The sequence below is a fragment of the Lissotriton vulgaris genome, chromosome 12 (assembly GCF_964263255.1).
Source record: "Lissotriton vulgaris chromosome 12, aLisVul1.2, whole genome shotgun sequence".
Lineage (NCBI taxonomy): Eukaryota > Metazoa > Chordata > Amphibia > Caudata > Salamandridae > Lissotriton > Lissotriton vulgaris.
The window spans coordinates 811,133,458-811,255,353 of record NC_141700.1 but is presented as its reverse complement, the minus strand read 5'-3'; the positions used below and the strand labels follow the sequence as shown (position 1 = coordinate 811,255,353).

Below are 121,896 nucleotides of genomic sequence, written 5' to 3'. Positions count from 1 at the left end.
GGGGTGCCACCCTATGTCCAGCCGAGAGCCAAAGGCCTGCGCAGGTTATTCAGCCCCAGCGCGGCTGGGGCCGTGGGTACCACCGCGTGGTTCTGGGGGCCAGCGAGCAGGCCAGTCCACCACAGTCCCCTCTGTATCATACTCCAAACCCTCCTAGTCTGACCTTCCAGGGCCACCAACTGCCAGTGGGCAGCAGGATCCGCCACCCCTCCCCCAATGGTGCACCATCACATTGGACAGGTGGGTTCTGCAGATAGTCCGAAGGGGCTACTCCCTCCCCTTCGAGACTCACCCTCCCCCATGCCGCCTCAGTACCAATGCATGTCGGAGGATCACCTGGCCCTTCTCCAACAGGATGTTTTGGCCATCTTGGCTAAGGGGGCCATCGATCGAGTTCATGGCTCAGAAGTAGGTTGTGGCTGCTACTCCCACTACTTTCTGGTGCTCAAGAATGACAAAGTCTATCTATAATTGTCAAGGTTCACCTAAATTACCCTCCTCTACCTGGGCATGGTACTACACAAAGGTACATAGAAAACAGTTGGCAATGAGGAACAAATATTTATCAATCTATTTCAAAATAGGGAACTATATATTTCCCTATTAACAGTACAAAGTCCTGTTGTCAATTCATCTATCTTAGTTCAACAAAATCACATACCACGTGCACATTTTTAATGTATTTTAGTTGTCATTATTTATTTTCGTTGTACTGATTCTTAGTCATTAATATTTCGAAAATGTTCATTTGATATCATCTTTTCAGACAAACAGACGTATATACAAAATACAAATAGGTACACATCACAAACAACATTCTTAAATTCCTTCTACCCCTTCGATAGAAAAAGCAATGGTTGCCTCTCAAATAAAGGAGATCCACCATGAGGTAGTCAAATCTGCACACAAGGAAATAACCCCTTTACAAAAGGTAAATCAAAAATGTGCATTCACTCATCAGAGAATTATATCAATTGTGTTCAGACTCCTCTTGTCAAAAAGACTGTTGACGCGTATGCGTTTCGGCCTTGTTATCCTTCTTGATCTCCTCAGGACAAAGGCCTGCGTCCTATCTTGGCTCTCTGGAATGTCAACCGCTTTGTCTGGAAGGAGAAGTTCAAAATGTTGACGCTCGCTCAGGTCTTGTCTGCCCTTGACCCTGGAGACTGGTTGGTAGCGTTTGACTTGCAGGACGCTTATTTTCACATCCCCGTCCTGCCCGCCCACCAATGTTACCTGCGGTTCACGGTAGGCCACGAGCACTTTCAGTTTAACTTTCTCCCCTTTGGCCTTACCAGTGCCCCTCGGGTGTTGACGAAAGTGATGGCGGTTGCAGATCATCTGCGCAGATAAGGGGTTCCAGTCTTTCCCCTATCTCGACGACTGATTGTTGAAGGCGGGCTCGCCCCAGGCAGTCGTCTCCCAACTCCAAACTACGGCCGACCTCCTGCATATGCTGGGGTTCTCCATCAACGTGCCGAATTTGCACCTGATTCCTTCTAAGAAGCTCCTTTTCATCGGAGCAGTCTGGACACAACGCAGTTTCGGGTTTATCTTCCGGAACAGCGAGTCCGGGATATTCGGGCTATGATTCCGATCTTCCAGCCTCTATCCCAGGTTTCGGTCAGGATGGCCCTGAGGCTGCTGGGTCTCATGGCCTCCTGCATCCTGCTGGCTGATCATGCCAGATAGCATATGTGGGCACTGCAGTCGACCTGAAGGTCCAGTGGGCGCAGCATCAGGGGAATCTGTCCGATTGCGTCATGATCGCGGAGGGCACTGCACGACAATTGCAGTGGTGGCTCACGAACCAGGATTGGGTCAGCAGCAGATCCCTCTCCCTTCCCCTACCAGAATTCACAGTGGTGACAGATGCATCCCTTCTGGGATTGGGCGGCCACATGAGAGAGGCGGAGATCAGAGGACTCTGGTCTCCGGCGGAGTCCGAGCTCCACATTAACCATCTGGAGCATCTGATACTTCGTCCCTGACACTCCCATCTGTAATACTCCCATCTGTGATACTCCTGTCTCTGATACCCCGGTCCCTGACACTCCCGTCAGTGATACTCCCGTCCCAGACACTCTCGTCCATGACACTCTCGTCCATGACACTCTCGTCCATGACACTCTCGTCTCTGATACTCCCGTCCCTGACACTCTCATCTCTGAAACTCCGGTCTCTGATACTCCCGTCCCTGACACTCCCGTCCCTGACACTCCCGTCCCTGACACTTCCGTCTCTGATACTCCTGTCTCTGATAGTCCTGTCTCTGATAGTCCTGTCTCTGATACTCCTGTCTCTGAAACTCCCGTCCCTGACACTCTCGTCTCTGATACTCCCGTCCCTGACTCTCTCGTCCCTGATACTCCCGTCCCTGATACTCCTGTCTCAGATACTCCTGTCTCAGATACTCCAGTGTCTTTCAAGCGAACTCCTGAGGTGTTGCAGGGATTTGAACTCCAGTATTGTCTGTCAGATGTGGAACAAACTGAGCAAACTCGGTGTCCGGCCGAGCCGTGTCTTATACGACGGACGGATTGAGGAGAAGGAGTTGGAATGAACCCCAGAAATGTAGATTGTGCTGATCTATTTCCCGTGAACTCTGTGCGGTGATCGCTGTGTGTGGTGAGCTGTGTGGTGATAGCTGTGTGCGGTGAGCTGTGTGCGGTGATCTGTGTGGTGATCTCAGTTTGGTGAGCTGTGTGTGATCAGTTTGGTGAGCTGTGTGTGATCAGTTTGGTGAGCTGTGTGTGATCAGTGTGGTGAGCTGTATATGGAGCTCTGAGTGGGGATCAGTGTCTGTCCCCCGCGCTGGTTTTGCCCCCTGATCGGATTCTGCGCTGTGCGCATGCGCAGTGCCGGCTGCCGCTGCCCTTCGGAGGCTCTTTCATTGTCTCGCATCTCTCCCTGGCTCCCCCTTTCATCCACCGGACCTCAGCCCAGTCACCGGAGACAACTGGACCGTCATGGCGGGGACGGACCCTGCGGAGGTGAGGCGCCCTGTGCAGCTCTGCCACCCCCCGGGGGCGGCGGGCTCCTCCTTTCACCCACGTACCCTGCGGATGTGAGGCGCTCTGTGCGGGTCTGCCATCCCCCGGGGGCGGCGGGGCTCCTCCTTTCACCCACGTACCCTGCGGATGTGAGGCGCCCTGTGCGGCTCTGCCATCCCCCGGGGATGGCGGGGCAACTCCTTTCACCCGCCGACCCGCTCTGCCTCTCAGCAGCACTCGGGGACGGACCCTGCGGACGTGAGGCGCCCTGTGTGGCTCTGCCACCCCCTCCCCCCGGGGTCGGCGGGGCTCATCTGTCACCCACGGACCCGCTCTGCCTTTCAGCAGGGCCCGGATTCTGCGGTGGTGATAAGCCCTGTGCAGCTCCGCCATTTCCCGGGGGGAGGGTGGTTTTGCTCTTCCTTTCACCCACGGACCCGCTCTGCCTTTCAGCTGGGCCTCACGTCACTGGTAATACTGGGTTGTTTAAGGCGCTTCCCGCTGTTTGCTGTTTCTTGACAATGATAGTTGTGGACCTCACCGCTGCCGCTTCGCGGCGCTCCAGAGACTCGTGCAGTGACCAGGTCCATGTGGAGCTCAAGACTGACAACCCGGACCCGGGCTCAGCTGTGTGACAGCATCCCTCACTGTGCCTCATTCCTCCTCACTCTGCCTCACTCCGCTTCATTGCTCCTCACTCTCACTCACTCAGCCTCACTCTGCCTCATTCCACCTCACTCTGACTCACTCTGCCTCATTCCACCTCACTCTCACTCACTCAGCCTCATTCCGCCTCACTCTGCCTCATTCCACCTCAATCCGCCTCATTCCACCTCACTCTGACTCACTCCGCTTCATTGTGCCTCACTCTCACTCACTCTGCCTCATTCCGCCTCACTCTGCCTCATTCCGCCTCACTCTGCCTCATTCCGCCTCACTCTGCCTCATTCCGCCTCACTCTGCCTCATTCCACCTCACTCTGCCTCACTCCGCTTCATTGTGCCTCACTCTCACTCACTGAGCCTCATTCTGCCTCACTCTGCCTCATTCCGCCTCACTCTGCCTCATTCCATCTCTCTGCCTCATTCCACCTCACTCTGCCTCATTCCACCTCACTCTGAATCACTCTGCCTCACTCCGCTTCATTGTGCCTCTCTCACTCACTCAGCCTCATTCCTCCTCACTCTGCCTCATTCCACCTCACTCTGCCTCATTCCGCCTCACTCTGCCTCATTCCACCTCACTCTGCCTCATTCCACCTCACTCTGCCTCATTCTGCTTCATTGTGCCTCACTCTCACTCACTCAGCCTCATTCCTCCTCAGTCTGCCTCATTCCACCTCACTCTGCCTCATTCCACCTCACTCTGCCTCATTCCGCCTCACTCTGCCTCATTCCACCTCACTCTGCCTCATTCCACCTCACTCTGCCTCATTCCGCCTCACTCTGCCTCATTCCACCTCACTCTGCCTCATTCCCCTTCATTGTGCCTCACTCTCACTCACTCAGCCTCATTCCGCCGTACTCTGCATCATTCCACCTCACTCTGCCTCATTCCACCTCTCTGCCTCATTCCACCTCACTCCGCCTCACTCTGCCTCACTCTGACTCACTCTGACTCATGGCGCCTCATTCCGCTTCATTGCGCCTCATTCTGCCTCACTCTGCCTCATGATGCCTCATTCTGCTTCATTGTGCCTCACTCTGACTCATAGTGCCTCACTGCCTCATTCCGCCTCACTCTGCCTCATTCCACCTCACTGCCTCATTCCACCTCACTCCGACTCACTGTGCCTTACAGTGCCTCGTTCCACCTCATTGTGCCCCAGGCTCAGCTTTGTGACAGAATCCCTCACTCTGCCTCACAGTGCCTCATTTCACCTCATTGTGCCTCATTCTGACTTACTGTGCCTCGTGCCTCATTCCGCCTTATTTTGCCTCCTGGTGCCTCTTTCCAATTCACTGTTCCTCCCTCTGCCTCACTGTGCCTCATAGTCCCCATTCCACCTCATGGTGCCTCATTCCACCTCAGCATCCCTCACTCTGCCTCACTGTGACTCATGGTGCCTAGTTCTGCCTTACTGTACCTCATTGTGACCGGGCTCAGCATCCCTCACTCTGCCTCATGGGTCCTCATTGTGCCCCAGGCTCAGCTTTGTAACAGCATCCCTCACTCTGCCTCATGGTGCCTCGTTCTGCCTCATTCCGCCTCAATGTGCATCATTCCACCTCATTGTGCCTCACTTTGCCTTATTCTGCCTCATCTTTCCTCATTATGCAAGCAGAAACCTGATCTGGGTAAAAGAGAGCCGGCTCTCAACACCCAAGTCTGGCCTACACTCATCCCTACACCTCACCCTGGCGCCCCTCACATGCCTTCTCCACCCCTACACCTCTGGGTCGTGTTCCCATAGTGGACACTCGAAGCCACAACACTACTCCCAGAGTCGCCCATCGGGCGTGTGTCCTGCCGGTTTGAGGTATTTCTTTTTTAAGGATCTTTTTAGTGATTTTGATCAACCGCCCACCCATCCGCGAACAGCAGTGTGGGCCGTGCCAGCAGGACCACCATCCCGTGCCAGCAGGACCACCATCCTGTGCCAGCAGGACCATCGTCCCGTGCCAAAAGGACCACCGTCCCATGGCAGCAGCACCACCTTCCCTGTGCCAGCAGGACCACCGTCCCTGTGCCAGCAGGACCACCGTCCCCGTGCCAGCAGGACCACCGTCCCATGGTAGCAGGACCACCGTCCTGTGGCAGCAGGACTACCGTCCCATGCCAGCAGGACCACCGCCCCTGTGCCAGCAGGACCAGCGTCCCGTGGCAGCAGGACCACCGTCCCATGCCAGCAGCACCACCGTCCGTAGCAGACCACCGTACTGTGCTAGCAGGACCACCGTCCCGTGCCAGCAGGACCACCGTCCCCGTGCCAGCAGGACCACCGTCCCCGTGCCAGCAGGACCACCGTCCCATGGCAGCAGCACCACCGTCCGTAGCAGACTACCGTATTATGCTAGGAGGACCACCGTCCCTCGCCAGCAGGATCACCGTCCCATGGCAGCAGCACCACCGTCCGTAGCAGACCACCGTACTGTGCTAGGAGGACCACCGTCCTGTGCCAGCAGGACCACCGTCCCATGGCAGCAGGACCACTGTCCCGTGCCAGCAGGACCACTGTCCCGTGCCAGCAGGACCACCGTCCCTGTGCCAGCAGGACCACCGTCCCGTGCCAGCAGGACCACCGTCCCGTGCCAGCAGGACCACCGTCCCTTGGCAGCAGGACCATCGTCCCGTGGCAGCAGGACTACCGTCCCATGCCAGCAGGACCACCGCCCCTGTGCCAGCAGGACCAGCGTCCCGTGCCAGCAGGACCACCGTCCCCTGCCAGCAGGACCACAGGACCACCGTCCCATGCTAGCAGGAGCACCGTCCCTTGGCAGCAGGACCATCGTCCCGTGGCAGCAGGACTACCGTCCCATGCCAGCAGGACCACCGCCCCTGTGCCAGCAGGACCACCGTCCCGTGCCAGCAGGACCACCGTCCCGTGCCAGCAGGACCACAGGACCACAGTCCCGTGCTAGCAGGAGCACCGTCCTGTGGCAGCAGCACCACCGTCCCGTGCCTCCTAGGGCTAACCACCATGTTACGTATATGTTTAAACAAACAATGATGTTACACTCATCCATGATACAATGCCCCTGTACCACTGTGCCCTTCCTGGGGCTCTCACTTTCGTCATCCATTAGGGGTCGGTTTCATCTGCCCTCTTCCACGGGCCCTAAATTCTCTCAAACCTTTGTGGGCCGCCCCTCGCCTGGTTTGAGCCCCTTCTGTTGTGTAGGCTCCAGTGTGAGAGGAAGGGTTCCATCCAGTTTAGCGCGGTTCCTGTCACCCCTTCTCATTCTCGATTGTGTTTGAAGTGTCTGGCGGTCCACCGTGCTAAACCCGTGGATTAGGGCGGCTGGCAGATCTTCCCCAGGTGCCCGTTAGTGCATTTTGATGCCTTGATCTCCAACGCTGATGGTTGATGCCTTCATCTTCAGCGCTGATTGCTGACTTTTGGATGTGTTGATGCCTTGATCTCCAGCGCTGATGGCAGACCTTGGGGTGGGTTGATGTCTTGTTCTCCTCTGCTGATAACTGATCTTGGGTTGCATTGATGCCTTGATCTCCAGTGCTGACCTTGGGATCGGTTTATGACTTGATCTCCAGCATGCAGCGCTGATGGATGAACTTGAGATAGATTGATCCCTTGATCTCCAGCAGTGATGATTGACCTTGGGATGAGTTAATCCTTTGATTTGAAAGAGACACGTTAGTGATAGATTCCTTACTTTAGAATTACCCCCAGGCGTCAGACTGGGTCCGGAAAGTTTTCGTCAGCAGTATCCCTGCGTGTCGGAAGGTGATGTTGGGTGGCTTCGCTTCTGTCGTAAGCGTTTTGATTGCCGGGATGATATTGCGGCAGGTACTTAGGCGCCGCCCTCGCGGGCTGACGTCAGTTTTTCTTGTTTCTCTGCGCTAGCAAGCGCAGATCCGGAGAGAGCGGTACCCCCAGTCAATTTATGACTGAGTTTTTGGGAGACTTTTGTCTCTGTCTTTTTTGAGTCTAGCAACTCCTGGTGCTGTAGGGATGCCGGTTTAAAATCGTGCAAAGTTTGTCCCCGTATGATGTCGGTGACGGACCCGCACCGCGAGTAGCACTACTGTCTGGGGCGCGACCACGACCCCACGTCTTGCCCCGGCCGGGCCATGGCTCCGAAAACTCTGCGGGAGCGGTCCCGAAAGTTGCTTGAGGCCCGGGAGTCGGCTCTGCGTCGTTCAAGATCCCGGTCCCTTAGGAGGTCGAGGGACCGGTCGTGGAGACGCCACTATCGTTCGACGAAGTCTTCGCACTCGGGGTCAGGTAAGACAAAGCACAAAAAGTCAAAGAAGCGCCGTCGCTCTTCGCCTTCCCCTAGCCTGATGCGCGGCAAGGCTGAGGGTGCGGGTGGCCTTTCCCGGGTCAGTCTGCAACTCCGGCCCAGCTGCAGGACTTTGTGTCAGCCATGGCCCGCATATTTGGCCCGTCAGGCCAGGCCGGCGCGTTTTCGGGCCCGTGGGTATGACTGGGGTCCTCGCCTCTCTTCGTCGATGTCTTCGACCCCGGCATCATCGTCGGCTTCGGCCTCAGCGCAACGAGACCCCCATGGATCCATGCATAGATCCCAGCTGACGTTGGTTGATCTTGTACGACCTCCACAGACGTCTACGGCACCGCCACCGGTGTCGGCCAGCCCCCAGGCCGATGTCGCCCTCGGCTTCCATCCCGACGTGAAGACGGTGCCGGTCCGGTGTCGATCTATGCCGATTCCAACGCCGATAAGGCAGGTTACGGAGGACAGGAGGACTGGGAGGGGTCAGAAGAACCTCTAGCAGCCCAATGCGAGTTAGACCTGGACTGGGCAGAGGATTGGAGGACGCAGGTGGACTGGATTTTTCTCCAGAACCTGGTGCACTGTCTCCTTCTACCGTGGCTACGGAGGAGGATGGTACTTATTCAGTGGTGTTGCGTACGGCAGCCAAGGCTCTCTACCTCGAGCTCCCTATTGAGGCCGTCAGGACTAACCTCCTGACAGAAGTGTTTTGGCCGGCGGCTTCCTCTGCGGAGCCGCTGCTGCTCTTTAATGACGCACTTTCTGACGTTCTTTTGGGAACCTTGTCCAGGCCCAACACAGGGGCTCCTGTGGATAGGAACGTCGCCCGACGCTTTCGCCCGAACCCGGGCGACCCCATTTTCCTCTCCCAACACCCTACCCCTGAGAGCTTGGTTGTCCAAGCCTCTGCATCCCGAGCGAATTCCCTTCCGCACCTCTGGACAGGGAATCCAGGAAACTGGAGCAGTTTGGGAAGAAGATTTTCTCTTCCGCCAGTTCAGGGTTGCGGTCTGTGAACACCCCATGCCTCTTGGGCTGTTATTCCTACTCTGTGTGGGATACGGTGGCGCAGGTGCTGCCTCAGGGTCCGGAGAAGGCCCGGACAGTGCTCTCCCAGGCTAATGCTGAAGGGAGGGATGCAGCCAAGTTCACGATTCGTTGTGGTTTTGACACCGCCGACTCGCTGGGCAGAGCAATTTCCACGACAGTGGCGCTACGCCGTCACACCTGACTGAGGACAACTGGCTGTTCAGGGGATGTCCAGAAGACTCTGATAGACATGCCTTTTGATGGCACTTTTTATGACTTGCGGGCTACGGCAAAGTCCCTGGGCCTTTCGGCCACGCGCACTCCTTCGGCTTCTGCTTTTCGCTTCTTTCGTGGCCAAGGATGGGGCACCCAAACACGTTTGTTTCAGAGCCACAGGCTCGCGCAGCAAGTCTCAGCGCAGCTGCGGATGTGGGACCCGCCGAGGTGGGTCATGGGGCAGCAGGCGGCTCAGTCCACCACCACCCCTGCCACCACTGCCTCCAAACCTTTCTAGTTCGGTGTTTCAGGCCCATCAATTGCCAGTGGACGGCAGGATTCGCCATCACCTCCCCCACTGGCGCACCATCACTTCGGACAGGTGGGTTTTACAGATAGTCTACCCCTCCAGATATTCGCCACCTCAGATCCGCCGCATGTCGGGAGATCACTTGACACGTCTCCAGCAGGAAGTTGCAGCCCTCTTGGCCAAGGGGGCCATCGAGCACGTTCCGACGCCAGAAGTAGATCGTGATTGTTATTCCCACTACTTCCTGGTTCCAAAGACGGACAAGGGCCTGCATCCTATCTTAGACCTTCAGAACGTCAATCGCTTCCTCCGGTAGGATAAGTTTAAGATCCTCACACTTGCTCTGGTCTTGTCTGCCCTAGACCCGCAAGACTGGATGGTAGCTTTGGACTTGCCGGACGCTTATTTTCATATACCGTCCTGCTGGCCCACCGGCATTACCTTCGGTTCACGGTAGGCCACAAGCACTTTCAATTCACTGTGCTCCCTTTTGGCCTTACCAGCGCCCCTCGGGTGTTCACGAAAGTGATGTTGGTGGTCGCTGCGCATCTGCGCATGTCAGGGGTTTCAGTCTTACCCTATCTCGATGAGTGGTTGTTGAAGGCGGGCTCGCCCCAGGCAGTCGTCTTCCACCTCCAGACTACGGCCGACCTCCTGCATTTGCTGGGGTTCTCCATCAACGTGCCAAAGTTGCACCTGATTCCCTCTCAGAAGCTCCTCTTCATCGGAGCGGTTCTGGACACGGCGTAGTTTCGGGTTTATCCTCCTGGACAGCGACTCCGGGACATTCAGGCTATGATTCTAATCTTTCGGCACTTATCCTGGGTGTCAGTCAGGATGACCATGAGGCTGCTGGGCCTCATGGCCTCTTGCTGGTCGATTATTAGATTTGGGGGTATCTGGTTGGCACAGGTATGCACTTGTGACAAGCAGGGACCCTCTCCTCTAGTCAGGGTAAGGGACTCACTCCTCAGAATAACCCCTGCTCACGCTCTAGGTAGTGTGGCACGAGCAGACAAGGCTAAACTTCCGGGCGTTAGAGGTTAAGCATTTATGATCACACACAGTAATAAAAATGACCCACCACAAATAGACACCAGGCGTAAGATTTGTATACAAAAATAAGTGTACTTAATATAAAAATAAGGTTCTATGCAGGTTTACTTTGACAAGACCAAAATAACGATTTAAAACTGGGGCCACAATACTTGGGAGAAAAGAGTTCTTGGACGTTCTTTAAAAATGCTGGTGTGGGGTGTCCTGTGCACTTTGCACGAGTGTGGCGACGCCTTTCTTGATGAGTTTGTACCTTTAACAAAGGGATTCCAACATTAGCGGACCCTGTGGTCCGAGTCGCAATGTTCCTGAAAGGCGGGAGTCTGTGGTGCACAGATGCGGCCCCAAGGGAAGGCGGGCCCGGGCAGAGGTCTGCGGTGCTCCTTACTAGTCCGGCTCGGTCAGAGAGCCTCGAAGTACGAGGCGACAGAGCGGGACTGCGAAGCTGGGCAGACCATGTTCCCTGAGCCTTCTGGGATTATAGAGTGTAATAATTCCAGCAGCCTATTCTGGCCAATGGAGAACAGGTAGCCTTACAATAGTGAAAAACGAAAATGGCTGTAATTCACTATTAGGACATGCCACACACATCAGGGCTTGTCCTACCTCATGCTTACAATGCACCCTGCCATTGGGCCTACCATAGGGGTGACCCACATGAAATAAAGGGAAGGTTTAGAGGCTGACAAGTGTGTACACTTGCCCAGCCAGCATGACAGTACCAGACTGCACGCAGGTTCTGCAATGGCAGACCCTAGACACATTTTAAAAGGCTGCTTTTGTGGGTGGCGCAACCAGCGCTGCAGGCCCACTAGCAGCATTGGCACTTACAAGCCCTGGCACTCCTGGCGCACTTTACTGGGGACTGATAGTAAACCAAATAAGCCAATCATGGAAATCAATTACATGTATACACTTTACAGTAGGGAGAGCATATGCACTTTAGCACTGGTCAGCAGTGGTAAGGTGCCCAGAGTCATTAAACCAACAAAAACAAGTCAGAGAGAATATTGGAGGAAGGCAAAAAGTTCAGGATGACCCTGCCAAGTGGGCCAAGTCCAACATCGGTCATGCCAGGTGGCATATGCGGGCTCTGCAATGGGACCTGAAGTTCCAGTGGGTTCGTGTATGATCAATTGGAGGAGGGAGAGAGAGTGAGGATCCTTTCAGTCTCCGTTTAGTTATTCAAAATCAATGGGGAAAGGATCACTGGTCCTGCATAACCAAGGTCTGCAGGTAGGTAGATAGGTGTCTCCCAAATAAAAGACCCTCATACACGTGTTTTTAGAAGATCTCGTAGCAGTATATGATGTGTCCCCGCTCTTTGTTACAGGTGTGTGCGTAATCCTTGGGTCAATTTTTGTATGCACCCTCCGCCAGGAGGTTTTACCTTTGGTTAAAACAGTAGTGATCGTGGATTGTGGGTGGTGAAAAAGTGAAAAAGGGGAGGATATTAAAATAGCCGGACAGCCAGGGTTTCAACTTTAATAGGTCTGGATTCGGGCAAAAAAGTTATGTTTGTGCAGCTATGGAATTGTCTATGAATTCGAGCGCACTCAATTAGTGAAATTAAAATACGGTCGACATGTTTCAGCCTTGGTTGCCATGTGGTCAGTAGGTTTTCTTCCGGACCAATAAGTGATAAAGTGAATAAAGGTGAAAGAATAGGTAAATTTATAACCTGATTCTTCTGACAATAGGAGGTCGCATTGTACCTCTAGTTTTCCGAAGCATTGCTTCTTCAGGGAGTACGGCAATTGGGGGGCTTTCTCCGCCCTTCGTGCAGCATGTGCTGTCTCTGCCCATAGTCACCCGGAATAGGTAAGTTCCAGTGGGTTCAGCATCAGGGGAATCAGTCAGATTGCGTCCAGATCACGGAGGGCACTACACGACAATTGCAGTGGTGGCTAACGAACCAGAACCACCCTCTCACCCATCCAGCCATCCCCCCACCCACTCATCCATCCACCCAGTCACGTATCCGTCCACCCACTCAACCTCCCCACTCATCCATCCACCCACCCATCCCTCCCGCTCTCCACCCTCCCCCCACTCATACATGCACTCTCTGACCCATCCATCTCCATGCTCCTCTCCTCACCCATCTATGCACACACCTGCCCATCCACTCTGCCAATCATTCATCCATGTCCTCACTCATCCATCCATCCTCCCCCTCTCTCTCCATTCCCCCCTCACCCAGCCACCCATCCCTCCATCCACCCTTCACCCATCCACCCTTCACCCATCCACCCATCCACCCACTCATCCATCCACTCATCCACTCATGAATCCATCCATTGACCTCTCACCCACCCCTTCACTCCTCCATCCATCCCCCCGTCCATCCACCCTCCTCAATCACCCACCCATCCATCCCCACATCCACACCTTCACTCATCCATCCATCCATCCATCCATCCATTCACCCATCAATACATCAATCCATCCATCCATCACCTCTCTCATCCATCCACCCACCGACTCGTCCACCATCCACCCCCCATCGATCCATCCACCATTTCACTGATCCATCCACCATTTCACTGATCCATCCATCCCTCCACCCATCCATCTACCCTTCCAACCATACACACATCCATCCACTCCCATCCATCCCTCCACTCATGCATCCATCCTCTCTCCCACCATCCATCCACCCCTTCACCTATCCATCCATCCCCTCACTCATCCATCCACCCCCCCCACCCATACATCCACCATGTCACCCACACATCCACCATTCCACCCATCACTCCACCCATACATCCACCACTCCACCCATACATCTATTCACCCACATGGCAACATAACGGACGTCTGGTGGCCGGCTCCACCCGACATCCCTCGCTCTCCCTCTAGCTGCCTCTGTCTCCCTCGCTCTCCTTATGTCTCCCTCGCTATGCCTCCCTCGCTCTCCCTCTGTCTCCCTCGCTCTCCCTCTGTCTCCCTCGATCTCTCTCACTCTGTCTCCCTCGCTCTCCCTCGCTCTCCCTCACTCTCCCTCGCTCTCCCTCGCTCTCCCTCGCTCTCCCTCGCTCTCCCTCGCTCTCCCTCGCTCTCCCTCGCTCTCCCTCGCTCTCCCTCGCTCTCCCTCGCTCTCCCTCGCTCTCCCTCGCTCTCCCTCGCTCTCCCTCGCTCTCTCTCGCTCTCCCTCACTCTGCCTCCCTCTCCCTCTGTCTGCATGTCTCCCTCCCTCGCTCTCCCTCTGTCTGCATGTCTCCCTCCCTCGTTCTCCCTCTGTCTGCATGTCTCCCTCACTCTCCCTCAGTCTCCCTCGCGCAGCCTCCCTCGCTCTCGCTCTGTCAGCCACTGTCTCCCTCCCTCGCTCCCCCTCACTCTGCCTCCCTTGCTCTCGCTCTGTCAGCACCTGTCTCCCTCCCTCGCTCCCCCTCTGTCTGCATGTCTCCCTCCCTCGCTCTCCCTCGCTCTCCCTGTCTGCCTCAGTCTCCCACGCTCTCCCTCGCGCTGCCTCCCTCGCTCTCGCTCTGTCAGCCTCTGTCTCCCTCCCTCGCTCCCCCTCACTCTGCCTCCCTCGCTCTCGCTCTGTCAGCCACTGTCTCCCTCCATCGCTCCCCCTCTGTCTGCCTGTCTCCCTCCCTCGCTCCCCCTCTGTCTGCATGTCTCCCTCCCTCACTCTCCCTGTCTGCCTCAGTCTCCCACGCTCTCCCTCGCTCTCGCTCTGTCAGCCTCTGTCTCCCTCCCTCGATCCCCCTCTGTCTGCCTGTCTCCCTCCCTCGATCTCCCTCTGTCTGTCTGTCTGTCTCTGTCTCCTTCCTCCCTCCCTCTCCCTCTTCATCTCACCATGCCTGTGTGTGCCCGGGCTGACACAGCTTCTGGGCACACACACACTCAGCCAGGCAGCCGCACCCGAGCACTTCACACCTCTTTAAGAGACCATTCGCATGCTAATGAGCTTTGTTCAGCTCTCCCCCCCAGGGGGGCGCGCCCCACAGTTTGAAGAACCCTGCTCTAGGTAGTGTGGCGCGAGCAGACAAGGCTAAACTTCCGGGCGTTCGAGGTTAAACATTTATGATCACACACAGTAATAAAAATGACCCACCACAAATGGACACCAGGCGTAAGATTTGTATCAAAAATACGTGTACATTATATAAAAATAAGGTTCTATGCAGGTTTACTTTGACAAGACCAAAATAACGATTTAAAACTGGGGCCACAATACTTGGGAGAAAAGAGTTCTTGGACGTTCTTTAAAAATGCTGGTGTGGGGTGTCCTGTGCACTTTGCACGAGTGTGGCGACGCCTTTCTTGATGAGTTCGTACCTTTAACGATTAGCGGACCCTGTGGTCCGAGTCGCACTGTTCCTGAAAGACGGGAGTCCGTGGTGCACATATGCGGCCCCAAGGGAAGGCGGGCCCGGGGCGAGGTCTGCGGTGCTCCTAAGTAGTCCGGCTCGGTCAGAGGGCCTCGAAGTACGAGGCGACGGAGCGGTACTGCAAAGCGGGGCAGATGATCCGGAGCGCAGGCGTTCTAGGAGCGAGGCGTCTGTGCGATGCGTACTTCTACAGTATGCACTGTGGGGGAGATCGTATCTTGGGCGATCCGATGTGCGTTTAAAGTACACACCGTTCCAGGCTGGGCGACGCCACAGGCGGGTCTGGTGCGAAGTGCAGGTACAGTAGGGATGGTACCGGTGGCTCGCTCTTGTGCGGTGGACAATGCGGGTGATCTCTCTCAAGGCCGGAGCAGGGCGGGAGGCGGCCGGTGCGCTTCCAGCGTGCGGGCGTTTTTCGCTTCCCAAAGGCTCCAGGCTATTTCCAGCGGTGGGGGAGACCCAAGGTGTGCGGCTCAGAGGAGGAGGAGGGCAGGGTGCGGGCAGCCCAGCGAAGCGAACGCGGCTCCGGGGAGAGCGGGCAGCTCGAGGTGGGGGGCGGCCAGGCAGGGCTGCAAATGGGGGTGAGCGAGGCACACTTTAGGCGGGGCTCCAGGGGCACAGGGAGATCAGACAAGTCCCAGCAACTTGGCAGGGAAGGCAGAAAGAGTCCAATGATCCCGGGACTCTGGTCAGGGGGCAAGCTCAATTCCAAGCCCTTGGAGATTGTTTTAGGTACAAATGCTACAATGTCCTTCCTCGTCTTTTCCTCTCCTTTCTCAGCAAAGCACCACTGCAGGCCAGTCCCCCAGGTCAGGGACAGTCTTTCCTCCTTCAGGTTCTCTTGGTCCTTCTAGTCGGGCCGAGGTTCTTCGTGGTCAAAACAGGATCTGATTTGTTAGGAGCAGAGCTCCTCTTTTTATACACAGGTTCTTTTGTTCTTTCAGGCCAAGGGGGCCTTTGCATAGTCCATCTCAGCTCTGGAGCACTCTGTTTGGCAAACTCTGGTTTCTCTTTTCAGTGAGCAGGGCAGGCACATCAGACGCTCCGTAGGAGGTGGAGCCAGCATTGTGGTGACAAGTACAGTCCAGGAGTACTCTGTTGACAGTCTTCCCCTCTCTCCTTACAAGGTGCAGGGTGAGAGTTATTAGTCGCTCCCCAGGGGGCGGAGCGGGCATTGAGGTGGCAGAGCACAGCCCTATTCAGAGTCAAGGGGCACTCCCCCCACCCATCCTGGTGTAATCCCTCTATTCACCACCTGTCATCCCCAGCCCTGTCACTCACAGAAACCAGACAGCAGATACACATAAGAGCAGAGGCGGGCTGAAATGGTCAGCCAAGCATATGCTAACTTTCTAAAAGTAGCATTTGCAAACTCAGGATATTAAAATAAGCTCAGGCATACTAAACTTCACTTTCCACCATGTTCCCTGGGCCTACTGGGATTATAGAGTGTGATAATTCCAGCAGCCCATTCTGGCCTATAGAGAGCAAGTAGCCTTACAATAGTGAAAAACGAAAATAGCTGTAATTCACTATTAAGACATGCCACACACATCAGGGCTTGTCCTACCTTATGCTTACAATGCACTCTGTCCTCGAGGCTACCATAGGGGTGACTCACATGAAATAAAGGGAAGGTTTAGAGGATGGCAAGTGTGTACACTTGCCCAGCCAGCATGACAGTACCAGACTGCACGCAGGTTCTGCAATGGCAGACCTTAGACACATTTTAAAAGGCTGCTTCTGTGGGTGGCACAACCAGCGCTGCAGGCCCACTAGCAGCATTGGTATTCACAAGCCCTGGCACTCCTGGTGCACATTACTGGGGACTGATAGTAAACCAAATAAGCCAATCATGGAAATCAATTACATGTATACACTTTACAGTAGGGAGAGCATATGCACTTTAGCACTGGTCAGCAGTGGTAAAGTGCCTAGAGTCATTAAACCAACAAAAACAGGTCAGAGAGAATATTGGAGGAAGGCAAAAAGTTTAGAGATGACCCTGCCAAGAGGGCCAAGTCCAACATCGGTCATGCCAGGTGGCATATGCGGGCTCTGCAATAGGACCTGAAGTTCCAGTGGGTGCAGCATCAGGGGATTCAGTCATATTGCGTCCAGATCGCGGAGGGCACTACACGACAATTGCAGTGGTGGCTAACGAACCCGGATTGGGTCAACGCCAGATCCCTCTCCCTTTCCCAACCAGAACACACAGTGGTGAAATACGCATCCCTTCTGGGATTGGGGGGCCACATGGGAGAGAAAGAGATCAGAGGCATCTGGTCTCCGGCAGAGTGCGGGCTCCACATCAACCTTCTGGAGCTTCAGGCGATTCGTCTTGCACTCAAAGCATTCCTTCCCTCAGTCCGGGGTAGAGTAGGGCAGGTGTTCGCGGACAACACCACTGCCATGTGGGACTGCAACAAACAGGGCGGAGTGGGGTCGTGGACCCTATGTCGAGGCCCTCCGCCTCTGGACATGGCTGGCACATCAAGGCATATCCCTGTTGGTTCAACACCTGGCAGGTTCACTGAATGCCAGGGCGGACGAACTCAGCTGCAGGTGCATGATGGATCACGAATGGCTTCTTCACTCGGAGGTGGTGCAAGGTCTCTTTCATCATTGGGGAGTGACTTGTTTAGATCTATTCGCCACCAAAGAGAACGTGCAATGTGAGCAATTCTGCGCATTGGAATTTCTAAGGCTGCACTCGTTAGGTAACGCTTTTCATCGCGAGTGGAGTTGTGATCTTCTATACGCCTTTCCGCCTTTAACAGTTCTGCCCAGAGATCTGAGAAAGATCAAGCGCGACCGGGCCCAAGTCATTCTTGTGGGTCCGGATTGGGCACAAAGAGTATGGTATCCCGAGCTGCTCAACATGGCCATCGAACCTCCGATCCGACTGCCTCTTCGGGAGGATCTTCTGTCGCTGCAGCAGGGGACGATACTCCACCCGAACCTGTCCTGCCTCCACCTCCTTGCGTGGAGATTGAGCGTCGACAGTTGACGTAGTTTGACTTGCCTCCCGAAGTCTGTGATGTAATCTTGGCAGCCTGGCGCCCCTCCACTAAGACGGTATACGGCTGCAGAGGGGATACATTTGTGGCTTGGTGCACAGCAAAGGCTGGGGATCCCCTTTCTGCCCCTATTTCTTTCTTTTTTTTATATTTTAATTTGCATTTTCAACCAACAATAGCATTACCTACAAGTCACCGGTGGTTAACCCCACACCCAGGAGCTCCCCACCCACCATCCACAGATGCTATAACATAAGCAGCAAGTCCACAAGATATAGCCATTTCTTACATTTCTGCCCCTATTCCTGAGGTTCTCTTGTTCCACCTATCTTTGGCAAAGCAGGGCTCTGCTCTGGGCACTCTTAAGGGCTACCTCTCTGCCATTTCAGCCTTCCTCAGGCTTCCTGATCAACCTTCTCTTTTCAAGTCCCCTGTTGTAAATAGATTCCTGAAGGGCATTACTCATCTGTTTCCTCCTGTTTCCTTAGTAATGCCTCAGGGGTACTTGAACTTGGTGCTTACTTATCTTATGTGCGCTCCCTTTGAGCCACTACATAACTGTGCTCTCAGACTTCCCACTCTGAAAACTGCCTTTCTGGTGGCCAGCACCTCTGCGCGCAAGGAAAGTGAGCTACAAGCTCTTTCTTCCAAGCCTCCCTTTCTGGTTGTCCATCCGGTCATGGTCGACCTCAAAACTAGACCATCCTTTCTTCCTAAGGTGGTTACTTCTTTCCACATTGGCCAAACCATCACTTTGCCCACTTTCTTTCCACCTCCGCATCCTTCAAAAGAGGAAGAGAGGCTCCACCGTCTGGATCCAAAGCTTGCGCTTCCCTTCTACTTGGATTGCACCTAACAAATCCGGGTGGCCGACCAGCTCTTTGTTGGTTACGTGGGCGCTAAGAAAGGTCAGACCGTGTACAAATGGACCATCTCCAGGTGGGTCGTTCTGTGCATCAAAGCCTGCTATTCTTTGGCAAAGAAGGAGCTTCCTGTGGGGCTGCTTGCCCATTCCACCAGGGCGACGGCAGCTACTACTGCTTTGGATCTAGGAGTCCCCCTAAATGACATTTGTCAGGCAACTACGTGGGTATCGCTGCACACATTTATGAGACACCACTGCCTGGACAGCCAAGTCCGGAGAGACGGCTTCTTTGGCCGTTCTGTTCTCCAGGACTTTCTGGTGTGAACTTGGTTCGCAGACCCACCTCCGGGGTTGGTATTGCTGGGCTATCTATTCTAAGGTAAGGAATCTATAACTAACTGTTTCTTTCAGATGAACAAGTTACTTACCTTCAGTAACTGTATATCTGTAAGTAATATAGGTTAGTTGTAGATTCCTTACCACCCCATCCATCCTCCCCATTTTGTGAATTGACTTCTAGAGTTAAGGACCGCCCTTCAGGGCCCTAGTTTTGTGCACCAGTGGTCAGTGTCTTGCAAGGCTCTGCGCTTCTGGCTTGGAAAGTCGTGTACAGAACTGACGTCAGCGCACGAGGGCGGCTTCTATGTAGCTACCACGAAGTAATACCGGCGACCAAGACGGATGCGGAGTCGACCGATGCCACCTTCTGACGCACAGGGGTACTGCTGACGAAAAACTTTCCGGATTCAGTCTGACGCCTGGGGGTAATTCTAAGGTAAGGAATCTATAATTAACTTATGTTTCTTACAGATATATCTTTACCGTAGGTAAGTAACTTGTTCTTTAAAATTGGGTAAACTTACAGAGTCCCAGCAAAAAGTATCCAGCAGAAAAGAGCTGAAAGAGGACGGGCCCGGCCTGGCCTTTTGTGGATGATGATGGGCGTGGACGGGCCCGCCCTTGGCCCGGGCTTTGCTCGCCCGTGGCCAGCACACGTCGTGTACCATGGGAGGAGGCGAGGCACTTTGAAGTGCGTGGCAGCGGGATGAACAGTTTTACGCCCCTCCTCTATGGAGACAATGCCTCCTGGGACCTTGAGTTCCCACCATCAGAACAGCAGCAGCATCTCAATTGTTATATCTTAATGCTTTTAGAACAAAGTTTAACCATGTACAGTACAAATTCTGTTGAACATACTTCATTGTATCTTTCTAAGCAACTTAATGTGTAGGAGCCTGTTGTCTGCATTTTTCTATTTATATCCCACTAGTCACGAGCATTTGATTACTCTCTTTCAATATTCTATTTGGCATTCCCTTTTGCAAGTACTGAACACTAGAGACACTTGCTATTGTACACGCCTTCTGGGAGCTGTGTAACAAGCCCTGCCTGGTGCCAGATATTGGGTGGAAGGGTTCTCAAGAGAGAGCTGTACCCAGTCCCCGCAGTCCACCATTATACTGTGTTTTACTAACAGAAGTTTCCCACCAGTATGATAAACCTTTATTTTGTAGGAACAAGTTACATTTCGGGATGTCGCCGCCTGTTTCTCTGAAGAGGATTGGAGGATTTTACACGAATGGCAGAAAGATTTCTACAAGAATGTGATGAAGGAGATCCACCAAGCCTTGACTCTGATGGGTAAATATCTTCTGCATCAGACGCTGAGACGAGGAGTGCAGGCCATGTTTTAAGTATCAGGTTTCTTCAAGTTTATTTATCTTACAAATTGTATTAAGACAAATCATGACACACTAAAACAAGATTGGCTAACTAACCATCGCTGCTGGTCACTCCTGACCGCAGACATTGCATGGGCTGAGCTACGCCCCCCTCCCAAGCTGGAGAAGCTTGTACAGTTCACACTGCAAGATAACATGCCACGTACAAAGCTGTATACAACAAAAGGTCCTGATTTCAGATGTTATATGAGAGGGACACGGCTCCACTTTTAAAGAAGAACTGTTGCTTATTTTAAACCAGACACTGAATGAAAACCAAACACAAATTGTTATACACAGCTTAGTGCCAGCTCTCCCACTTCCTCCCTGTTTTTGTGACTGCTTTCCCTGCTTATGCCTCATTTTCCACAGATTTCTCCACGAAGCAGCTAGCAACTCCAGCACCTTGAGACCCTCACAAGTGATTTTCCGCACTTTATAAATCCTGAATGATTGATTCAGTGCATTACAAATGAGATTTTTGGCAGGCTAGGGCCTGTGCCAAAGCCAGGCAGGAACCACCACTCTAGTCAGGATAAGGGAGTTACACTCCTAAAATAACCCCTGTTCACCCCCTTCGTAGCTTGACACGAGCAGCCAGGCTTATCTTAGAGGCAGTGTGTAAAGCATTTGCACATAACCAATAGTCATGCGGTGTAAGCACTACAAAAGGACAACACACCAGTTTAGAAAAATATCAAATATTTTCATATACAAGACCAAAAACGATAAGAATCCACAATACAGTACTTAAAAATCTACAGTTATCAAAATATGCTTTAAAAACAGTTCCTTTATGTCGATAGCTCCGTCCGGGGCCATCACGGCGTCGTGAGCAAACAAATCTAACATTTCAGGCTGGTCGCGGAGCAGCTACGGTGTCGGGAAGACCCGCAAACAGTACCTGTTAGAGATACAGGGCGCCGAGGCCCTTGAAGTCACTCGCGTTGCAGGTCGAGCTTCTCCCTGTTGGGATCAGGAGCGGTGGCGTCGGCAGGCGTCGGGTGCTGCGGTGCGAAGGACAGCGGTGCGGCGTGCGGTGCCCTCAGGTCACGGTGCGAGCAGCGGTTCGGTGGTGGCATCAGATGGCATCGTCGGTGAGACCAGGGTCGTGATGCTAGGTGAAGGCAGTGCTCGTCACGGTGCTGGCAGGTCACGGTGCAAGTAGCGTTGTCGTCGTTTCTGAAGTGCTGTCGTAGGCTGACGACTGGGAATCGATGGTGCCGGCAGTCCAAGGCAGCTGTGCGGGATAAGGGTGGTGCGTCGTGTAACTTTACGAGCGGTGCCCTCGAACCATGGTGCAAGCAGCGGTGTCGATTTTGGTGTGGAGCGTCTTCGTAGGGGAGGCCAAGGTATCGTCGTGAAGTGAGGCGGTGCTGAGTGCAGTGCCCACAGGACGTGGTGCGAGCAGCAGCTCGGTGGCGACACCAGCAGGCGTCGTCGGTGAGACCAGGGTCGCAGTGCGGCGTTGCGGCGGTTACTGTCTGCGGTGCCAAGTCGTTGCCGTGAAGGGAGGTGGTGCAGAGTGCGGTGCCCACAGATCACAATGAGGGCAGCGGCTCTGTGGTGGCGTCAGCAGGTGGCGTCAGTGAAACCAGGGTCACAGTGCGGCATTGCCGTGGAGCCCTCTGCGATGCCTTCAGGACATGGAGTTGGCATCGGCATCGTATACGTCAGGTTGCTTTTCTTCTGTTGCAGCACAAAACACACAGTCCCCAGTGCTGAGGGCAGAAGAGATTTGATGTCTTTGCTGTTCCTGAGACTTCTTGAACAGGGGGGAAGCTCTACCTCAAGCCCTTGGAGAAACTCACAAAAGTAGATTGCAGAAAGTTCAGTCCAGTCCTTTCACTGCCCAAGACAGAAGTAGCCACTGCAGACCAACACAGCAAAGCACACAGAAAAGTGGTAGTTCCTCCTCACAGCTTCTCCAGCTCTTCTTCTTGGCAGTCTTCTTGGTCCAAAATAGTTCTAAAGTTAAGGAGTCGGGCCCCAGTATTTGTATCCCAAAATCCTTTGATCCTCTAGGCAGAGGGTGTCTGTGGCCAGACAGAACCAGTCTGCTCATGAGCAGCATGATCAGAGGCAGACCAGGCCCTTTGAGGTGCAAGTAAATCTCCTCCGTCTTCCCCATCGCAGCCCAGGTCTATTCAGCCCTTTCCTGACCTACCTAGACTATTGGGAGCCACTCTTGCTTCCTAGCCATCTGTCGTCCAAAACCCAGACAGGCAATCCACATTCCAGCAGAGGCACACGGGATGACTGAGCAAGAAAATATCGACTTTCTAAAAGTGGTATTTTCAAACACAGAATCTAAAAAAACACCTTCACTACAAGATGCATCTTTAGATTCTGAGTTCAGGCATACTAAACTTTATTTTCCCACCTAGTTCCCAGACCCAGTTATGTTTATAAGATGTTATAATGAAATGGGCTGTAATTCACTATCCGGACATGCCACACACACCAGGGCATGTCCTACCTTTCACATACACGGCACCCTGCACACAGAGGTACCTTGGGCCTAACTTAGGGGTGACTGACATGTAAAAAAGGGAAGGTTTAGTGCCTGGCAAGTGGGTGCACTCACAAAGTCGAAATGGCAGTTACAAACTGCGCGCAGGTCTGAGTTACCTTTTCAGGCTACTCACGTGGGTGGCTCAATCAGTGCCTCATGCCCACTAGTAGCATTTGGTTTACAGGCCCGGCACACTCAGTGCATTTTACTAGGGACTTACCAGTAAATCAAATTCCCAATCATGGAAACACCAACCCATAACACAATTTACACAGAGAGCATATGCACTTTAGCACTGATTCGCAGTGGTAAAGTACCCAGAGTCCTAAAACCAACACAGACAAGTCAGGAAAAAATAGTAGGAAGTAACAAAAAGTTTGGGGATAACCCTACAAAAGGACCATTTTCAACACAGTATGACACAGGAAACCTGTGGAGTTTGGAGAGGAGAAAGCGAGCCACGTTACAACCCCAGCAGTAGGCAAGGCATTTATACTTACAAGAGTGTTAAAGGATTGGTATGAGGGACCCTGTGTAGACCGGGGAGGCCAGAGGGATGCCTGTGGGGTGAGTCCACCTCTAGAGAGGATATTTGTGTCTTGGAAGAGATTAGCCATGCTTTCATATCTCACAGCAGAGCATTTAGTGGAGTTTCCCAAAGGTTGGCAACGGTCCTCCCAGGGCCACATTCAGTATAGGTTCTCCTGGGCAAAATTGGAACAAATTACATAAGCTCCATTTTGCAGAACACAGAATGTAGGAAACGGAAGGTGTCACAAGCTAAGCGTGTCTTTCTTATTGCTGAAAACAGAAACATTCGGGCAAATAAACAAACCCCTCACATATATCCTTGGGTGATGTTTCTAGGTTATCTCACAAGCACAGTATTGTCTAGCAATTTTTTGTTTTTCGAGCAGGTCACATTTGTTATCGACACCTCTCTCACAACCACTAACATGTCTAAAGCAAATATCTAGGATGGAAACCTCACCCTCTCTCTGTTTGTCTCGTCCTTTGTTCCCACTTCTCATCTTTCCTTTGCTTTATCTCTGTACATCTCACTCGCACTCACTTTGTCTTACTATTTTAGTCTTTTTTTCTTTCTTTCTTTCTCACTCTCCCTTTCTTTGTCTTTCTCTCATTCTCCCTCGTGATCTGTCACTTTTCTTTCATTCACACACTCCACTTTCTGCACTATCACTTTAGGCTTCTTTACCTGCCCTTTGCTTCTCCTCTCCAAATCTTTATCTTCTCTGTCTCGCCCTGTTATCTTCCTCCCTTCTCCCTTTCTAAACCTCCTTGTATACATCACATTTTAACAGACCCTCGTTTGTCTCTCATCATAGGCTACCAGATTGTAAACCCTGACACTTTGCTCCGGATCTACAAAGGGACAGAGGTGTTCATGCGGGATTGCCAGGCTGCAGGGAAACCAGACGTGCACGAACCCTCCCTGTGTAAGTAGGACATTGTTTACATTCACGTATTGAGGAGAAGTGGACTCCGTTTTCAATTACATTGTAAATGGCTCCATCGTACTGTGTGTTCATTGCCATGTTTTGCTTTATTGATTCCCCTAAAGTTCTTGTGACTTTTTGTTGTGTGCGTGGATGCAGGACAAAGATTTAGCAGCTCAGATTACTTCTTTGCACTCACCCCTAAACGTGCTTCTGTTCACCCCGTGACCGCCGTCCATTCTGGGATCTTATCCCAAGACCTCCTGTGCTCTTCATCCTGAGTCCCCCATGATGGTGCTGAAGCGAGTTACATTGCATTTCAAGGTTCAGTTGTTCTTTTGACAAACCTCCATCCGGGGTGAAAAGGAAGAGGTTACAGATGCCCTGGATCTCATCCCACAGCCTGCGCTCATTCATCTTCACTCTCAGTAACTGAAGTTCAAACCCCTGCTTGTAAATCTCTGACCGTCACGGCACTCTGTAGCTCAGTGCATGTCACAGCACTCTCTGTAACTCCGTGCATGTCACGGCACTCTCTGTAGCTCAGTGCATGTCACGGCACTCTCTGTAACTCAGTGCATGTCACGCCACTCTCTGTAGCTCTGTGCATGTCACGGCACTCTCTGTAACTCCGTGCATGTCATGGCACTCTCTGTAACTCCGTGCATGTCATGGCACTCTCTGTAACTCCGTGCATGTCCTGGCACTCTCTGTAGCTCCGTGCATGTCCTGGCACTCTCTGTAGCTCCGTGCATGTCATGGCACTCTCTGTAACTCCGTGCATGTCATGGCACTCTCTGTAGCTCCGTGCATGTCATGGCACTCTCTGTAACTCCGTGCATGTCATGACACTCTATGTAACTCCGTGCATGTCACAGCACTCTCTGTAACTGTGCATGTCATGGCACTCTCTGTAACTTCGTGCATGTCATGACTCTCTCTGTAACTGTGCATGTCACGGCACTCTCTGTAACTCCGTGCATGTCACGGCACTCTCTGTAACTCCGTGCATGTCCTGGCACTCTCTGTGACTCCGTGCATGTCACGGCACTCTATGTAACTCTGTGCATGTCACGGCACTCTCTGTAACACCGTGCATGGCACGGCACTCTCTGTAGCTCCGTGCATATCATGGCACTCTCTGTAGCACAGTGCATGTCATGGCACTCTCTGTAAGTCTGTGACTGTCATGGCACTCCTTGTAACTCCGTGCATGTCACAGCACTCTCTGTAACTCCGTGCATGTCATAGCACTCTCTGTAGCTCCGTGCATGTCATGGCACTCTCTGTAACTCTGTGAACGTCACGGCACTCACTGTAGCTCCGTGCATGTCACAGCACTCTCTGTGACTCCGTGCATGTCACGGCACTCTCTGTAGCTCCGTGCAGGTCATGGCACTCTCTGTAACTCCGTGCATGTCATGGCACTCTCTGTAACTCCGTGCATGTCATGGCACTCTCTGTAGCTCCGTGCATGTCATGGCACTCTCTGTAACTCCGTGCATGTCATGGCACTCTCTGTAGCTCCGTGCATGTCATGGCACTCTCTGTAACTCTGTGCATGTCATGGCACTCTCTGTAAATTCGTGCATGTCATGACTCTTTCTGTAACTGTGCATGTCACAGCACTCTCTGTAACTCTGTGCATGTCATGGCACTCTCTGTAGCTCCGTGCATGTCATGGCACTCTCTGTAACTCTGTGAACGTCACGGCACTCACTGCAGCTCCGTGCATGTCACAGCACTCTCTGTGACTCTGTGCATGTCACGGCACTCTCTGTAGCTCCGTGCATGTCATGGCACTCTCTGTAACTCCGTGCATGTCATGGCACTCTCTGTAACTCAGTGCATGTCATGGCACTCTCTGTAACTCCCTGCATGTCATGGCACTCTCTGTAACTCAGTGCATGTCTTGGCACTCTCTGTAACTCAGTGCATGTCATGGCACTCTCTGTAACTCAGTGCATGTCACGGCACTCTTGGTAGCTCCGTGCATGTCACGGCACTCTCTGTAGCTCAGTGCATGTCATAGCACTCTGTGCATGTCATGGCACTCTCTGTAACTCTGTGCATGTCACGGCACTCTCTGTAACTTCTTGCATGTCATGGCACTCTCTTTAACTTCGTGCATGTCATGGCACTCTCTGTAGCTCAGTGCATGTCACAGCACTCTCTGTAACTCTGTGCATGTCATTGCACTCACTGTAACTCCGTGCATGTCATGGCACTCTCTGTAGCTCTGTGCATGTCATGGCACTCTCTGTAACTCTGTGAACGTCACTGCACTCTTGGTAGCTCCGTGCATGACATGGCACTCTCTGTAGCTCCGTGCATGTCATGGCACTCTCTGTAGCTCAGTGCATGTCACAGCACTCTCTGTAACTCTGTGCATGTCATTGCACTCACTGTAACTCTGTGCATGTCATGGCACTCTCTGTAACTCAGTGCATGTCATGGCACTCTCTGTAACTCAGTGCATGTCACTGCACTCTTGGTAGCTCCGTGCATGACATGGCACTCTCTGTAGCTCCGTGCATGTCATGGCACTCTCTGTAACTCTGTGAAAGGCACGGCACTCTCTGTAGCTCCATGCATGTCACGGCACTCTCTGTGACTCCGTGCATGTCACGGCACTCTATGTAACTCTGTGCATGTCACGGCACTCTCTGTAACACCGTGCATGGCACGGCACTCTCTGTAGCTCCGTGCATATCATGGCACTCTCTGTACCACAGTGCATGTCATGGCACTCTCTGTAAGTCTGTGACTGTCATGGCACTCCTTGTAACTCCGTGCATGTCACAGCACTCTCTGTAACTCCGTGCATGTCACAGCACTCTCTGTAACTCTGTGCATGTCACAGGACTGTTGGTAGCTCCGTGCATGTCACAGCACTCTCTGTAGCTCAGTGCATGTCATGGCACTCTCTGCAACTCTGTGCATGTCATGGCACTCTCTGTAACTCTGTGCATGTCATGGAACTCTCTGTAACTCTGTGCATGTCATGGCACTCTCTGTAACTCAGTGCATTTCACGGCACTCTCTGTAACTCCGTGCATGTCATGGCACTCTCTGTAACTTCGTGCATGTCATGGCACTCTCTGTAGCTCAGTGCATGTCACAGCACTCTCTGTAACTATTTGCATGTCACAGCACTCTCTGTAACTCCGTGCATGTCACGGCACTCTCTGTAACTCTGTGCATGTCATGGCACTCTCTGTAACTTCGAGCATGCCATGGCACTCTCTGTAACTCCGTGCATGTCATGGCACTTTCTGTAACTCCGTGCATGCCACAGCACTCTCTATAGCTCAGTGCATGTCACAGCACTCTCTGTAGCTCTGTGCATGTCACAGGGTGCGCAACGTGTACAACGTGCGCGTTACCACGACCTACTATTACCACGCGGTTGTAACAACTAAAGTTGTTACAACACATTGCGCTGGGGGGCGCTCGAGGATAGTAAATCATTTAATTTACTATCCCAACACCTTCCCTACTATCCACGGGGACTGGTGTTGGAATAGTAAATTAAATGTTTTAAATTTGCGCCCCCCCAACGCAAGTCGTTGTAACGACTTGCGTTGTTACAACCGCGTTGTAATGGTAGGTCGTTGTAACGCGCGCGTTGTAACGACATATATCCATGTCACAGCACTCTCTGTAACTCCGTGCATGTCATGGCACTTTCTGTAACTCCGTGCATGTCACAGCACTCTTTGTAACTCCGTGCATGTCACAGCACTCTCTGTAACTCCGTGCATGTCACAGCACTCTCTGCAACTCCGTGCATGTCACAGTACTCTTGGTAGCTCCGTGCATGTCATGGCACTCTCTGTAACTCCGTGCATGTCATGGTACTCTCTGTAACTCTGTGCATGTCACAGCACTCTCTGTAACTCCGTGCATGTCACAGCACTCTCTGTAGCTGAGTGCTTGTCATGGCACTCTTTGTAACTCCGTGCTTGTCATGGCACTCTCTGTAACTCTGTGACTATCATGGCACTCTCTGTAACTCCACCTCTTTCTCTTTGCAGCTCCACGACCCACAGTGGTTCCTGACGTGTTATTCAGCATCAGACACGAGGAAGACGTGAATTGCAAAGACCCACAGAGCTCGTTGGAAACAGGAGGTGAGCACAGTCTGGGTCCTGTGGGTTTGGTCTTTATTCAGTTCACAGCAGGGGAAGTTCTAGGATGACATCTCTACACACAAGCCATCCAGCCATCTTATTCCTTGTAGAAGTCCCTGTCGTCGTAGCAGGCGTCCCTGTCCTTGTAGCAGGTGTCCCTGTCATCGTAGCAGGCATCCCTGTCCTTGTAGCGGGCTTCCCTGTCCTCATAGCGGGCGTTCCTGTCCTCGTAGCAGGCATCCCTGTCCTCGTAGCGGGCGTCCCTGTGCTCGTAGCGGGCGTCCCTGTGCTCGTAGCGGGCGTCCCTGTCCTCGTAGCGGGCATCCCTGTCAACGTAGCAAGCGTCCCTGTCCTCGTAGCGGGCGTCCCTGTCAACGTAGCAGGGGTCCCTGTCAACGTAGCAGGGGTCCCTGTCCTCGTAGCAAGCATCCCTGTCCTCATAGCGGGCTTCCCTGTCCTCGTAACGGGCCTCCCTGTCCTCGTAGCGGGCCTCCCTGTCCTCGTAACTGGCGTCCCTCTCATCATAGCAGGCGTCCCTGTCCTCGTAGCAGGCATCCCTGTCCTCGTAGCAGGCTGCCCTTTCCTCGTGGCAAACGTCCTGTCATCGTAGCCAGCGTCCCTGTCCTCGTAGCGGGCATCCCTGGCCTTGTAGCGGGCGTCCCTGTCGTCGTAGCGGGCCTCCCTGTCCTCGTAGCAAACGTTCTGTCATCGTAGCAGGCGTCCCTGTCCTTTTAGCAGGCGTCCCTGTCCTCGTATCGGGCGTCCCTGTCCTTGTAGCGGGCGTCTCTGTCCTCCTAGTGGGCTTCCCTATCCTCGTAGCAGGCGCCCCTGTCCTCGTAGGGGGCATCCCTGTCCTCGTAGCAGGCGCCCCTGTCCTCATAGTAGGCGTCCCTGTCCTCATAGTAGGCGTCCCTGTCCTCATAGTAGGCGTCCCTGTCATCATAGCAGGCGTCCCTGTCCTCGGAGCGGGCCTCCCTGTCCTCGTAGCGGGCCTCCATGTCCTCGTAGTGGGCTTCCCTGTCCTTGTAGCAGGCGCCCCTGTCCTCGAAGGGGGTGCCCCTGTCCTCGAAGCAGGCGCCCCTGTCCTCGTAGGGGGCATCCCTGTCCTCGTAGCAGGTGCCCCTATCCTCGTAGCAGGCACCCCTGTCCTCTTAGGGGGCGTCCCTGTCATCGCAGCAGGCATCCCTGTCCTCGTAGCAGGCGTCCCTGTCTTCATAGCAGGCGTTCCTGTCCTTGTAGCAGGCGGGTGCATCTCTGGGTCTTAGCACTAGCGGCTTCATTTTCTGTGTCGTTCCTATATTCTCTTGCCCCAGACTAAATCCTTCTGATCCTTATCACTATTAACTCTATTCCATTCCTTTCTTGTGTCCCAGACTGTAGCCAGCAGAGGCCTGCCTCATGTTTATCTGAGTCTATTTTCGTTTTAAAGCAGGTTTTCCTACTGCCTTCACCATACAACCTGAAGATGACTCACAGTTGTATCCCAGTGACCAACAGCACTTGGAGCAACAAGACCGCAGTCATCATTCCCCAAGTGAGTGGACACAAGATATTTGATCTTTGACAAGTGGTTTGTGTGCTGTTGTAGAAACACAAACTCAGGAAGGAGATGTGCTTAGGGGCAGACATGCGTGTGTTGAAGGAGGTGTGGCTGATGCAGGAATCCATGTGTTGAAGGAGGGGTGGCTGATGCAGCCCTGCATGTGTTGAAGGAGGGGTGGTTGATGCAGGCATGCATGTGTTGAAGGAGGTGTGGCTGATGTAACATGCATGTGTTGAAGAAGGTGTTGCTGATGCAGACATGCATGTGTTGAAGGAGGTGTGGCTGATGCAGACATGCATGTGTTGAAGAAGGTGTGGCTGATGCAGGCATGCATGAGGTGCGGCTGATGCAGGCATGCATGTGTTGAAGGAGGTGTGGCTGATGCAGACATGCATGTGTTGAAGAAGGTGTGGCTGATGCAGGCATGCATGAGGTGTGGCTGATGCAGGCATGCATGCGTTGAAGGAGGTGTGGCTGATGCAGACATGCATGTGTTGAAGAAGGTGTTGCTGATGCAGACATGCATGTGTTGAAGGAGGTGTGGCTGATGCAGGCATACATGTGTTGAAGGAGGTGTGGCTGATGCAGACATGCATGTGTTGAAGGAGGTGTGGCTGATGCAGACATGCGTGTGTTGAGGGAGGTGTGGCTGATGCAGACATGCATGTGTTGAGGGAGGTGTGGCTGATGCAGACATGCATGCATTGAAGGAGGTGTTGCTGATGCAGACATGCATGTGTTGAAGGAGGTGTGGCTGATGCAGACATGCATGTGTTGAGGGAGGTGTGGCTGATGCTGGCATGCATGTGTTGAGGGAGGTGTGGCTGATGCAGACATGCATGCGTTGAAGGAGGTGTGGCTGATGCAGACATGCATGTGTTGAAGAAGGTGTTGCTGATGCAGACATGCATGTGTTGAAGGAGATGTGGCTGATGCAGGCATCCATGTGTTGAAGGAAGTGTGGGTGATGCAGACATGCATCTGTTGAAGGAGGTGTGACTGATGCAGACATGCATGTGTTGAAGAAGGTGTTGCTGATGCAGACATGCATGTGTTGAAGGAGGTGTGGCTGATACAGACATGCATGTGTTGAGGGAGGTGTGGCTGATGCAGACATGCATGTGTTGAGGGAGGTGTGGCTGATGCTGGCATGCATGTGTTGAGGGAGGTGTGGCTGATGCAGACATGCAAGTGTTGAGGGAGGTGTGGCTGATGCAGATATGAATGTGTTGAAGGAGGTGTGGCTGATGCAGACATGAATGTGTTGAAGGAGGTGTGGCTGATGCAGATATGCATGTGTTGAAGGAGGTGTGGCTTATGCAGGCATCCATGTGTTGAAGGAAGTGTGGCTGGTGCAGGCATCCATGTGTTGAAGGAAGTGTGGCTGGTGCAGACATGCATCTGTTGAAGGAGGTGTGACTGATGCAGATATGCATGTGTTGAAGGAGGTGTGGCTGATGCAGGCATCCATGTGTTGAAGGAGGTGTGGCTGATGCAGATATGCATGTTTTGAAGGAGGTGTGGCTGATGCAGGCATGCATGTGTTGAAGTAGATGTGCTTAGGGGCAGACATGAATGTGTTGAAGGAGGTGTGGCTGATGTAGACATGCATGCATTGAAGGAGGTGTTGCTGATGCAGAAATGCATGTGTTGAAGGACGTGTGGCTGATGCAGACATTGTAGTGTAGTTCCTAGTTTCCCACTAGGCCCTGCGCATTGGAATAACATAAACAGTAGTATCGACGTGGAACTGGCTATATTCCAGGCCTCCACTGACTATGCTAAACTTAATTGGGTTGTGTTACCAACTAGCTCAGAGGTCACTGGAAACTTTCTTCTCTGCATAGGAAGTGATCAGCTTCCTTGGCACAGACAAGAAGGGATTCAGTTTTCCAACAACCGTGCAACATGACAACTTTGCTCCTCAGATCAAGAGTCAATCTCTAGGGTCGTGTGAAACAATAGACATAGATTTCACTCAGTCAGTCTAGTGCAGTTTACTTTCACAATATGTAGAGAATAGAGAGACGGGCGTGTATCAATAAAGGTTAACATTTATTGAACAGTCTTTCTTCTCGTACAAGAGAAATGTATTGCCACAATTGCAATAACTGTTATTATAAAAAGTACGTACAGTAAGATAAGAATTGCGAAATAGAACTGTAAAAGCATTGATATGGTTTCTTAGCCATACAATGGTTTAAAAGTAATAAAACATTTATACAGTCATATATACATTAGGCTAACATACTCAACTGGTGCTTCTAACTAAGCCTACCCCGGTGTGCCTGACCTAAGCCTAACACGTGAAAAGGGGAGTAAGGAAGTAGCTTAAGTTAAGTTGGTTTTGCCAAGGTTTGTTTCAAGAATTCTCTTCTAAGGGTTTAGTCAACACCATACCTCTGAATAGAATGATGGAGGATTGGTATCTCCTTCAGGGGTCTCTCTCGATATCCCAGTCACCTGCGAGGGTGAACCGGAAGCGCCGGGACTGGATTTCTCTGCACGAGAAAGGCAGCGGCTTCTCTCAGCGCGTCGAGGAAGGAGGGGTGACAGCGTCCGCGGGCAGCTGGGCTGGATGTCTTCGCAGAGGACGGCTGCACGGCTCCTCAAGCGTACTGAACCACAGTTCGCGCTGTAGCAGCGATAATGGTAATCAGCAGCTTCACCACCACAGGATAGCAGGCTGCAGCGACAGAGTGCTAGTTTTTACCAACACTGGTCATGCAGGCAGCTGGCATCAGCAACAGGCAACGCTCATTGCTTAAGGCAACGTTGGTAATATTTATACCTGACAGGTGCCGGGTTTGACGCAAGTTTGCTGGACATAAGACGTCACTTAAAGATGTCACTAGGAAGTGATAGTTATCAGTTGCTCATTAGAGTTCCATTACTAATCAAAACATAGCAAGCGGGGATTTCCAGGTTTGCTAAGTTTTTATCTTGTTGAAGAACTCGGAGTGTTATCTAGGAATATCAGATAGTGACTGCTGCTCTGTCATTGCACTAATTGGTCGCAAAGGAAGTAGCAGAGAGTCATGCTGGAATGTGGCTCTGTGGCTCTGCTCGTGTGAGGCCAGAGATGTCTTTTCAGAAAATCGCACTTGAACGGTTATGCCAATATAGGGAATAAAGGGCTTTATAGCCGAATAGGGGCATAAGGTCACAGTATCGATCAGGAACCTAGATAAGCACATGACACCCACTCCACGAATTCATGTCCATCAAAATTACTAAAACTAAGCAATTAGATGCATGTGTAACATTGTGTAACATAGCCCACCCCAAAATACATAAATGCATTCGAAATAGGCGTACATGTAATACATGGAATTTAGGTACTGTACGTAGTTTTAAAGCATAGTAATCATTCAAAAGGTATTGCATATAAAATCAATGAACGATTATGCAAAAAGAATTACACATGAAGTATCTCTGACAGAAGAAATGCGAGATAAATCATCACATAAAAATGCAATGTAATAACATGTGTGCTAGAGGCTGGTGTAATGTTGTTATGTCTCTAGATGTGTTTAGAAATAGAAGTGTGAAGCTTCTGTTCTCTAAGAATAGTTTTTACGTTAAGCAAAGAATTGTTCGTGCCAAAAAGGAAAAGGGTCAATATTTGAAAAATTGTCCAATTCAAAGAAAAATCAGTTTACCAAAGCTCCTGGCAGTTTTTTGTTGATCAAAACTGAAGGCCGAATTCAGAGTTCATGGGAACGCTGTGTGTCGGAAAGCTTCTCAAAAGTTATTGTTTCTCTATGGGTGAGAACATCGTATCAGACAGGCTCGCAAAGAATTGGTCTACAAAATCAGGTGATAGTTCAACCAAATTAGATAACGCTGTAACTTGGCAGGTGTGAGAATGATTGCTGTCATCGAAGTCGGGACCAGCAATGCTCACAGCACGTTGTACCTGGATGATGTTGCTTTTGTCACTCGCTCCACTGTTACCACTTGGCTGTAGTACAGGAGTCTCCACGAATGCCGTCATCAGGATTGGTAGCCGCTGGGGACAACACAATGCGTGAGCCGTTATTGGACTGAGCAAAGTATCGACGTCCATTGGTACTGCTGATGGAAGTGAAAGACAGATGTCCAACACGCATTCCTCGCCGCAAAGCATACACCGTAGCACAGGTAAAATGCAATTTTGCCATATTGGTCTGAATGAAAGGAACCAGGTCATGTTTAGATCTCTCAGCCTGGCCAATCCAAGGACGTTAGTTATCCTGTCCCGGTAGCGCATTGCTAGGATTGTCTCTTCCATTCCCATGGGAGCTATGTCTGAGCCGAGGCTTGCCATAACGAAGCAGGAGGGTCAAAAATAGAATCCCTGCGATGAGTCCCAAAAATAGTGGAATACCACCAAAGATGGAGTGCACAAAATTAGGAAAGATTCCCAAAATTGCCTGGAAGGGTGTTAGCAGTCCCGTAAAGACTGTCTTAAATATGCCTGGGATGCTTGTAGCACTAGACATGTTAAGGAGTTGGCTAAACATTTCTACGAAATGCACGGGGCAATTTGTTGATAAAAGGTCATGGACCTCAGTAGCCGTCCTTGTGACTAGAAGATCATACGTCTCTTTAGATGACGTTATAGGCACTGTTGTCTGTAAAAGCACAGATTTCATTTTGCTTAATGTATCAATTCGTATAGAATAGAGATTCAGACGAGGCCAGATGGGAGTCACTATGTCTGGAGGCCCGCTCGGGAACAATGCTTGCATACAGCATTTGACCATGGACGTTACTTCTACTAGATAACTTAGTCCGGGCGCGAGGCCACAGCACCTGTGATCCGTTCTAAGAATGTAACTCCCGTTTGAAAGTTGCATAAAGAAGGGCTCTATCTGAGTTGCAGGTGTGACTAGCTGGTGGCATGAGAGGTTATTTGAATTTCCATCACATGCTCCGTGTAAATTAATACCCTGACACAAAAGTATACCGCTTAGTGAATGTTTACAGTTCTCACCACTAAGAAATACATTTTTGTCGCTGTCACTATAGCAAGAATGAGTGTATGGTAATTTCCACTCGGATTTTATATATCCCTTACCCAATTGTTCATACTGGCCAGCAGGTATGTATTCAAGGCATTTATGAAATCGGAAAGTTGTTATCGGAATTGTGATAATTCCGTGTATTATCCATTCAATGACAGGACTCTCTGACATTGTCAATGGTAATCTCTCGAGTTTCTCGATGCTCAAGATTGTATAGTCTGCTCCTTTCTGTGCCAAACTGATCTGTTTATCAGTAAGGTTAAAAATGGAAAACAATGACGTTGTGTTTATCAAACGCCAAGGCACATAGCCTGAACGAAGATTTTGCAGCGTCCAGCCTAGTTCTATAATAGAGCGTAATTGAGACTGGCCATGTTGTAACATTAGCAAATCTCTGTCTATCACATCAAAGGCAGATGATACAATATTGTCCAACGAATATATTCTGGAAGACAGAGTCATTAACCCATTGTCTACTACAGAAAGTGATTTCTCCAAATTAATACGATCAATTTCTCGTATTTTTTCAGCAGTTTCAATTTGCTTTACTTTCCAAGCCTCGTTGTAAGCAGCATAGATGCTGGTCGCTATGAAACGCTTTTGACGCTGTTTGCGTGGTCCAAGAATGAAATCGCGCAAATCAGCACCATCTTTTAATAAAGACAAGTGTTGCTTAATTTCAGTCAGTGTGGATGTAGTTAGCCATTCTAGGCAGAGTTTCCCTACACTGTATGTTGTTATAATCCCTGGATGTTGTCTCTGGGAGTATCTAGGGTCTAATCTGGTCATTTTTAAACCCTGTGTTTTATTCAGGAACCTATCTTGACAGCTATTTGTGTCTGTAGGCCAGATTAACCATTTTTTCCAATCAGGATGTGTTCTGTTGAAATGTAAAATGTGTGACACGTCTAACTCATTATCTGCAGTTGCATTCTCAGCTATAGGCTTTGGTATAGACGGTGATTTAAGGTCTTTGTTCTTAGCTAGGCCAAGACAAGATGTTTGGTGTACAGTGTCATTTAAAAATAACATTTGTTCTGGTATCATGCAGGTTCTAAATAGTGCTTCAATGCCTTGCACCTGCCAGTCTTTTGTACCCCAAATCGTTTTCGTTTCAATATTATTTTTCCAATAATCAAAACCAAATGTCATCATTTTATCATAAAATGCTTCTGAATATATCAATTTAGAATTTGTCAGCATTGTTTTCATTCCTGTTTTATCTAACAGTTTGTAATAAAACGTTTCTGCATCACTGGTGTTAAACCCTGAAAAATATTTGAATTTCTCAAAAAATGCTTTAGAACTGCTTTTAGGTGGTGTAGAACAATGTTCCCATTGATTATACATAAAAACATTTCTAGGCTGTGCAGATTTATGCAAGTAATGATCCCCATAGTGGGTGTAACAGAATAACTGCTCATAACTAGATGAACCTTGTAAATAATCATGATCTGTGAATCTAGCTGACATTACTAAATCAGACATCATGTCATTAATACTGTTAAAGTCCCAATCATCAGAGAATGTACTAGGTGTAACAAAGTCACTTAAGGAAACCTTTAGTTGATGAGGATACTTCAGGATTTCGACCGGACCGTAGATCTCATAGTCTGTTTTCTCCCATACTACCCCACCAGGTATTGGAATTGCCGTGACATTTACTGTTGACAGTTCTCTTTTCTTCACGTGTGATGATCTGTGTGGTTTCAGGACTAGGTTGATGTTCTGACTTGCTGTGTCCATTCAATTGTAATGAACTTCCCTAAAATTAAAACTAAAATTAGGCATAGTAGGAGTATGAATACCCCTGAGATAATCCAATGCTCAATCAACGGTGAATCCAGATATAGTTCTTTGATTTGTTGAAGGAGTCCTGTTGTATTTTCTTTAGAATACTTTTTTGTTTCTGGCATCACTTCGGTGTCGTTAAAATCTTCAGAGAAGTTGTCGAAGTTGATGAAATAACCAGAGGCAGTTCTGTCAATTCTTTCAATCTGTCTTTCGGTAGCACTTTCTGATGCCACATCATTGTAGACTGGTGTTGTTTCTTGACGAACTGTTTCAATCTGTGTTTCAAGAGGCACGAGTTCCATGGCATTATTGCATAGTCCTTCATTGTGCACTGCAGGCTGATCGAATGTGATGAGTCTTTCAGTTTGAACCTCTTGGATTGTTGCAAGTTTGGGTATTCTGTTGTTTCTTGGGAGTCCACTGGGCCTACTGTTTATTATAGGCCACATGCTTGTGGTTTTACCAGATCGATGGACACGATTCTGTTCTCCTTTTTACCAGCAAGGGGCAGTAGCACAACTGATCTTGTTCCGGTGACTGCCAAGACAGGTACTGCTTTTCTGTAAGAAGGCCCAAATTCCTTCTTCACCGCGATCTTTTCTCTGACTAGATCCCCAATCTTTGGAATCCAGACAGGCCTTGCTGGGGCTGTTGCGGGTGGTGCCTCGTCAGTGGTACTTGGCTGTTGCTTTAACTTTATGTTGCTTAATGATTTTTTTGTTTCATTCAGTTCCTGTAAAACAGCCAAACGGTCTTTTACTTCAAACTGCTTTGTTTCTTTTTGTACCACTGACATCTGACTATCGAGGTCCTGAACGTTCATTCTTATTCCGAACAATAGTTCGTATGGGCTGAAACCTTTTAGAGAATTTCTTGGCATGTTGTTAAGACTAGTCTGGACACTTATTAAATGTTTGACCCACCCAGCGCCTGAACCTAATACCTTCGCTGTTATAGATTGCTTTATGTCCCGGTTTTTTCTTTCTACCACACTATTCCCTTCGGGATGCGACGGACAAGAATACCGCAACCCAATTCCCATGCTAGCCATGGCCTCCTTATAGGCTCGAGAGCTGAAAGCAGGACCCTGGTCAGAATGGAACGTGGTAATTGCGTATGTGCCGATAAAGACTCGCAAATCTTTTATAACCGTTCTAGCGTCAGCCGAGCGCTGGGGCCACATCCATATGAACCTCGTACAGGAATCCACTGCTACCATGATATATCTATAGTTGCCGTCCCTTTGTAGGGGACCACAGTGGTCCAGGTAAACGCATGCAAATGGTTTATCCGAGATGAGAAGGGGTGTCTGCGCTGGTCGTTTCACTGTTGATACCTTTATCCTTTGGCATATGTCGCATTCTAATACATACTTTTTAGTTTGTATTCTCAAGCGAGGCCACCAATATCTTGGTTTTAATAGTGATATTGTTGCGGAAACGCCAGCGTGTGCAGAAGCAAGCCCTTCGTGTGCCGCTTTGATTAGTCCTAGTCTGTGTTCCCTGTTTGGAATTACTCTATCCCCCACTCCAGGGATTCGAGCAAAAGGAACATTATTTGTATCCGTTAAGTACAAGTACTTTTTAGGAAAGCCTTTCGGGAGTGTTTTCTTATCATCTTTTACTGACGTACTGACAGCTTGTAGAATATCGCTGTCTATTTTTGTTTGTGACCGAGTTATCGCAGCTACGGAAGCCGTTTGCACAGCTGCCTTCGCGGCTTCATCAGCCAATGAATTCCCTGCAACGTGAACGCCATCACGCTGATGACTCAGTGTATGTATCACGTGAGTCTTTTGTAGTTCTTTTTGCAAAAGAACTACCTGTTCCCAAAGCATTTTATGCTTTATTGTGCCACCTTTTGCATCTTTGAAACCATTTTCCACCCAATTCTGCAAGTATTCATTATAAGATTGTACGCAATAAAAAGAATCGCACACTATTAGTGTGGGGAATTCGCGATCAGTATTTTCTAGCGCCATCTTAAATGCTACTAATTCAGCTCGTTGAGCCGAGCAATCTCCTAGAGATTGTGTTTTAGTGACCAATGGTCTAAATTTTCCTTTGTGCCAGCGACCTTTAACAATCGCGCACGCAGCACTGTAAGCTTGCTTACCCCCAACTGCGGGTTGTGCTGATCCGTCAGTATATATAATACTTCCGTATTCTTCGAGAGGCAGGATTTCAATTGGCAGAGGACATTCGTATTCATATTGTAAAAATTCCTGTGTTTTTAAGTTAGGATCAAATTCGTAAACTACGTCTGTTGCAGCAAGAGAATTAACCCACTGAATCCATCTAGGATGTAAAGCTTTAGCATTAGGAATGCTTGCTTTAGTTACCGCTTCTAAAGCCGGTATAGGAGTTACGATTATTATTCGTTTACCTTGTGCTAGGGGCCTTTCTTTCGCTACAGCAGTCTGAACCGCAGTTAGAATTTTCTCCGTTGAACTGAATTTTATTTCAGCCCTTGTGTACAAATGTGATTTGTAAGCTATTGGTACCTTTTCTCCCTCATTAGAGGTTAGGTATGTGAATCCGCATCTTGCTGGGATGACTCGGATTACAAGATCACGTGTGTTGTCACGTGTGTCTAATTTTGTTTTTGCTAACATGTCTGTTTGCAGTGATCTCAAAATTTCAGTGTGTTTTTGAGTCCAATTGATTTGTTTTAAATCAGGTTTAATTAGTTCGTAGAGAGGTTTAACCCTCTCTGCGTAATTTAGGATGTAAGTTCTTCCGAAATTCAGAAAACCTAGTATTGATTGTAAATTCTTCAGCGTTTTTGGAGCTTGGAGTACAGCGCACTTCTCTAAGAAGTTGTCCGCTAGGCTTTTCCCTTCACTTGATAATTCGTACCCTAAAAACAGTACTGTCAGATGGGCAATTCGGGACTTTTTAAAGTTGAATTTGTAACCCTCTGCTGCGAACCCAAGTATAATGGTGTTCACTCTTTTCAAGTGAGTATCCAAGTCGTCGTCTGTGAGATAAATATCATCTACGTAAGATAATGCTTCATCATAATAGATTTGTAGTAACTCTGTTACTCTAGCTGAGAATAGTCCTGGGCTGTTCTTGAACCCCTGTGGGAGTCGACAGAATTTTTTCTGCGACCCAAATGCGGAGAAAGCGGTCAAGTATCTGCTTTCTGGTGCAATGTTTTGACAAAAGAAACCATTAGAAATGTCTAATGTCGTTTTATATTTTTTCCTAACTATGTTATTCATTAGGGCTGCACTATGCGAGTTTTGTACTGCAAAAGTTTTGCAACATGTATTAAGGTGTCTGTAGTCCAAAACTAGACGATATGAATTGTCTGGCTTGGAGACAGGAAACAAAGGATTGTTCATTTGAGAGGTGCATGTTTCAATCACCCCCTGGTACTCAAGTTGATCTAAGATCTCCCTGACTTGTTTTTTAGCTTCTTGCTTTATGGGATACTGCCGTTGGGCAGTTGGTTCACTTTTTAGTTGGATTTTGTGAGGCGGAGAATCCTCATCCCATCCTACATGATTTTTATATAATGCAGGTGCCTGGGCTACTGCCCATTTCCTTGCATATGTGTATTTTTTATGAATCGGAATGTGATTCGAGAAGGCAGGCATAATCACTTCTTCGCCACGAGGGCACTCCCTGACAAACTCCGGGGGCCAATCTTTTTCAGCTAACAGAATATCATAGCCTTTTGAGAGCTTATCCCAAAATAGACCCTTAATTTTCCTAGTCTTATCACCCTCCATACGCAATGTTATTTCGTATATTTTATGGGGCTCGCTAAGTCTGGCGTCGGCAGTTTCAACCTGAATGTATTCATTCGTGTCCACTGTCTCCAGATGTCTCATCAAGTTCTTGCGCGCTATACTGATTTCTGCTGCACTGTCCAACATTGTCAATGCCCACTCCCCGTTTTTCAACTGTGTCCTCAGTATTCTCGGCATGGTTGATTACTCTAATACTGGCTACCTTCTTTTTCTGAAATTGAGATTTCTTATTTTGAGCAGGTTCCTTGTCTTTGGACTTGGAGCGCTCTCCTGGGTCTGACCGTTCTCTTCTTTCCGAATTCTGTGGAAGAGATCGAGAGGGACGTGTATCAGTACTTTGATATCTATCAGGTTTTTTTATATTATCCCTATTTCTAAGGTTATATCTTTTCTCAGAGGGCTCCCGTTGGGGAGACTGGCGTTCTCGAGTCGGAGTTCTTTCCCTCCGTCGAGGAGACCTTCCTCTGGACTGGAAAACTTTTTCCTTGGGAGTGGATTGTTTATTTCCATCCCAGCTCTTTTTAGGAGTGTTTAAATTATTTTTAATAAATAATTTTTCAGGATTTTCGAGCAGTTGGGGCTTAACTGGTTTTCCACCCAAGCTGTCTCTACCTAATTCTTCATAGCATTTTTCTATGATTTTTGCAAGCTCAACAGGATCTTTTATATCTGTTTCCCTCAACTTCTGGCGAATCGCCACAGATGCTGCTTCTCCCTTTACGTTGGCTAATAATATAGCCGTGACCTGCTTGAAGTCTTTCAGTAATTTCATACCTAGATTTAAAGCGGGCTCTGGACCGAATTCATTTTGAATCTGTTTTAGCACGTCTGGTATTACCGCCATAGACGGAACACCGTGTGTTTTTGTGTAAATGGAAGCAAAGACTGTACCCCAAGTATCGCAGTCCTCTACGTGTGGTGCGATTCCCATAGGAAGGCAGATGGTCAAGATTCTGTGTTTCTCAATAGGGGTAGTATCAGGAAATACTGCCTCTATTTGAGTGATTTTCTGGGCTAACCAGAAAGGAATTTGTTCCCGTTTTACGGGTGTTTTACCAAGACATGACTGTATGTTCTGTGGTGTAATTTTATTTGTGTTCCCCTGATGAGGGGTCAGCTGGTGTGAATTAACAGCTGGCTGGACTGTTGCAGTCCGTATTACATATTGGACTAATTGCCTATGTATTTTTATTAATGTGTTTAGCTGTGCTAACAGCTCTTCTCTAGACATTTTTGCAATGTCAGGATGTGGTGTGTAGCTGGCTAGAACCGGCCACGTGGCTCCTGGTCTACCTAGTGGACCGAGCCTAGTTATGTGATCATTATGTTTTAGGGCGCCATTAAACCAGAGCAGGTGCTCTTGAAATTTAAGTGGGATTTCAATCTCCTCGAAAGGAGCGTACTCTCCCGGAGGTTCCTCTATTTTGTAATAGTGAAACTCTTGTGTTATAGCGTTTACCGCTGGAAAGTTTATCCATGAATAGAATACCTCTGTCTGCCGATACTCGTGAGCCTCTATCACGAACATTACTGTACCACCTTGAGGTGGCAGTCCGTTTTCTATAAGTTTTAAAGTTATAGATCTTCTTAACTGGACCGGGATGATAATAGCATCCGGGTCTGTGTATTCGGGACCTTGCTGAGTCGCATCTACTGCGGCCCCAGAGGTGCCGTTGTTTTCTACTGACATTGTGTGAATGCAGTTTTTGCAGAGTAGGTCTCCGAGGAGACAAAGATTAGATGCACAATATTTTGGAACACTGTATCCTTCAACGTTGAATAAACCAGAGCTTTACATAGGAATCTCTTCCTACTAAGGTCGGGCGGATTTTAACCTTTCACCCACTCCAGACGTCTATTGGAGTTTTTACGGGAGAAAGGGGTGTGAAATATGCACGACTGAGTTACTCTACAAGTCTTACGTTAGTTTATCGCCTTACCAAACGTTAGGGCGCCATGTAGTGTAGTTCCTAGTTTCCCACTAGGCCCTGCGCATTGGAATAACATAAACAGTAGTATCGACGTGGAACTGGCTATATTCCAGGCCTCCACTGACTATGCTAAACTTAATTGGGTTGTGTTACCAACTAGCTCAGAGGTCACTGGAAACTTTCTTCTCTGCATAGGAAGTGATCAGCTTCCTTGGCACAGACAAGAAGGGATTCAGTTTTCCAACAACCGTGCAACATGACAACTTTGCTCCTCAGATCAAGAGTCAATCTCTAGGGTCGTGTGAAACAATAGACATAGATTTCACTCAGTCAGTCTAGTGCAGTTTACTTTCACAATATGTAGAGAATAGAGAGACGGGCGTGTATCAATAAAGGTTAACATTTATTGAACAGTCTTTCTTCTCGTACAAGAGAAATGTATTGCCACAATTGCAATAACTGTTATTATAAAAAGTACGTACAGTAAGATAAGAATTGCGAAATAGAACTGTAAAAGCATTGATATGGTTTCTTAGCCATACAATGGTTTAAAAGTAATAAAACATTTATACAGTCATATATACATTAGGCTAACATACTCAACTGGTGCTTCTAACTAAGCCTACCCCGGTGTGCCTGACCTAAGCCTAACACGTGAAAAGGGGAGTAAGGAAGTAGCTTAAGTTAAGTTGGTTTTGCCAAGGTTTGTTTCAAGAATTCTCTTCTAAGGGTTTAGTCAACACCATACCTCTGAATAGAATGATGGAGGATTGGTATCTCCTTCAGGGGTCTCTCTCGATATCCCAGTCACCTGCGAGGGTGAACCGGAAGCGCCGGGACTGGATTTCTCTGCACGAGAAAGGCAGCGGCTTCTCTCAGCGCGTCGAGGAAGGAGGGGTGACAGCGTCCGCGGGCAGCTGGGCTGGATGTCTTCGCAGAGGACGGCTGCACGGCTCCTCAAGCGTACTGAACCACAGTTCGCGCTGTAGCAGCGATAATGGTAATCAGCAGCTTCACCACCACAGGATAGCAGGCTGCAGCGACAGAGTGCTAGTTTTTACCAACACTGGTCATGCAGGCAGCTGGCATCAGCAACAGGCAACGCTCATTGCTTAAGGCAACGTTGGTAATATTTATACCTGACAGGTGCCGGGTTTGACGCAAGTTTGCTGGACATAAGACGTCACTTAAAGATGTCACTAGGAAGTGATAGTTATCAGTTGCTCATTAGAGTTCCATTACTAATCAAAACATAGCAAGCGGGGATTTCCAGGTTTGCTAAGTTTTTATCTTGTTGAAGAACTCGGAGTGTTATCTAGGAATATCAGATAGTGACTGCTGCTCTGTCATTGCACTAATTGGTCGCAAAGGAAGTAGCAGAGAGTCATGCTGGAATGTGGCTCTGTGGCTCTGCTCGTGTGAGGCCAGAGATGTCTTTTCAGAAAATCGCACTTGAACGGTTATGCCAATATAGGGAATAAAGGGCTTTATAGCCGAATAGGGGCATAAGGTCACAGTATCGATCAGGAACCTAGATAAGCACATGACAACATGCGTGTGTTGAGGGAGGTGTGGCTGATGCTGGCATGCATGTGTTGAGGGAGGTGTGGCTGATGCACACATGCATGTGTTGAGGGAGGTGTGGCTGATGAAGACATGAATGTGTTGAAGGAGGTGTGGCTGATGCAGACATGAATGTGTTGAAGGAGGTGTGGCTGATGCAGACATGAATGTGTTGAAGGAGGTGTGGCTGATGCAGACATGAATGTGTTGAAGGGGGTGTGACTGATGCAGACATGCGTGTGTTGAAGGAGGTGTGGCTGATGCAGACATGCATGTGTTGAAGGAGGTGTGGCTGATGCAGGCATGCATGTGTTGAAAGAGCTGTGGCTGATGCAGACATGCATGTGTTGAAGGAGGTGTGGCTGATGCAGGCATGCATGTGTTGAAGTAGATGTGCTTAGGGGCAGACATGAATGTGTTGAAGGAGGTGTGGCTGATGCAGACATGCATGTGTTGAAGGAGGTGTGGCTGATGCAGACATGCATGTGTTGAAGGAGGTGTGGCTGATGCAGACATGCATGTGTTGAAGGAGGTGTGGCTGATGCAGACATGCATGTGTTGAAGGAGGTGTGGCTGATGCAGACATGCTTGTGTTGAAGGAGGTGTAGCTGATGAATACATGCATGCGTTGAAGGAGGTGTGGCTGATGCAGACATGCATGTGTTGAAGGAGGTGTGGCTGATGCAGGCATGCATGTGTTGAAAGAGCTGTGGCTGATGCAGACATACATCTGTTGAAGGAGGTGTGGCTGATGCAGACATGCATGCGCTGTAGAAGGTGAGGCATATGCAGGCATGCATGTGTTGAAGGAGGTGTGGCTGATACAGACATGCATGCGTTGAATGAGGTGTGGCTGATGCAGGCATGCATGCGTTGAAGGAGGTGTGGCTGATGCAGACGGTGTGGCTGATGCAGGCATGCATGTGTTGAAGGAGGTGTGGCTGATGCAGACATACATCTGTTGAAGGAGGTGTGGCTGATGCAGACATGCATGCGCTGTAGAAGGTGAGGCATATGCAGGCATGCATGTGTTGAAGGAGGTGTGGCTGATACAGATCCATGCGTTGAAGGAGGTGTGGCTGATGCAGGCATGCATGTGTTGAAGGAGGTGTGTCTGATGCAGACCTGCATGTGTTGAAGAAGGTGTGTCTGATGCAGACATGCATGTTTTGAAGGAAAAGTGCTTAGGAGCAGACATGCATGTGTTGAAAGAGGTATGGCTGATGGAGGCCTCCATGTGTTGAAGGAGGTGTGGCTGATGCTGACAGTCATGTGTTGAAGGAGGTGTGGCTGATGCAGGCATCCGTGTGTTGAAGGAGGTGTGGCTGATGCAGACATGCATGTGTTGAAGGAGGTGTGGCTGATGTAGACATTTATGTGTTGAAGGAGGTGTAGCTGATGCAGATATGCATGTGTTGAATGAGGTGTGGCTGATGCAGACATGCATGTGTTGAAGAAGGTGTGGCTGATGCAGACATGCATGAGGTGTGGCTGATGCAGGCATGCATGCGTTGAAGGAGGTGTGGCTGATGCAGGCATCCATGTGTTGAAGGAAGTGTGGCTGATGCAGACATGCATGTGTTGAAGGAGGTATAGCTGATGCAGACAGGCATGCGTTGAAGGAGGTGTGACTGATGCAGACATGCATGGGTTGAAGGAGATGTGGCTGATGCAGGCATCCATGTGTTAAAGGAAGTGTGGGTGATGCAGACATGCATCTGTTGAAGGAGGTGTGACTGATGCAGACATGCATGTGTTGAAGGAGGTGTAGCTGATGCAGACATGCATGCGTTGAAGGAGGTGTGACTGATGCAGACATGCATGTGTTGAAGGAGATGTGGCTGATGCAGGTATCCATGTGTTGAAGGAAGTGTGGATGATGCAGACATGCATGTGTTGAAGGAGGTGTGACTGATGCAGACATGCATGTGTTGAAGGAGGTGTGGCTGATGCAGACATGTATGTGTTGAAGGAGGTGTCGCTGATGCAGACATGCATGCGTTGAGGGAGATGTGGCTGATGTAGACATGCGTGTGTTGAAGGAGGTGTGGCTGATGCAGTCATGCATGCGTTGAAGGAGGTGTGACTGATGCAGACATGCATGTGTTGAAGGAGGTGTGGCTGATGCAGACATTCATGCGTTGAAGGAGGTGTGGCTGGTGCAGACATGCATGTTTTGAAGGAGGTGTGGCTGATGCAGACTTGCATGTGTTGAAGGAGGTGTGGCTGATGCAGACATACATCTGTTGAAGGAGGTGTGGCTGATGCAGAAATGCATACATGAGCAGGGGATGTGGTGTGGTGTAGAGAAGAACACATGGGAGGAAACGTTTTCTGATGCAGATACATATGTGAACAGGACAAGTGGTCTGGGGCAGAAATGCTAACGTGAGCCAGAGTTGTAATATCGTGTGAGCAAGCCGATGTGGTCTGTTATAAACAAACACAACTGTGCAGGATATTTGATCTGGGGAAGACAATCACACATGGGCTGGGAAAGGTATCTGGTGTTGACACACGTGTGAGCAAGAGATGTGGTTTGGATGAACGTATGTAGACAGGGAATGTAATCTACAGTAGACAAACATGTGGATGGGAGATGTGCGGTGTAGACAAAAGTGGGCAGGAGATGTGCTCAGGTGTAGACAAACACAGTCGGCAGGAGAGGTGGCCAGGAGAATCCAAGCACACTTGAGGAGGAGTCGTGGGTTAGTGTTGGCACGCACACATGAGTAGAAGATATGGTGTGTTGTAAATAAGCTCAGTCGGGTAGGAGAAGCAGTTTGGTATTAATAAGTACAAATGAGCTGTTTTATTTCATCGTCAGACTGTCATCCTATTTTGATACTGAAGAATAAAACCAAAGAGTATCTGGACAAAGCTATATTGGCAAGATTCATGTTTTGTCCAGGACAACAAGGTTGGTACCAACATAGCACAAAACCAATATCATTGATTATCAGATAGAGTTATGGATTGACTGATTAGGATATTGGTACATTGCATTTTTGAATTCCAGATGGTTTTGTAGCCTTCTGCACAAGACATTCCTATGAAAGGGGAGAATAACAAGTTATGGCCCTGAATGACTTAGGAAAGATGTACATTTTCCTGACGGAATACATGACCTTTCTGGTACCAAATATTGCCTTCCGCTCCATCCACAAAGTGCTTCATTTATTGCCCTTAAATGTGCTCTTGTTTTGACAAATGAAGACAGGAAGCGCTATGTAAATTTAATGCAGTAGCCTAGTTGGTAGACAATGTAGCATGACCCCCCTGCGGTAGAATGTTCTCTACAATGAAAGGGAGCTGGTGAAAGCAAGCACAGAAACTGCATTTTAATGGCAGACTCATAGTAATCCTGTACGAAACCCGTGGAGCTGAACCCTGGGGTGGTGCAGGGGAAGCACCCTTTACCCCAGTCTTAATGAACCATCTCCTAAGCAAGTATCCTACAAACACTGCCGGAGCGGGCTTCTCTGGACTCAGGGGTGGCGCGTCCACTGGTGATTGGCCAGGACACAATGATAGATATCTGTGGGCACGTTTGTAGATTGTTGACCCCGCTGGACAATGATCTGGGCTTGTTCCACCAATGATAAAGGAAAACACTAAAAATACCCTAATGAGGGAAGCGAGAGGACGCACAGACATAAAATGAATCTGAGGAAAAAGAAGGAATAGAGACGGCTGGTTATGTTTTCTTCTAGAAATAATCTGATACAAAGAAGCGCTTTTCCTGTGACGTGAATTTTCATCAACATTTCAATGAAGATCCTATGCTCTATAGCCCTTATGGAGGTGTCCAGTACGACCAACCCCACCATGAGTTCTGAGTCTTCTATCATCAACCCCTCCAACCAGCTTGGGTTGTCTCACTCTACTGGGTAGGGACCGCGCCTGGGAAGGGTTTAGCACGACAACTGTTTGTACGTAGTGAGTTCATTCCTTTGGTACAGATTTCTCAGGAACTATCCCCTCAGCCATCAGGAGAACGGTCAGTTGATGGCTGTTCACATAGGGTCTGGATTTCTTGTTTTTATCAAAGGGGTCGCCTCTCCCGTGATCCTGTGAGCGGTTACCATTGCAAGTCTTAAGAGCCTCCGTAGGGTGTGGGTCATTGGAGAACCTGCTTTTGGACTAGGAGCGAGTCGCTCCTCATGCGCGTCCTTCGCTTTGGGCAAAGTCGATAAAGATCTGTTTACAGTTGTGTTGGTATGAGCATAGGAGGAGTCTGGTATGAAACCTTCTGTCCTTTAGTTCCTGAGTCAATTCTTAATAACAACAGAAAGTTCCTCACAACAGCTTGTGAAGTTGGAGGCGTACCTTAAACACCGTCTCTGGACAGAACAGAACTTGGAGCCGTTCAGGGTTTCCCTGCAGGGTTGTGTGCACCCGGAAAGAGATTGAAGATGAGGAAGATACAATTTTGCAGAGAACTCAAGAGCCTTATCTATTTTTAGGTGTATTTTGTAATTCCTACAGGCTGCTTTTGCACAGCTTTAGCTCCAAACACACTCATGTGATGACTTTGAAGATTCTCTTTAATGAATAGACCCAACAGTCTGATGAGCACCCGGTGATGAAAGGAAGCGGTGCTGTGTTAAATCAGAGCAACAGGTCAGGTTTCTTACTGTTAGCTGTTGACATTGCATATTTTTTTTATCTCTAACAGCACAGCTTCCAGGCAAACATTGCCTCAGTACAAGAGCAGCTTTTTGAGCTTTTGCAGATGACTAAACTAATATGGATTTAAACCAGATGGCAGTCCATCCAGGATCCAGGGATAGTCTCAAAATGGCGGACAGACCAGGCTTCGGGAAGATGATGTCAAACGTCTGCACAGCTTTATATGAAATTCTAAAACATCAAAGCGGAACAGACATCAGGAGCCGAAGCATCCTGAAGTTCACCATGCATGCAAATAAAATCACCCACCGCAAGGTATGGGCAGCTGGAAGGACCTCTTGACAAGTAGGGTCACTATTCCTATAATAGTTTCAAACAAGAGTTTTGGGAACAAAAGCAAATATTTCCCAATGATCCGGTACCGAATGATGAATTCAGCAACGTTCAGGTCAAACTGTGATTTCTAGTTTCAGATGTTTCTCACATACTCTGAATCTTGAAGTTGTCGGTCCACAGATAGCATGCTGCAACAAGGGAACCCCTTGTTAGAATTCCCACAGCCTCAATATTATTCTGAGCAGATTTAGATAGAGGAAGGTGCGCCTGGTTGATAATTGTACAGAGTCTTAAGGCTGATCTTAGCACAGATGAGCCTTACAAAGTGTACGAAGAGACAGGACTTACAGCCATTAAAGCATACATGCCTTGGAATGGTGCACAGGGGCTTGCCTTTGCCATGCCAAGACCAGCTGTACATAGGAATTTAAAGAAAGGCAAATCACAAGCGACATGAATCTAGGGAACATATTTTCAAACAAAAAAGCACCGTCAAGTACAGCAGTATCTAATGTGTCTGCCACAAAGCAAGAAGACCTCTGTTGTAGAACTAAGTGAAAAAAATATTTAGCTATTATTCACCACAAATAATTTATATTTGAACTTTCTTTAGGCGGAACCATTACAATATTGACACTTATGAATTGAAAAATTACATTTCAAAAGGTTATCCCTTATGAGTGGACAAGGGCTTGCTTTGACAATCACAAGGTGCTCTTTTTGTGGTAGTGTGGTCGAGCAGCCATAGGCTTATCAGAGGTGGAGTGTTAGAATGTTGTTATATGGACACACTAGCAGCCCGTCCCGACGTTGTCCGGGTATGAATTGCTGCCGGCCAGTAGTATATTGTTTTGTAGGATTTCGTTTTGATAGCATTTCCTATCTGGGACAGGCCTGTGAAACGCTCCGATTCACAGTGCACTGCTGATGCACTTAAGAGTGCGCGTTCAGTAGTGTGTGAACTCGAGTTTCCCTACTTTATTTTTCCTTGCAATATTATATAGCGCAAACTCGACAACATGGCATGATCATAATATACATTTCAGAAGAACACATTCATTTGGAGTAGGCACGGGGAGACAACGATTTGCCTGGAATCACAGGATGTTGAGCTGATGCCGAGATTCAAACGTAGCTCCCCAGCTCTAAAGTTCGCAATTCTAGAACTTGTGGCGGGAGTTGTTTCTAAAAGTGTATGTCGGTGATGGCCATCAATGAGAGAGACCTGTGCATTTTTCAAATGGGTGGTGGAAAAATATGAGTATGTTGCTGGAGATGTGGGCCGCCGTGCCCAGGGATAGGTATAGGTAGGGATAGGGATAGGTTTGGGTTTTGTGGTACAGCGTATATTTATAGGGTTAAGATGGGTTACTGTTTAAGGGTGTTGGGGTATTTTAAGGAGTAAGGGTGGGTTATGATTATGGGGTGCAGGGGTATTTAAAGGGAGCAGGGTGGGATTAGCACACAATATGAGATATGGCATGAAGGGCGGAACGTACCACACGCCCCCAGCATTTGTCACGCCCCCGCACACGCCCACAGCACAACGTAGACACGCCCACAAGGGACTACATTGCTGGCATGGTTCTTTTACCTTTTAAATGTATATGGTGGGCGTCTGCATAGCCTGTGTCCTTCTGCTGCAACTGCCCTTTCCTACGCTGTATTGGGTGTTGTGGTTGGTGCTGTGGTTCCTGAGATTACCCGCCTCAAAGGTTTGGGCTCTCTCTTTATTGTATTAGTATGGATAGTCAATAAATGATACACACCCTCTCAATAAGGATATCCGCACCAATATAGAAAAATAGCACATATTTTTATAGAATTTTTGACACTAAGAACTTTATTAACTTTTTAAAATAGCAGTTTTGAAGAAAGCAGGTAAAAACACTTGTACTGTCTCTAATGCGCCAATGTTTTCTTGTGGAGAAAAACACATATACTGCATACCGGTACATAGCAGCGACTTACAGGACCAAACTTCTGGAGTTTAGGTAAGTATGGGGCAAGGTCCAAGGTAGCACCAACAGGTCACCTCGGTAGGCTCTGCGGCATCCTGATGCAGAGGTGCTTTTCGGTGTCTGGTGCCCTGTTGGTTTCAACACGTTCCTGGGAAAAAGAGGCAGCAAGCTGTGCCTGGGGGGTCCAGCCCAGTTGAACCCATGGAGGCTCGGTCCTTTAGATGCTCGGGCACGTAGGTACACTGTTGTTCCACTTCTCCTCGGTTTGTGGGGCTCAGGTGTAGTAGTGCTTTTATGGATCCGGAGACACTCACAGTGGAAGCAGTCTGCACAAAGAGGCTGCAGGCGACGACTACGAGTCCAGTCTGAGCAAACCCGAGGTTGGAATTTAGTCTGGAGGGTCTCCCGACCTCATTGACACCATTGGCCTACTTCGACTCGGGCTAGGAGGCATTGGTGCAGTGGTGCTTTCTGGTGTAGGGTTTTTGGCGGCCCGGAGTCCTCGCGGTTATTTTTGGGTGCCTTCAGGGAAGTAGCTTTGCTACTTCATGGGAGATGCTGGTTGCTCCTTGAAGTGCTGGCAGTCCTACCAGGCTTATGGAGGAAGCGAAGCTACAGGACGAGTTGAGTCGTCTTTGCGTAATTGTCGGGGACAGCAGACAGGCCTGTCAGGGTTGGCCCCAAGTCAATTGCTGCTCCGAAGTTCTTGCTTTTTGCGGCTGTTCGGTGTCCTCCTTCTTAGGTCAACAGAATCTGCTTTTGTGATGCATGGGGCTCCCCTAAATGCTAGATTCAGGGGCATTAAGGAGAGTGAAGAGTGGTAGCCAATGGCTACTTACCCTTGGGATCAGCAAATCCCCTATATGACCACTTCCTATGGGAAGTCGGCATAACCCTGTTCCCAGAGTTCCTGGTTCTGCCGTCACCAAGATGGGGGACTTTTCCTAAAGGAGGGCCGCTCATGTTAGAGATGTAACTGACTTGGTAGTGCACCATGCCTCCCTGCATATCTAATTTCCCGCCTGTCCTGCTGCTAAATGGGCACAGGGCAGGACGTTGGCATTCCCCTAATGGGGAAGCTGTGGTCACATACCACAGGTGGCAGAGGCCTTTGAAGCCTCTGGCATTGATATGCTTATTACTGAGCCATCCTGCTTGGAGGCGGTGACATGACCTCCGGCCTGAGCGGGCATTGTTTCTGCCCTCAGAGAGTAGGCTATCCCCTGCAGAGAGTCAGAAACCTGGCTGTGGTGGCAAGCTCATCGACACCAGTCAGCCAGCCCACTAGAGGCATCTCTAAGGTGTCCTCTGGGTGCATGTATTAATAAATTCAGCACTGGAGTCAGTGTGAGTTTATTACTTCAAGGTGTTTGATACCAAACATCTGTAGTTTCTATGAAGCCGTCATGTAGCTGGGGAACTCGTTATTACCAGTGTACAGCACATGTATGCAAAATGGCTTCCCTGTTCACTTGTGATATCTAAGAATTGACTCCGACATTACAGGAGCAGAATTGCTCATGCAGTTATGCCTGCACAGGTAGTATAATGCACCCTGCCTTCGGGCTTTAAGTCCTGCTGTAGGGGTGGGTTATCTTTACTGCCTGCAGTGTCTGCAGGCATGGCTCACAGGCATGTGTGTCATGTCATGCCACACGTTATATGTCATTTTTATATGCACCAAGGTGCGCAGCCTGCAGTGGCAGTCTGCATGAGTTGGGCGAGGGGCCCCTTAGGGTGGCATAATACATGCTGCGGCCCTTAGGGACCCTCTTTAGTACCCATGCCCTGGGTACCAGAGGTACCATTCACTAGAGGCGTATTGGAGTGCTAAAGGAATGGCCTATTGGGGGAACAATTGTACCGTTTTTAGGGAAAGGGATCTGGCACTGGGGACCTGAGTAGGAGGAACCCAGGCAAACAGTGGGGGGGGGGGACCCTGTCAACAAGCGGCCCTTTCCTACACTAAGATAGTGGTATTATTTCAGTAACAGCTTCACAAAATGTAGGGGAGAAGGGCTGAATGGTCTAAAAGAAGGACGGGACAGCTCAAAGAGAGCTGCTGTGGCTGATTATTGGACAAGGAAGAATATATGTGCAGGGTTTGGACCTTGCACCGCGTTGCACTCCAGAAGCAGGACCAGATATCCTCACCAGAGTTCACTGGATGCTGCACCTTTATCTTTTCTGCTTTGCACCTTCTACTGTTAAAAATAAACCCTTCTAAAAATGTTTCTGACACGATGCATTGCATCCTCCCGCCTTGTGTCCTTATAGTAAGCATCATTTCCTAGTTATTACTGTTATGTATGAAGTAGCTAATTACAGAAGGTGTAAAAGCAGCGGCTAAAAGCTTTTCAAATGATAATAAAATATACGTGAATTGTGGTGTTACAGATCCTCAAAGTCTGGCAAGTGGTCTGGAAGAGTTAGAGGTCCCCGCTTATATCAGCTGAGATCTACAGGTTCTAACCCTGGCAACGCAATGTCAGCCATCGATCCAAAGTTTGGTAAATTGAGGACAATACATTAGTCAATAGCCACACACTTTGTGCGCTAGTGGTATATACATCTCTGTAAAGGCAAGCAATTATATTCATATTATTATTAATAACCTCAAACAATTGATCTGTGCCAGTGTAAGCCTTCACTTGGAAAAATAAAAGTGTATTAGGCGTGGCAGCAATTTGAAATAAACATTCTTAATACCTATGCAAGTCCTCTTAGGAAAAATTATGAAAGTTGGTCACCGCAAGGGTAGAAAGCCAAGATAGGAATAGTGATGGTATTTACAACCCATCACTTACAGAAACCTACAGCGACAAGGTATTTTGCTTATCAGCACTGGAGCCTGTTGGCGAATGCACCTAGTCCCGGGCCACTGTTCTTTGAAATGCAAGAAGCCATGGCTACCTTTGATCAGGATCTTCCTGCACTCCCTGCAGATGGCCGTAAACCAGGGATTACATGAAACATGCGGTGTACAACCTTTACAACGCAACTTTTACAACGACCTACCATTACAACGGAACTTTTACAACGCAAAAACTTTTACAACGCATGTATTTACAACGCATTTTTTTACAACGCAGGTACCTTTACAACGCATACCATTACAACGTAAGTATTGGTAAGTATATAATTATATTTTAAATGTTATATGTTTTGGGTAAAGGGGTATTTTTAGGGTTCAGGGTCAGTTTACAGTTTTAGGGTAAAGGGGTATTTTTAGGGTTCAGGGTCAGTTTTTAGTTTTTGGGTAAAGGGGTATTTTTAGGGTTCAGGGTCAGTTTTTAGTTTTGGGTTTTTAGTTTTTGGGTAAAGGGGTATTTTTGGGGTTCAGGGTCAGTTTTTAGTTTTTGGGTAAAGGGGTATTTTTGGGGTTCAGGGTCAGTTTTTAGTTTTTGGGTAAAGGGGTATTTTTAGGGTTCAGGGTCAGTTTTTAGTTTTTGGGTAAAGGGGTATTTTTGGGGTTCAGGGTCAGTTTTTAGTTTTTGGGTAAAGGGGTATTTTTGGGGTTCAGGGTCAGTTTTTAGTTTTTGGGTAAAGGGGTATTTTTAGGGTTCAGGGTCAGTTTTTAGTTTTTGGGTAAAGGGGTATTTTTAGGGTTCAGGGTCAGTTTTTAGTTTTTGGGTAAAGGGGTATTTTTGGGGTTCAGGGTCAGTTTTTAGTTTTTGGGTAAAGGGGTATTTTTGGGGTTCAGGGTCAGTTTTTAGTTTTTGGGTAAAGGGGTATTTTTAGGGTCCAGGGTCAGTTTTTAGTTTTTGGGTAAAGGGGTATTTTTAGAGTTCAGGGTCAGTTTTTAGTTTTTGGGTAAAGGGGTATTTTTGGGGTTGAGGGTCAGTTTTGGGTTTTTGGGGTACAGGGGTACAGGGTAAAAATAAATTAAAATTACATTTAAATTACATTATTTAAATGCAATTAAATTAAATTAAATCACATTAAATTATATTTTTTACAATTAATTTACGATTATAAAATTAATATATACTTACCAATACTTACGTTGTAATGGTATGCGTTGTAAAGGTACCTGCGTTGTAAAAAAATGCGTTTGTAAATACATGCGTTGTAAAAGTTTTTGCGTTGTAAAAGTTCCGTTGTAATGGTAGGTCGTTGTAAATGTATGCGTTGTAACGTCATACATCCGAAACATGCTTAGCATCGGTTTGAACTGAACAAATTTAAAAAATATGAAGATTTGAAAGAGAGCAGTTATTGTTGTGATCCAGGCGTGCCCCTCCCTGAGTGTTGCCCCTCGTAGGCAAATGTAAAAGACAAAAACAAAGACCAGTCCCCATCTAGCTTGCGGCGGCAGATTCTGTCTGACTATTGTGGAAGACAGTAGTCAAGTTTTCATCAAGCCTTGGCTGCTCACAGCTGACAGTAAATCTCTGTTATAATTGCGTCAGCATTGGACATACAATTGACCGGTCGTTGTGAGTTGTTTGGTGCCTTTCCGCTAGAACTGATGCTGCTGTCTGCCCCAAGTCTAACATTTGCGAGAGTGTGTGGTGGATCGATCTTTGTTAAACATTTCACACAGCTATTGCACGCAATCTTATTCCGTTTTTAATGCACTATATTTTCCTGCCGATAAAGCGGCAATAATTTTATCGCCTGTTCTTGATAATATGCCCCCCAATGTGTCATGGCACCAGCAAAATAGTATGGATAACCGAGCGGTGGGATAACCAGATTACTCCGAGTCACAGGGGCACCATGGACCAGATTTTCAAAGAGGTTGTTTGTAATAATCCGACAGTGTGCAGTGAGTCACAGGCTGTCCGGCTCACAAATATGAATGGGCCAAGTATCAAGTGACTAGGCACTAGACTGGATCATCTCCTTCCTCGCCGGAAGGACACAGAGAGTCCGCCTCCCCCGTTTTGATCAGAAGCCACCGAAGTCATCTGCGGCGTTCCTCAAGGCTCCTCGCTCAGCCCCACCCTCTTCAATGTCTACATGAGCCCCCTTGCGGCCATCGCACGCCAACACAACCTCAACATCATCTCTTACGCCGACGACACCCACCTGATCCTCTCCCTCACCAACGACCCCGCCATCGCCAGAGCCAACCTACACAAAGGGATGACAGACGTAGCCGAGTGGATGATGAACAGCCGCCTGAAACTGAACTAAGACAAGACGGAAGTCCTCATCCTGGGCTCTTCGCCCTCCGCCTGGGACAACTCCTGGTGGCCCTCCGCCCTGGGCAGCGCACCCAAACCAACAGACCACACACGCAAACTGGGCTTCATCCTGGACTCCTCCCTCTCCATGACCAGACAAGTCAACACCGTCTCCTCGTCGTGCTTCAACATCCTGCGCATGCTACGTAAGATCTTCCGGTGGATCCCCACCGAGACCAGGAAGACGGTCACCCAGGCCCTTGTCACCAGCCGTCTGGACTACGGCAACTCCCTCTACGCCGGAACCACTGCCAAACTCCAGAAGAGACTCCAGCGGATCCAGAACGCCTCAGCGAGACTCATCCTCGACATCCCCCGACACAGCCACATCTCCGGACACCTGAGAGACCTGCACTGGCGCCCGGCCAACAAGAGAATCACCTTCCGTCTCCTCACCCACGCACACAAAGCCCTACACAACCAAGGCCCAAGATACCTCAACAGCCGCCTCAACTTCTACATTCCCACACACCAGCTTCGATCGACCAGCCACACCCTCGCCGCCGTCCCCCGCATCCGAAGAGCCAACACAGGAGGAAGGCCCTTCTCCTACCTGGCCGCCAAGACTTGGAACTCCCTCCCGACCCACCTCCGCCTGACCCAAGACCACCTCGCCTTCAGGAAGCAGCTCAAGACCTGGCTGTTCAAGCAGTAGCGGACCCCCCCCTCCCCAAGCGCCTTGAGACCCTCCGGGTGAGTAGTGCGCTATATAAATGCATTGATTGATTGATTGATTGATTGATTGATTGATGTTGCAGTTACTGAATTTAACCTGGCGAGATAGTCACCTGAAGGAAAGGATGCTGCGCTACTCCTGTGTGCCCCTACTGGCCTCATGAGGCGTATTACTGGGCCCAGTTCAGGAGGTCACGTATGTCGAAGGGTAAAGGTGACAGACAGTCCAGAGAGGTGCATGGTTCAAGTGGGTGTCATATAAGGCGCTCCATAATTAAAAGGGTACACTGCAGAAGAGAGAAATGTTGGCATTTCTAAATACTCCATTGGCAGCTAGGGTAGTAGGTGAGTGGAGCAGCCTCTCACCAGAAAGGGTGGGGGGGAGGTAGCATCTAAAAGGCCTACAGACCTGCATGAGCAATAAGTAAAGGAGTAAGAGTGGTCCTCTGAGATTACTGGCCTGATTCACAGACATTCTGCCGTAAGTGTGATCTAATTACTGCTGCCGTATTCCTGAATTCCAGGAGTAAGCTGGGAGTGCTCCCGGCTTACTCCATGACTGCAGGAGTAAGAAAGGAGTACTGCAAGAGTAAGTCACAGCAAAATCTATTAATCAGGCCTCCCCTCTAAGCTCTTGGGTAAAGGTTATCCAGTGAAATAGGCGCATCTGATGAGTGTTGAAATCCCTTTCGTCATCGCACGCCTTCTCTTACGTCACCGCTCAGCCTGCAATTTTGCTGCACTGTAGATATTGTATTGAGGAAGCGGAGGTAGACTGTTTGCTGAGGCGTAGAGGAGAAATAATAGATCTGAACCACCCAAGAACATAATATGAATCTTCAGGGGCGACCTTGATTGGGCGTGTCAGACTCCACGCCGTGAGGGCTGCTGTAGGAACCCTGGAGCAGGTTCTTAGCAAGAACTCAGTGCATTTGGGAGATTGGCCGGAATCTGTATCACTAATTAACATTTCCAAGGAGCGTTTACATCATATTGACTTGATGGAAAATGCTCTATGCCCAAGCGAGGCTTAACCCCTATGGATAGAACTATATAAAAAATTAAGTTGAACATTTGCCTTTGCACATACGTGCATGAAGCCTCGCGTTGACGCATCCCTACGGTTGGTTTTGTGGACGTTCATTCTAGCGTAGCGCATCAGAAGCCACTCTGCATGTGGAACTGTAAGTATTTAAGCTCCTTTGCATACACTTTCCTTCTTTCCTGCTCTAGGGAGAGCCTTTTCCAGAGAGCTGCCTTGACGGAAAGTCTGAAATCTTATGAATGGTGACTTAGAAAATAAGGCGTGTCTGGCCACGCAATGCTTCAGAAATTCAGAATGTGTGGGGAAGGGACAATGGTGTTTGCTTACAAGTGGGTCACTGAAGTTGTATTAGGAGGGGGTAGTGCATTCTGAGGGACGCTGGGAGAGAACGGAGGGGGAAGTGCAATTAATTTTTTTTATTTATTTTATTTATTTCATTTGTATCGCGCAACAGCTACCCAACAAAGGGTTTCCCGGCGCTACTGATTCATTGGTTTGTTTCTAGCTGGGCATGTTTCAGATGTTAAACAGCCAGGTTTTTAGGGCTTTCCTGAACTTCATGTAGCTAGCCTCATTTCGTACAGAGAGTGGCATCGCATTCCACAGTGTGGGTCCAAGAAACAAAAAAGATTTTCCACCCACTCTTGACAGTTTGGTTCTGGGAATTACAAAATGCTTAGCTGAGGCAGACCGGAGGGCTCGGGAAGGATGGTAAGGATGCACTAGACTTTGCAAGTATTTTGGGGCAGTTTTAGTGGAGATTTTGTGCATAAAGCAGAGAGATTTAAATGTAATCCGATTCTCCACTCTAAGCCAGTGTAGATCGCAAATGTACTTAGAGGTCGATGTCGTATAAGGGATTTTTGCATAACAGTCTGGCAGCTGCGTTTTGAACTGTCTGCAGTCTGCGAACCGTTTCCTTCTTTGCCCCTAAGTATAATACATTGCCGTAATCAAGCCTAGATGTGATTAAAGCATTGATTACCGTTTTCTTTGTGGATTCTGGCAACATCCAGCAGATCTTCTTAAGCCATTTTAAAATTGCAAAGCAGGTGGCAGATGTCTTCACTGCTTGTTGGTGCATACTAAGGGAGTCTCCTGGAAGCCGAGGTGAAGGAAGGAGTTAGTGCAATCTGAATGACGATAAGAGCGGGGAGAAAAGGGAGGGAGGGAGTAATGCGAGCTGAGGGGCCAATAGATGCTTGTGATACAGTGCGTGCGCCCACAGACGAGCAGTGTTTTCTATTCAATGGACAGGCTCGGTGACATATTTGAGCCTAATACACTAACACCTCCTAAGAACACACACTGGCCCCTGCTGCAAAAGACATACTGGAGAAGCCCCCTGATAGTACTCTGTTCCTTGTCCCAGAGACTGCGCACCTTGAGAAGGAACAGGGCTCTACTTATAACAACAGGGAAATACCTAGGGGTTCCTGATGTGTTCCTGACATTGCGCATAATTTATGCGGTAAGCTAACCGAGCTGCGTTTAATTATAGAACATTTCTGTAGCTGTGGATGTGGACGCATTCACTAAAACACCAATTGTGCACAAGGAGCGTTCTCTGCAAGGACAATAATGTAGCGCTGCGAGAGCTGAAATAGGCGACTTAATGGATGAGCCAGGTCGGAGACTTAATAAAATATAGGCAGCTATCAAATAAAATGGATGTAAAAGCATTAAGGTACATTCACATAACGCCCAATGAAGTCTAATTCAAATGCAAAGGTTTGCCATTTGAGCATTAAGGTCACGCCAGGCCAGTCATTATGGAGTTAAGAGAAGAAAAACAAGCATTGGCGGCCGCAAAAAAAAAAATCGTCAGCGAAATGAAAAAAAAAAACAAGAATTTTAAATGCAGCTTTGTGAGAGGTGGTAGCACCAACAACCGTGTTAGGCGACAGCCAGAGGCCACGCGCGGCGGACATCAAAGGAATGGTGGGAGGGGGAAAAAAAACGATTAGCGAGCGAGAAAAGCCAGAAACACCAGGGGGCGGGAAAGCAGATTGCCTTCAAGCTTTAAGCAAACCCCTTTAAAGCTCTCGTGTTTCACGTGGCCAGCGAGTGGGGGGGAGGAAAGGGAGTGAGGGGGAGCAGAAGCCTTTGATGGTGGTGTGGCAACAAATGGCTTTCATGTGGTGATGCGAGGCAGGCGGATAGAAGCGCGTTCACGAGACCACATGCACTTCTGGAAATCCGCATTTTTAAGAGCTTAGTTTAGCTCTTATTTTAGCCCCAATAGTCTCGTCCTATTCATTCCTTGCGGAATGGAATAGGACGAGACCTAAAAAGGACATAGCCACTAGTCCTATTAATATTCCTCCAACCACTTCATCCATTTTACCAGTACCTGTCATATTCGGACCCGTTACATATTACACCTCCAGGGTCTCCAGACATAGATCTAGATATAGCTTATAATCAAGACGATGATGATCTGATACCTGACCCATGGGATGACTATAACATTGATCCACCAGGAGACATGATCCTGATCTGTATCCAGCCGAACCTTCCCCTCCTGATGATGATACATATCAAGAGTTCATTGCTAGAGAAGCCACTTATCATGGGCCCACTGTACATAAAGAAGACCTAGAAGAGGATTTCCTTTTCGAAACTTTTGGAAATGCACACAGAATATCTCAGTCTTTGCCCATGTTAAAGGGCATGATGAGACGCAGACCACATTTTTAAATGTCCTGTTAGGTCACGTATCCTTACACCTAGACTAAATAAAAAATACAAAGCTCCTCCACCTGACCCTGTATTTATTAAAGGTCAGTTGCGGCTGGATTTCTTAGAGTTTTCAAACGCATGTAAAAGAGCAATTTCACAAAGCTCAAGAGAAGCACCTCCTCCTGATCAGGAATCAAAGTTAATAAATGCCTCTGGAAAGAGAGTGGCTGCTCAATCAGCCAATCATTGGAGAATAGCCAACACTCCAGGGCTGCTGGCTAGATATGATTTGGCACAGTGGACGAGATGGAAGAACTATTACAATATCTTCCTGAAGAGCACAAGAAAAAAGGCCAAGAAATAGTATAGGAAGGCAAGTTTATTTCTAATTCATCCATTAGATATGCTGCAGATACTGCAGCTAGAGAACTCAATACCAGCATTTTACTAAGGAGGCATGCATGGCTTTGAATGTATGTTTTTAATCCAGAGGTCCAACAAACTATTCTTAATGTACAATTTGACAAAGAACACCTTTTTGGACCTCAGACAGACCAATTGCTAAAGAAGATGAAAAAGGACCAAGAAGTGGTGAAATCAATGGGTGTTCTTCAGTCTCCGTCCAATAGAGGTTACTTTCGTCGTTTCTTCTACAGAGCAGGTTCCAAAATAATACCACAGATGCCTCCACATCTTCGTATAAAGCACAGTCTCCCTCCTCTAGAGGATCTTATAGAGGTGGGTATAGAGGTAACAACTTCAAAGGAAGAGGTAGAGGTACGCCATCACGTACCCCACCCTCTACTAACAAATAGCGACTTGATATTGATTCCTCCCGAACATTCATCATCTGTCGGGGGAAGACTACATCAGTTTCTACACATTTGGCAGTCAATAACAACAGACAAATGGGTGTTGGATATTATCCAAGTAGTTACTACCTGGAACTCACCCGCAACCACTCCCAACATCCCCCCTCGTGTTCACAAACTGTCTTTAGAACACAAACATCTACTCAAACAAGAAGTACAAGTTCTTCTAACAAAAGAAGCTATAGCACTCGTCCCATTACAGAAACACGGAACAGGAGTATATTCACTATACTTCCTAATTCCCAAAATAGACGGTTTGTTGAGACCAATATTGGATCTCAGATCTCTATCTAAAGGCAATGTCCGATGGATGAACTGGTCAGGAATATTTGCTTACTCTTTTCCGCCTCTCCCTCTCCCTCTCCTTCCATTTCTTGTTTGGAAACCCAGGCAGCTTTCTCTCACAATGATTCTCGTAGCTCCCACATAGGCTTGTCAGCCATGGTTAACCACATGGTTGGAACTGGGAAGGTTCCACATCAGAAGCTTCACATAACGTCAAATTTTATCAAAGAACCTTGGAGAAATCGTCCATTTGAATCCCAAAGACCTCAATCTTGTGATTTGGCTCTTGAAGTCCTAGAGTTTGGTTATCTAAACTTACCACCAGACTCTATGACAATTCTTAAGGAAGCAGGAAGACCTAACTATGCAGAAAAGTGGAAAAGATTTGTCATATATTGCAATAATAACTCAATTGATCTGCTAGATGCATCTGTACAAAACATTATTTGTTATCTGTTGCATCTACAACTCGCAGGTTTGGCCGGCACATCTATTCGACTACACCTTGCAGCAGTAGCTGCATATCTTCAGAACAGGCAACATTTATCTTTATTTAAAGTGCCTGTGATTAAAGCTTTTATGGAGGGCCTTAAAAGAATAACACCGCCCAGAGTACCAGCTGCGCCTGTCTGGAACCTTAACATTGTTTGAACCATTAAACAATTTTTCACTACAGTTTCTTTCAAGGAAAGTCACCTTCTTAATAGCTATTACTTCACTAAGACGAGTTAGTGAGTTACAGGCTCAGGCTTAGAAAAACCCTTCTTTTAACTGCATAAAGATAGGATTATTCTTCATACAAACCCAAAATTCCTTCCAAAAGTTATCTCTGCTTTTCACATTAACAAATCAGTTGTTGCCTGTATTCTTTCCTCAACCTTATTCCGTAGCAGAGAGGGCTCTACACACACTTGATGAGCATTATTGTACTATATTGATGAGACAAAAGATTTTCGCAAAACAACTTTTTCTTGCTTTTGCTCCACCTCATAAGGGGAAACCCATCTCAAAATCCGGCATTTCGAGATGGATTGTCTAATGTATTCACACTTGCTATGTTAAAGTTAAAAGAACTTTAACAGAACCTCCTAGAGCACATTCTACTCGCCAAATAGGAGCATCTGTGGCATTTTAGATAACATTCCCATAGCTGACAAATGTAAGGCAGCTACATGGTCTACACCACACACATTTAACAAACATTACTGTGTAGATGTGTTAGCACGTCAACAGGCTAATGTCGGACAGGCAGTGCTAAAAACATGGGTTTCAAACAACTGCAACACCCACTGGTTAGCCTCTGCTTTGGGAGAATAATGCTATACTGTCTATGCAAAGCATATGTATCTACAGCACACATGCCTCGAACGTATAATGTTACTTACCCAGTAAGCATCTGTTCTTGGCATGTAGAGCTGTAGATTCATATGCACCCGCCCTCCTCCCTAGAGAGCTATGGCTGGTGCAGTTTTTATTATTCACATTATATTCGCGTGACATCTGTGTACTGCGCTTACTTACTCTATTCTCACCCTCTTGCAGGAAAACAATCTAACAATGGAGTCGATGCCCATGCGCACTATCACTGAAAGGACTAGTCACCTTACCTCGTGACTAGGAAAGACTTCTTCAAAGAAAAACAACTTGCAAACATCCAGACAAAACTCTAGATGGCAGGAGTATGCAAAGCATGTGTATCAACAGCTCTACATGTCAAGTACAGATGCTTACAGAATAAGGAATCGCAAAATTTGCGATTACCTATTTTGCGATTGCATTTAAGGAATGGCAAATTGCTATTCCTTAAATGCAATGTAAGAAGCACAAAAGAAAGTGCGACTTGGCCTTAAGGAATTGCAAATTACCACTAATTTCAAGTTGGTGGTAATTTGCGAATTTCTTTAAAAAAGCACTTTTTTGCTTTTTAAAAGAGTCATGTCACACATTCATGCCCTTAGGGCATGTATGTGCGCCACATGTGCACACATGCACATTTCAGGCGTGCAACAGGGTGTCCCTCTGGAACCCATGCACCCTTTAAATTGCGCACGCGATTTGCGAGTACCTATTGGGTACTCGCAAATTGCGTGCGCAATTTCCATCCATTCCTATGGGCCTCTAGGCCCATAGGAATGGATGGGTAGGAATTCCTTGATTGCGAATCACAATTTGCAAATTGCAAATTGCAATTAAGGAATATTAAAGAATCACAAAAAATATTGCGATTCCTATCTACATGGCATTTTGCAAGTCCTTAATAGCGATTCCCTAAATGCGCTATTAAGGACTCGCAAAACTGCTTTTACCTACATCTGGCCCTAAGTCTCTGCCCCCTCACTAGACGCCCTTGACTGCTCACCTTCGCCTCCGTGAGACTCGGGTCCAGAAAGGGCACGTTTGGCCCAGGTTGTAGAGCCGTAGAATGACGGGTTCCAGGACAACTGTGGCAAACGATTGCTGCCACTGTGGTTGTGGTCCCTAGCCCTAATCTGCCATGGTCCCCCTCTTCGAAGAGAGCCTGGCAACATCCCACGTAAACTGCTGTATTTACTTTCATTTTTCAAGGTCACGTGGGCGCTTAATTTTGCAAAATTTGGCAACTTATGAAAAACATCACTAAATATTTACCACTAGTAACCTTAGGAAAAGTGATGTGCAGTCTATCACTTTGTGTACAAAATAATCGCAGTCATCTAGAAAATCTCCATGTGGCATTATGCGCCATTTTATTGCCTTAAGAAGAAAGTCTCCTTTGCTAATCCAATGGAGCAAGCTGAGGAGTTAGTTTCAAATTTAGGACTGCAAAATATTTTTGAGTGGAATATCCACTCTGCTGGCAACAAGTGCAAAACCACAGCAGAATTATTAAAAGATCATTGCACACATTTGTACAGAGCAGTTGGCTCCCCGTCACTCACAGCCACAATCCTATAGGCTAGCAGTGTGATGTAGATCTCAAGATGGCCCCCCCTTTCTGTAATGGCTCCTTGAACCAAAAGCACAGAAGCATCAGACATGTGCCAGTCCCAGTTGTGACGTTCTGAAGTGACCTGGATGGGTGACTGGGAGTATCCATTGTAATATCTTAAATATTGCATGTTGTGCTTTTTAATAATGTACATTTTTTCCTAAACAGACCATATAGGTATCCCTGATGTTATCATTGTCAACGTAAAAGAAGAGGATGAGAACTATTCCACAGACCAACCAGACTGTGAAATAATTGAAAGCAGCATCAATCCAGCAGGTAAAGTATTTATATCCACTTGTTTACTATTAAATGAATACTCGTAGATGTGGTCTCGTGCTTATCCGCTTAAGATGTGCTACTGGCAAACTGGGTCCTGATCATAGCTTCGACGTGTCCAAAAGAATCATTTAATTCTATCAAGAAGGTTTATGTGTCATTAGAAAGTACCAATAGTAGATAACAAATGGGATCAGTGTTGGGTTCCAAATCCATAGAAATCACACCTGTTTACCTTAAATTTAAATATTATTAAGGGTTAACTACAAGTGTATCAAAAAATGGTTTAGCAGTGGACAAAAAGGTTTAAGGATTTATGATTAAAGTTATGTGTACACTTTACTTACCTTTAACACTAGTAGTACTCCCCTATAGATATTATAAAAAGGCATACCATAATTGAACTAACAATTTAATTTAGTTGCAAACTTTCATGACCAATAGATTACTTTGTTAGCCGGTGAGTGAAAAGTCACGTCTGTCTTCTAGTGTGAAAGGTCTCAGATCTGTTTCTCTAGTCAGCTGTGATTTGTGTTGTTTCTTGGAGGCATTCTATCCTGCTAGGCCTGTTCTAATGCTGGGTTCATAATGTACATTAGTTCCATGCATTCCCCATGCACCCTCCCCACCTCCTTTCAAGGGGGATGCAGAGTCTAGATCATATATGCTAAATCCTAAAATAGAACCACCAATGTTGATACCATTAACCAAGTTTCCATGTTCAGTGCACAATTTTTCTCAACCCCTTGCAGTGCTCAACTTCCAGGGGCTGTGAAAAAAACCCATCAGAACAGCACCTAAAAAATGTGAGCATATGTGGGTCTATAAGGAGACCGTTTCTACATCTAACAAGTGCGTCTTGAACTTTGGTGAGGATTGTGTTGGTATTTACATCAGACTGGTGTTTGTGGGGCTTGCAGACCTGGGGCCAAATCCACACCTACTGGTCGAATGCCTCTGGACGGTCAGAAGAGTTGGATGGAGTCAGTCACATGGCCAGTCTGTGTCTCTGCAAGACTGGTGGCTCTGGATGAAAGATGGTTACATCCCATGCTCATGTCTCTAGATCGCCGTCCAGACTGGGGACCATCTGTTCCCTGTGAGCGCACTCTCCATGTGCCACACTAGTCTGTTCTGACCTGTTTATACCTTCATTTCACCCACCTTGTTGTGCGCCCCTCCCCACTTTTCATTTCTAATGTGTGTTTCGGACACCTCATCCTTCCTTGAATGCATCTGTGTTTCCTGTGTAAAGGATGCTGCTGCTTGTTTTTGTACAGCTATGTTATATAAAACTGTTAAAATCTAGAATGTTGATTATTGCCTCCTGAGGGTCAGTGTGTCTGCAGTGCAACTGGCTCTCAGCTTAACACTGTATCACTGACACATTTTGGGGCACTGCCTGTGATAGGCTGGAAAGGCTTAAATCCAGTCACTTACGTATTGCCCTGCTCCTTCTGGAAGGCCGAAAGGGCTGGGACTATTGCAGCGTCTGCCCCTGAGGGGAGAGAGTGGAAGTTTATCTGTTCTGATGTGTTCTGCAGAAGCTGTGATAACTGCTCAGAACAACTCTCAGTGTATCATACGTTGCATGTGCGTATATTCACGAGTCTTCCTGTCTCGAAGGTACCTTTTTAATACTCCAAACTTTAGCTCCTGGACGCTGTGGTTGGTTCTCGACAAATGTTCAGCTACAGAGCTGACCATGGGTTTCTTGAGGCAGTGGTGGTGATTCATTTGCTCTTGTAATTCCTGCCCATTTCCCCCTACATAATAACCACCATTGGAGCATTTCAGATCATGATTAAGTGGACGACATTGTTTGAGGCACATGTGAACCTCCCCTGTATGTCTAAATCCCATGGGGAGCAAGATTGTACCTGAAGTGCGAATGTGCTGACAGGTTAAACACCTCTTGTCTTTGTATGACATAGGATCCATGATTTATGGCTCGGTTAGGAAATGTAATTACTACCATAAGTCCTTTGAGCTGGGACAGCTTTTGGAAGGCAAGAGGGCCATAGTTGAGAAAGCTTCCTAAAGTTATTTGGACGGCAGAAGAAGTTGTAAATCCTTGGTAGGGACTGTCTTGTGTCTGTTTGTCTTTAAAGACGTTGCTCACACGACTTTGGTTGTCCTATTAATCTGAATGTCCACAATTCTTTGGGTCTGTTCATGATTTTTAAAGGCGAATGCCAAGGTTTTCTATGTTTTTGTCCCACTTTGTTGTGTCTTGAGCATATCCACCTGCTTCATAGATCTTGGTCAAACATAATGGAACGTTCCAGGTATGATTTCTAGTACAGTCTATTTGCTGGCTATGTAATGTGATTTGGAGTCAGTGTGTGATACTGGTGTCTGGAAAATGTACTCTTCTAGAGAGGAAACAAGTTTTAAGTTGAGGCTGGAACCATATGAGACCCTCTTCCCCAGTGGCACGAATGAAGAGGAAGGTATCAGTAAAGCACATGTATCTCAGCTGTCTGTATTCTCAGGTGGCAAGGAAACCCATTCCCTGTTATGCTATGAATATGATTGCTTTCTGTGGAACCATCCAGCAAAGTATATCAACAAATATTAATATTGTGTAAAATGTAACATCATGTTTATGAAATGAGAATTACAAAAATATTTTTTATTGCCAGGTTCTTAGGATTAGAATGCTAATGACTACCTCTCATTTAAATCCAGTAGGTGATAGAATTATGAACATTCAAAAGAAGCTTGGAGAGTCACAAGATTATACTAGAGAAACAATTATAGACTTATCAGAAGAAGAGAAAACTACTGCATTCCAGAGCTTTAACGAGGGACAAAACTGTATAATCCAGCTACAGCCAGAAATTTGCCATGAAATGCATGAAGCAAACCACGGCTCTTATGAAAATGACGTAAGCACCTTAAAACATTTAAATGAACATCAAGGAATGGCCGAAGTAAGGATATCACATTATAAGGACCATGAGAGCAATTTGAACAATTTGCATTTTTTTAATGGTATTCGAAGGGGATCACTGAAGAAGTTCTCATACACTTGTCCTGAGTGCTCTCAAAGCTACAGCAATAGGATAGAGCTCATTAGACACATGCCAACACACTCTGAAGCTCAGGCAGAATTAAAGCCGTTTCCATGTACTGACTGTGAGAAAAGTTTCTTTCAGAAGTCACGACTTATGGAGCACTATAGGACACATACAGGTGAAAAGCCATATATATGTACTTTTTGTCGCAAAGGATTCAATAGGAAATATCATCTAAAAGAACATACCCGGATACACACTGGAGAGAAGCCATATAAATGTAGTGATTGTGAAAAAAGCTTTCCTTGTAAAAGTAATCTTAACCAACATCGAAAAAGAAACCATTAACAAGTGATGACACAAATTTAAGGATGAAGTCGGAACCAAAGCATCAGCAGGATATCGTTCCTTGACTCGCCGTCTAATTGAAAGATGCCCAGTATGAACAGCTACAAGTGATAGATACCAATGTAAGAGAATTTTGTATTATGTCAATGAAGGCAATGAGATTAAAACCACAATTCCAATGATTAGACATCTATGAAGTCACACAAAACTACCAGAACTAGAGATTCAGTTTGCGGCGAGAAGAAACAATCTGCTGCCTGAAATGCAGATTGATGAGCAAATAGTGTAACATTAATGAAGAACACAGAATATTACTAGATTGCTTGAAAATAAGAAAACACCTCAATACAAAAAACACAATTCCTGTGCCGAACTGTTGCTTTATACTCCTAGAATAGCATCTAAGGTATTTAACTTTACAGATTGTAGTACAAAAACTGGATCGGTTAGTACCCGTTAAATCCAAAAGACAAGATTTGTATCCGGCATACATGTAGGCATTGGTGCCTCAGAAAAAGACCACCCTGTAAAGACTGCCATTATAGGCCTCACATGACATTTCAGAGACCCTAAACACCAAATTCCAAACTACACATATCATCCCACGGGGGACATCTTTCTTCCCTTACAGGTCTGATAACAAATGCTTAATGAACAAAAAAAGAAATGAAGGAAGCAGTAAAAACAACAATGTAAGACGCTGGACTAACAAAACAAATTAAAGTGAAGAAACTAATTTACAAAACATAAAGAAATAGTTTATACATTTCATACCATTGTGAATCAACTGTAATCTGTGTTCAATAAGAGAATTAAAAATATGTAATGCAAAGTTAATGCCAGTTGACATGAAAAGTGGATTGTGTAAGGAAGGAAACCACAAAGAACTGAGACTCATTCACTGAGAATTCTGTAAACACAGATATATTAAAGTTTGGAAGATAATGGACACTGTGATGAGATTAGTTGTAGAAATAATTAACATGTGACATCTAACCGATGACTGATAAGACACAAAGCTTTCAAAGAATTAGACTTGGTGGTGCATGAGAAATGCTTGTGTACAGGTTTATTGCAGTGTTAGATCACCCTGAGAACTCTGGTTAAAAGTGAGAGAATATGATGAAATATCAGAGATAACACAATGAGCCTGTTAGATGAGCTGCTTGTAATAGTACAGAAAGAATGTTTGCCACACGATTTACTGATTATAGGGTAGATGTAAGAATGGCACTTGCATTCGTCTCATAGACTTCCCGAACAGATTTTCGATTTAACATTCTCGTCTCTTTAAAGAGGCTTAAAATGTTTAATTCGTTTCATTGCCAACAAGTAAAAAACTTCCACCTTGGATACATTTACCCCGAGAAAGGAAACCTAGGTGCAGAATTGTCCGCGCTTTAAGGATACCTGGCTTGAATAAAAGAAACCAAGATGATTTAAAGCTCAAACAGAAGAGTTGTCTCTTGAATTCAAGAATGTCCAGCTACGGAAACGCTTGAAAGTACAGTGCCGGTGATCGATCACAGAAAACAAAACAATGCAATGGTGAGTCAGATGACAGTGCGTCAGCAGGGCGTTTGCCCATTGCATAAAAAAGAACAAAACATATATTTTGAGAACTTGAACACCCCCCTAACCCCAAGTAAGGAGCAGGACAAGTAAGAAATAGGAGCAACATTGACAAAAGGAGCCTCGAAAACAGTACCTTGGCTGAGTCATTGGAAGACGTTTTTGAAGACAAAAACATACATCCTAATCGTAGATCCAGGAAGGTCAATCAATCAATCAATTCAATCAGAGCATTTGTATAGCGCGCTACTCACCCTGAGGGTCTCCAGGAAGGACGATGTCTCCAAGAAGAAGCCTGAATATTAGAGACTGTAAATAAGGAGAAATGAAGCAAAGGGAATCTAATCTGCAGTTAAGGCACATTGTGATTTACTACAGAGTTGCAAGTGTTAGACTTGCTCCTGAGAAAGCCTCTTCTGGGGGAAAATGCCCTTCAAGCAGCTCAGCCAGCTGTGTATTTAGGCCCTGGGAACAGCCCAATGTGCTCTAGCAGTACACAAAGGAGACAGGGTGAGAGGCCACCATCGCACGGCAAATACTTGTCTCCATTTTCACAATCACATCCTGAGTAACTCATGATTGGTAATGACGTTCAAGATTGTTTCAGTGTCTTCGGATTGATGCATGTGATACTGTAGTTAGAGGAGGAGCACTAGGCTGCTGTTCCTATGGGTTCATTTCCTGCACGGGATACAGAGGCTAGAGCATGTTGAGGGGCCCCTTACGGCACATGTGATAGAAGCTGAAGCAAGACTCCAGAGGAGTATCTGAGGAGTATACTTCGGGCACTGCTCAGAAATGCTACTCCGACCCACCCACCCCACACCCCTCATGACAGTGAAGACATCTGTAAATGCGGTAGAGAAGCAAGATGAACAAGTGTCAGTGAATGTCACTCCTGCCAGGACATCATAAATGCTTGTTCCAAAGTTCATAGACCTAAGAAGGTCGACAGAATATGTGACCACAAATGTTCCAAAAAGGCCCATATGACTGTTGAAAACAGACATTTGGAGGGTGGAACACAGAAACTCAGCTCTGAAAAACCAAGCTCAACAAAAGGCGAATGCTCTGAGGAATCTTCAGCTGGCCCTGGGGAAAAGCAGTAGGTTCCTAGAGGAAGCAGGTGAAATATTTCCGGAAACCAAGGAGGTGTTGGGATTAACAAAGTGCTGGAAATTACTCCTGGCTCCTCAAATGATAACGACCCAATGAGAACAGAAGGGCTGGAGTGTCCCTTAGTTCACCCAGTGGTGTATGAATCTGTGTCACTGGGATTCCAGTAGCACAAACCTAGTTGGAAGCAGCGGCCTGAGGCAGTGGGCGAAGGCCCCTGGGTACGATTCAAATGGTTTACAATTGAAGGTGGCAACTGGAAGTGTCTATTTATGGGGTGATAGTACTCTTTGAAGAGATGTGTCTTCCCTTTCTTTCTGAATTCAAGAAAGGCCAGAGCAGTTCTCATGTCGGTGAGGATGTTGATTTAGTTCCTGAGTGTAGATTGCGAAGTCCTGTCTTCTGGTCTTTTCCTTCTTGCATTTGATTGTCTCCTGTCTGGCAGGCTCCTGTCTCCATGTTGCCTCTGAAATATATTATTTGACAGCGCCAAACGGTTCCTACTAGAGGAGGGAATTCATGGGGCCAGAGTAGATTTTTGCGCATGTGTTTTAGAGTAGAAGGGTGCTGGGTGATGATGGGCTCCTGGGGCAAGGCACAGATATTCTATTTCTAAGTCAACCCTATAAAGGGAAGGGCTTCTTTCCGAGAAGACAATTGTGCCCTAATTTGGGCATATATTGCGTCCTACGGAATACCTTTCCTGACTCCTAGACACAATGTAAAAACTTAAGGTAAGGAATGTTCACATATCTAAAACAGATATTTAGTTTCATCTTTGCTCAGGGAGCAGCAGTTTATTTTCTGTCTCCTCCTTACGTAGAGGGACGAGAAGATGTAAATGCAGCTGATAGAAAATGATTTCTATTGCGCCGGTCGAGATTGGTTATTGACTATCCATAGAGCTAACCTGACCACAATGACAAGGTATTTATTTTTTGTGCTTTCTGGTAACTGAATTCTCTAAATGAATAAGCTGCAAATAACTAGAGAAGAAGTTGGAAACCTTTAGTCGTGCACAGAGAAAGAACGCCCCCAAACGGCACGTCACCAGTGTACGTGGACACCAGGAGGACGGACAGGCAGAACTGTTAGGTAGAGTGTTAAAGCAATAGTCCCAAAGATGCTGTGTCTTTGCATGAGTCAAGGATAGTCTGATCTAGGATTGCAAGAATTCTGAAAGGTTATCTTCTTGAAAAATCCTGAACCTTAATTTCCTAAAACATGTAAAACGCACCATGTGAACCCACAAATGGAATCCTTGGGCCTCTTGTCACCACGTCGCCAACAGTCCTTGCCAATCAATCAGGATTTATATGGCACGGCAGATCACCCTTGAGGGTCTCAGGCACTGGAGTTGCTGCTGCTTCGCAGAGAAAGCTGTGAGACACGAGGCAAAATCAGGAGAAAGCACTCAGAAAAATAAGGGGGAGGAAGGAGAAAGAAGTAAAAATTGAGGGAAAAGCAGGAGAAAGCACTCAGAAAAAGAAGAGGGAAGAAGGGGAAAGCAGTAAAAAACTAGTCAAAAGCAGGAGAAAGCACTCAGAAAACAGGGGGAAGGAAGGAGAAAGCAGTCAAAAATGAGGGAAAAGCAGGAGAAAGCACTCAGAAAAACAGGGGAAAGGGAGGAGAGTAGTGCAGCAGCAGCAGGACAGGAGCCTGGGCCTCATAGGCTTAGAAGGGTCCGAATGAGAGCGCGTTTCATGAACAGCGCGATTCATACTTAAACTTCAGAGAATGATGTCCAGTGTACCCACTGAATACACCAGGGGTCACCTGTTAGTGAATGGATGTCGAGTGAACACTCAACTCCAGTCCCATTCGCGGGTCATTTCTGTCAATCCTTTGGCACTGAGAGCTCATGGGTAGAGTATGTAAGAGGCCATTTAATTGATACAGACTGTAGTTTCAATCTTGTTTTGGCAGCAGCCGCTGGGTTACTCTAATCCTGAATTCTTGCAGTGAAGGCCCTCGGGTGAGATGAGGCGGTGACCCTTGGTCAGCATTGTTGCACTGGAGAATCAAGAATATATTCTCAGAAAAAGCATGCTGAATATTTTTGGTGCAAAGAAAACATCATCGAAGCTTGGACTGCCACTTCAGAGTGAGAAACATTAACGTCTGGACATCGAAGATGAATACGTGCCAGTGCTGAGCCAGCTGAGGACGTCACTTCTTCATCAGACCACCCTGCATCACTTCCTGCGTAGAGGAGCGCCTCTGTTCACGATACTGGAATCATTCGATGTACTGCGCTGCGCTTGGGCTTTATTGCACTTTGTAGATTATTACTAATCGTTCAGGCATGTGTCCATGTGTCCAACTGACTTTATTGGCTCCAGCCCTAAACTCACATTGCCTGTTTGTATATATTTAATCTCCATTGAGATATTATTGTTTTATATTGACAAATGTAGTTTCTAGAATAAACTGTTGCTATTTTTAAAACCCCTGTTGCTTGGAAATTATGTTCTTTTCTCTTGAGCTTCTTTGAATTGTGATATCAGGGCCTTCCATCCTTGTCACTTACCAAGGGAAACAACCTTCCATCCTCATGTGCATTCCAAGGGTTTCAGCCTTCAATCCTCGGGCTCATACCAAGTATATCAGCCTTCCATCCTTGTGTGCATACTGAGGGTATCGACCTTCCAGCCTTGTGTGCATCCCAAGGGTTTCACCCTTCCATCCTTGTGCGCATACAGAGTATAACAGCCTTCCATCCTCATGCACATACAGAGGGTATCAACCTTCCACCCTCGTGCGCATACCAAGGGTCTCAGCCTTCCATCCTTGTGCGCGTACCAGCCGTCTGTCCTCGTGTGTATACCAAGGGTATGAGCTTTCCATCCTTATGCACATCCCGAGGCTATCATCCTTCCATTTCTTGTGCACATAGAGAGGGTATCAACCTTCCATCCTCATGCCCACACCAAAGGTATCAGCCTTCAATCCTCGTGTGTATACCAATGGTATCAGCCTTCCATCCTTGTGCACATATAGAGGGTCTCAGCCTACCATCCTTGTGCCCAAACCAAAGGTATAAGCCTTCCATCCTCATGTGCATACAGAGGGTGATAGCCTTCCATCCTCAAGCGCACACAGAGGGTATCAGCCTTCCATCCTTGTGCGCGTACCAGCCATCTGTCCTCATGCGTATACCAAGGGTTTGACCCTTCCACCCTCATGCACATATCCAGGGTCTCAGCCTTCCATCTTCGTGCACATCCTAAGGGTATCACCCTTCCATCCTTGTGCGCATCCTTCCATCCACATGTGTGTTCCAAGGGTATCAGCCGTCCCTTCTCATGTGCATACAGAGGGTATCAACCTTCCATCCTCATATTCATTCTAAGGTTATCAGCCTTCCATCCTTGTGTGTATACCAAGGGTATCAGCCTTTCATCCCCGTGCACATACCAAAGATCTCAGCCTTCCATCCTTGTGCTCATACTCAGGGTATCAGCCTTCCATCCTCGTATGCATACAGAGGGTATATCCTTCCATCCTCATATGCATTCCAAGGTTTTCAGCCTTCCATCCTCATGTGCGAACCATCCATCTCTCCTCATGCATATACCAAGGTGTGGGAGGGCAGGTTTGATAAACAGGTGTGGAGGTTGAAGTATGGGTTTAACTAAAAGTAGTTTATTGATAATAGGAGGGACTGTAGACTGTTAGGATGGTCTCCCCGGAGGCTCATAGGAGAATAAAGAAAATAAAGGAGCCTTCAGAATGAGTTTTTATATGATGGGGTTTATGCTCCCTTCACCACACCTTTGTGCTCTAGGTTCTTTGTTTGTGCCCATTCTGGTAATAGATTGTGAGCAAAAGCCAAGGAAAAGCAATTCTTAGGAAGAGGGAAATAAGAGGGGGGTGGGGGGACGGAAAGAACTTTGTAGAGATATTTAAGTGCCTAGGATAAAGAAAATAAGAAAGGTGCACAATCCTACAGCAGCCATTCAGGTTCCTGTATTATGGAATGGCGTTTAACTTCACAGAAGGGGGGGGGTCGTAATAGCCAGTAGGACCCTCCTGTTCACCCTTCTTTCCCTGTACTCCCTCTCCTGTACTCCCACCCGCTTCTTCTCCCTCCCCTCTCCCTGAAAACCCAGAGCCGTCAACACTCACTGGCTCCGCCGTAACTCCCTGAGTTACGACAGCTCCCCAGCCTCCTCCGGACACCACCAGTCCCCGTACCAGCTTTCCTCGCCGTCCTCGTGGTTCCCTGGTATCCTGGCGTCCGGCAAGTCGGGTCCCGCGTTTTCTCCCTCTTGTCCCGCGTCTTCTCTCTCGGGTACCGCGTCTTCTCTCTCGGGTCCCGCGTCTTCTCTCTCGAACTCTCCACTCCAGCATTCTTCCTCTTCTCTCGCGTCTCCTGTTTGAACCTGCTCGCCTTTCATTGGCCCATGGCTTCTTCTTCCGGTTTGCGGGGGCGGTGCTTCCGGGGCATGACTGTGGCCGTGTCCCTGTGGAAATAGAGTAAAGGAGTCTGGATGGAGTAGTTCTGTCGGTCGTCGCGGAGTCAGCACCCTTGATTGTGGGTCCCCCTTTGGCGTTAGACCGGTAAGTGGCTCTCTCTGCAAGGCGGCTTCCTCACATCCCCTTTCCCTTGCTGTCTTTCTTCTAGGGTTTGGATTCTGAGGATACCTAGACAGATAATCAGCGTTCCCTTGATCTTTCGCTTTTCTATGTCTATTGTGGAATCTATAAGGTTGTACTGATAGAAACCACCTCAGTACCCTCTCATTGTGGCCCTTGTTCCTTGCTAACCATTCTAATGGTGCGTGGTCAGTGAAAAGGGTGAATTCTCTTCCTTCCAAATAATACCGTAAGATTTCTATAGTCGACTTGATAGTGAGGGCCTCCTTCTCAATGGTAGCATCATTTTTCTCTCGAGGAAAGAGCTTATGGCTAATGCACAAAATTGGCTTTTCTCCCTGTGGTGTCTCTTGGGATAAGACCGCTCCTAACCCCTGGTTGGAGGCGTCTGTTTGCAAAATATAGGGTCAAGAGTATTCCGGACTGATCAAGACAGAATCCGAGGTTAGGGATTTTTTGTAAGGACTCAAAGGAGTGCAACACTTCAGTAGGAGGAGATTGTAATATCTGCTCTCTTTTGCTATTTTTCTGTAGAAGATCAGTTAGTGGGGCTGTCATTTGGGAAAACCTAGGGATAAACCTTCTATAATAACCTAATAGACCCAGGAATGCTCTTAAATCCTTTTTGGTTTCGGGAAACGGTATCTGGGAAATGGCCGATAATTTGGACGTCTGTGGTCTTATGACTCCTTCTCCCAATAGGTATCCTCAGTACATAACTGTCTGAGCAGCCAAATGACTTTTGGCTGGATTGATTTACAACCTGTGTGACCCTAAGGTCTTAATGACTGTGGCGATATGTGACAAATGTTGTTCCCATGTATCGCTATATATCACAATATCATCAATATAAACCCCAGCAAAAGTATCATGAGGCCTCAATATCATGTTCATGGCTCTTTGGAATGTTGCAGGTGCCCCATGTAAACCAAAAGGCAACATTCCAAATTGATATAAACCGTCAGGGGTGGAGAAGGCCGTTTTTTCTTTGTCCTCTTTGTTTAAAGGTATCTGCCAGTATCCTTTACACAGATCCAGAGTGCTAATATACTTAGCTCGCCCTATTCTTTCCACCATTTCATCCACTCGGGGAAGGGGATATGTGTCAAACTCAGAAATTTTATTTACTTCCCTAAAGTCAATACAGAATCTTACTGACCCATCTGGATTCGGTACAAGCACAATGGGAGAATTCCATTAGCTTTTGGATGGTTCTATAATTCCCATCTGCAACCTCTTTTGTACTTCCTCTCTTATAGTCTGACAGCGGGATTCAGGTATGCGGTATGGTCTTAGTCTAACCCGTTTACCCGGTGGGGTTTTGATTGTGTGTTCAATGAGAGTGGTCCTCCCTGGAGTCGTGGAAAAAACAGGGCCAAGAGGTTGTAACACCTTGGTCAAGCCCTCTTTCGAAGAACTGGGCAAATCAGAATCAATACATTGATGAAACAGGGGGGTCATGGGGTTCTACACTATGGATGGACACTGGAGCAGGTCCCTCCCATTTCTTTAGTAGATTCACATGATAGACTTGAGAGATTTTCTTATTGCTGTCAACTTCAATACGATAAGTTACCAGGGTGACTTGTTGGAGTACTGTATAGGGTCCCTGCCACTGTCCTAATAGTTTTTGGTCCGAAGAGGCCATCATAAGTAACACGAGGTCCCATACTTGAAAAGACCTAAGTTTGGCCCCTTTGTCAGATTGTGTCTTTTGGGCGTTCTGTGCTTCTAGATTGTTTCTGACTATGTCTCGGATTTGTCTTAAATGCGTTTTTAGGTTCGCGACATATTCAGGAAGGGGCTTTGTGTCGTCTTGTTCTGTTTCCCAATGCTCCTGGGCCATATCAAGCAAAGTACGCAGCTTATGCCCGTATAATAGCTCAAAGGGAGAATACCCGGTACTTTTCTGTTCCTTACATCTAATGGCGAAGAGAGCCAGGGGAAGGATATCTTCCCACCTTCGGGCTTCTAGATCCAACAATTTTTTTAGGGTGGTTTTAATGGTGGCATTGTATCTTTCAACTAATCCATCCGTTTGTGGATGATAGGCGGCTGTTCTGATTTGTTTTACCCCTAACTGCTTACATATATCTTTCATCATTTTGGAAACAAAACGAGTCACCTGATCAGTTAAGATCTCCTTTGGGAAACCCATCAGAGAAAAAACTCCAATCATGGCTTTAGCGATATTGGCTGTGTCATGTCGGCGAAGTGGTATGGACTCGGGGAACCGGGTAGCATAGTCAACTAGAACAAATACGTATATACACCTACTTCTAGAGGGTAGCAAGGGTCTGATGATATCCATGCCAACTCGACAGAAAGGGTCATCGATAATGGAAGGGGAAGCAATGGTGCCCTTGGAGGGTGATAACGGCTGTGCCGTTGACAAATAGGACATTCCCTGCAATATCTTTTAATTTGCTGATATATACCTGGCCAATAAAATTTCTCTAAGATGATTTTCTCTGTTTTATCAGCGCCAAAATGACCACCTAAAAGATGACTATGAGTAAGATATAATACCTTCTCTCGAAATGGTTCTGGGACTAACAGTTGGGCCTTCTGATCAGGATTACCTTTTCTATACAATAAGCCGTTCTTAGTGAAGAAATAAGGACCTACAAGTTGTGGGTCTTCATCTTCAAGTGCCTTATTCCATGCTTCCTGAAGTACAGGGTCTTCTTGCTGGGCAGCGTGGAAGTTTCTGTCTGTTTCCCATAGATTTTCTACCAGAACGACAGGCATCACCGGGGAGTCTCTCCCTTTCTCGGCCCTTCTCTGTCTTCGGTTTTTCCGGGGTTTAGAAGACGGCCATTCCCTTTCGGTGTCTTTAGAAAAAGGGGCTGAAGCTAACCATTCGTCTTCAGCCGAAGAGGAATCTTGTAACAACTGAGGTAATTTAGCGTAATCATTGCCTAGATTAGCTTGTTCGGGTAGCCGGGGTATCAGACCCACAGTTAAGGATGTTCCTGAATCTTGAGGATGTTGGATGAGCACCCTAGCAGTGGGGTATGGTTTGGTGTCCCCATGTACACATTTGATAATTACCATTCCTTCTATGGGACCTATGCTGCTACCTAGGTCTTGGGGTCTGACTACACTATGCAAACATCCAGTGTCAGCTAAAGCAGTAACAGATTGCCCATTCACAGAGACTGTGCACTTGTAAGGGGGTAGTTTCTTGTCTGGGGGAGAACAATAGTAATTGCAAGACATCCCTATTTCCATAGTCTCTTCTTTTTGTGGACAAAATCTAGCTATAAGTCCCATCCCACCACATTGGAAACACTGGGGCCCTGTCACAGGTGGTCGAATAAACGGAATACTAGGCAGAGGGGCACTGGGAACGAGAGCAAGAGGTTCGGGTTTCTTGGCTAAAGGAAGTCTAGATGGTCGATGGGGTGGGTGTCCCCCTGTTTTCCCCATATTTTCTTCTCTTTCCTTTTGAAAGTCCTGTGCCCTACTATAAGCACTAGCTATCTCTACTGCTGTTTCTAAAGTGAGGTTAGCTTGCTGTCGGACCCAACGTTGAATGGGTGGATGAAGGGATGTTAGATACTGTTCAAGGTAAATCTTTGCCATAATCCCATCCTTGTCCGTAGTGGCGTGTTTTAGCCAACGGTCCGCCATGTCCTTTACCCTGAAATACAAGGCGCGAGGGGTCTCCTGAGGTCCTTCTTTCATTTGTCTTACCTTTAATCTATAGGTTTCATCGTCTATTCCCAGTCTCTCTAGGATGCCTTTTTTTATCTCTGTATACGGGGCTGCCTCTTGAAGGGTAGCGGCCTGGTATGCGGCTTGTAAATCTCCTGACAGAAGAGGTCCCAGGTATTGCCCCCATTTGTCTGTGGGCCAGGAAGCTGCATTTGCCATTCTCTCAAAGTTACTAAAAAAGAAATCGAGGTCCTCCCCAGCTACATATCGCTGCAGCACTACAGACGGCAAGGTGGTTGGGCCTCGTTGTTGTCCTAGGGCTTCAGTGAGTTTATCCATTGCTGCTCCATGGGTCTGTCCTTGCCCTGTTAGTACCTGTTGTAACTTGTCCCGATCTTCGTCTACAACAGTCAAGAAGCGTTTCATTACTTTACCCAATTGTTCTTGATTTTCAGCCATCTTCGCTAGGGCAGCCTCCATTTCGCCTTTAAATCCCACCACTTGTGGGAGGGCAGGTTAGATAAACCGGCGTGGGGGCTGAAGTATGGGTTTAACAAAAAGTGGTTTATTGATAATAGGAGGGACTGTAGACTGTTAGGATGGGTGTCCTTGGCGGTCTTCTTCTTCCTCTGATGATTCCAGTGAGCTGCAGGGGTTTGATGGGGGCAAAGATGTTGTCCGGCTTCCGGGTTCCCCTTGACAGAGGTGGTCTCTCCGGAGGCTCATAGGAGGATAAAGAAAATAAGGAGCCGTCAGAATTATGTTTTTATATGATGGGGTTTATGCTCCCTTCACCACACCTTTGTGCTCTAGGTTCTTTGCTTGTGCCCAGTCTGGTAATAGATTGCGAGCAAAAGCGATTCTTAGGAAGTGGGAAATAAGAGGGGGGGGGGGGGGGAACGGAAAGAACGTTTTAGGGATATTTAAGTTCCTAGGATAATGAAAATAAGAAAGGTGCACAATTCTATATCAGTCATTCAGGGTCCTGTATTATGGAATGGCGTTTAACTTCACAGAAGGGGGGGGGTCGCAATAGCCAATAGTCCCCTCCTGTTCACACTTCTTCCCCTGTACTCCCTCTCCTGTACTCCTACCCGCTTCTTCTCCCTCCCCTCTCCCTGAAGACCCCGAGCCGTCAACACTCACCGGCTTCGCCGTAACTCTCCTGAGTTACGGCTGCTCCCCAGCCTCCTCCGGATACCACCAGTCCTCGTACCAGCTTTCCTCGCCGTCCTCGTGGTTCCCTGGTATCCTGGCATCCGGCAAGTCGAGTCCCGCGTTTTCTCTCTCTTGTCTCGAGTCTTCTCTCTCGGGTCCCGCGTCTTCTCTCTCGGGTCCCGCGTCTTCTCTCTCGGGTCCCGCGTCTTCTCTCTCGAACTCTCCACTCCAGCGTTCTTCCTCTTCTCTCGCGTCTCCTGTTTGAACCTGCTCGCCTTTCATTGGCCCATGGCTTCTTCTTCCGGTTTGCGGGGGCGGTGCTTCCGGGGCATGACTGTGGCCGTGTCCCTGTGGAAATAGAGTAAAGGAGTCTGGATGGCGTCGTTCTGTCAGTCGTCGCGGAGTCGGCACCCTTGATTGTGGGTCCCCCCTTGGCGTTAGACCGGTAAGTGGCTCTCTCTGCAAGGCGGCTTCCTCACATCAGGGTATGAGCCTTCCATCCTCATACACATATCAAGGGTATCAGCCTTCTATCCTCATACACATCCCAAGGGTATCAGTCTACCATCCTTGTGTGCATACTGAGGGTATCAACCGTCCATCCTTGTGCTCATACTGCGGGTATTAACCTTCCAACCTTGTGCGCATACTGAGGGTTTCAGCCTTACATCCTTGTGTGTATACTGAGGGTATCAACCGCCCATCCTTGTGCGCATACTGATGGTATTAGCCTTCCATCCTTGTGCGCATACTGAGAGTATTAACCTTCCAACCTTGTGCGCATACTGAGGGTTTCAGCCTTCCATCCTCATGTGTATACAGAGGGCCTCTGCCTTCTATCCTCGTGCGCATACCAAAGTTATCAGCCTTCCATCCTATTGTGCATTCAGAGGGTAACAGCCTTCCATCCTCATGAGCGTACAGAGGGTATCAACCATCCTCATATGCATTACAAGGGTATCAGCCTTTCACCCTCGTGTGTATACCACGCGTATGAGCCTTCCATCCTCATGCGCATATCCAGGATATCAGCCTTCCATCCTTGTACGCATCCTGAAGACATCAGTCTTCCATCCTTTTGCACATCCCGAGAGTATCCGCTTTCCATTCTTGAGCGCATACAGAGGGTATCAAACTTCCAGCCTCATGCATTCCAAGGGTATCGGCCTTCCACCCACGTGTGCATTACAAGGGCATCAGACTTCCATCCTCGTGCGCATACTGAGGGTATCAGCCTTCCATCCTCGTGTGTATACCAGGGGTATAAGCCTTCTGTCTTTGTGCGCATTTTGAGGGGAATCAGCCTTCCATCCTTGTGTCCATACAAAGGGTATCAGCCTTCCATCTTCGTGTGTATACCACGTGTATCAGCCTTCCATTCATGTGCACGTACCAGCCGTCTCTCCTCCTGCGCATACCAAGGGTATGAGCCTTCCATCCTCATGGGCATAGCAAGGTTATTACCCTTCCATCCTCATGCACATCCCGAGGGTATCACCCTTCCATCCTTGTGCGCATCCAAAAGGTATCAGCCTTCAATCCTTTTGTACACCCCGAGGGTATCAGCTTTCCATGCTCATGTGCATACAGAGAGTATCAGCCATGTGCTGTCTGAATTGCGGACATCAGAAGGCAGGTCTAACAATGTATCCCGCCCCTCACTAAGGAACCTTCCCCACAACCCCGCTCCCCAATCTCTCTCAGGGACCCGGTGGGAAGACATGGCTACCTCTGGGCTCTGAACCACTGACCAATATCATCATTTTTATAAAACTCTTTTACCACATCCTTGGGAATATACACTCTGTTTTCTGTATGTACTGATGGTATGCTGCCGCCAGAGGGAGTACTCTCTAAACTTTTAGCTTTTAAATCCAACTCCCTCAAAACCTTCTCATGGTCAAACTGCATTTTCTTCTTTCCAGGGCTAACCTGGTTTGCAATTCAAATTCTAACTGTCCACTTAACTTCAGTTTTGTCAGCTCCATTTCATGCCCTCTATTTCTTTCTCTGTCCTCCAACTCCTCTGGGGACAGACTTTTGCCAGAACATATGCTACCTGTAGGAGAAGATATTTTCCTTCCTCTTGAGCCAAAAGGCTCTTCCTGTTGTACAACTGCCTGGTAATCCCCATCCTCAATTTCAGGGGGTTTCCTTGCTTCTACCCAGCTCTCCAGCTCAGCTCTCCAGCTTCTCTTCTTCCCATTCACAATCAATAGAGACTATGGATTCTATATCTCCCATGACAACTTAATCAGGCATCTTTCAAAAATAGAACCAAAAATCCAAAAAGGAATCTACTAAAAGGTATGTGGTATCGTTATGGTCTGCACTCATTAAGTAGTGTTCACCAGTCACTGTACATGAGTCACAAATGCAAATCCAGAATCCCTTCCGCTGACCACCAATGTTAGATTTTGAGGTCTCTAGTTGGCACAGGTAAGTACTTTTTTTTTTTTTATGTATTAAATATTTTATTGAGCATAGGCAAAAAATGCACCTCAGCGACTTCTGTAAGGGCCGCCACCACTCTGGGGAGGCCGAGATCAGCGACCCCCGCGAATACCCCACCTAGGGCCAGCGGGTACATCATCTTATTAACACAGCAAGCCGCCTACAACCCAATGGGCCGGCCGCGTCTTAAGAGGTGCTACAACGGTGCAAGCTGGTCAGTGCTAGTGCATTGTAAGAAAACACGAGAAACAAAGAACTGTAAACAACCCCGCCACCCACCCCACCCCTCCCTTCTCCTTCTCCTTGTCCGGAATCCGGCTATAGGTCGTGAACCACCCTCAACAGTCAGTGGACGCCACGCGCGTGGGGCCTGTGCGCTTACGGGTATGTGTTTTGGGGTCCGGGAGAGGTGTTTCCGCCAGGCGTAGCAGACGCAGGTAGCGTGGGCAGCTCACCTCCCGAAACTCCCCGGTAAGCAAGGCGAGGAATGGCCGCCAGAGTTCCGCAAAGTCCGCCCCCCTCCCTGATGCTGCCAGCGATAGTTTCTCCATTCCCAGGATTGCCCACAGTCGGTGAAGCCACCCCAGTTGTAGCGGAGCCTGGGTCGCCTTCCAGTGTGCCACAATGTTTTGGACCGCAGCCCCAAGCGCAAGCGCGATCAGGCGCCCGCGCCAGGATTTCAGAGGATACATGAGTGCATTTGGGAGGCCTAGTAGGATGTACGCTGGGAAGCGCGGCAGTTGTGTGTCTAGATGTGCATCTATAAGATCCAGGATAGGGTCCCAATAGGGGCGCAGCGCCTTACAGCTCCACAGCAGGTGTTCCAGTGTCCCTAGTTCCCCACATCCCCTCCAGCATCTGTCACTGATTCGGGCATCCCAGTGGTGTAGTCTCTCAGGGGTGTGGTACCAGTATGTTGCTACCTTAGTCAATGTCTCGGTAAGGCCAGTGTGGTGCGCCGAGTGTCTGGCTCTATGGTACACCCCCTCCCATTCCTTCCTGGTGAGCTGCCTCCCCAAATCCCTCTCCCACCGGACTTGGCCTGCATTGTATGTGTGTGCCTGCGTGAGTAGCAGCTGCTGATAGAGGTCCGATATCAACTTCTTATCCGAGGTGCGTGTCAGCAGCCATCGTTCGTAAGGCGTGAGGTGCCGTTGGGCTCCGGGCTGGATCGAGGGATGGAGCACCCAGTGGCGCACCTGCAGGTACTGCAAGCGTTCTGATTCGGCCACGCCGTAATCCGCCTTGACCTGCTGGAATGGCAGAATGCCCTTGATATCGAACATGTGTCCTGCCGCGCGACAGGGTGTCGTCCGCCACGTCGTGAACGTGCCGGTGTCCAAGCCCGGTGTGAAGTCTGGATTCTCAAAGATGGGAGTCATGGGTGAGGGGAAGGTGGTCAGCCCCTTGGCCACAGCTACTCTATCCCACACTCGCAGGGCGGTGCTGGTGATTTCAGAGGCGTACAGGTTAGGGGGACGGTGTCGACGCGGAAGGAAGGGCACGCCTTGGAGGGTACGGCCGGCCACTGCCTGGTCCAAGAAGAGCCAGTGCTTACCGGACTCCAGCTGGAACCATTCCACAAAGGTGCGCAGCTGTGCCGCCTGGAAGTACAGTGTAAGGTCTGGCACGCCGACCCCTCCGTTCGCGGGGGGTAGGGTGGCGAGCGTATGCTTGAACCTGGGTCGCCGGCCATTCCAGATGAACCGTGACAATTCCGATTGAGTTTGTTGGAGCCAACCCGCCGGGAGGTTCAGGGGGAGCGTCTGGAACAGGTACAGAATCTGCGGCAGCAGTGTCATTTTGACTGCGGCAATTCTTCCTAACCACGACAGCGTAAGTGGTTTCCAGCGTCGGAGCTGCTCCCGGAGTTTGCGGGTGAGGGCCTCGTAATTGGCCCGAGCAGTGTCTCGGACAGTAGGAGCCAGGCGAACGCCCAGGTACGGGACGGTTGCGTCCGACCATTGGATTCGGAATTCCGATTTAATCTCGGCCACCACATCCGGGCTCAGCGTGATATTCAAAGCCTCAGATTTGGCTTCGTTGATCTTGAAGCCCGAGGCCAGGGCGAAGGTGTGTAGCTCCACAAAGAGAGCGCGCAGGGATCGCATCGGGTCAGTGAGGGACAGCAAGACGTCGTCGGCGTACAGGCTGATCTTATGCGTGTCGGCCCCAAATTTAATACCTGAAATGAGCGCATGTTGCCGCACCCTCTGGGCCATCGGCTCCATGTACAATGCGAATAGGAGCGGCGACAGCGGGCAACCTTGGCGCGTGCCTCTACCAATGTCGAACCTCGGGGAGGTATGACCGTTCACTCGTACCGCGGCGTTGGGCCGGCGGTAGCAGTTGAAGATGCGGTGGCGGAGTTTCTCTCCAAAGCCGAAGTGACGGAGGGCCTGGTCGAGGTATGGCCAGTGTACTCTGTCGAAGGCCTTATCCGCATCAATGGTGAGCAGCATGCAGCCGGGTTTAGTGCGCGATCCGGCCTCAATGAGGTGCAGCACCCGCTTGGTGTTGTCGCTGGTCTGCCGTTGGGGGATAAAGCCCGCTTGGTCGGGGTCTATCAGTTGTTGCATATATGGGGCGATGCGGCTCGCTAGTATGCCAGTGTAGAGCTTCAGGTCTACGTTCAGTAGCGATATGGGTCTGTAGGAGCCGCAGACCGCCGGATCACGACCGGGTTTGGGAATAACAGAGATAGACGCCTCCAGCAGGTCCGGATGTATGGCGCCGGGCGTGTCAAACGTGTTAAACAGGTCGCGCAAGAGGGGGGCAAGCTGCTGGCAAAAGGTCTTGTAAAATGCCGCAGTATAGCCGTCGGGTCCCGGGGATTTCCCGACCTTGAGGCGGGCAATGGCCGAGATGACCTCTTCCAGGCCTATGGGCCGCTCCAGAAAGTCCGCTTGGGCTTGGGTAAGGGTGGGGAGTTCCGCGCCCCGCAGATAGGCTGGGCCGGCGTCAGGGTCTAGGTGATCCGCGTCGTAGAGTGCCGCATAGAAATTGCCAAAAGCCGTCGCAATCGCTGCGTTTTCTGTGACCAGGTCGCCATTGGGCAACCGGAGAGAGCGCACTTGTTGCCTCTGGGTTTGCGCCCGAAGTCTACTCGCCAGCAGTCTCCCGCAGCGGTCGCCACCGGTATAGTAGACGTGCTTGAGGCGCATCGCGGCGTATTCCGCCACATCTTGGTCCAAGGCCGCTAGCATTTTCCGCTCGGCGCATAGTTGACGCCATGCTCTGGCTGCCCCTGTGCGTTGGTGCATCTGTTCCAATTCCGCCACGCGCTGGGAGAGCTCGGCACGTTTCAGCTCCCTCTCTTTGTTGTTGGCCGTGGCGATGGAGATGATTTCCCCGCGCAGGACCGCTTTGAGGGCCGCCCACTGGGTCGCTTTGGTGGTGTCACCATTGGCGTTGTGCTCCAGAAAACGGGTAATCGCCGTCGTGAGTCGGGCCTGTGTGTCAGGCAGCTGTAAGAGACCGTCCCGCAGCCTCCAGTGCCGTTGTGGAGCTGGCATTGCTCCCACCCGAAGCGTCACTGCCACCGGGGAGTGGTCCGAGAGCGAGGCTGGCAGTATCTCCACGCTCTCCACTTGTAGCGCCAGCTGCGAGGAGCCCAGAAAATAGTCGAGCCTCGCGTACGTCTTATGCGCAGCCGAATAATACGTGTAGGCGGTAGTTTGGGGGTGCGTGTGCCGCCAAAGGTCGATGAGGCCCAGGTCCGTCAGGTGCGCGTGACCCGCCGCCGTGAGTGCCCCTACTTGACCGGATCTCTGACCCGAGCGATCCGCCGTGTTATGAAAGACTATGTTGAGGTCCCCCCCCAGCAGCAAGTGAGTGTGTGTGGTGGCTGTAACGGTCTCTAGAGCTGTATGCAGGAATTTTTCCTGACCCTCGTTCGGGCCATAAACAGAGCCCACAAGCAAGGTGTGGCCCGCGAATTGGAAGCTATAGAGTAGGAGCCGCCCTCAAACTTCGGCCTCTTTTTGGAGGACTTTCCCCTCAAAGGACTTAGCCACTAGGATCGCCACCCCTGCAGACTTCTTCGGGGAAGAGGAAAAGAACTGCCACGGGAACGCGCGGGATTTGAGTCTATGCTGGTCGCTGCGCACAAGGTGTGTTTCCTGGAGAAGGCAGATATCCGCCTTGGAGCGCTCGAGGTAGGATAATATCGCCCTGCGTTTGTTCGGGCTGTTGAGACCCCGCACATTAAGCGTAAGCACTATGAGGTGTCGTGGCATATCTGGGATCGTACGAGAAAAGCCAAGCCTGCCCGGCGGCCGTGACTGTGGGCCCGCGGGTCGCGAAAGACACTGCGCTCGGGGCCGCGTCAGAGCACCTCTTGGCGACCAAACCCTCTGGACAAGGAGAACCCCCCCGCCCCTCCCCCCTCTCTCCCCAAGGCTCCCCCAACCCAAACTGCCCCCCCAAGTCCCCGCTCAACCGGAGCAACTGGTCAGCCCCAACTGCCCCCCCCATCCTCAGCTCAACTGGAGCGACCCCTTTCTCCCGGGTCCCACTCTCCCTCGGAGCAACTCCCCCCCGCCCCTCCCCTCTTCCCTGCATCACCCCCCAACTCTCACCCCCAACTGGTAAAGAAATGAGGTCCAATATTGTCCCAGGTCCAGCCTCAAGGCCACTGGACCCGTGGTAGAGTACGTCCGTAGAATGGAAGCAGTGGCAGCAGTGCGAGCAGGTCGGTCCTCCCCTAGCTCTCCGCCGAAAGCGCTGAGTCAGATTCTCCGTCTGGGAAGGCCAGCAAGCACTCTGCCTTCGCCCCCGCCGCCGGACCGGACTGATCCAACCCGGCCGAGACCTGTGGAGCTAGTGCGGTCCCCTCTCAGCGGTCAGTCACTGTGCGCCGGCGCCAGGCCCTGCGCCACGGTTTCCACCGCCGCCCGCTGCCCTTCCTCTATCTCCGCTGCTGCGGGGCGCCTCGGCCTGCGTCTGCGGCGTTGCTGTTGCCAGCGTCCCGGGGTCGCCTCGTTGGGGGCCCCGTCGCCCAGCGGGCCGTCGTCGACCGGTGGCTCATCAAGTCCCAGTACACGGCAAGCGTCCCTGAGGGAACGCGGCTGATGAAGCACATTACCTAGCCGAAACACCAAGCGGAACGGGTGCCCCCAGCTATAGGAGATGTTGCGTTTTCTCAGTTCCGCCGTCACTGGCCGAAAGGTGCGTCGCTTCTCCAGTGTGAGTGCGGCTAGATCCTGGTATAACGTTGGCGTGTGGTCGCCAAAGGTAATCTTGTCCAATTGGCAGGCCTTGCTCAGGATCTCCTCCTTTGTCCTGTAGTCCTGCACACACACCAGGATGTCCGCCGGGTGAGCAGCGCCGGCTCTCGGCGGACCCGTCCGGTGGGCCCTGTCTAGTCGCAAGGGGGCATCCGCCTGTCGGCCCAGGATGTGGTTGAAGAGGCTCCGCGTGAACTGAAAGAGGTCCTCCGTGTCCGGGGTTAGTTGCACTCCTCTGATCCTGATGTTATGCCGCCTGGAGCGGTTTTCCAGATCCTCTGCATGCGTTTGGAGATCTACCTGTTGGTCATGTATGCGGGCCAGCTCCTGCCTTAGGGCCTCGATTTCGGTGTCCCGCGTGTCACTTTTCGCCTCCAGGTCTGCCACCCTCTCCCCTATGGCGTCGGTATCGCGGCGGACCTCCTTGATCTCGTCCTGAAGCTCCTTCTTTAGGGCATGGATGTCTTCCCGCAAACTGGAGAACAGTGATTCCAGGAAGGACCGCGTGACCGGGCCCTCGGGGTCCGTCCCGCTGGAAGGCGACACGACCTCCACCTTCTTCTCCGCGTCGCCTCGGGAATTGGGCCCCGCTTGTCCATTCCGCTTCCCCATGGTGGTAGGGGTGAAGAGGTCCTTAATGGTGCGGTCCTTCTTGGTCCTTCCGCCCGACATGGCCTCCCGGGGCCCCCAGCCGCGGCCGTTGACCACCTCCTCCGCTGGCCGCGGGTAGGCCCTTGGGTCCCGGGGAAAAACCTCCGGGCTGGGATGATCGGTGCTTCCCGAGGTCGCGGCTGCACTAGGCGGGCGTAGCGCGGTGGGGGTAGAGCTGCTGGAGCCAGGAATGGTGGGGGGCACAAGGCCAGTCTCGGGCAGGGCTCGTTGCGGTCCAAAATGGCGCCCGCGGCCTTCAGGGCTGTGCTGCCAGGGGGGCGAGGAGGTGCGGCAGGCCCGCAGAAGCCCCGTCCAGTGATCTTAGGGGGCCTCGCACATCGCAGCGCGGGTCGGGCCTGTCGGTGCTGCCGCCGTCGGCGCTGGGTGCGCTCTCCAATGAGTCTGTCAGAGCAGGAGGCCTCGCCAGGCCCACAGCACGCGGGAGCGTCTCCACGTGTCCCTCTGGTCACAATCGTCGCTCAGGCCGACGGGCCTCCTCCGGGTGCGCAGCCCCGATGTTGCAGCAGCACATAGGGAGCTCTGTGCGGCAGGGGAAGCGCTGCAGTCGGGCACCAGCGATGAGGGAAGGACACGCGTCTAGGCCCAGTCAGGGCGCGTTGCGTCTCAGTGCAGCGCCCGCTGACAGTCCCACCGCGCCTCCGGCGCTCGCAGCGGGGGCCGCCAACCCCCACTTGCAAGGGGGTCCGCGTGAACACCTCCCTCCCCCGGCGGTTGCTGCTCCACAGAGGTAGGCTTGCCGGGCGCTGGGGGGCCGCCCGTCCACCCCCGCTCCTCACCTCCGTTCTCGGGGCACCCGCCGGGCTCCTCCACACGTCCCCCAGCAGGTGTCGGTGCAGTCCGCGGCTCTCAGAGCCGATCAGCCAAGGCGATGAGGTGGTGCGGCAAGCCCGCAGAAGCCCCCGACCTGTGACCACGGGGGGGCCTCGCGCTCCGCAGCGCGGGCCGGGCTCGCCGCCGCTGCCGCTGCCCGGTCTAGGTGCACTCGAGGCGGCGTCCGGGCTCCGCCCACCACGGCCTCACTTTCGCCGCACTGCTCTCCTTAGGCCGCCGCGGCCGCCACGAGTCGGGGCAGGGTCGGCGGGAATCACGTGCCGGGAACCGGCAATGCCGCTCCCCCGCACCTCTCCGCAGTAGTGCCGGTGTCGGGCCTGCTGGGAAAGCGCTCGGGCCGGGATGGATGCTGTAAATATGCCAGTAAACGGCGGCCGGCGGCGGGAGCTTGACAGAGCACGTCTGCTCACACCGCCATCTTGGCCACGCCCCCCCCCTTTTTTTTTTTTTTAAATATATTTTTATTGCAGAGTTATAAACCACAGGATACAATTAGTCAGCCAGTTCACTCGTGACATCCCCCCGTTCAGTAATAAAACACAGATCGTACACAGCCATTCAGCCCGCATCCCGGAGGCCGGGCGGCATAATACTCCATTCAAGAGGAAAACATCACGGTGCACGTCCCATAGGGACCATGGTTGATATGTCTTTTACGTATCTGCTTTTACCCCCCCACCCTCAACATTGCTCCCGTCAGCCATCCCAGTGGTAATCAGTGGTACCGCCCATGTCAGAACCTGCCCCAGGTGCTGTATGTCTACCCTGCCTGGCCGCTCCCCCCATCCATTCCTCGCTCCACACAGTACCCCACCATCCTATTAATTCCAGGGTGCCCTAGCGGGCCACCATCTATGTGGCTTCCGACCCACCCCAAACTCCCATTAACCAACCCCCCCAAAACCCCCCCCCTGGCAACTGCTAAGGTGTATGCCTCGTCCCGACAAGTTGGATGGATCCACTACAGTGCGGGTTATGATACTGTTTGTGTTCGCCCCGTGGTGTCCACCGGCCTAAGTCTCACCGTCCTCATCTTCCACCATAGAATCACGCAAGGCCTGCACCACTAACTCCCATGCACGTGCCGCATCCAATGCCTTCTCATTCCCCATCTTGACGGCCTGCTTCATCCGGAGCACACTCTCGCAGGCAGACCACCGCAGCAATTCATTCTTCCATCTACGCAGTGAGGGTCCCCCCCTGGACTTCCAATGCCACGATATTTCCCTTTGCGCCAATATCAGGCCCAGATCAATGAATTTGCTCGTCACCTTGGTGTGTTTGGTGTGCGGGAACCAGAGCAGCAGGCATGCCGCCATATCGAATTCCACCTCCCTATCAGTCACTTCGTTCAGGAGGTCCCCTACCTCCTCCCAGTAGGCCTCCAAGTGCGCGCACCCCCAGATCAAATGGTCCATGTCCGCTCCCAGAGACGAACACCGTGGGCATCGGGCATCCGGTACCTGAAAGTACCGCTGTAATTTCTCAGGGGTTAAGTAGGCCCTATGAAGCACATAGAAATGTACTTGCTGAAAGCGCGCATTTCTCGTGCCCTTCCACGTGCGCCGCAGGATATGGCCCCATGCCGTGTCCGGTATGGGCCGGCCCACACTCTCCTCCCATTTAGTCTTGAGCCCCTGGAGCGGTTCCAGTCCCTCATTCAGCATCCTATTATGGAGGCACGTCACAGCTTTGAACGTACCTGCCGCCATTACCACATACTGGCACGCCATAGTCGTTGTCGGTTCCATGAGTCCCCCTTTCCAGTGCTTCTGTATGGCAGCCACCACCGCCGCGTGCAGGAGGAACCCCCCGTCGGGCAGCCCAAACTGGTCCCGGAGCGCTTCGAACGGTGCCAAAGCCCCGTCTATGTATAGGTCGCCTATTACCTGTAGTCCCGCCTCTTCCCAATCCAGCAATGGGGACCAATCTCCCCCGTGCGGCAAGGCCGTCAGCATGCCGATCGGGATCTCCGGTGCATAAGGCCGCGAGGCCTTCGCTCTCCGAAGGCTCCTCTGCCAGCACAGCCGGAGTGTCCGTTCCTCCATAGTGAGGCCCCGCAACTCAAGCCTCTGTTGCATGATAATATAGGACAGTACGTGGCGTTGTATCCCCCGATCCCGGTCCTCCTCTGGCCCCCGAAACACCCTAGCCACGTTCTGTGTAAGGACCTGCAACTGCGCCGCTAGATAGTACAGCTCGAAGTCGGGCACGGCCATGCCCCCTTCTATCTTGGGGCGAAGTAGCGTGCTCAGGGCCACTCTTCGGCGGCCATGCCCCCATAGGAAGCCAACAATCATTGACCTCAGGTCTCTAAAGACCCCCTGAGGGATCCAGACAGGCAGCGTCCGGAAATAGTAGAGGAAGCGGGGGAGCGCCACCATTTTTAGAAGTGCGATCCTGCCCAGAACCGTCAGCGGGAGGGTCGACCAGAAGGACAAGCTGCCCCTTAGAGCCCGGACACATCGACCAATGTTGCCCTCCAATAGGTCCGCAGTCGTGTGGTAGATGCAGACTCCCAGATAGGTGAAACAAGATGGCTCCCAGACCACGCCCAAATCGCCGCCGGGGTCGGGCGATCCCGCTCTCAGTGGAAACACACAAGTCTTCGTCCGATTGACCTTAAGGCCCGATAGCCGGCCAAACTCCGACAACAGGTCCATCGCTCCGTCCAGTGCCCGCGCCGTGTCAGCGAGGTACAGGAGCAGGTCATCCGCATATAGCGATATATAATGCCACTGCCCGCCGCTGGCTATCCCCGCGTACCTGTCACCCGACCTCGCATGGACCGCCAAAGGTTCCATCGCCAGAGCAAACAATAGGGGGGACAAGGAACACCCCTGTCGCGTGCCCCTGCCCACCGGGTATGCCGCAGACACCAGACCGCCCAAACGCACCCTCGCCGTCGCCAAGATATATAAGACCCTCGTCCACCTGCGGAACCCCTCGCCCATGCCAAACCTCTCCAACACTCCATCCAGGAAAGACCACTCTAGACTATCAAAGGCCTTCTCGATGTCCACGGACAGGGCCGCCGGAGCTCCCTCCCCGTCCAAGATGGCGTCCATTATTCCCACTAGGCGGCGAATATTCAGCGCCGTGCTCCTCGTGGGTATAAATCCGGCCTGGTCCCTGTGCACCAAGCCCGTCATGTGTGGGGCCAGCCTGGTGGCTAGGATTCGGCTCAGAATCTTGTAATCCACCGTCAACATGGATAGCGGGCGATAGGACCTTACATCCGTTGCATCCCGGCCAGGCTTTAGGAGCGGTACAATCAAGGCCTCTCGCATGGACCCAGGCAATTCCCCAGCCTCAAAAGCTTCCGTATACACCACCAGAAGCCTGGGAGCCAAGCTGTCCACATACTGTTGGTAAAATTCAATCGGCAGTCCGTCCACCCCAGGCGTTTTGTTACGGGCCATATGTTTAATGGCCACCCGTATTTCTGCGAGCGTGATCGGGCCGCCCAGCTCCCTCGCGTCCTCCTCGTCCAGGACCGGAAGCTGCCTCTCCCCTAAGTATTCCGCAATGTCTTGAACCCCCACCCCCAGCTGACTCTGGTACAATTCCTCATAGTACCCCCTAAAACGTTCCAACACCGCTGCCTGGGAGTACACCATCTCCCCCCGCGCATTACTAATGCTGAGGACCGGGCAGCCCCTAAGTTCCGGGTTAGCTAGTCTGGCCAAGAGGGTGCCCACCTTGTCCCTTTCCGCATGTGCTCTGATGATATACTGCCTGTAGTCGTAGCACCTTAAACGTTCTGTCTCGGTGGCAACCACTTCCTTTGCTTCCAATAATTGGGTCTGCAAATCCGGCCTAGCCGGCCTGCGGCGCTCCAGGTCCCTCAGAGTCTCTTCCGCTTTCATGAGTGCATTCAACACAGTCGTTCGAGCATTCGAAAACCTACCCAAACACACCCCTCTCACCACCACTTTCATTGCATCCCATTCAGTGGACCTACTCGTGGCCGTGCCCTCATTCACTCCGAAATAGCTATCAATGCCTTGCTGGACCGCATCGCTGAACACAGAATCCTCTAGCGTCTCCGGCCGAAGCCGCCATGTTGGTATCGCTGAGCGCTCCCGCTGCCACTGAATGTGTACCAATAGGGGGTTATGATCTGAGATGGTCCTAGCCAGGTACTCCGTATGAGAGATCAATGGGGCTAGGGACCCACCGCAGAGCACCAAATCGATCCTGACATGCAGATCATGGAGAGCAGAATAAAAGGAATAATCCCTGGCGTCCCTGTGCCGCTCCCGCCAGACATCCAGCAACCCCCATCTATCCTGCCAGTCCTTCCTGTGCGCGGCCAACCTGCGCACCGGGGAGTCCACCAGGGGGGGATGGGACCTATCCAGAGCCACATCCGTGATCGAGTTGAAGTCCCCCCCTAACACTATCTGGCCCGCCAGGAAAGAGGCCAAGGACCCCGAGAGGCCATCAAAATATCGAGCTTGATCAGTGTTCGGTGCATACACACAGCAGAGAACCACATCCCTTCCATATAACCTCCCCTCCACCGCCACAAACCGGCCATCTGGATCCACCACTTGATTCAGCACTTGAAAGGGTATCCCCGCCCTCACCCAGATCAACACCCCCCTGGCATACGCTGAGTAAGTGGTGCCAAACACCTGGCCCCGCCATCTTTTCTGCAAAGCAGCGCACTCTTTTTTTGGTGAGATGAGTCTCCTGTAGCATAGCGATCTGAACCCCTCTACGCACTAGGTATGCATGAACTTTGTGGCGTTTTATCATAGTTCGCAGCCCCCGGACATTCCACGTCAGGCATTTCAAATTAGGTAATGTCCCCATTCCAACTTCGAGCAGTCCGATTCAAATAACGAAGGTTCATAGCCCCCCTAATGCAGTTGCCCCCCCCCCGAACATACCCAGAACAGAAAAACTCCCCAAACCCCACTCCCCAGGACAGAGCACACAAACCCAATGTCAGCCCCCATCCAAACCTTGATCCAACCTCCCACACTCCTACCCTGTGGTCTCCACCACAGTCGGCCTTAAGGGCCCAAGGAGGGTGAGTCACCGCCGACCCCAGCTAGCGGAGCCCGCGCCCCGCGTCTTCATCCCCTACTAAGCACTCAGCCCCCCCACCCGGCAACCCGCCCTCCATCAACAGGATACCACCCTACCATGAAGTCTCGAGCAAGTCCCAAGGCAGTCTCAGCCGCAAAATATGCCATCCGATGTCTGTGGGGTCACTATCGGCCCCTTCGAGCTTTCCGCCTCTGAGAGTTCTTCTCCCGTCCTGCTGCCTTCCCCGCCTGAGTCCGATTCTGCCAGTTCACTGGTCTGTTGCGACCCCGTAATGGCCGCCGTCGCTGCGAGTGCATCTCTCTTCTCCGCCGCCATTTGAGCCTCCCGTTTCTCCCGCTGGCGCCTGTTGCGGGACCTGATGCGCTGCGATTGCCTCACCCGGGGCGGCTTAGGTTGATCTCGCCTACTTTTATGCGACCTGTCTGTCCCCGCTCTATACGACTCCAGCCATTGCCAAACTTCATCCGGAGTCTGAAAAAAGTGCGTAGTGCCATCCATTATGATCCGCAGCTTGGCCGGATAGAGCAAGGAGTACTGGATGCCTTCCTCCCTGAGCTCCTTCTTCACCGCTAGGAACGACGCCCTGTTCTTCTGGACCGCTTGGGTGTAGTCCGGGAATATCGTGACCTTACTGTTCTCCACCTCATATGGGCCCGACATCCTGGCCCGCTGGATGAGGAGATCCCGGTCCTTGTAGTGGAGGAGCCGCACCACCATCGGTCGTGGGGGGCGGCCAAGCCCCGGCGGGCGAGCAGGTACCCGGTGAGCTCGCTCCAGAGTGAAAAAAGGAGTAAGCCCCTCCGGCGCCACCACAGTGCGGAACCAGTTCTCCATATAGGCCACCGCATCCTCCCCCTCAATCCTTTCCGGCAGGCCTACGACCCGCACGTTGTTCCGTCTATTGCGGCCTTCGGCATCCTCCGCCCGTCGCTCCAGCGAGTCCAGCCGGGCCAATATATCCGTGATCCTGTGTTCCGCGGTCACCACCGATGGCTTCAGGTCCAGCAACAGTTGGTCATGGTCCTTGACCCTGTCCGCTAGCTTCGCGTGGTCCGCTCGTAGCAGCCCCAGGCCCGTGGCCACTTGGGCGATGTCTTGGTGCAGCGCCTCCTTGGTCGAGGTGATCGCATCGAGTATGGCATCTAAACGCCGAATCAGCTGCTGTTCCTGGCCCAGCTCCGGGGAGGGAATCTCGCCCAGCCGAGTTGATGTCGCCGGGTCCCCCTCAGCACGCTCCTCGGCCATCGGCCCTCCGGTCGCCGCCATTCCAGGGTGCTGCGTCACAGGCCCAGGAGCCCATTTGGCGTCCGCTCTCTTAGTTCAGTGCCAGCCCCCTGGCACCCGGCAGTGTTCAATGTCGCCACCGATGTCCTCGGGAGCAATGACCAGCTTGACGAACTCCGTTCAGCTGACCCCCTCGGAAGCCTGAGGGGGGAAGGATGGGTCTCGGGACGGCGGCCAGCGAGGGTCCCCAAGGTCCGGGCTAGGCAGGTCAGCGTCCCCTGGTCTCTGGACACAGCACCGCTGATCCCAGTGCCTCCAACAGCCGATTGCAGGATCTCTTGCCAATCGGCGACATCTCGGCTCAAAGCGAAAGTAAGGGGCCGCCCGGCCTCCTCGCCGCCATTTTCTTCACACTCTCGGCAACACCTCGGCCGTCTCTTCGACTCGATCTCCTCGGGGCCAGCAGTCCCCCAGCGACTCTCCGATCGTGCCCGGCTGTCCCCTTTCACTTCAGAGGGCAGGAGCGTCGTCTCCGGGTCGCCCAGGGTACCGAAAACAGGAGAATTAGCGGGATTCCGCGCGGAGCTGCGAGCTCACGCCGCCATCCCGATCGGCGTCCAAGCCACGCCCTCGGCACAGGTAAGTACTTGTGACGAATAGGGACCCTCTCCTCTAGTCAGGACAAGGGGATTACACTCCTAAAATAACCCCTGCTCACCCCCTTGGTAGCTTGAACGAGCAGTTAAAGCTTATCTCAGAGGCGTTGTAAGTTAAGCAGTTGTGACCACATACAGTAACCCAGTGACAACACTACAAATGGACACCACACAGGTTTTATATCAAAAATAAGTAGACTTTATATAGAGTTACCACAAGACCATAAACAACAAAAATACACAGTACTATTACTTTAAGATGGTAGATTTAAGCTTAGTTCAGTTCTTAGATGCAACAGTCTGTGTCAATGTACCTTAGGTTGCGTTGCCCTTCCACGACAAGCAATGTCGCAGCGATGAGAAATTCGGCAAAGTTCAGATACAAAGAAATAAAGACGTGAAGATCTTCCAGATGCGGCACGCTTCTCGGGGATGCAAGAAGTTCTCGATTTTATGCGTGGACTGCAGCGGCGACATCCTTGAGATGCGACGGCAACAGCTCCAGCGGCAACGCTCTTCTCCTACGATGCGTGAAGATTCCGCACGATGTGGCAACTACAGCGGCGACATCCAAGATGCGACGGCAGCGGCTCCGATGGCGGCGTGCTTCTTGGGGATGCGACGTGCTCTTGGTCGATGCGGTGCAGTGCGACAGTTCCAACGGCGACGCCCTTCTTCGGAGTTGCAACGACAGGCACAGCGACGGCGACACGTTCCAACCTCGTTGTGAGATTTTTCTCCTGATGCGGTGCAGTGCGACAACTACAGCGGCGACACCCTCCTTCGGAGTTGCGACGGCAGCAGCAGCAACGGCAACACGCTTCCTCTTCGTTGCGGCACGCTTCTCTCTGATGCTGTGCAGAGCGACAGTTCCGGCGGTGACACCCTCCTTCGGAGTTGCGACGGCAGGCCCAGCGAGGGCAACACGCTTCTTCTCGTTGAGTCACGCTTCCAGCTCCTTGCGACACGCAGTTCCTCAGAAGGCCCAAAATCCTTTGTTCTCTGAGGGGAGAGGGGCCTTTGCCCAGTTCAATCCAGTTCTGAAGCTCTCTGTTTACCAGACTTCTCCTTTCCTTTCACAGTGCAGGGCAGAAACATCAGACGCCCCACATGTGGAAAGGTTTAGGGACTGGCAAGTGGGTGCACTTGCCCAGTCAGCATGACAGTACCAGACTGCATGCAGGACTGTGGCACTGGATAGCAGTAGCACAGGGCTCAAAGAATCTAACACCAGCAAAAAATACATGAGGCAACAGCACAAATGGAAGGGAGACCCAAGCCAATAGTGCCAGGTCTAACGGAGTGTATCAGCCTTCCATCCTCGCGCGCATACAGAGGGTATCAGCCTTCAATCCTCGTGCGCATACAGAGGGTATCAGCCTTCCATCCTCATGAGCATACAGAGGGTATCAGCCTTACATTCTCGTGCAAATACTGAGGGCATCGGCTTTCTATTCTTGTGCGCATACAGAGGGTATCAGGCCTTCTTCCTGGTGTGCATACAGAGGGTATCAGCCTTCCATCATCATGCACATTCCAAGGGTATCAGCCTTCCATCCTCGTGTGCAAACCGAACATATGAGTCTTTCATGGCTGAGCGCATACAGAGGGTATCAGCCTTCAATCATTGTGCGCATACAGAGGGAATCAGCCTTCAACCCTTATGCACATTACAAGGGTATCAGCCTTCCATCCTAGTGTGCATACCAAACGTATCAGCCTTCCATCCTTGTGCGCATACTGAGGGTATCAGCCTTTCGTCCTTGAGCGCATACAGAGGATATTAGCCTTCCATCCTTGTGCGCATACTGAGTGGATCTGACTTCCATCCTTGTGCACATAGAGAGGGTATCAGCCTTCCATCCTTGTGCTCATACAGAGGGTATCAGCCTTTCATCCTTGTGCACATACAGAGGGTATCAGCCTTCCATCCTTGTGTGCATACAGAGGGCATCCGCCTTCTATCCTTGTGTGCATACAAAGGGTATAAACCTTCCATGCTCTTGTGCATACAAAGGGTATCAGCCTTCCATCCTCCTGTGCATTCCAAGGGTATCAGCCTTCTATCCTCGTGTGCATACCAAGGGTATCAGCCTTCCATCCTCCTGCTCATTCCAAGGGTATCAGCCTTCCTTCCTTGTGTGCATACAGAGGGTATCAGCCTTCAATCCTTGTGTGCATACTGAGGATATCAGCCTTTTATTGTCATGTGCATACCGAGGGTATCGGCTTTCCATCCTCATGCACATTTCAAGTGTATAAGCCTTCCATCCTTGTGCTCATACAGAGGGCATTAGCCTTCCATCCTTGTCCTTGTGTGCATACAGAGGGTATCATCCTTCCATCCTTGTGTGCATACTGAGGGTATCAGCCTTTTATTGTCATGCGCATACCGAGGGTATCGGCTTTCCATCCTCATGCACATTTCAAGGGTATAAGCCTTCCATCCTTGTGCTCATACAGAGGGCATTAGCCTTCCATCCTTGTCCTTGTGTGCATACAGAGGGTATCATCCTTCCATCCTTGTGCGCATACTGAGGGTATCAGCCTTTCATCCTTATGCGCATACAGAGGGTATCAGCCTTCCATCCTTGTGCTCATACAGAGGGTATCACCATTCCATCCTTGTGTGCACACAGAGGGCATCACCCTTTCATTCTTGTGCAGATACTGAGAGTATAAGCCTTTCATCCTTGTATGCATCAGAGGGTATCAGCCTTGCATCCTCGTATGCATACAGAGGTTATCAGCCTTCCGTCCACGTCCGCATTTCAAGGGTATTAGCCTCCCATCCACTTGCACATTCTGAGGGTATCAGCCTTCCATCCTCATGCACAAACGGATGGTATCACCCTTCCATCCTTGTGCTCATCTGAATGTATCAGCCTTCCATCTTCGTGTGCGTACCGTACATATCAGCCTTCCAACCTTGTGTGCATGCTGAGGGTATCAGCCTTCCATCCTTGAGCATATACAGAGGGTATCAGCCTTCCTTCCTTGTGCGCATACAGAGGGTATCAGCCTTCCATCCTTGTGCGCCTACTGAGGGTATCAGCCTTCCATCTTCGTGCGCATACTGAGGATATCCGCTTTCCATCCTCATGTGCATACACAGGGTAATACCCTTCCATTGTCGTGTGCATACAAAGGGTATCAGTCTTCAATACTCTATCCCGTGCGCATACAGAGGGTATCAGCCTTCCATCCTCATGCACATTCCAGGGTATCAGCCTTCCATCCTCGTGCACATAGCGAGGGTATCAGCCTTCCATACTTGTGCTCATACAGAGGATAGCAGCCTTCCATCCTTGTGCAAATACAGAGGGTATCAGCCTTCCATCCTTGTGTACAAATAAAGGGTATAAACCTTCCATGCTCTTGTGCATACGGAGGGTAGCAGCCGTCCATCTTCGTGCGCTTTCCAAGGGTATCAGCCTTCCATCCTCGTTTGCATACTAAGGGTTTCAGCCTTCCACCCTTGTGTACATACAGAGTGTATCAGCCTTCCATCCTTGTGTGCATACTGGGGGTATCAGCCTTCCATCCTTGTGTGCATACTGAAGGTATCAGCCTTCCATCCTTGTGCGCATACCGAGGGTATCATCCTTCCATCCTCGTGCGCATTCCAAGGATTTCAGCCTTCCATTCTTTCATACAGAGGGTATCAGCCTTCCATCCTTGTGTACATACAGAGGGTATCAGCCTTCCATCCTTGTGCGCATACAGAGGGTATCAGCCTTCTATCCTTGTGTGCTTACAAAGGGTATGAACCTTCAATGCTCTTGTGCATACAAGCGTATAAATCTTACATCCTTGTGCACATTCCAAGGGTATCAGCCATCCACCCTTGTGTACATACAGAGGGTATCAGCCTTCCATCCTTGTACACATACAGAGGGTATCAGCCTTCCATCCTTGTGTACATACAGAGGGTAGCAGCCTTCCAAACTTGTGTGCATACTGAAGGTATCAGTCTTCCATCCTCGTGTGCATACTGAGGGTATCAGCCTTCCATCCTCGTGCACATTCCAAGGATATCAGCCTTCCTTCCTTGTGCTCATACAGAGGGTATCAGCCTTCCATCCTTGTGCGCCTACTGAGGGTATCAGCCTTTCACCCTTGTGTGCATACCAAGGGTCTCTGCCTTCAATCCTCGTGTTCATACAGTGGGTAACAGCCTTCCATCCTCATGGGCAAACAGAGAGTATCAACCATCCTCATATTTATTCCAAGGGTATCAGCCTTCCATTCTCGTGTGTATACCAGGGGTATAAGCCTTCCATCTTTGTGCACATATTGAGGGTATCACCCTTCCATCTTTTGGTTGCATACAGAGGGTATCAACCTTCCATCTTCGTGCGCATACTGAGGATATCCGCTTTCCATCCTCATGTGCATACACAGGGTAATACCCTTCCATTGTGGTGTGCATACAAAGAGTATCAGTCTTCAATACTCTATCACGTGCGCATACAGAGGGTATCAGCCTTCCATCCTCATGCACATTCCAAGGTATCAGCCTTCCATCCTCGTGCACATAGCGAGGGTATCAGCCTTTCCATACTTCTGCCCATAGTGAGGGTATCAGTCTTCCATCCTTGTGCTCATACAGAGGATATCAGCCTTCCATCCTTGTGCAAATACAGAGGGTATCAGCCTTCCATCCTTGTGTACAAACAAAGGGTATAAACCTTCCATGCTCTTGTGCATACGGAGGGTATCAGCCTTCCATCTTCGTGCGCTTTCCAAGGGTATCAGCCTTCCATCCTCGTTTGCATACTAAGGGTTTCAGCCTTCCACCCTTGTGTACATACAGAGTGTATCAGCCTTCCATCCTTGTGTGCATACTGGGGGTATCAGCCTTCCATCCTTGTGTGTATACTAAAGGTATCAGCCTTCCATCCTCGTGCGCATACCAAGGGTATCATCCTTCCATCCTCGTGCGCATTCCAAGGATTTCAGCCTTCCATTCTTGTGCTCATACAAATGGTATCAGCCTTCCATCCTTGTGTACATACAGAGGGTATCAGCCTTCCATCCTTGTGGGCATACAGAGGGTATCAGCAGTCCATCCTTGTGCTCTTACAGAGGTTATCACCCTTCCATCCTTGTTCGCATACAGAGGGTATCAGCCTTCCAACCTTGTGTGCTTACAAAGGGTATGAACCTTCAATGCTCTTGTGCATACAAGCGTATAAGTCTTACATCCTTGTGCACATTCCAAGGGTATCAGCCATCCATCCTCGTGTGCATACTAAGAATATCAGCCTTCCACCCTTGTGTACATACAGAGGGTATCAGCCTTCCATGCTTGTGTGCATACTGAAGGTATCAGCCTTCCATCCTCGTGTGCATACAGATGGTATCGGCCTTATATCCTCATGCGCATTCCAAGGATATCAGCCTTCCATGCTTCTGCCCATAGAGAGGTTATCAGTCTTCCATCCTTGTGCTCATACAGAGGATATCAGCCTTCCATCCTTGTGCAAATACAGAGGGTATCAGCCTTCCATCCTCGTGTGCATACAGATGGTATCAGCCTTATATCCTCATGCGCATTCCAAGGATATCAGCCTTCCATGCTTCTGCCCATAGAGAGGTTATCAGTCTTCCATCCTTGTGCTCATACAGAGGATATCAGCCTTCCATCCTTGTGCAAATACAGAGGGTATCAGCCTTCCATCCTTGTGTACAAACAAAGGGTATAAACCTTCCATGCTCTTGTGCATACGGAGGGTATCAGCCTTCCATCTTCGTGCGCTTTCCAAGGGTATCAGCCTTCCATCCTCGTTTGCATACTAAGGGTTTCAGCCTTCCACCCTTGTGTACATACAGAGTGTATCAGCCTTCCATCCTTGTGTGCATACTGGGGGTATCGGCCTTCCATCCTTGTGTGCATACTGAAGGTATCAGCCTTCCATCCTCGTGTGCATTCCAAGGATTTCAGCCTTCCATTCTTGTGCTCATACAGAGGGTATTAGCCTTCCATCCTTGTGTACATACAGAGGGTATCACCCTTCCATCATTGTGCGCATACAGAGGGTATCAGCCTTCTATCCTTGTGTGCTTACAAAGGGTATGAACCTTCAATGCTCTTGTGCATATAAGCGTATAAGTCTTACACCCTCGTGCACATTACAAGGGTATCAGCCATCCATCTTCGTGTGCATACTAAGAGTATCAGCCTTCCATCCTTGTGTACATACAGAGGGTAGCAGCCTTCCAAACTTGTGTGCATACTGAAGGTATCAGTCTTCCATCCTCGTGCGCATACTGAGGGTATCAGCCTTCCATCCTCATGCACATTCCAAGGATATCAGCCTTCCATCCTCATGCACATTCCAAGGATATCAGCCTTCCATCCTTGTGCTCTTACAGAGGGCATCAGCCTTCCATCCTTGTGTACATACAGAGGGTAGCAGCCTTCCAAACTTGTGTGCATACTGAAGGTATCAGTCTTCCATCCTCGTGCGCATACTGAGGGTATAAGCCTTCCATCCTCGTGCGCATACTGAGGGTATCAGCCTTCCATCCTCATGCACATTCCAAGGATATCAGCCTTCCATCCTTGTGCTCTTACAGAGGGCATCAGCCTTCCTTCCTTGTGTACATACAGAGGGTATCAGACTTCCACCCTTGTGCGCATACTGAGGGTATAAGCCTTCCATCCTTGTGCGCATACAGAGAGTATCAGCCTTCCATCCTTGTGCTCATACATAGGGTATCACCCTTCCATCCTTGTGCGGATACAGAGGGTATCAGCCTTCTATCCTTGTGCGCATACAGAGGGTATCACCCTTCCATCCTTGTGCGGATACAGAGGGTATCAGCCTTCTATCCTTGTGCGCATACAGATGCTATCAGCCTTCCATCCTTGTGCGCTTACAGAGGGTATCAGCCTTCCATCCTGGTGTGCATACAGAGGGTAACAGCCTTACATTCTTGTGCTCATACATAGGGTTTCACCCTTCCAACTTCGTGTGCATACTAAGGGTATCAACCTTCCACCCTTCTGTGCATATTGAAGGTATCAGCCTTCCATCCTCCTGCGCAAACCGAGGGGATTAGCCTTCCATCCTTTTGCGCATTCCAAGGATATCAGCCTTCCATCCATGTGCTCATACAGAGGGTATCAGACTTCCATCCTTGTGTACATACAGAGGGTATCACCCTTCCATCCTTGTGCTCATACAGAGGGTATCACCCATCCATCCTTGTGCTCATACATTGGGTATCACCCTTCCAACTTCGTGTGCATACTAAGGGTATCAACCTTCCACCCTTCTGTGCATATTGAAGGTATCAGCCTTCCATCCTCCTGCGCATACCGAGGGGATTAGCCTTCCATCCTTTTGAGCATTCCAAGGATATCAGACTTCCATCCTTGTGTGCATACCGAGGGTATCAGCCTTCCATCCTTGTGCGCATACAGTATCAGCCTTCCATCCTTGTACACATACAGAGGGTAACAGCCTTCCATCCTTGTGCTAATACATAGAGTATCACCCTTCCATCCTTGTGCGCATACAAGGGGGACCCCATTCCATCCTTGGGCTCATACAGAGGGTAACAGCCTTCCATCCTTGTGCTAATACATAGAGTATCACCCTTCTATCCTTGTGTGCATACAGAGGGTATCAGCCTTCCATCCTTGTCCGCATACAGAGGGGATCAGCCTTCCATCCTTGTGCACATATAGAGGGTAACAGCCTTCCATCCTTGTGTGCATACAGAGGGTATCAGCCTTCAATCCTAGTGTGTATATAGAGGGTATCAGCCTTGCATCCTCGTGCACATTCTGAAGGTATCAGCCTTCCATCCATGTGCACGTGCTGAGGGTATCAGCCTTCCATCCTCATGCACAAATGGATAGAATCACCCTTCCATCCTTGTGCTCATCTTGAAGGTATCAGCCTTCTATCCTCATGTGCATACTGAGGGTATCAGCCTTCCATCCTCATGCACATTTCAAGGGTATCAGCCTTCCATCCTCGTGTGCATACCGAACGTATCAGCCTTCCATCGTTGTTCGCAAACTGAGGGTATCAGCCTTCCATCCTTGTGTGCCTACTGAGGGTATCAGCCTTCCACCCTTGAGTGCATACAGAGGGTATAAGCCTTCTATCCTCATGTGTATGCCAAGGCTATCAGCCTTCCATCCTCATGCGCATCCCAAGGGTCTCTGCCGTGTATCCTCGTGCACATACCAAGGTTATCAGCCTTCCATCCTCATGGGCATACAGAGATTATCAACCATCCTCATATGGATTCCAAGGGTATCAGCCTTCCATCCTCATGGGCAAACAGAGAGTATCAACCATCCTCATATGGATTCCAAGGGTATCAGCCTTCCATCCTCGTGTATATACATCGGTTATAAGCCTTCCATCTTTGTGCACATATTGAGGGTCTCAGCCTTCCTCCCTTGTGTGCATACAGAGGGTATCAGCCTTCCATCCTCGTGTGTATACCACGGGTATCAGCCTTCTATTCATGTGCACGTACCAGCCGTCTCTACTCCTGCATATACCAATGGTATGAGCCTTTCATCCTCATGCGCATATCAAGTTTATCACCCTTCCATCCTTTTGTACATCCCGATGGTATCAGCTTTCCATCCTTGTGCGCATACAGAGGGTATCAGCCTTCCCTTCTCATGCGCATACAGAGTATCTCAGCCTTCCAAGCTTATATGCATTCCAAGGGTATCGGCCTTCCATCCACGTGCACATTCCAAGGTTATTAGCCTTCCACCTCGTGCGCATTCCAAGAGTATCAGCCTTGCATCCTCGTGCGCATACTGAGGGTAATAGCCTTCCAGCCTCATGTGCATACAAAGGGTATCAGCCATCCATCCTTGTGTGCATACAGATGGTATTAGCCTTCCATCGTCGTGTGTATATAGAGGGTATCAGCCCTCCATCCTCATGTGCATACAGAGGGTATCAGCCTTCCATCTTCGTGCGCATACTCAGGATATCAGATTTCCATCCTCATGTGCATACACAGGGTATTACCCTCCCATCGTCATGTGCATACAGAGGGTATCAGTCTTCAATACTCTATTGAGCTTCCATCCCCGTGCGCATACAGAGGGTATCAGCCTTCCATCCTCATGTGCATACAGAGGGTATCAGCCTTCCATCTGCGTGCGCATACAGAGGGTATCAGCCTTCTATACTCGTGCGCATACAGAGGGTAACAGCTTTCCACCCTCATGCACATTCCAAAGGTATCAGGCTTCCATCCTTGTGCGCATACTGAGGGTATCAGCTTTCTATCATTGTGCGCCTACAGAGGGTATCAGCCTTCCATCCTTGTGCACATACAGAGGGTATAAGCCTTCCAGACTTGTGCGCAGACAGAGGGTATCAGCCTTCCATCCTTGCATGCATACCGAGGGTATCAGCCTTCTATCCTTGTGTGCATACCGAGGGTATAAACCTTCCATGGTCTTGTGCATACCGAGGGTATCAGCCTTCCATCCTCGTGCACATTCCAAAGGTATCAGCCTTCCATCCTCGTGGGCTTACAGAGGGTATCAGCCTTCCATCCCTGTGGGCATACAGAGGGTAAAAACTTCCATCCTTGTGCGCATACAGAGAGTATCAACCTTCTATACCCGTGCGGATACAGTGGGTATCACCCTTCCATCTTGTGCGCATACAGAGGGTATTAGCCTTCCATCCTTGTGCGCATACTTAGGGTATCAGCCTTCCTTCCAGGTGCTCATACAGAGGGTATCAGCCTTCCATCCTTGTGCGCATATAGAGGGTATCAGCCTTCCATCCTCGTGTGCATACAGATGGTATCCGCCTTCCATCCCAGTGCGCATACAGCGGGTATCAGCCTTCCATCCTCGTGTGCATTCCAAGAGTATCAGCCTTGCATCCTCGTGCGCATACTGAGGGTAATAGCCTTTCATCCTCACGTGCATACAAAGGGTATCAGGCTTCCGTCGTTGTATGCATACAAAGGGTATCAGTCTTCAAAACTCTATTAAGCTTCCATCCTCGTGCGCATACAGAGGGCATCAGCCTTCTATCCTCATGTGCATACTGAGGGTATCAGCCTTCCATCCTCGTGCGCATTCCAAGAGTATCAGCCTTGCATCCTTGTGCATACAGAGGGTATCAGCCTTCCCTACTCATGCGCATACAGAGGGTCTCAGCCTTCCAAGCTTATATGCATTCCAAGGGTATCAGCCTTCCATCCATGTGCACATTCCAAGGTTATTAGCCTTCCACCTCGTGCGCATACTGAGGGTATCAGCCTTCCATCCTCGTGCACATTCCAAGAGTATCAGCCTTGCATCCTTGTGCGCATACTGAGGGTAATAGCCATCCATCCTCATGTGCATTAAAAGGGTATCAGCCATCCATCCTTGTGTGCATACAGATGGTATTAGCCTTCCATCGTCGTGTGCATATAGAGGGTATCAGCCCTCCATCCTCATGTGCATACAGAGGGTATCAGCCTTCCATCCTTGCATGCATACCGAGGGTATCAGCCTTCTATTCTTGTGTGCATACCAAGGGTATAAACCTTCCATGGTCTTGTGCATACCGAGGGTATCAGCCTTCCATCCTCGTGCACATTCCAAAGGTATCAGCCTTCCATCCTCGTGGGCATACAGAGGGTATCAGCCTTCCATCCCCGTGGGCATACAGAGGGTAAAAACTTCCATCCTTGTGCGCATACAGAGAGTATCAGCCTTCTATCCCCGTGCGGATACAGTGGGTATCACCCTTCCATCCTTGTGCGCATACAGAGGATATCAGCCTTCCATCCTTGTGCGCATACTTAGGGTATCAGCCTTCCATCCAGGTGCTCATACAGAGGGTATCAGCCTTCCATCCTTGTGCGCATATAGAGGGTATCAGCCTTCCATCATCATGTGCTTACAGATGGTATCCGCCTTCCATCCCAGTGCGCATACAGCGGGTATCAGCCTTCCATCCTCGTGCGCATTCCAAGAGTATCAGCCTTCCATCGCAGTGTGCATCTAGAGGGTAGCAGCCTTCCATCCTCATGTGCATACAGAGGGTATCAGCCTTACATCCTTGTGCGCATACTGAGGATATCAGCTTTCCATCCTCTTGTGCATACACAGGGTGTCAATCTTCAATTCTCTACCGAGCTTCCGTCCCTGTGCGCATACAGAGGGTATCAGTCTTCCATCCTCATGCACATTCCAAGGTATCAGCCTTCCATCCTCGTGTGCAAAGAGAGGGTATCAGCCTTCCATCCTTGAGAGCACACAGAGGTTATCAGCCTTCCCTCCTCGTGCGCATACAGAGGGTATCAGCCTTCTATCCTCATGTGCATACAGAGGGTATCAGCCTTCCATCTTCGTGCGCATACTCAGGATATCAGATTTCCATCCTCATGTGCATACACAGGGGATTACCCTCCCATCGTCATGTGCATACAGACGGTATCAGTCTTCAATACTCTATTGAGCTTCCATCCCCGTGCGCATACAGAGGGTATCAGCCTTCCATCCTCATGTGCATACAGAGGGTATCAGCCTTCCATCTGCGTGCGCCTACAGAGGGTAACAGCTTTCCATCCTCATGCACATTTCAAGGGTATCAGCCTTCCATCCTCGTGTGCATACTGAACGTATCAGGCTTCCATCCTTGTGCGCATACTGAGGGTAACAGCTTTCCATCATTGTGCGCCTACAGAGGGTATCAGCCTTCCATCCTTGTGCACATACAGAGGGTATAAGCCTTCCATACTTGTGCGCAGACAGAGGGTATCAGCCTTCCATGCTTGTGAGCATACAGAGGGAATCAGCGTTCCATCCTTGTGTGCATACCGAGGGTATCAGCCTTCTATCCTTGTGTGCATACCGAGGGTATAAACCTTCCATGGTCTTGTGCATACCGAGGGTATCAGCCTTCCATCCTCGTGCACATTCCAAAGGTATCAGCCTTCCATCCTCTTGGGCTTACAGAGGGTATCAGCCTTCCATCCCCGTGGGCATACAGAGGGTAAAAACTTCCATCCTTGTGCGCATACAGAGAGTATCAACCTTCCATCCCCGTGCGGATACAGTGGGTATCACCCTTCCATCCTTGTGCGCATACAGAGGGTATTAGCCTTCCATCCTTGTGCGCATACTTAGGGTATCAACCTTCCATCCAGGTGCTCATACAGAGGGTATCAGCCTTCCATCCAGGTGCTCATACAGAGGGTATCAGCCTTCCATCATCGTGTGCATACAGATGGTATCCGCCTTCCATCCCAGTGCGTATACAGCGGGTATCAGCCTTCCATCCTCGTGTGCATTCCAAGAGTATCAGCCTTGCATCCTCGTGTTCATACTGAGGGTAATAGCCTTTCATCCTCACGTGCATACAAATGGTATCAGGCTTCCGTCGTTGTGTGCATACAGAGGGTATCAGTGTTCAAAACTCTATTAAGCTTCCATCCTCGTGCGCATATAGAGGGCATCAGCCTTCTATCCTCATGTGCATACTGAGGGTATCAGCCTTCCATCCTCGTGCGCATTCCAAGAGTATCAGCCTTGCATCCTTGTGCATACAGAGGGTATCAGCCTTCCCTTCTCATGCGCATACAGAGGGTCTCAGCCTTCCAAGCTTATATGCATTCCAAGGGTATCAGCCTTCCATCCATGTGCACATTCCAAGGTTATTAGCCATCCACCTCGTGCGCATACTGAGGGTATCAGCCTTCCATCCTCGTGCACATTCCAAGAGTATCAGCCTTGCATCCTCGTGCGCATACTGAGGGTAATAGCCATCCATCCTCATGTGCATTAAAAGGGTATCAGCCATCCATCCTTGTGTGCATACAGATGGTATTAGCCTTCCATTGTCGTGTGCATATAGAGGGTATCATCCCTCCATCCTCATGTGCATACAGAGGGTATCAGCCTTCCATCCTTGCATGCATACCGAGGGTATCAGCCTTCTATTCTTGTGTGCATACCAAGGGTATAAACCTTCCATAGTCTTGTGCATACCGAGGGTATCAGCCTTCCATCCTCGTGCACATTCCAAAGGGATCAGCCTTCCATCCTCGTGGGCATACAGAGGGTATCAGCCTTCCATCCCCGTGGGCATACAGAGGGTAAAAACTTCCATCCTTGTGCGCATACAGAGAGTATCAGCCTTCTATCCCCGTGCGGATACAGTGGGTATGACCCTTCCATCCTTGTGCGCATACAGAGGATATCAGCCTTCCATCCTTGTGCGCATATAGAGGGTATCAGCCTTCCATCATCGTGTGCATACAGATGGTATCCGCCTTCCATCCCAGTGCACATACAGCGGGTATCAGCCTTCCATCCTCGTGCGCATTCCAAGAGTATCAGCCTTCCATCGCAGTGTGCATCTAGAGGGTAGCAGCCTTCCATCCTCATGTGCATGCAGAGGGTATCAGCCTTCCATCCTTGTGCGCATACTGAGGATATTAGCTTTCCATCCTCTTGTGCATACACAGGGTATCAATCTTCAATTCTCTACCGAGCTACCGTCCCTGTGCGCATACAGATGGTATCAGTCTTCCATCCTCATGCACATTCCAAGGTATCAGCCTTCCATCCTCGTGTGCAAAGAGAGGGTATCAGCCTTCCATCCTTGAGAGCACACAGAGGTTATCAGCCTTCCCTCCTCGTGCGCATACAGAGGGTATCAGCCTTCTATCCTCATGCGCATACAGAGGGTATCAGCCTTCCATCCTCATGAGCATACAGAGGGTATTAGCCTTCCATTCGTGTGCACATAGTGAGGGCATCGGCCTTCTATTCTCGTGCGCATACAGAGGATAAAAGGTTTCCTTCCTCATGTGCATACAGAGGGTATCAGCCTTCCATCCTCATGCACATTCCAAGGTTATCAGTCTTCCATCCTCGTGTGCATACTGAACTTATCAGCCTTCCATCCTTGAGCTTATACAGAGGGTATCAGCCTTCCATCATTGTGCGCATACAGAGGGAATCAGCCTTCTATCCTCATGTGCATACAGAGGGTATTAGCCTTCCATTCTCATGCACATTCCAAGGGTATCAGCCTTCTATCCTCGTGTGCAGACTGAACATATCAGCCTTCCATCATTGTGAACATACTGAGAGTATCAGCCTTCCATCCTTGTGAACATACTGAGGGGATCAGCCTTCCATCCTTTTGCACATAGAGAGGGTATCAGCCTTCCATCCTTGTGCTCATACAGTGGGTATCACCCTTCCATCCTTGTGAACATACTGAGGGGATCAGCCTTCCATCCTTTTGCACATAGAGAGGGTATCAGCCTTCCATCCTTGTGCTCATACAGAGGGTATCATCCTTCCATCCTTGTGCACACTGCGAGGGTATCAGCCTTCCATCCATGTGCTCATACAGAGGGTATCAGCCTTTCATGCTAGTGCAAATACTGAGGGTATCAGCCTTCCATCCTTGTGTACATACAAAGGGTATTAGCCTTCCATTCGTGTGCACATACAGAGGGTATCAGCCTTCCATCCTTGTGCAAATACAGAGGGTATCAGCCTTCCATACTTGTGTACATACAAAGGGTATAAACCTTCCATGCTCTTGTGCATGCCGAGGGTATCAGCCTTCCATCCTCTTGCGCATTCCAAGGGTATCAGCCTTTCATCTTCGTATGCATACTAAGGGTATCAGCCTTCCACCCTTGTGTACATACAGAGGGTATCAGCCTTCCATCCTTGTGTACATACTGAGGGTATCAGCCTTCCCTTCTCATGCGCTTATACAGAGGGTCTCAGCCTTCCAAGCTTATATGCATTCCAAGGGTATCAGCCTTCCATCCACGAGCACATTCCAAGGTTATTAGCCTTCCACCTCGTGCGCATACTGAGGGTATCAGCCTTCCATCCTTGTGCACATTGCAAGAGTATCAGCCTTGCATCCTCGTGCGCATACTGAGGGTAATAGCCTTCCATCCTCATGTGCATACAAAGGGTATCAGCCATCCATCCTTGTGTGCATACAGATGGTATTAGCCTTCCATTGTCGTGTGCATATAGAGGGTATCAGCCCTCCATCCTCATGTGCATACAGAGGGTATCAGCCTTCCATCCTCGTGCGCATACTCAGGATATAAGATTTCCATCCTCATGTGCATACACAGGGTATTACCCTCCCATCGTCATGTGCATACAGAGGGTATCAGTCTTCAATACTCTATTGAGCTTCCATCCCCGTGTGCATACAGAGGGTATCAGCCTTCCAACCTCATGTGCATACAGAGGGTAACAGCCTTCCATCTGCGTGCGTATACAGAGGGTATCAGCCTTCTATTCTCGTGCGCATACAGAGGATATCAGGCTTCCTTTCTCGTGTGCCTACATAGGGTATCAGCCTTCCATCATCATGCACATTCCAAGGGTATCTGCCTTCCATCCTCGTGTGCATACTGAACGTATCAGGCTTCCATCCTTATGCGCATACTGAGGGTAACAGCTTTCCATCATTGTGTGCCTACAAAGTGTATCAGCCTTACATCCTTGAGCACATACAGAGGGTATATGCCTTCCATACTTGTGCGCAGACAGAGGGTATCAGCCTTCCATGCTTGTGTGCATACAGAGGGTATCAGCCTTACATCCTTGTGTGCATACCGAGGGTATCAGCCTTCCATCCTCGAGCTCCATTCCAAAGGTATCAGCCTTCCATCCTCGTGGGCATACAGAGGGTATCAGCCTTCCATCCCTGTGGGCATACAGCGGGTATCAGCCTTCAATCCTTGTGCGCATACAGAGGGTATCAGCCTTCCATCCAGGTGCTCATACAGAGGGTATCAGCCTTCCATCCTTGTGCGCATATAGAGGGTATCAGCCTTCCATCATCGTGTGCATACAGATGGTATCCGCCTTCCATCCCAGTGCGCATACAGCGAGTATCAGCCTTCCATCCTCGTGCGCATTCCAAGAGTATCAGCCTTGCATCCTCGTGCGCATACTGAGGGTAATAGCCTTTCATCCTCACGTGCATACAAAGGGTATCAGGCTTCCGTCATTGTGTTCATATAGAGGGTATTAGCCTTCCATCGTCGTGTGAATCTAGAGGGTAGCAGCCTTCATCCTTGTGCGCATACAGAGAGTATCAGCCTTCTAACCTCATGTGCATACTGAGGGTATCAGCCTTCCATCCTCGTGCGCATTCCAAGAGTATCAGCCTTGCATCCTCGTTCGTATACAGAGGGTAATAGCCTTCCATCCTCATGTGCATACAAAGGATATCAGCCTTCCATCCTTGTGTGCATATAGAGGGTATTAGCCTTCCATCGTCGTGTGAATCTAGAGGGTAGCAGCCTTCATCCTTGTGCGCATACAGAGAGTATCAGCCTTCTACCCCCGTGCGGATACAGTGGGTATCACCCTTCCATCCTTGTGCCCATACAGAGGGTATCAACCTTCCATCCAGGTGCTCATACAGAGGGTATCAGCCTTCCATCCTTGTGCGCATATAGAGAGTATCAGCCGTCCATCATCGTGTGCATACAGATGGTATCCGCCTTCCATCCCAGTGCGCATACAGCGGGTATCAGCTTTCCATCCTCGTGCACATTCCAAGAGTATCAGCCTTGCATCCTCGTGCGCATACTGAGGGTAATAGCCTTTCATCCTCACGTGCATACAAAGGGTATCAGGCTTCTGTCGTTGTGTGCATACAGAGGGTATAAGTCTTCAAAACTCTATCAAGCTTCCATCCTCGTGCGCATACAGAGGGCATCAGCCTTCTAACCTCATGTGCATACTGAGGGTATCAGCCTTCCATCCTCGTGCGCATTCCAAGAGTATCAGCCTTGCATCCTCGTGCGTATACAGAGGGTAATAGCCTTCCATCCTCATGTGCATACAAAGGATATCAGCCTTCCATCCTTGTGTGCATATAGAGGGTATTAGCCTTCCATCGTCGTGTGAATCTAGAGGGTAGCAGCCTTCCATCCTCATGTGCATACAGAGGGTATCAGCCTTCCATCCTTGTGCGCATACTGAGGATATCAGCTTTCCATCCTCTTGTGCATACACAGGGTATCAATCTTCAATTCTCTATCGAGCTTCCGTCCCTGTGCGCATACAGAGGGTATCAGCCTTCCATCCTCATGCACATTCCAAGGGTATCAGCCTTCCATCCTCGTGTGCAGACTGAATGTATCAGCCTTCCATCCTTGTGAACATACTGAGTGGATCAGCCTTCCATCCTTGTGCACATAGAGAGGGTAGCAGCCTTCCATCCTTGTGCTCATACTGAGGGTATCATCCTTCCATCCTTGTGCACATAGCGAGGGTATCAGCCTTCCATCCTTGTGCTCATACAAAGCGTATCAGCCTTCCATCCTTGTGCAAATACAGAGGGTATCAGCCTTCCATCCTTGTGTACATACAAAGGGTATAAACCTTCCATCCTCTTGCGCATTCCAAGGGTTTCAGCCTTTCATCTTCGTGTGCATACTAAGGGTATCAGCCTTCCATCCTCGTGCGCATTCCAAGAGTATCAGCCTTCCATCCTCATGTGCATACAAAGGATATCAGCCTTCCCTCCTCGTGCGCATACAGAGGGTATCAGCCTTCTATTCTCGTGCGCATACAGAGGATAAAAGGTTTCCTCCCTCATGTGCATCCAGAGGGTATCAGCCTTCCTTCCTCGTATGCAGACCGAACGTATCAGCCTTCCATCCTTGTGCACATAGAGAGGGTATCAGCCTTCCATCCTTGTGTGCTTACAAAGGGTATAAACCTTCCATGCTTTTGTGCATACAGAGGGTATCAGCCTTCCATCCTCGTGCGCATACAGACGGTATCAGCCTTCTATCCTTGTGCTCATACAGAGGGTGTCAGCCTTCCATCCTTGTGTACATACAGAGGGTATCAGCCTTCCATCCTTGTGTACATACAGAGGGGATCAGCCTTTTATCCTCTAGCGCATAGAGAGGGTATCAGCCTTCCATCCTTGTGCGCATACAGAGGGTATCAGCCTTCCATCCTTGTGTACATACAGAGTGTATCAGCCTTCCATCCTCGTGCGCATACTGAGGGTATTAGCCTTCCATCCTTGTGTACATACAGAGAGTATCAGCCTTTCATCCTCGTGCACATACAGAGGGTATCAGCCTTCCATCCTCGTGCGCATACTGAGGGTATTAGCCTTCCATTGTCGTGTGCATATAGAGGGCATCAGCCCTCCATCCTCATGTGCATACAGAGGGTATCACCCTTCCTTCCTCGTGCGCATACAGAAGGTATCAGCCTTCCATCCATGTGTGCATACTGAGGGTATCAGCCTTCCATTCTTGTGTACATACAGAGAGTATCAGCCTTTCATCCTCGTGCACATACAGAGGGTATCAGCCTTCCATCCTCGTGCGCATACTGAGGGTATTAGCCTTCCATTGTCGTGTGCATATAGAGGGCATCAGCCCTCCATCCTCATGTGCATACAGAGGGTATCAGCCTTCCATCCATGTGCGCATACTGAGGGTATCAGCCTTCCATCCTTGTGTACATACAGAGAGTATCAGCCTTTCATCCTCGTGCACATACAGAGGGTATCAGCCTTCCTTCCTCGTGCGCATACAGAGGGTATCAGCCTTCCATCCTTGTGTACATACAGAGAGTATCAGCCTTTCATCCTCGTGCGCATACTGAGGGTATCACCCTTCCATCCTCGTGGGTATACAGAGGGTATCAGCCTTCCATCCCCGTGGGAATACAGAGGGTAAAACTTCCATCCTTGTGCGCATACAGAGAGTATCAGCCTTCTATCCCCATGCGGATACAGTGGGTATGACCCTTCCATCCTTTTGCGCATACAGAGGGTATCAGCCTTCCATCCTTGTGCGCATACTTAGGGTATCAGCCTTCCATTCAGGTGCTCATACAGAGGGTATCAGCCTTCCATCCTTGTGCGCATACTGAGGATATCAGCTTTCCATCCTCTTGTGCATACACAGGGTATCAATCTTCAATTCTCTATCGAGCTTCCGTCCCTGTGCGCATACAGAGGGTATCAGTCTTCCATCCTCATGCACATTCCCAGGTATCAGCCTTCCATCCTCGTGTGCAAAGAGAGGGTATCAGCCTTCCATCCTTGAGAGCATACAGAGGTTATCAGCCTTCCCTCCTCGTGCGCATACAGAGGGTATCAGCCTTCTATCCTCATGCGCATACAGAGGGTATCAGCCTTGAATCCTCATGAGCATACAGAGGGTATTAGCCTTCCATTCGTGTGCACATAGTGAGGGCATCGGCCTTCTATTCTCGTGCGCATACAGAGGATAAAAGGTTTCCTTCCTCATGTGCATACAGAGGGTATCAGCCTTCCATCCTTGTGTACATACAGAGAGTATCAGCCTTCCATCCTTGTGCTCATACAGCGGATATCAGCCTTCCATGCTTGTGCACATAGAGAGGGTATCACCCTTCCATCCTCATGCACATTCCAGAGTCTCAGCCTTCCATCCTCATGCACATTCCAGGGTCTCAGCCTTCCATCCTCGAGCGCATAGAGAGGGTATCAGCCTTCTATCCTTGTGTGCATCCAGAGGATATCAGGCTTCCTTCCTCGTATGCAGACCGAACGTATCAGCCTTCCATCCGTGTGCACATAGAGAGGGTATCAGCCTTCCATCCTTGTGTGCTTACAAAGGGGATAAACCTTCCATGCTCTTTTGCATACAGAGGGTATCAGCCTTCCATCCTCGTGCGCATACAGACAGTATCAGCCTTCCATCCTTGTGTACATACAGAGGGTATCAGCCTTCCATCCTTGTGTACATACAGAGGGTATCAGCCTTCCACCCTTGTGTACGAATGTCTGACATAATATCGACAGACAGAATATCGAACTACAAAAATATCGGAACAAAAATATCGACATCAAAAATATCGGAATCCTATCTTCATAAAGGTAAGTACAAAAATATCGAAAAAAAAATATCGTAGTACAAAAATATCGGAATTAAAAATATCGTTTTTTTAAACGTATTAATAATAATGTAAAATTAATTTTAAAATACATATAATTTTACAAATATTAAATAAAAATATTAAAACAAAATTAAAACTAATACATATACATTTAAAATAAATAAAACACTTAGGGCCCGATGTAGGTAAACTCCAATTTACCACTTCTTAAATACCGAATCATACCGATTCGGTATTTAAGAAGTGGTAAATTGGAGGGGGGGAGATGTGGGTATTTCAGAATCGGTAAATACCGAATCTGTACGATTCGGTATTTACCGATTCTGTAAATACCGAATCGGTATCCCCCATTGATTCCTATGGGCCTTGAAGCCCATAGGAATCAATGTGCATTACCGAATCGGTATTTACCGATTCGGTAATTACCGATTTCTGCAAGGGTGCAGGGGGTGTCACTTTGACACCCTCTGGCACCCCCAATACTGGCTTGTGTGCCATGTGGCACACAGACATGCCCTAAGGGCATGTCTGTCTGTCACATGGCATAGGTGTGCATGCACACATGTGCATGCACACCTGGATTCGGTATTTTAACACCCAATTGGATTGGGTGTTAAAATACCGAATCTGAAGGGCCTGTGGGACTGAAAGTAGTCCCACCTACATCCCGATTTTTTAAAATTGGTAAACTTACCGATTCGGTATTTTTCCGATTCGGTAATTTTACCGAATCAGTAAAATACCGAATCGGAGAAAAAAAGGTCCCCTACATCTCAAAAGGCCAAATACTGGTCGGAAACGGCCGAATTCGGCCGTTTCCGACCGGTATTGGCCACCTACATCGGGCCCTTAATAATTTAATGTTAATTTATCTTTTTTTAATGTTATTTAATTGATTTAATGTAATATTTTTTTGTTTTTACCCTGTACACCTGTACCCCAAAAACCCAAAACTGACCCTGAACCCTAAAAATATCCCTGTACCCCAAAAACCCAAAACTGACCCTGAACCCTAAAAATACCCCTTTACCCAAAAACTGAAAACTGACCCTGAACCCTAAAAATACCCCTTTACCCAAAAACTGAAAACTGACCCTGAACCCTAAAAATACCCCTTTACCCATGAACTGAAAACTGACCCTTATCCCTAAAAATACCCCTTTACCCAAAAACTGAAAACTGACCCTGAACCCTAAAAATACCCCTTTACCCAAAAACTGAAATCTGACCCTGAACCCTAAAAATACCCCTTTACCCAAGAACTGAAAACTGACCCTGAACCCTAAACATACCCCTTTACCCAAAAACTGAAAACTGACCCTGAACCCTAAAAATACCCCTTTACCCAAAAACTGAAAACTGACCCTGAACCCTAAAAACTACTCCTTTACCCAAAATTAATTAATATTATTTAATTACCAATTAATTATTAATTAACAATAACAATAAAGTAAATATATTAGCACATTAGCTGTAATTAATTTAATTTAATAATTAATATTATTTTTCCCAATTTATTAATTAAGAATAACAAAAAATTATATATAAATAAAATACTATAATTAATGTAATTAACTAATTAATATTAATTAATTACCAACTAATTAATACTTAAAAATATGTACAAAATTATATTAATTAATTAATTAATTAATATAAATTAATTAGCAATTAATTATTAATTAAAATATGTACAAACATATATTAATTAATTAATTATTGTTAAATTACTTCCCACCCTATTCCCCTATAAACCCATAACCCGCTACAGAACATATTTATCAATTAATCAATTAAGTAAAATTAATTAAAAATTATTTCTCAATTAATTAATAATTCCTACTAATTAATAATTAATTTAACATAATTAAATTACTTCCCACCCTATTCCCCTATAAACCCACAACCCGCTACAGTAGTAAAAGACAATATTTAATTAAATTACATTAAAAATAAATAATAAAACATAATAAATACAATATAATATACACTGAATTCATTTAAAAATTGATATTAGTAACATCGAAGTTATTTATTTCGATATTATTGACATCGATATTTAAAACTTCGATATTACTGATATCATACTAATATCGATATTAAGACTGTCGATATTACTTACCTTCGATATTTTGTCCCATCGATATTTAAACTTCAATATTATTGTATATCGATATTTAAAACTCAATATTTTGTCTGTGTACCCTTGTGTACATACAGAGGGTATCAGCCTTCCATCCTTGTGCTCATATTGAGGGTATCAGCCTTTCATCCTCGTGCGCATACAGAGGGTATCAGCCTTCCTTCCTCGTGCGCATACAGAGGGTATCAGCCTACCATCCTTGTGCTCATATTGAGGGTATCAGCCTTTCATCCTCGTGCGCATACAGAGGGTATCAGCCTTTCATCCTCGTGCGCATACAGAGGGTATCAGCCTTCCTTCCTCGTGCGCATACAGAGGGTATCAGCCTTCCATCCATGTGCGCATACTGAGGGTATCAGCCTTCCATCCTTGTGTACATACAGAGAGTATCAGCCTTTCATCCTCGTGCACATACAGAGGGTATCAGCCTTCCATCCTTGTGCGCATACTGAGGGTATTAGCCTTCCATTGTCGTGTGCATATAGAGGGCATCAGCCCTCCATCCTCGTGCACATACAGAGGGTATCAGCCCTCCATCCTCATGTGCATACAGAGGGTATCAGCCTTCCATCCTTGTGTACATACAGAGAGTATCAGCCTTTCATCCTCGTGCGCATACTGAGGGTATCACCCTTCCATCCTTGTGTACATACAGAGGGTATCAGCCTTCCATCCTCTGGTGTTTACCCCTGACCCACAGCGATCTCTGATTCTACAAACCCCCGCGGCTCAGAAGAGGCTGCCGTGGACGGGGCACCCCTGATCTCACACCCCTCTTCTGAGTAACAGCATCTCTGCCTCTCCACAGGTGGCTCTGCTGGTCCTTCCGTCACGTGGGTTTTACATTTCATCCCATGGGGTTCTGGTCACTGTGGTCCATGTGTGGGTTTTCTGCCCCCTTGGCTGGCAGAGGGCAGTGACCTCTCCAGAGAAGGGCTGGTGAGATAACTCAGTGGGTGGCACACCCGCAGCGGAGGTCTGTGCACACCCTGCATCTTCCCTCCCGCTGGCCTACTCCACCCCTCCGCCGCTCAAGTGAAGATAAAGGGCCCGATGTAGGTGTCCATTTACCGACCGGTAAATGGACATTCCTGATGTAGGTGAGCCATTTTACCGATTCGGTAAATTTACCGAATCTGTAAATTTACCGAATCAGTAAAATACCGAATCGGTATTTTTACCGATTCGGTAATTTCCTAATGTAGGTGGGACTCTTCTGAGTCCCACAGGCCAGTCAAATTCGGTATTTTACCATCCAATCCTATTGGATGATAAAATACCGAATACAGGTGTGCATGCACATGTGTGCATGCACACCAGTGCCATCTGACACACAGACATGCCCTTAGGGCATGTCTGTGTGCCACATGGCACACGTGCCTGAATTCAGGGTGCTAGAGGGTGTCAAAGTGACACCCCCTGCACCCTTGCAAAATTCGGTATTTACCGATTTGGTAAATACCGAATCGGTAATGCCCATTGATTCCTATGGGCTTCAATGCCCATAGGAATCAATGGGCATTACCGATTCGGTATGTACCGAATCGGTAAATACCGATTCCTTCCGATTCGGTAATTTTTAAAATAACATTACCTACATCTGCCCTTCTCTTTTTTACCACTTCTTAAATACCGATTCGGTATGAATCGGTATTTATGAAGTGGTAAAAAAGATTTACCTACATCAGGCCCAATGTTCCTTCATCTTTGAGACCACGGAAATATTAAAATAGCGCCAGTAAACTGCCGAAATTGAGGGGAGTGTCACAAAAAACACTATAGATAATCATTTTGGTGATCATTACAACAATGCGCCACCAAAATATTTTTAAACCGGCATTTTTACTCCCCAATATATGATAATACACGGAGCTTCTATGTGCTTACATTCAAACAAGCATTATACAAACAATAGGGATGCGCCAACAATCATATTTTGCCAATAGTGCCGGTTAGAACGGATTTCCATCGCGGTTTCTTGTGTTGCATTGCCACCCAGCGGACTAAAGATGGAATCGCAGTTCGATGGTAATACTTGGAGTTGAGCTCCTTGACATCTCGGTTTCTGGTGTTGCATCGCCACCCAGCGGTCAGTATGGAGAACGCTATTACGGGTTCGATTGCTGGACATGGTGGTTTCTTGTGTTGCATTGCCACCCAGCGGACAAAAGATGGAAACGAAGTTCCATGGTAATACTTGATATCTCGGTTTTTGGTGTGCCATCGCCACCCAGCGGTCAGTATGGAGAACGCTATTACGGGTTCGATTGGTGATGCTTCTAGCGGTGTGCTGGACATGGTGGTTTCTTGTGTTGCATTGCCACCCAGTGTACAAAGGAAAGAACCGCAGGCCCATGGAAATGCTTGGACTTGAGCGCCTGGCATTGGGGGTTTCTTAGAGACAAGATCCCCTTCCTTGGTCAAAGAGAGAGTGTCCTCTTTTGAAGCAACCAAAACCAGCCATGACACAGCTAGCAGTGCACAGATAATTACACAGAACACACATAAACCATCGGAAAATACAATTTGTGAGAAACACAGAGGGGGAAAAAACAGATTTTTTTCGGCTCACGGATAACATTGCAGCTGCAAACAAACAGTAGATAAACCGACCCAAGAGGCAAGAGAGGACGGGTGGGGAACAATATATCCAGCAAAAAGAGAGTCATCTTCAGGACCCACATTTTAAACCTCACTAAACTTTATGGCTTAGGAGTCAAACTTCACTCAACATCAGGGCCCCATTTTAATACTTTGTGCAAGTTTTAAACTTTGTTCAGCCATAGTGTGAACTCTTCAGAGAGTTATCTGACACTGGAGGAGGTATTGCAGGAACAGTGGGGGCCAAGGTCCTGGAAAACCTCAAGGTTAAGCCGAAAGACAGAATTAAGGGCTTGACTGGTTTCCAGCTGGAGTGGCAGCAAGAGGTCTTTACACAGACAGGGGGGTGTGATGGCTGGCGTCAGAGAGGAAAGGTAGAGCTGAGACCAGAGACAGCAGCTGTGTCCATGTGGGAGATTTGAAAAGATACAGGTTGAATCCTCTGAAAATCTACACTTTACCAGTTGTTCACACAAATTAATCACAACATTACTCTGCTCGGACCCATCAGATCTTAGTGTTGGGTTTTAC

General features: G+C 49.1%; 1 protein-coding gene across 2 annotated transcripts; it reads left to right on the top strand.

The window, feature by feature from the left end:
* The first annotated feature begins 2,888 nt into the window (after positions 1-2,888).
* Positions 2,889-73,606, top strand: LOC147678851 (uncharacterized). Of its 2 annotated transcripts, none has more exons than XM_086946275.1 (7): positions 2,889-2,993; positions 20,260-20,386; positions 24,328-24,438; positions 28,476-28,571; positions 30,001-30,105; positions 64,988-65,098; positions 67,793-73,606. In XM_086946275.1, exons 1-7 carry the CDS (start codon positions 2,970-2,972, stop codon positions 68,464-68,466), a joined length of 1,248 nt encoding a protein of 415 aa, XP_086802401.1. In that variant the 5' UTR covers positions 2,889-2,969; the 3' UTR covers positions 68,467-73,606. The 2 variants fall into 2 exon arrangements, with proteins under 2 accessions (XP_086802401.1, XP_086802400.1); XM_086946274.1 differs by having other exon boundaries at positions 67,790-73,606.
* Positions 73,607-121,896: the final 48,290 nt, after the last annotated feature.

What these genes read in the sequence shown, in the direction of transcription:
- LOC147678851 (XM_086946274.1), top strand. Translation starts at nt 2,970, where the DNA reads ATGGCGGGGACGGACCCTGCGGAG. An exon ending in CGGGGACGGACCCTGCGGAG is followed by an intron (nt 2,994 to 20,259) that starts GTGAGGCGCCCT and finishes TTTATTTTGTAG; the next exon opens with GAACAAGTTACATTTCGGGA. An exon ending in CCGCAGTCATCATTCCCCAA is followed by an intron (nt 30,106 to 64,987) that starts GTGAGTGGACAC and finishes TTTCCTAAACAG; the next exon opens with ACCATATAGGTATCCCTGAT.